At 39.2% G+C, this 125,545-nt stretch overlaps 8 protein-coding genes and 4 long non-coding RNA genes across 17 annotated transcripts; 7 read left to right on the forward strand and 5 right to left on the reverse strand.

Moving 5' to 3' along the window:
- Window positions 1-7,601: 7,601 nt before the first annotated feature.
- Window positions 7,602-10,231, forward strand: LOC116212780 (protein CROWDED NUCLEI 4-like). The gene is made up of 2 exons (XM_031547468.1): window positions 7,602-9,247; window positions 9,921-10,231. Exons 1-2 carry the CDS (start codon window positions 7,705-7,707, stop codon window positions 10,031-10,033), a joined length of 1,656 nt encoding a protein of 551 aa, XP_031403328.1. The 5' UTR covers window positions 7,602-7,704; the 3' UTR covers window positions 10,034-10,231.
- A 7,579-nt stretch (window positions 10,232-17,810) lies between these two features.
- Window positions 17,811-20,487, forward strand: LOC116215206 (spindle pole body component 110-like). 3 transcript variants are annotated; one of them, XM_031550831.1, is made up of 2 exons: window positions 17,811-19,449; window positions 20,107-20,487. In XM_031550831.1, exons 1-2 carry the CDS (start codon window positions 17,913-17,915, stop codon window positions 20,127-20,129), a joined length of 1,560 nt encoding a protein of 519 aa, XP_031406691.1. In that variant the 5' UTR covers window positions 17,811-17,912; the 3' UTR covers window positions 20,130-20,487. The 3 variants fall into 3 exon arrangements, with proteins under 3 accessions (XP_031406691.1, XP_031406692.1, XP_031406690.1); XM_031550832.1 differs by having other exon boundaries at window positions 20,125-20,487; XM_031550830.1 differs by having other exon boundaries at window positions 17,813-19,449; window positions 20,099-20,487.
- A 94-nt stretch (window positions 20,488-20,581) lies between these two features.
- On the reverse strand, window positions 20,582-23,855 carry LOC116215208. Its single transcript, XR_004158433.1, has 4 exons — window positions 23,654-23,855; window positions 22,340-22,398; window positions 22,061-22,130; window positions 20,582-20,887 (listed from the first exon to the last, which is right to left on the reverse strand). It is a non-coding gene; the product is annotated as an uncharacterized LOC116215208 (long non-coding RNA).
- Window positions 23,856-34,237: 10,382 nt separating this feature from the next.
- On the forward strand, window positions 34,238-37,225 carry LOC116215036 (MAR-binding filament-like protein 1-1). Its single transcript, XM_031550594.1, has 2 exons — window positions 34,238-36,371; window positions 36,901-37,225. The coding sequence occupies exons 1-2, from the start codon at window positions 34,355-34,357 to the stop codon at window positions 37,011-37,013; spliced, it is 2,130 nt and encodes a 709-aa protein (XP_031406454.1). The 5' UTR covers window positions 34,238-34,354; the 3' UTR covers window positions 37,014-37,225.
- A 5,844-nt stretch (window positions 37,226-43,069) lies between these two features.
- On the forward strand, window positions 43,070-44,724 carry LOC116214190. Its single transcript, XM_031549523.1, has 2 exons — window positions 43,070-43,798; window positions 44,269-44,724. Exons 1-2 carry the CDS (start codon window positions 43,588-43,590, stop codon window positions 44,379-44,381), a joined length of 324 nt encoding a protein of 107 aa, XP_031405383.1. The 5' UTR covers window positions 43,070-43,587; the 3' UTR covers window positions 44,382-44,724.
- Window positions 44,725-45,763: 1,039 nt separating this feature from the next.
- LOC116214189 (superoxide dismutase [Cu-Zn] 1) lies at window positions 45,764-48,405 on the reverse strand. The gene is made up of 8 exons (XM_031549522.1): window positions 48,247-48,405; window positions 47,734-47,820; window positions 47,535-47,636; window positions 47,323-47,418; window positions 47,028-47,059; window positions 46,839-46,914; window positions 46,587-46,640; window positions 45,764-46,067 (listed from the first exon to the last, which is right to left on the reverse strand). The coding sequence occupies exons 2-8, from the start codon at window positions 47,807-47,809 to the stop codon at window positions 46,045-46,047; spliced, it is 459 nt and encodes a 152-aa protein (XP_031405382.1). The 5' UTR covers window positions 47,810-47,820; window positions 48,247-48,405; the 3' UTR covers window positions 45,764-46,044.
- Window positions 48,406-78,538: 30,133 nt separating this feature from the next.
- Window positions 78,539-81,331, forward strand: LOC116213657 (protein CANDIDATE G-PROTEIN COUPLED RECEPTOR 2). The gene is made up of 6 exons (XM_031548679.1): window positions 78,539-79,049; window positions 79,750-79,941; window positions 80,150-80,312; window positions 80,427-80,529; window positions 80,618-80,699; window positions 80,821-81,331. Exons 1-6 carry the CDS (start codon window positions 78,762-78,764, stop codon window positions 80,896-80,898), a joined length of 906 nt encoding a protein of 301 aa, XP_031404539.1. The 5' UTR covers window positions 78,539-78,761; the 3' UTR covers window positions 80,899-81,331.
- An 839-nt stretch (window positions 81,332-82,170) lies between these two features.
- Window positions 82,171-86,113, reverse strand: LOC116213656 (FRIGIDA-like protein 3). Its single transcript, XM_031548678.1, has 4 exons — window positions 85,561-86,113; window positions 84,387-84,839; window positions 83,998-84,170; window positions 82,171-83,414 (listed from the first exon to the last, which is right to left on the reverse strand). The coding sequence occupies exons 1-4, from the start codon at window positions 85,901-85,903 to the stop codon at window positions 82,326-82,328; spliced, it is 2,058 nt and encodes a 685-aa protein (XP_031404538.1). The 5' UTR covers window positions 85,904-86,113; the 3' UTR covers window positions 82,171-82,325.
- An 8,899-nt stretch (window positions 86,114-95,012) lies between these two features.
- On the reverse strand, window positions 95,013-99,840 carry LOC116214079 (sodium/hydrogen exchanger 2). Of its 2 annotated transcripts, none has more exons than XM_031549344.1 (15): window positions 99,569-99,840; window positions 99,041-99,391; window positions 98,828-98,946; window positions 98,344-98,441; window positions 98,050-98,109; window positions 97,909-97,955; window positions 97,619-97,813; window positions 97,465-97,511; window positions 96,826-96,892; window positions 96,634-96,734; window positions 96,404-96,505; window positions 96,168-96,306; window positions 96,011-96,073; window positions 95,737-95,820; window positions 95,013-95,631 (listed from the first exon to the last, which is right to left on the reverse strand). In XM_031549344.1, exons 2-15 carry the CDS (start codon window positions 99,212-99,214, stop codon window positions 95,269-95,271), a joined length of 1,659 nt encoding a protein of 552 aa, XP_031405204.1. In that variant the 5' UTR covers window positions 99,215-99,391; window positions 99,569-99,840; the 3' UTR covers window positions 95,013-95,268. The 2 variants fall into 2 exon arrangements, with proteins under 2 accessions (XP_031405204.1, XP_031405203.1); XM_031549343.1 differs by having other exon boundaries at window positions 99,041-99,369; window positions 99,569-99,838.
- A 199-nt stretch (window positions 99,841-100,039) lies between these two features.
- Window positions 100,040-102,563, forward strand: LOC116214080. 2 transcript variants are annotated; one of them, XR_004158232.1, is made up of 3 exons: window positions 100,040-100,373; window positions 100,987-101,497; window positions 102,373-102,563. It is a non-coding gene; the product is annotated as an uncharacterized LOC116214080 (long non-coding RNA). The 2 variants fall into 2 exon arrangements; XR_004158231.1 differs by having other exon boundaries at window positions 100,987-102,563.
- An 11,382-nt stretch (window positions 102,564-113,945) lies between these two features.
- LOC116213159 lies at window positions 113,946-116,303 on the forward strand. Of its 2 annotated transcripts, none has more exons than XR_004158010.1 (2): window positions 113,946-114,383; window positions 114,634-115,455. It is a non-coding gene; the product is annotated as an uncharacterized LOC116213159 (long non-coding RNA). The 2 variants fall into 2 exon arrangements; XR_004158009.1 differs by lacking the exon at window positions 114,634-115,455 and adding an exon at window positions 115,983-116,303 and having other exon boundaries at window positions 113,957-114,383.
- Window positions 116,304-120,068: 3,765 nt separating this feature from the next.
- Window positions 120,069-120,936, reverse strand: LOC116215192. The gene is made up of 2 exons (XR_004158427.1): window positions 120,704-120,936; window positions 120,069-120,417 (listed from the first exon to the last, which is right to left on the reverse strand). It is a non-coding gene; the product is annotated as an uncharacterized LOC116215192 (long non-coding RNA).
- Window positions 120,937-125,545: the final 4,609 nt, after the last annotated feature.

A 125,545-nucleotide genomic window follows, 5' to 3' on the forward strand; every position in this document is an offset into this window, starting at 1 on the left:
AAAAGTACGTCAGAGAATTTTAAAAAGAAGATGAAAAAGTAATGATTTTGTTGTTAAATTAAGAAAAAAGTGTTAAAATTGAGGAAAAGTATTGAACAGTTGAGAGAATTTAGTATTAAAAATTAATAGTAATAATATATTATATATATAAAAGTATGGAGCTCACTGTTGTGTTTCTCCACATTTACTTTTTCAAAATGCCCTTCAAACTTTAAAAAGTATGCATCAATATCCCTCCTTATCTCACTAAATTGTATTTCTCTAAAATATAACCGCACATACATTTTCACTTAGATTAAGTCATTTACACCAGTCGCCTCATTCTAAACACGCACATCCATCAATATATCTTCAGTTCAAATTTAACAAAAAAATAAAAATTTATACTTATTCTATACCTTCTAAATCATATTTTACAACTAATATTATCTATACCCATACTTCATATATATCTATACTAAACCCAAAAGTGTGAAATCCCTAAAAGTAATTCTCCATATTTATTTTTTTAAAATACCCTTTAAATTTTAAAAACTTGCATTTATATCCCCTATTTGTCTGTCCAATTTAAATCTTCCAAAATATAACCGCCGATACATTTTTTTTTAGATCATGCCTCCTATACCAATGACAACTATCTACATGCATCTTTTCATCAATAAGTACCTTTTATGAACCGACTAAAAACAACTATTTCACATTTAATAATAATAATAATAATAATAAAGAAGAGAGAAATGTTACTATCAATATGTCAGTTCCCATGGACCCATTGAAGGAAAAAAAAAAAGGAAAAGCAACAGACAAAAGGCAACCGCTTATAGAAGTTGAAGGGAGAAAAGCAAAGCTGCTTATAGAAGGTACCCAGAGAGGAGTGTCCCTTCAATTATGATACTATGGCGTTTCCATATAGGTATATATATATATATATATAAACTTCCAATTATCTCCCAATTGATTATGAGTGAAGCGCGAAAACACTCTCAACGTGAGAGAGTTTTCGAGAGAGGAGTATTCTTATGTTTGAGAATCTCACCATTTCTCCTATTTTTCTTCTATTACTCTATCCATTATGAAGTATTATTTTTTTCTATTCTTTTCTTTTCAGGGCGTTGGGTTTTGATGAAGGGATATCATTACCGTGACATTATATCTCTCGCGGGTATTATTATATCCTGAGTTAGCATTTCCATTGAAACTGTATTTCAATATTGTTGTAAGGAAATTTGTCTTTATTAAGAAAGTTTATTGGTAACGCCTACTACACTGTTTTTCAAGTATTTCGATCTATGAACTTTGATTTCTATTTTGATTCTTCCTTTTTATGAACTTTATTTCTGGGTTATGTGATTTTTATGTATTAGATTTTTTTGGTGTAATTCATTTTTATGATAACTTTGAGATTCCGCCTATATCTTGAATGATTGTCCATACAATTTGAGAATAGAGAGAACGTTCTCTACGTAGTATGGTTTTTTGAGATATAGAGACATTTCATATATATATATATATGTGTGTGTGTCATAAATTATATTTTTAAATTTTGCACCAAGTTGAATATTTTGCTGCGATTGAGGTGTTGGAGTATTTGAGCTGCGTACTGATACCCGAATATTTTGTGGGTCTTGTGCTATGACGGCTTGTTATTTAGCCACCATAAATAATTTCCCTCGGTCGAATGGGATGAAGCAACTCAATGTTGCGGAAGAGAAGGGGTGGTTCCATTCAGATATTCTCCCAAAACAAGTTGAAGTTAAGTGGAAAATATGCATGCTCAGAGTACGAGCCACCTTGAGTTCGGAAGGACACGAGCATTGTAAGATAATTATTTCTATATTTTCCATGATGATTTTGACCGAATATTATTTCTATATTTTGCATGACGATTTTGACCGAATATTAATAATTGGTCAAGAAGAAGTTTCTTGAAGTATCTAATTAATTATGTACAGAGTTAATCTAAAGTCATTCGAAGTAAATTGGAACATTCTTTGTGTCACTTTCTTTTTTCCGTTACAAGGAAATATCACTTTTGAAACTACCCTACCGATGAATTGAACTTTTTCTAGAATATTCTTTGCCCGGGAATTATCATTTTATACGTGTGCATCAGTTAGAATTTAGTTAGCAAACCATGTTTCCTTATATATGGTTGCTCACAGTCAGTGAATTTATCAATGAGCAACATAATTATGAATTTTCAATTTTATGCACTATCTTCATTGAGATAAGATATAAACAATTGGAAAAAGAAGGTTTTGTATGGTGTTAACGTCGCACGCTCTCATAAAGTAACCAAAAGATTTCAGGTTGAATTCATTTTTCGTGGATATTAGTAAAACTACACTAATTGAGTGAAACGCAAAATATATTACAACTTTTAATTTTTGGAAGGTCCATCATTTGTAATGTTTGTGTATATATGCATACGGTTTTATCATCGTGAGTTTCTTTTTGCCCTTTGTAACTTTTTATATTTCCATTACAAGGAGAATACGTATACATAATTAGGTGTTCGAAAATGCTACAGTCGTATAACCGAAAAAAAAAATGCTATAGTCCATAGCCAGAAAAAGAAATTGCTAGAGTCCAAAATTTTCTTTTTATTTGCATGTGCCTTAGAGTAATTATATGTAGTTTATAAACAACTAATCCTCCTTTTATTACTGGAAATGCGATCTAGAGAAACTAAAACACATTACTATAATCATCTTGAAGTTGGTAAGATATATACAAGATTATCGAGTACATTCATCTTTGTGAAGCGATTTCTTTCCTTCCATGAATTTATTTAATAAAATTCATATTATAGTAAAGTACTTTATAATAAGTGATAGTTGGAAAAAAGGGATATTGCGTAGCGGTACTTGCCTCACTTATTAATTAAGAGGTTATAGATTTCGATTTTCACAGGTGCTATTCCCGTTATTCATTGTTTCTCATTTCTCTTTTGTTTACCATTATGACTATGAGTAGTCGTTCTTTTTTCTGTTATGCGTGCAACGCACGTGTGTAAATACTAATAGATAAGAAAAAGTATGAGATAAAATTTGAAGAAAAAGATAAAAATATAATGATTGTATTGTTAAATTAAAAGAAAAGTTAAGTTAAGTTAAGTTAAGTTCGTAAAGTATGTACTTTTTTCCGTTTACTTTTTTTTTTTAAATTGAAAGTATGTACTTTTAAAATAGTTTTGTTTATACCGTGTGTAACTTAGGTTGACGTTTCCTTTTAAGAAATGATTTTCTTATTTTCAAAAAAAATAAAAAGCATGAGGGGTATCGACCTGGATTGGTTCAAATGGTTCGGCGCTCATTCCCTTCAACCAAAATCTCATGTTCGAATCTTATGGATGAAAAAAAAATTCACACTATGACAGTTTTATTCCTTAGTGAGCCGATTCGGTTCGATTGAATCAGTCGGAGTTCATTAAACTTGCAAATGTCAGGATTCAAAAAATAAAAATAAAAACAAAAACAAACACGAGGGTTGGGGTTGAGGGTGGGTTTCTATACGCCCCATTACTATTGTCCTAATAGAAAGATGATGACGAAATCCCGACGATGTCTGTCAACATTGTGCAAGTAAGCTTGTGACATGCTAAACGCCCCGTCCCTCTCCACTTATTCTTTCTTCCTCTCCCTCAATTATTTTGTATGTTTTTCCCTCAATTATTTTGTATCTTTTAATTATTTCAATATTTTTCCAATATTATCATTTTTTAAATAATTTATAGAAAAAGTAATAGAAAATTGATGAAAGATGGATGAAAAATGAAAAACTTATGGAAAACTAGCAATTGTCAATAAACGAAACAATTCTAGAAGTATATGCTTTAAAAAAATGATTTGCTTGTGGGGGTGTTGACGTGACGAAGTTCGGACACCCTCGTTATGAAAACAAATGGGGTAAAAAGTAGAAACCTCCCTTGAGGTTTGAGAAAATTGTATTCTCCCCCGAAAAAAATAATTTTAGTCTTGTTAGATTTAATCACTTTTCTATTTGTATCCTTTTTATTATTTCTTTTCTATTTTTGTCATCTACCTATCATTTTATTTATATTTTCATCCTTCTGTTACTTTAACCATTAGGGCCGCTGACAGAGGTATCAGAGACTAAGTAGGAAAGTTCGTCTCACCTCCTTTGTTATGTTCTTCAGCTATGAGAAGGGACAAATCAGCCGAGGAAGAAGAATAAGGAGGAGGAGTCGAGGGAAGAAGAGAGAAAAATTTATTTTCTTTATTTATTTTAAATATTCATTTGTTAATTTGGGCTTTCTTTTTCCATTGGCATGTCCCCATGTTGTAGGTTGCGTTTGGTTTCATAGTAGGATTTTAAAATCAGATTTGATTTTGATTTTGAGTGGAAAAAATGGGGTTCACCCTTTGACTTTGTATGAATTATGTTGTTTTGTTGTGAAAAAAAGTGGTATAAATGGGACCCACTTTTTGATTTTGTATGAGTTATTTTGTTTTGTAGTGGATAGAGTTAAGTTAGAATTGTGATTTTAAAATAAAATCTCGAAACCAAACAGGCCCGTAATTTCTCCTAGGTAGGCATCTAATTGGAATTCAAGTTATTCAGCGAAAAAAAAAATTGGAATTCAAGTCAACAGAATTAATAGTACTCACAGTAATGGAAAGATCAAAATAGAAAAAGCAACAAAAGGTAAAGGAAATAAATAGGAAAGAAAATAGAAATACGATGAAAATAGAAAAATGGCTAAATCTACAGGACTAAAATTATACTTTTCCCTAGTCTCCCCCATTTGTTGGCAAAATATGCACATAACCTCATTTAACCGTATTTTATCAAACGAAAAGTAAACATCGTTATTTTTTTTTCTTTTTTCATACATATTGCAGGGAATTCCTCAAGGTCCTCGATCTAAAGCAATCATGAAAATTTCTAGAAACTCGGGTAAACATGAACAAGAGCAGACACAAAGAATACTAGAAATTTATTTGATGAACTTAGCACTTATGTGGCAAAGTAATCGTGATCTTCTTTTCCTTGCCCTAATTCGATGGCGATGAAGACAAGCAACTGTTTGCACTCATTCGATCACAATTTCCCAGAAAGAGAAGCAATTATGATAGCTCTTCTCCTTGTCCTATTCCGATCGCAATTCCGGAAGGAGAGAAGCAATGCATTCAGCGGTGTCCTATTCTGTCCGGAGAAATCTCCCTCTCTACATCCTCTTTGTATTGTTTGGGTTTGGTAGTATAATTCCCAACAAGATGAGTGAAAAAGGTAAAATAAATAAATAAAAATACTGGTGTTTACTTTTCATGTAATAAAAAAAGGTCATGTGGGATTACGTGCATATATTGCCAACAAATGGGAAAAAGTGCAATTCTCCAAACCCTAAAGGGAAGTTTATGCTTTTTCCCAAAAAAACAAAAATCATTTTTTGACTCCATTTAAAGTAGAGAAAATAATGTTAGAATTTTTTCAAAAAAATTATCTTGGAAAATCAATCCAATTATTTCCTTTTTTTTAGTTTGTAATATAGATGGAGATATAACTAGAGTTTACACCCGCTCTTTTTCGCCGTGTATAAAATAATTATTTTGTAATTCTCCCAAAAGTAATTATTTTATCCGCCAAACAAAAAGTGAAGAAGAGTGAAGAGAAAATGAGACAAGGGTAAAAAGAGAAAAGCTTGTGGAGAGTGAGTTTTAGATAAAACTATCAATTTAGTCCTCGAAAAATCATATTACCATCAATTTGGTATTTTAAAGATTTTTGCCATTATTATGATCCTCCAAAGATAATTTCGTTGGACAAATTAGTGCTCCTTTAGAGAGACTGCTAGAATTGTCATAATTCCGTCCATAATTTCGAAAAAATAAAGAATAATTTTTTTTTCTTTTTGAGATAGAAGGAGGGGGAGGCAAACCTCGGTGACCCCTCCCGTCGGCCACATCCTCAGTGGCGGTCTAAGACGGTAGCCTACGTAAAAAATAACAGCTTGCGACTAAGACAACAACCTATGTCCAATGGCCTGCTAAAGAGGGCCCCTAGGTTTGCCCCTTCCCCCTATCTCTCTATCTTGAGAAACAGAGAGGGGCAAACCTCTGGTGGGCCGCCCCCTCCGACCACCTTCCCCTCCCCCCCCTCCCAGGGGAGGTCGTCGGTGTTTACTAGAGACCCCCGGTGGACCCCCCCTCCCCCCTTAGGAGGAGGTGGCACGAGGGGGGCCCTACCCACTTTTGTTTCTCTCGAGAGAAGTAAAGGAGGGGGCAAACCTCTAGCCCCCTAAACCACCGACCCTTCCCCCTTCTTTCTCTCGAGAAAAGTTGGGGGGCAGGGCAAACTTTCGCCACTGTGACCTCCTTTGGGGGCTGTGGCCGACAAGAGAGGCCCACGAGGTTTGCCCCCATGTTTGTCTTGAAGAAAAAAACTTATTTTATTTATTAACTTTTTTAGAAATTATTGACAAACTTATGTCGATTCTAATAGTCTTTCTAGCGAAGGACTAATTTGTTCGACATAATTATCTTTGGAGGACCATATTGATGGCAAAAGTATTTGAAGAACTAAATTGATGGTAATGTGATTTTTCGAGTATCAAGTTAATAGTTCTCTTGTTTTTACTATATTACCCTATATCATATATCATTTTTTTCTCATTATAATTAAATTATTGTGGGCAATTTAGTAATATTATAATAAAAGTAACTATGGTAGACCCAATGGTTGGGTCCAAGGACCGTTGTGGGTCCAATAGTTAACTTATTCAAAAAATATCTATATGGTCCTTCAAAAATCATATTGTCATTAATTTGGTAATTCAAAATTTTTTACCATCAATATGGTCCTCATATTGCCATTAATTTGGTCATTAAAAGATTTTTGCCATCAATATGGTCTTTCAAAGATCATTCAGTCCATCAAATTAATCCTTTGTTAAAAATGTCATTAATATTGCATAATTTCGTCAAATAATTTCTAAAAAACAAAATTTTGCTGAAATAAAAAATCGACAATATTTCTCACTCCAACACACGCATTGTGATTTTGTCAATCGCCTGGTAGTCTCCATCTCCACCTCCATGTCCATTCGTCTTCATCTTTCCCATTGATATTGAGAAGAAGAACAAAAAAAACCAAGTAGACACGTGCATTTCCAACATGAGCATATACAGATTGAGTTTTAGAGAGAGAGCAGTTTTTCTTATGTCTAAATTTTTTTCTATTTTTACTTTTATATTTATAGAAATTATTTGAAGGAATTAAGCAATTCTAAGGGTTTTTTTAACGGATGATTAAATTAATGACAATATGATCTTTAAAAGACCTTATTAATGGTAAAATTCTTTGAAAGACCAAATTGATGACAATATGATCTTTGAATGATCATATCGAGGGCAAAAGTTTTTAAAATATCAAATTGATGGTAAAATAATTTTTCGAAAACCAAATTGATAGTTTTCTTTCAATATTTTTTTTTCGGTAGAATTTTCTCTTAATTTATTAGTATTGATATAGAACAAACAAACAGATACATGGGTAAAAATGACACGCCACCCAGGATCCGCTGTGGGCCCAGTGGTTGGGTCCCACTCAGAATTCAGAATCAGGCACTCCCATGCATTCATTGATCAGAACCTCTGCCCCTTCCCTACCTTTACATCTCTGAAGCAGAAGCGGAGCTTAGGAGACGACTCTGCTCTCTCTCTCTCACTCTGTCGTTCTTCAATGGAGAAGTTGTCCGACGAGTTAGGGTTAGCGCGGAGCAAGAAGGAGGGCCTGCGTCGAGCTCTAGACCTCGTCCAAGCCCAGGCAAATACCGTCATGCTCTTCGGCCTCCAATGGCAGGACTTGGAGGAGCACTTCGACTCCATCTCCAAGGCCATCGGTGAAAGGCTGGAGCAACTCGGGGCCAGGGAGAGGTCGGTGGAGGAGAGATTCGCAGAGGTCGCGTCCAAGGAGAGGGAGGTGGAGAAGAAGGCCGAGGAATTTGAGCGAGAGGTTCTCATGAGGGAGGAGAGGTTGGCCCTGTTGGAAAAGAGGCTCGAGGATTGCTCGAGAGAATGCAAAGAGAGGGAGGATCGTCTGGCGTCGGCGACGGATTATCTCGCTGAATGTCTCCAGGAGACCGAGGTTAAGGAGAAGGAGCTGATTTCGGTGAGGGATTCCATCGAGGGGTCTCGGAGGGAGCTCGGGATGAAAAAGCAGTATCTCCAAGATTCGTTAAAGACCTGCTGCGCTGAACTCGATTCCAAGAAAATGGAACTCGATAAAATACGGAAGTCGGTAGCGGAGTGCAGGGTCGATCTCGATTTGAAGTGGAGACAGCTCGGCTCAATCAAGACGTTGATTGATGAGTGTAATGAGGAGCTGACATCCAAAAAGAAGAGTCTGGATGCCGTTCAGAAGTCTGTGGCAGCATGCTCCGCTGAGTTCGACTCGAAAAAGAGCGAACTCGCATTGCTGGAGGAGTCTGTGAGAGATCTCAAGGTGGAAGACCGGAGGAGGATACAGAAATGTTCGCGGCTATGCCCAGATGAAATCGGGTTGAAGAAAGAGCTAGAATCCGCCAAGGCTTTACTTGTCGAAAGGGAAGCAGAGCTGAAGTCTAGAGAGGAACAATTTGAGGCTAGTCAAAAGGAACTAGCCTTGGCTAGAGCTGAAAGGGATGAATGCCTTAGTGAAATCCAATCGGCCAGAGCATCGTTCGAGGAACGCTCCAGGATACTAGAGGTAAAGGAGAGACAGCTCCAAGGGCAGCTTATGGGGTTAAAAACCCAGCAAGAGCGCTTGCATTCGTTGCAAAAGTCGCTGGAGGAGAAGAGAGCAGAGGTTGAATTAAGGGAGGGAGTTAACGTTGTTCTTGTCCAACAGAAGCTTCTAGACACGATTCAATTGTCGCTCGATCCGGCGAAGCTGGTCTTACAGGCTCTGCAGGAAGTTGACTCCTTATGTGCAAGGAAGAATGTGAGAAGAGTAAGCAAGAGGAGCTGTCTCTTGCTGTTACGCTACTTAGGTGAGGCTTCGCTAGAGATTAAGCCTAAGGTGAAGGAAGCTGCAATGGCATTGGCCAGCCAATGGAAGGCTCAGCTGAGTGCTTCTTCACCCCATTATGTTTTCGGGGTGTTGGCTCTCTTTAAGCTTATAGTGGTCTATGAACTGACCCCTGCATTTTGTCTCAATGAGCTAGAAGATCTTGTGAATTCGATAGCCCATCATGGGGAAACAAATGAACTACGAATGCTCCTTGGTCTGTCAGGACCGCTACCTTGTAAGTTTCATCAACTTTTACGGGCTAGACCTCCATGTGGATGCACATGTATTCATCATATTCTCGTTTCTTACTGTATTGATGACTTTTTGTCTTTTGCTAATTGTTTGAAGTTTTTATACTCAGTACTTTCTCAATAGGTGTTGCTAATCTTTCACACCGACTTTCTTCTGTTGGTTTGATAAGAGCTTGCTTTCTCATGATCTTCTCTTGGGTAAATTAGTTACTGTTGTGAATGTTACCATTTTCAGTTAGCCTCCTTTCCCGTTTTCGACTTAGAGTCTTTTGCTTGTCTTCATTGGCAGTAGCTAATGACCAGTTGCTAGGAAGAGTTCCACAATCTGTTACTTTGAAGGGTCCCTGATGAAAGTCTATAGCTTAGATAATGAATTGAGTTGACAATACCTGCTGCCTAGTTTACATCCACCAGGCTTTAGTTTGCCCTTGTTAGTCGACCAATGACTTTCTTATGTTTATGGTTGTGGACAAGTCGTTCAATCACTTGTGCTGACCCATGGAGGCTTCAGTTTTGGTTTTGCTTCCACATATATGCTCCTTTATCGTAATGCTATGCAGTAATAGCGCTCAGCGCGTCTTTGTAAGTTTTATATTATTGAAAAACGTCTGAGACTTGCTAAAGTTCTTTTGCTTTGTGCTCGTAATTCCACGGCAGCCCCGAAGGTTATCCTTCTTAATCAGGCTGGAAAGAAGCTCGCTCAGATCTCCCCGAAAGTTGAGGATTGTTCCCAAGTACAGCATACATACAAGCGTAGCCGCGTGGCCTAAAGAAGTTACTTGTGGGAGTCTCGAAGACTATCAAATGATTAGGAAGAGTACATTTACCCCCTTTTAACTGTTCTTGCTTCTAGCGCATAGGCTAATATGATTATGCTTGTAAATAGCTAGGCGGAATATCTCATGTTGACATTCTCATAGAGGTTAATGATATTAAAGAGGCTCTATGGTATCCATATTGCAATTATCTGTCTGTCTGATGATTTTCTAAGTAAGCTTATCAAAAGAGATTATGATATGGAAAGTTCTGTGCCAGTCGAACAGCTGAAGATCACTGAACATTTGATGAAAGCACTGATCTCGAAATGTTCTATCTCATTGAAACTGGATTCGAGAAAATAGATGAGCAGTGCAGTGCTACTGCCACTGCAGGCTAAAAGAATGCTAGGAGTTACAGGCGAAGTGGGTAAAGGATAGTTTAGGATGTTGCTGTCGCAATATACACCTTCTTTAGCCCGGACTTTGCCGATCTTTGAAACGTCTTTGAGTTGTTTTGCCAACAGTCGAAATGACCTGAACCTCAGTCAGCTTTTTCTTCTCCGTCTTCTTTGTTTGTCTTCTCTGTTTGCAAGCTTCTTGTGGAGGAACCGCAAAGTTGAAAGCATGCATTGCGACGTACGAATGTAACAAATTTCGGTGAACAGAGTTAAATTAATACGATGATAAAGATGGATCGACGAGAAGGTTCGAGTGCTCTATCTGGACCTGTACCGGGAAACTCTCACGTGTCTCTTCTATGCCCTTGATCAGCAACGCTCGTTGGAAGAAAACAATTAACATGGGACAATGCAAGAAGATGTTGATCTAATAAGATAGAGATAGATGCGTAAGCCGATCACGATCACGTGGTTCGATTTTGATCGTTACCTTGGAGTGTAGGACAAAAGATAGCGAACTAAATTTGCAAGAGAGACAAGGAGCATGGACTTCGATCAGTCAGACTTGTGATGGAGCTTTCAACATTCAGACTTACCAGCTTGAGAGTATTATGAACGAAAATTAAATTTTATTTCTGACAGCTCAGTCCATCTTGCTGCATCAACATTGAGGTTCTCAAGAAGTGGAGGTAGACATCCTCGGATGAGTCTTTGGAGCATCCCGTTGTCGATGACAATCCACTAAACCTCGAGTTACCGGGAGAGATTCCTGGCACTAATGGCCTCCATCAGTGGGTCAAGACAGATCTGTTGCTAAGCCAAAGGCAGGCACTTAAGGGACCCGCAGCCTTGCAGAACACATCTGGGGAATGGTATGCATCGGCAAATCCCCCGGAAAGGTTGATATGGAGGATCATAAGAATCAAATACTGGACATGATTGTTGAGAGCTATGTTGATCCATCTGTCGTTAACTGGGGACAGTGAGTCTTCTCAATGAAAACATGAGGCTCTGGATCCCAGCATCATCACCGCTCGGGTCAGCGGGGCATGACAAGCACTTATCCACAGACTCGAGGATCTGCTTCGCATATTCGCTGTTGTGGTCTGTCTCTTTTGCTGGGTCAGTCCTATAGTTCAGGCAGCCATCCTGTGGCTGTAAGAACATCAGTGACGGGCAGAAAGAGCGCCATGCCTGGAGGCACGACTTGGAGAACACACTCATCCTGGCAGCTTCATCGATGTTCGGGACAAAGCCGAGTATGTGGTCGACATTATCTGGAAGGCTCGACGATCCCATGGGTTCGGTCAGTCGCGTAGAAACTCAGTCCTTTCAGTGTTGAGAAACAATCGATACGTCTGTATGATATCTACAAAATATAAAATTCAATCATGTCAGGTGCGTTTGGATTCAAAGTTAAAGTAACTTTGATTTGGATTTTGATTTTAATTGTGAAAAATGACAAATGAGATGTGATTATAAATTTAACTTGGGAAACGTGTGTTTTTAATTGCGTAGTGTGTTGAGTTAAAGTTAAAGTTAAAATTTTTGACTTGAGAAATATATATTTTTGTTCTGTAGTGTGTTGAGTTAAAGTTAAAATTAAAGTTAAAATTTTTTGTTCCTGAATCCAAACAGGGCCGAAAAGTTTTCTTAAATGAAATTTTAATTTTCATAATTCTTTTCTAAAGTACTTAAAATATTCATTGAATTCTTTTTAGTTTATTAATATTACGTGATGATTTTAATTAAATTGCAAATTTCTGTAAATTATAAATTGATTACAACATTTAATTTATATGATTTCCTTAATAGAAAATGCGCATAAATGTTGTTGTCTTGTACTTAAAATGATATATCTAACTTGTTTATTAAAAGGGAAAAAAGAGAAAAAGGAATACAGAATTTTGAATTCGAAAATTCCTGGTAATGACGGTCATAATCATAGTTTATCTAATAAACTATACGTGGTAATTTTTCATATTTCCAGCGAGGAAATGTGAGAAAAAGAATGGAACAAGATGTTCCAAGGGGTAGGTGAAGAAGAACGGAACCAAGGGCCCCGACGAGGAAGAGAGACAAAATGGGAGAAAAAGAGACAAAGGAGAGTTGGAAGATGCAAAAAAGTAAGATAAGTAAAGTACCTGGCAAGGTTGTCAGAATGGCAATTCTACCTAGAATCGGTCTAGGGTCGTGGAATCGTGAATCGTAGAATCGAATCGTGAATCGTAAGATTCTACCTATAATTAAAAAAACAATATATATATATATATACACACACATCAAATCTCATGTTAGAAATAGTAGAAGTAAACATCAAATAATAAATCTTGTTGCTTCTTATTTCGTTCGTCAAAATCAAATGGTGCTTAGTCTTCACAAGAGAGCGCTCTTACTATAACAACATCAAATGAAAATTATTATATTTTTTCGGTGATAAACCTCAAATGAAAATTGATATAATACCATGGTCACGAATCCTATAGGTGAAGTTGTTTTTTCTCTCTAACTTCTTCTTGGTCTATTCCTTCTTGGAATCATCTTTGCACCTAACAAAGTCGAAAAATTTCAGCCTAACTCATCTCAAACCATACGACAATCAAGAATTGGTCGGAACTCAATTCGAAATAGTTCCAGAAACTTTCCAAGTCCCTATCACTTACAGTCAGGAGAGAAGTTTCAAACTTTTCATAAAATAAGAGAACCAATGAGCAATACTGTTGCACAATGTGAGAGATGGGGGGGAGGAGGGGGCATATGACTTTGGGTTGAAACTAGAATCGTAGAATCGGTCTGATTCTACGATTCTGCGATTTGAATCGTGATTCAGTCACGATTCTACCTTCCCGATTCATGCCATGGAATCGGAATCGGTAACTACCCCTTGAATCGTAGAATCATAAGATTCTACGATTCGAATCGCGATTCTAACAACCATGGTACCTGGAGTATAGTCGTTTGATTGATGTATTGTTAAGAGCATTAAATGTTGCTCATGCTCTTGCTTATATAAGGCGGACCTAGGATTCCTAATCTGAGCAAGAGCAAGCTTATTAGTTGGATAAATTTTTAAATAAAAATGAGCCTAATTCGGACTCGAGCCCATATGCAACCCAAAAGCTTAAGCCAATGGGTTACTGGATATTTGTCTTTTATAAACTTCCCTATTTTTTTCTTTTCAACCGATGTGGGACATTGTGTCCTCTCACATCACCACTTTTTCTCCAACATCCCGCCCTTACGTGATATCGTGTCGTCTTACACGAGACACGTGACCTAAACCAATCGACGGGACCACTTGTGTATACACACTACTTACATGCCTAGGATTATAACCATGGGCTCTGATACCAGTTGGATAAATTTTTAAATAAAAATGGGCCTAATTCGGACTCGAGCCCATATGCAACCCAAAAGCTTAAGTCAATGGGTTACTGGACCTTTGTATTTTATAAACTTTCATATTTTTTTCTTTTCAACCGATGTGAGACATTGTTTCCTCTCACATCACCACTTTTTCTTCAACAACATTGGAAACAATCAAAACTAAGCAATAAAATTTTGTTGTTCTAGCAGTTGGCTAAACTGGAAAAGTGAATATGTTCCCATCACATGGAAACTTTCTAGTTACAATATTCCACTTGCTAAACCCTCTATAAATTCCCATAAGGATGACCTCTTAATCATGGAAACACTTCCAGCCATCACAATTAGGGCAACAACCATGCCTTTGTTGCCTTAATTGCACGCATCAACCTAAGCACGGACACAAATCGAACTTGTTTCCATACTCAGTAATGACCAACCATGCAATGTTATCTCCCATATCTGGTGTGCAAGTCAAGGAAATTTCTCCCCGTGTAGAGTAAAGTACTTGTCCTCTTAAGTGTTCAGATTCGTGCATTGCCATTGTTTCAGAAAGAATCGAAGCTCCTCCATCGAGAGAGCTAGTGACATGCTTTGAGCTGAATGATCTAATCAGCCTAGCTAGCTAGCCGTCTCCACGACTTTTTCCTTGAATCCTAGAGCCGCCAACGGCTGTCCAAGTCGGGTGATGTCGTGGATCCTCGAGTAGGGCTTTCAAGCCTCCGATCATGGATCACCTCTACATGTGGGCCTCTTGGAAAATGTCGAGTTGGGGACCTAAAATGAACCCAAATTCAACCAATTGAGCTCACTAAGTCATAACGTTTGTTACTAATTTGTAATGGCCGTTAGGTGCACAAAATAGGTGTAAACAAACCCATATGCTTATACGAAAAGCCTCGGCTCTTGGTGATAAATCTCTTCACCTTCCCCGCATTAAAGCAACAAAGTGCTTTGGCTTTTATAATTTTCACCACAGTCTCTTACTTTTTCATGAATACGCTCTTGAATTTTGGATTTCTCGAAAATTTTATCCAATAAGTGTACAATCTACTTATGCATCTCTAAGAAATACAAGTACCCGGTGAAGGACTAGTTAATTTAATTATTTCCTAACTTATCCTCTTCACGATTTAGAAACTCATGCATACATACATTTACACAAATGCTGCTACTAGCATCACATAATGATTTGCTTCTACCATCCTTAGAATGGTGGAAAATTATTTTGGCGAAGCTTATATCTAGAGAATATTATGCTAAGTGAACTTTCATTATAAACCTTTGTATTAATTCCAGAAGAAATAATGATACCATAAAGATGTTCATTTCAATTTAAAATTGGGAGTTACTGATTGATTATACATGTACATGCATTTGTTTTAGCAATTATATATCATCCGTGAAGCTTTAAGAAGCTAATAAAGGAAAGTGACTGCTAAACAATATTTGCATGTGATAAATCAATTAATTTTTCACCAATTGCATTCATAGTCTAATTTTTTATTTACAAAATTCATTCGTCAAGGTGAAATCAATTAATTTTTAACTCCGAGTTTTTTTATTTATTAGCTTTGAAATTTTTTTAATTTCAGTATGAATTTTTTCTCAATTAATAAAAAGACAAAATACTTATTGTAAATAATATTGAGATTTAAGAAAATAAAAGATGCCTTAGCATTTAGATTCAACTAGTTGATACCCGTGCATTCGGTGAGAACCCTGGTATTCGGAAACTCAATTGGGCCCCGACTAATCCAGTCGAGCTGGGTCGGCTCACTAAGGGGTAAAACTCTCACAACGTTGATTTTTTGCATTCACAAGGACTCGAACTCGAGATATTGCTTAAACGGAACAAATGTCGGACCGCTTAAATCAACTCATGTTGGTTGTGCGGTAGTTTTTTGTTACTTTTTGTAAGATCAAAAGTAGGCAATTAACTCATATGACATTACAAACAAATATACATATGAAGGAAAAGTATGTTAAAACTACATATTTTACAAGTAGACCTAGAAAATAATAGAAATCATGATAGTGAACAAATGCGCAATTCAGCCTAGTAGATACATGAATTACATTAATCTTGTAATATAAATTTAATAGGATTGGCTTGTTGGTCACCGAAGCAACTTCATTGATGAAAATCCTAGTTTCTATATCTCAAATTTATAAGCATGTGACACATTGAACTTGAACAATTTCATATAAATCGAAGAGTTCTTTCCAATTATCGAGAAAATTTTTACTTTTTCAAGAAACTTAATTATATATTACCAATTACAATGGATATAGACAAATTACTAAAATGCATCGAATATGACATATGCAAAATGTAATGTAAGTTCATTGAATTGAAATTGAAAGATCAATGCAATGTGGAGTTGATGATTTGTAATTTGGCTTATGTGGCACTTCCTCATCTGCACACCTCAGTTTTTATATATTATAATTGATAGATAATTTCTCTGAAATTATTTTTGGCAAGACAGAGAATTGATGAGAAAGATGAAAGAGAATTAAGAAATAAATTTGAAAGTAGCATAAATTATTATATTTGGTATGAGTAGCTATAACACTTTGGTTATAATTTAGTGACGTCAATTAATTAGGGGTAAGTATGTCCAATAAACAAAAGAGGCTGCGGAAACAAACGATAAAGTTGTGTTAATAGAACGACCCTTTTAAGTAATATTTAATAGCATCATTAATTGCTTCTAAAGGCAATTTTACTATATATAAATGATAAATGATGATTAAATTGTGAACATAATCTGTGCCCGAATAAATTGTGAATATTATTTTCTTAGACAATGATGTCGATATATACATGTCGTTATTTTTCAAATAGAACCGACTATAATCCCTTGTATTGGGACTATGCGTTAATCGGATAAACGTTTTGCTTTAAAGTTTGTTACAACCTGAAATTGTCATTTATATTTTAAAATTGGTTACCTAAAATTCATGGTCGGTCAGATCATCGGAATGCCTTTAGCATAATTACCTGCTCGTTGCATTGGGGTTTCACGGAGTTCGAAAATTAGTCGAACAAAGTTCGGACACCTTGTTGGGAATATATATATTTTATGAGTAAATTGCACTAGTGGTTCAAAAAGTTTTACAAATGTTTCAATATAGTATAAAAAGTCTTTTTTGCTACTTGATGGTACAAAATATTCCGAAGTTGTTTCAGTATAGTACAAACCATCATCTCGTCATTGACGTCATCAAGTCGACACTGATTGTGCAAAATCGATTTTTATGGGATGTTACATGATGATGCAAAATATTTTGAAATTGTAACTTAATAGTACAAAATGTTTTACATAAGTTACATGATAGTGCAAAATTTACAGTTTTGTAAAAGACGACTTGACGGCATTAATGGCGAGATGATGGTTTATACTACACTAAAATAATTTTGAAACATTTTGAACCACCTAGTAGCAAAAAAAAACATTTTGTACCATATTGAAACATTTATAAAACTTTTTACATCACCAGTATAATTTATTTTATTTTTATATATATATAAATTAGGGTAAATTACACTGATGGTGCAAAAAGTTTTAAAAATGTTTTAATATGATACAAAAAAAATTTTTGTTACTTGATGGTACAAAATGTTTCAAAATTATTTCAATATAGTACAAACTGTCATCTCGTCATTGACGCCGTCAAGTCAACGCTGATTATGCAAAACCGATTTTTGTGGAATCTTGCATAATGGTGCAAAATATTTTAAAGTTGTAACTTAATAGTACAAAATATTTTACTTAACTTATATTATGGTGCAAAATCTACTGTCATGTAAAGGACGGCTTGACGACGCTAATGGCGAGATAACGGTTTGTACTATACTGAAACAATTTTGAAATATTTTGTATCATCAAATAACAAAAAAAAATATTTTATACCATATTAAAATATTTATAAAATTTTTTGGACCATCTACAATTTACGTTATAAATTATCATGAAAAGACATCCAGTCAACTCACAGTCTCAGTTCACTGTGCTTATAATCGTTCGAAAAGCATCTATCCATCATTCCTTCCTTCCTAAGGGACTTAGCCGAGGAGACAGACTGCACTCTGTTCTCTCTCACTTTCACTTTGTCGAGAAATGGAGAAGCTCTCCGACGATTTAGGGTTAGCTCTGTGCAAAAAGGATATCCTGCGTCGAACTCGAGACCTGGTCCAATCCCAGGCAAATGCCGTGGAGGAGCATTTCGACTCCATCGTCAAGGCCATCGGCGAAAGGCTGGAGCAACTCCGGGCCCGGGAGAGGTCGGTAGAGGAGAGGTTTGCAGAGGTCGTGTCGAAGGAGAGTGAGCTGGAGAAGAAGGCTAAAGAATTTGAGAGGGAGGTTCTCATGAGGGAGGAGAGGCTGGCCCAGTTGGAGAGGAGGCTCGAGGATTGCTCGAGGGAATGCAGAGAGGAGGAGGATCGTCTGGCGTCGGCAACGGATTATCTCGCTGAATGTCTCCGGGAGACCGAGTTTAAGAAGAAGGAGCTGGTTTCTGTGAGGGATTCCGTCGAGGAATGCCGGAGGGAGTTCGGGATGAAAAAGCAGGATCTGGATGAATGCGCTAGGGAGCTCAATTTAAAGGAGAGAGAGCTCGGCTCGATCAAGACGTTGATTGATGAGTATAATGAGGAGCTGACGTCCAAAAAGAAGGATCTTGATGCCATTAGGAAGTCCACCATAGCGTGCTCCGCTGAGGTCGACTCGAAAGAGAGCGAACTGGCGGTGCTCGGGAAGTCTGTGAAAGATCTCGAGGTGGAGAGACCAAAGGAGGATAAAGTGGAGTCTCTTCAGAAATGTTCACGACGAGACTCGGAAGAAATCGGGTTGAAGAAAGCGGAGCTTGCTTCCCTCCAGAAAACCATCAGAGAAGTTAGAGGTGATCTTGACTTGAAAGAGAGAGAGTGCCGAGTATTATGTACCTCTATCAAGAACAATAATGTCGAGCTCGAAACGAAAAAGAAAGAGCTAGAATCGACCATGGCTTTGCTCGTTGCAAGGGAAGGTGAGCTGAAGTCTAGAGAGTACCAACTTGAGATTAGTCAAAAGGAACTGGCTTTGGCTAGAGCTGAAAGGGATGGATGCCGCAGAGAAATCCATTTGGCCAAAGCTTCGTTCGAGGAACGTTCCAGGATACTAGAGGCAAAGGAGAGAAAGCTCCAAGGGCAGCTTATGGTGTTAATAATCCAACACGAATGTTTGCAGTCGAGAGAGAAGGCTGACGTTCTTGTTTTCCAAAAGGAGCTCTTAGACATGATGATTCAAATGTCGCTCGATCCCGCGAAACTGGTGTTGCAGGCTATGCAGGAACTTGACTCCTCAAGTTCATTCGATAGTGGCGTAACCAAGAGAAGCTGTCTGTTGCTGTTACGCTGCTTAGGTGAGGCTTCGCCGGTGATTAAGCCTCAGGTGAAGGAAGCTGCAATGGCACTGGCTAAACAATGGAAGGCTCAGCTGGCTGCTTCTTCAGCCAATTATATTTTTGGGGTGTTGGCTCTCTTGAGGCTTATAGTGGTCTATGAATTAATCCCAGCATTTTGTCCGAATGAGCTGGAAGATCTTGTCAATTCTATATCCGACCATGTCGAAACAAATGAACTACGAGTGCTCCTCGGTTTATCAAGACCTCTACCTTGTAAGTTTCATCAACTTTTATGGGCTAAACCTCCATATGGCTGCACATGTATTCATCATATACTCATTTCTTACTGTATTGCTGATATTTATCTTTTGCTGATCGTTTGCAGTTTTGATACTCGATACTTTCTCAGTATGTGCAGCTAATGTTTTTCACCATTATCATCTGTTGCTTTGATATCAGCAGCTTGCACTCTCATGGTCTTCTCTTGGATATATCAATTACCAGCGAATGTTACCATTTTCAGTTAGCCTCCTTTCCTGTTTTCAACTTAGACCAACTTTTGCTTGGGCTTTCGTCTTCCTTGGCAGTAGCTAATGGCCACTGCTAGGCAGAGGTCCACCGTTTCAACAGGTCCCTGATGAAAGTTTATAGCTTTAGATAGATAATGACAAGAGTTGACAATAGCTATTGCCTAGTTCACATCCTCTGAGCTTTAGTTTGCCTTGTTAGTTTGTAGTTGTGGAGTTCAATCACTTGTGCTGACCCATGTAGGTTGTCAGTTTTGGTTTTGTTTATGCCCCTTTGAAATAATGCTACACGGTAGCAGTGCTTACTGCTTTCTTATAAGTCGTATGTGTATAATTGAAAGACATTTGAGAACTGCTAAATTTCTGTATGCTTTCTGCTCATAAATCCATGACAGCCCCGAAGGTCATACTTCTTCCTCAGGCTGAAAAGAAGCTAAAGAAGCTTGCTCAGAGCTCCCCGAAAGTTGATGATGGTTCCCGACTACAGAATATAATCAAGCGAATGCGCATGACCTAAAGGAGTTACTTCTGGGAGTCTTGAAGACTATCAAATGATTAGTGAGATTACCTGCCGCAAACTGCCCCCCTTTTAACTCTTCTAGCTTCCATCGTGTAGATTAATGTGGGCTTGGAAATAGTTGGGCTGCATAGCTCCTTGTGGATAACAAAGCTGTAAGTTTAGAAACAGTATGGAATCTATATTGCAATTATCTGTCTCTGTGTGATGATTTCTAAGTAAAATTACGAACGAAATCGTGATATGGAAATTGCTTTGTTAGTCGAACAGCACTCAAAACTGGAAGCAAATCAGCTGAAATTGCTTTGTTAGCCGAAAGTTTAATTGCATTAACTCTTTCTATATTTGTCACGACCCGAAATTTCAACTAAATTTCCTATATATTTCCTCGATATTCATTCTCACATAAACTATTCATATAAAACATGTTTTCCATAACTCAAAAAAACATACAACTACTACAAATGCTCTCACATATATATTTATATAAGCACGATTCTAGCAAAGCTACATTGCTAAACCAACTAGACAAAAGTTTCAGGTCGTAACATTCTCAAGTCCATTCTATACAAAAATGATATCTATCAAATAACTAAGGTTCCTATTTAGTTCTTCAAGCTGATCCCCGATATCAAAAAGTGGTTCCTCCGCGCAATCGGAAGCTTATCTGGAAAAATGTATGCATGGTGTGAGCTGCATCTCAGTGAGTACAAAATTCCAAAACAAAATGAATAATATTAAGAGATAAATATACTTTAAACAACCAAATATTCATATAGATAGTATTAGCATGACCAAGTCTATCAACTAATTCATCAACACGGTATAATATACCATATATACAACTGACTTCTAATTTCATTCATAAACAATCAATTGTCTTTATAACATATAAAATTATTATTAGAATTAACTATTAGCTCAACATCACCTTGCACTCATAGCCTAACTAAATCACATTAGCAAACAACACGGCTTCCACAGAATAAGTCAGACAATCATAACAATCGTTATATTTACAGCAATCAAACCAAATAAACAATAGACAACACAACCAAAGTCAATATAGCCATAGGGTTGCATTTCCTTGCAACAGAGTTGTGACGGTACCGTGATCCCGCACATCTCATTAATATCATCCTCAACTCCCAATATTCATATCTCATAAGCGGGGGCCGCCTATTGACCTCTGGCGGTAAGAGTTGACCTAAATTTGTATTCCGCTGGGTCTTAGCGGCCGATCAGGCCCCTTTTTATATTCCGCCAGGTCCAGCGACCGATCAGGCTCCCGTTTATATTCCGCCGGGTCCAACAGCCGATCATACCCCCGTTTATATTTCGCCGGGTCCAACGGCTGATCATGCCCCCGTTTATATTATGCCGGGTCCAACGGCCAATCATGCCCCTGTTTATATTCCGCCGGGTCCAGCGGCCGATCTGACTTATTTTGTAATCCGCCGGTCCAGCGGTCCCATGGTTATAATCAAATAACAATCACAATCATGATCAATTGTAACCATACCATCTCACGCCATACATCATTATATCCAAACATAATCCCAATCACATCACAATGGCAGCACATTACCATCACATATCTCATACACAACCAGTAAACACAATCACACCGTGTTATCTCAAATCAAAGTGAACATACCAGACAATATCTCTCAAATTCCATCACGGAACGTAGCACGACCAATTCCTTAATCTAACCATCACAATACTCATCTTAACAATTTATATAATTAGAACACATCATTTCACAAAAGACTAGAATATTCACATAATATATATATATATATATATATATCATTTCACAATGGAATAAAGTACTCACCGAAAACTCGCCAAAAGTATTTTAATGAGTCAAAGCCTTCTGGTGCATGATTTTTGATCTCCTCTGTTGCCTATCATTTGAAGCATAAAACTAGATTATGAACAGTATAATAATACGACAACGCATATCGATGCTGGTAGGTCTCCTGCCTGATATGATAAAACCACATAGATACTTCCATAATCAATCCCATCCCTATCTTATCCTATATTACCCATCAATCCCTATCGACGCGTAGCTTAATCACCGTAACTTAATCATGTAACACCATTAATTTACCTCATTATCTTCCTCTACATCTTCTAAAATCACCATTTAATGATTTTAGCCTTCACCCCCTGCTTAAGCAATTAAAAGAATAAAAGTATTAATTTCAGTTATTAACAAGATATTTGTATTAATAAAAAGAATTGATTTCAGTGGTGGAACTCCATGAAAACAAACAGCTTCTCAACTCAACCAAGAAAAACAAGGTTAAAAGTAAATGAAGCTCAATCAATCGACTGCATCAACAATTTCATCCAAATTCCCCTATACTATCAAAACCCACCATCCACTCTTTCGTTTCGACATATCACCTTCTCAATCAAATATGGAAATTCCATTAACTCATTACCACCAAATTTAGAATCTTGTTCCAGCAATGAAGGACAAAAGCTTGAAAGAGAACCAATTATCAGTACAACCACTAAATCAACAAGAACAGGATAATCATAAGTGTCTTCCAACATTATCAATTTATCCAAGTTCAATTCACTAAACATTCAAATGTGCTGGTCTAAGTTGTTCCATAAATTTCTCCAATTTAGCCATCCAACTAACCCGCTGCTTCTAAATTCATAGCAAGAAGGACATATTCAAGATCTCCATAAGCCCTATTAATTGCAAGCATAAAAAAAATCAGATAACACACAATATAATGGTTTAAGCATGCATACTAACTATATTAGATTTTTCATCCTAAAAGGAAAACCAACATTAACATTTCCAAAGCACAACTATTATTATGATTACAATAAAATAATATATGCATACACTGTCATTCAATGTTGTCTGGCAATTGGCAGTGAATTGCCCCTGAAACTTGCACCTTTCATGCATATGTATTGCGTTTTGTTCAAACATCAATTTTAGATTTTTCAAATTATGCACATTACAATTTCATTATATTAAATCCATGGATCTCTCTCTTATAATCGATGCAAATTATGCTCATCACTTTCAAATAAGTTTCCCAAGTTCAGAAGCCCTGCTCGACTCTAACCTAGGTTTGGTCCAAATTCTCGAGTCATGCTGGCTGGACTATCTTATTTATCACCCATTTCAATAACATAAATTTAAATTAGTGTGTCCAAAATGCTACGGTCCATCCAAAATGCCGGAATTACACAGGCAAAACACCAACACTTGACTGCCTCATTTCAGACTGAGAAACAAGCAGGAATGTTCACTGCGGCATTTAACCACACAATCACAGCATAAGCGACCATAAAGCTCCATAAAGACAGGAATCAACTAGGAATCTCACAAATTGCTTATGGAAATGTAAATTCGAAGTAAAAGAGAGCAAATCCCATAAGAGCCAAAGCTTACATCAATGGAGGGACGAGAGAACTTCCCGAACTTCGCTTGAAGAAGGGAGTCTGAGGAGCGAAACAGAAACGGATGGCATCGGTTTCCTCCCGTTTCCCCTCGATTCTGCTCTAGCTATGCAACATAGCTCTCTCTCTCTCTCTCTTGCTCTGTTTTTTTTTTTTTCTTGCTTGCTTCATCCTTTTCAGTCCAGAAACAGAACAAAGAAAGAAAGAAGACAAGATAAATGAATGAAAAGAATGGCGGTGGAGTTACCTGGGGGCAATGGGGCCACATGGGGCCCCTTTCACCGCCCACTTTTTCTTTTTCTTTTTTTTAAATCTGCAGCAACATATATATAAAATAGTATATATATACGTGTATGAGCATATGTACTATTTGGCATAAAAAAATATTCGAATCTCACATATACACACTTATATAACATGTAAGTAAATGTATGTATATATATATATATATAAACTATTTGAAATTAAAAAAATATCAGGTCTCCCAATTTTGAACTCGAATCGATCCCAAAAGAGATATGTCGCTCTAGCCTACGGCCAATGCAGCCTGAAAGAAATATTAGGAGTTACAGGGGAATTGGGTAGCGGGTAATTCAGGATGCTTTTTTTCGAAGATCCACATTCTTCAGCACGAACTTCGCTAATCTACGATGTGTCCTTGAGTTGGTGACTGATAATTGCAACATAGACAGTCAGCTTCTTCGTATCCGTCTTTTCTGTTTCCAAGCTTCTTGCAGAGGAACTGCAAAGTTGAAAGCATGTATTACAACAAGCGAACTTAACAAATTTCAGTGGACAAATTAAAAGAATTAACACAAACATGACTCGCCTTCAGGAAGTTATCTGGTCTGTGATGAGAAATGGCATGTGCAGGAAGTTCTGCCATAATAGGTATTTGATGGGAAGTAGAGAGCAAGCCTAACAGAATATACGAATACGATGATGAAGGCGCATCAACCGCAAAGGTTCAAGTGCTCTATCTGGTCCGCATCAACAGCAAAGGTGCAAGTGCTCTATCTGGACTGACGATGCCAGGAATCTCTCACCTCTCTCTTCTATGCCTTTGATCTGCAAAACGCTTATTGGAATAAAACAGTTGACATATGACAATGCAAGAAGATGTTCATGTATAAATAACAATAGAACCGTAGGCCAAGCATGTGAGTCGATTTTTATTGTTACCTTAGAGTGCAGGATAAACGACAGCGACTGAAATTTGCAAGAGCGACTGAGAAATTCTTTCAGATTGTGGAACCAGCGAGCATTGGGCTGCCTATGGACTGAAAGTGGAGGCAGGCTTTGGAGTCGCGTGGCGGATAACTCAGCAGGATCGGGGGCAAAAGTTTATGAGCCTTGAATCCCTCGTAGTTGAAAGCCTCGAGAATGGAGCAATCGATCTCGACCTCCGCCAAGCTCGTCTTGTGCCTTAAGACAATCTCCTTCATCAAAGGGTTTGACATGTTCATCCTCCCAAACGGGCACTCGAGCTCAACAACCAAGTGTTCAAGGAGAGAGAACTTGGGAAGGAAGTCATGGAAACATCCCTCTGTCATGGAGATACCTCTCAGTTCTAAGCGCTTTAGGGTGAGGCTGTTATCTACAATAATTTGCACGTGCCCTGGCTAAATGTTGAAGGTCTAGTTGTTGATGCAAAAAGTATCGAGGCTATGTGCTGTGACTTCGATCAGACATGTGATGGAGCTGTCAACAGTCAGATATACCACCTAGAGATTGTTGAGACCGGAAACTTTGATTTCTAATAGCTCGGTCGATTGTGTGGCATTGACATTAAGGTTCTCAAGAAGGGGACATCCTAGGAGGAGTCTGTGGAACATCCCATTGTCGATGACAATCCACTGATGCACGAGTGACCAGAGAGAACTCAGGTTTACAGTACCCGCAGTGGACGTAGCAATTCACCTGCTCTCTCTGGACTTCTTGGCCCAGTGAGTTTCCGATGTAATAAAAAACTTAATTAGCCTTAATAAGTCACAAAATTGAACGATAATTCAAATAGCAATTCGGATAAATAAAATGCTATAAAATTAAATGAATTTCACTAGTATAAGAACTTGGAAATTCAAACCGAAACAAAGGCGAAACCGAAAGATACGAGAGAGCCGAGTCCTGTGTTAGACACAAACCCCTTGAAACAGAATTGTCCCCTCCTGGATGCTTGAGGTCACGTGGACAATCGTTTCTCAGGGTAAAACGGCAACAAGCGAAGCAGCAGCACGAACAGCAACGCTTCAGCGAACTCGAAGAGAAGCGTGAACACTTTTGATGTCGAATCCTTCGTAAAAACAAATTGTAGCCAATCACTTGTGCAATTTCCTTTTAGTCTCAGTAAAAGGAAGCTCTTCTTCTCTAGGGAATTGCAACCAAGGGAAGACTTTTCTTCTCTTTTCTTTTCCTTTTCAGAAAACGGCTACAGAAAGCAAATGGCATGAGGCTCTCTTGTCCTTTTCCTTTTTGCCGTGTGCTCCTTTTATAGACTACGGGTTCCATCCGTTATATGACTCTTCCTATTCTCCTTTTATGGGGAATAACTCACATATATTCAATATATGTGTTAATTGTATTTGATTATTCATGAATGCAATTCATTCATTTCTTGTAACCACCAAGAAAATCAAGAGTCATTAGCTCGTGAGCAATTTTCTCATTCACCCATTAGCCATAATTTCCAACAATCCCCCACATGAATGGAAATTGTTTTGTTTCGACTTGTAGATAGTGTTCACCAGTTGAACTTGTATAGGATAGGTAGGTGTCACCACCCTTGAACCTTCCCTTGTGAAAATGCATGTACTTTACTAGCAGTCCAATAGACAAGATGTCCTTGAATTGTTCCGCTGTTTTGTGTAAAGATATTACACACCTCACACAAGATTCAACTGACTTCCTTCGGTTCTCATAGTTGTGTCCATTTTTGCCATGGAACACCGTTCTGGTTCTGCGAGAGTTTCTGAAGAATTAAGTCCATAAAAATTCTCCTCTAAAACGGCCTCACTTCTCTCTCACATAGGTGATTTCACATATCATTAAAGCAGTTTTAGATTACTAACTTTATCCGTTTATCACTGTTTCATCAAGGAATGGTCCAGGGATTTTCTCCCCCACGGTGATTTAATTCGGTTGTATAACTTGGTTGTCCCATTGAACCTAGATCTTGGGATCTCCAGTCAGCTAGGTTGGGTGTTCGCTATAAAACCTTTCCTCTAATGGACTTTAGACCCATTCCCTTTGACAACTTCTCAAACTGTTCTTTACTTAACCCTTTGGTTAGCGGATCCGCTATATTATCCTTTGACCGCACGTAGTCAATATAGATAATTCCAGTTGAGATCAGTTGTCTAATGGTGTTGTGTCTACGACGTATATGTCTAGACTTACCATTATACATATTACTTTGTGCCCTTCCAATTGCCGTTTGACTGTCACAGTGGATACAAATTGGTGGCACAGGTTTTTCCCATTGAGGAATGTCCTCTAGAAAATGGCGTAGCCATTTAGCTTCTTCTCCACATTTATCCAGAGCAATAAACTCAGATTCCATTGTGGACCTAGCGATAACAGTTTGTTTCGAGAACTTCCATGAAATTGCTGCACCTGCTAGTGTGAACACATATCCACTAATGGATTTTGAATCCGTTATATCAGATATCCAATTCGCATCACTGTATCCCTCTAGGACAGCTGGATATCTGGTATAGTGCAGCCCGTAATCTCTAGTGTATCTAAGGTATTTGAGTACCCTGACAATTGCCTTCCAATGGTCTCCACTCGGATTACTCGTATATCTACTGAGTCTACTAACCGAGTATGCAATATCAGGCCTAGTACAACTCATCAGATACATCAGACTTCCAATGACCCGCGAGTATTCTAGCTGAGAAATACTCTCTTTTCTATTCTTTGATAGATGAAGATTATTGTCTATTGGAGTCTTTGAAATTCCAGAATCACTTTTGTTAAATTTTTCTAGAATTTTATTTATGTAGTGTGACTGACTCAAAATTAGTCCATCTGATGTTCTCATGATTTTAATTCCTAAAATCACATCAGCGAGTCCCATATCTTTCATATCAAATCTTGAATTCAACATATTTTTCGTAGATTTGATCATTCTGTCATCATTACCAACAATGAGTATGTCATCCACGTAGAGACATAAAATGACGTAACCATTTTCCGTTTCTTTAATGTACACACATTTATCACACTCATTGATCTTAAATCCTTTGGAAATCATTGCATTATCGAATTTTTCGTGCCACTGTTTTGGCGCTTGTTTTAACCCATACAATGATTTGACCAATTTACAGACTTTCCTTTCTTTTCCTGGAGCCACGAACCCCTCGGGTTGCTCCATATAGATATCTTCATCTAAATCTCCATTTAGGAAAGCTGTTTTCGCATCCATTTGATGAACTTCCAAATTACGCAATGCCGCAACTGCAAGTATCATCCTAATGGAATTTATTCTTGTCACAGGAGAATAAGTATCAAAATAGTCCAAGCCTTCCTTTTGCTTGTATCCCTTAATTACAAGCCTGGCCTTGTACTTATCAATGGATCCATCTGCTTTCATTTTCCTTTTAAAGATCCATTTGGATCCTAAGGGTTTACAACTAGTGGGGAGATCCACTAATTCCCAAGTGTGATTTCGCAGAATCGAATCAATTTCACTTTTGATTGCCTCCTTCCAGAGAGGTCCCTCAGAGGAATTCACTGCTTCAGCATAGCTTTGTGGTTCATTTTCTAACAAATATGTCAGAAAATCATTCCCAAATGATTTTTCAATTCTAGCTCTTTTGCTGCGTCTAGGTTCAATCTCTTCATCCGAACCCTGCCTTTCATGATCTACGTCATGAAGTCCATCATTCATAGTGCGTGAGGTTCGTTTCGATGAACTCGATGTCTCATTCAATTTACATGGAAATACATCTTCAAAGAACGATGCATTCCTTGATTCCATTATCGTGTTCTTGTGTATATCGGGAATCTTAGATTCATGCACAAGAAATCGATAAGCACTACTATTATGTGCATAGCCAATAAAGATGCAGTCCACCGTTTTAGGACTGATCTTTACTTTCTTTGGTGCCGGAACGACTACTTTTGCCAAACACCCCCACACTCGCAAGTGATCGTAGGATGATCTCCTACCTCTGAATAATTCATACGGTGTCTTTTCCCTTTTTTTTCAAGGCACCTTATTTAATAGGTAATTACTTGACAATATTGCTTCACCCCACATATTTTGAGGTAATTATGAACTTAATATCATCGCATTCATCATGTCTTTCAATGTGCGATTTTTGCGTTCAGCAACACCATTCGATTGAGGTGAATAGGGTGCAGTCACTTCGTGTATAATTCCGTATTGTGCACAGAATTCCCCGAAAGGCGTTACGTATTCGCCTCCTCTGTCACTCCTCAATCTCTTGATTTTCTTGTTGAGTTGATTCTCAACTTCATTTTTATAGAGAACAAATTTCTCTATGGCCTTATCTTTGCTTTTCAACAAATATACATAACAGTATTTTGTACTATCATCGATAAAGGTAATAAAATAATTATTACCTCCTCTTGTTGTTGCGAACTTTAAATCGCATACATCACTATGAATTAGATCAAGTGGCTCGGTGTTCCTTTCAATCGTTTGAAAGGGTGACTTTGTCAATTTTGCCTCAACACAAATTTCACATTTGTGCTGTGAATCAATTTGGAATGTAGGTATGTGATTCAAGTTAATTAATCTACGCAAAGTATTATAATTAACATGACCTAGTCTTCCATGCCACAAATCAGGAGACTCAATCAAATACGCAGAAGAACCAGAATTCTTATTGATTATGGTCATTACATTGAGCTTAAAAAGCCCGTCACACACATATCCCTTTCCTACGTACATTCCAGACTTGGACAAAATAACTTTGTCCGACTCAAAAACCATCCTGAACCCATGTTTGTTCAGCAATGACCCGGAGACTAAATTCTTCCGAATCTCAGGTACGTACAATACATTGTTCAGAGTCAACTCCTTTCCCGAAGTCATCTTTAAGACTACCTTGCCTTGACCTTCAACAGCAGAATGGGCAGAGTTTCCCATATAGATCCTCTCCCCAGTGACTGGTTCGAGCATAGTGAATAGGTCTCTGTTTGAGCACACATGTCTGGTGGCACCGATATCAAGCCATCATTCCTTTGGGTTGGACCCAATGAGGTTCACCTCTGAAACCACAGCAGATAGGTTGATATCTGCCACATCTCGAACCATTTCATTAACCACGTTTGCTTCATGGTCCTTTTTCCTTTTTGGGAGCCTGCAGTCAGCAGATATGTGACCTTTCTTATCACAGTTGAAGCATTTCCCCTGAAACTTGGGCTTGAAGACTCCTCCATTCGTACCCAGCTTCTTCTTGCCTTTTTTTTTCTTAGAGCTTTGCCCTTGCTCCATGACATTTACCTTAGCAGCAGGGAGGATGAGATCCTTTCCGGAGTTTTTATTGTCTTCTTCAATTCGAAGCTTGACAACAAGATCTTCCATTGTCATCTCCTTTCGCTTATGCTTCAGATAATTCTTGAAATCCTTCCAACCAGAAGGCAGCTTCTCAATGACAACAGCCACTTGGAAGGATTCACTTAGAGCCATCCCCTCAGCCTGAATCTCATGTAAGAGCACTTGCAATTCCTGCACTTGACTCATTACGGTCCTTGAATCCACCATTTTAAAATCGAGGAATCGTCCGACGAGAAATTTCTTCGCACCGGCATCCTCTTATTTATATTTACGGTCCAAGGATTCCCATAGTTCCTTTGCCGTCTTAAACCCTTGATAGACACTATACAGGGAATCATGAAGACTATTCATGATATAATTCCGGCAAAGATAGTCGGAGTGCTTCCAAGCGTCAAGCGCACTGAGAGCCTGCACATCTGACTCCCCCACAGATAGGGTTGGAGCATTTTCAGTCAAGAATCTTGCAAGGTTCAGAGTTGTGAGGTAAAATAGCATCTTTTGCTGCCATCTCTTGAAGTTCAACCCATTGAACTTCTCAGGCTTCTCGACATGGTTCACAGGGACCATCGAGGGAGCAGCCACGTTTTGGCTAACCAAATGGTTAGGCAAGATAGGAGCAGGGCCGGAGCCAGTAGTCTGGCTTCCGTTGGTCGTATCTCCATCGTTCCCCGACGCCATTCGAATCGTTCAAATAACAAAGTCTGTTTCAAGATTGTAATAAAAAACTTAATTAGCCTTAATAAGTCACAAAATTGAACGATAATTCAAATAGCAATTCGGATAAATAAAATGCTATAAAATTAAATGAATTTCACTAGTGTAAGAACTTGGAAATTCAAACCGAAACAAAGGCGAAACCGAAAGATACGAGAGAGCCGAGTCCTGTGTTAGACACAAACCCCTTGAAACAGAATTGTCCCCTCCTGGATGCTTGAGGTCACGTGGACAATCGTTTCTCAGGGTAAAACGGCAACAAGCGAAGCAGCAGCACGAACAGCAACGCTTCAGCGAACTCGAAGAGAAGCGTGAACACTTTTGAGGTCGAATCCTTCGTAAAAAAAAATTGTAGCCAATCACTTGTGCAATTTCCTTTTAGTCTCAGTAAAAGGAAGCTCTTCTTCTCTAGGGAATTGCAACCAAGGGAAGACTTTTCTTCTCTTTTCTTTTCCTTTTCAGAAAACGGCTGCAGGAAGCAAATGGCATGAGGCTCTCTTGTCATTTTCCTTTTTGCCGTGTGCTCCTTTTATAGACTACGGGTTCCATCCGTTATATGACTCTTCCTATTCTCCTTTTATGGGGAATAACTCACATATATTCAATATATGTGTTAATTGTATTTGATTATTCATGAATGTAATTCATTCATTTCTTGTAACCACCAAGAAAATCAAGAGTCATTAGCTCGTGAGCAATTTTCTCATTCACCCATTAGCCATAATTTCCAACATCTGATTCTTCTCTTTTTCATTCTTTCAAAGTTCACTCAAGTTTCCTTTTGGCTCGGCGTGTTTGCAGTTGGGATTTCACTTACGAGAGCGTGCTCATGCTGAAAACACCGTTCCCTCGACCCGTTCCTCTCTCAGTTAGTACACAAGAGAAAGCAGTTTCCTCCATTTTTTTTCCTCACGTTGCTGTTATATGCTGCTCGGGATCACTGAATTCTGCTATAATAAGTTATGATAACTAACAGGAAATGATCGGGTTTTTGGTGGAAATCACGACTCTTGGATACTTCTTTTTGCGACTATGTATATCAAAGGTGCAGTTACGTATTATTCAAAAACTCCAGAAAAGGGGAACTTTTCGAAGAAGAAAATTATGCCTGGTTTTGAATTCATCTCTTCAATTCGATCACCTCTTTGATTTCTTGTGCGATACATTCTATTTCGATGAATGCATCAGTTAATTGTGTGAGAATGTGCAATTACATTATTGTCTAAGGAAAAATATGAGAGGCAGAGATGAAGTTCTTTGTTCACAAATAGAGAAGTCTCATTTCCTCCTCTCCCAGTCTCCTCCATTTGTTTTAGCTAGCTGAGTCCCAACTTTACTGAAAATACATATATATATATATACACACAAACTTACTTAAATTTTATAATACTCATATATCGTCTGATACTTGAACCAAAAAAAATATTCGTTTAAAATTTAAAATACCGATAAAAGTGCAATATATTTTTGGATAGATAAGTTGAACCCTTAAGAAGTCGGAGAAAACTATCATTTTGATACATAAAGTTATCTTTTATAGTCAATTCGATACAATAAGAAATTTTGCTATCAACTGATATGTGAAGTTCTTTTCCGTCTGTCAAAATGGTCAGACATTAAATGTAATTGAGGGAAATATGACGTGACTTAATAGCGTTAAAAGAATGAATAAAAAATTAATTGGACCCAAAAACGATGTAATATTGTCCAATTTAAAAAAATTTTAATTTTAATTTTAATTTTTTTCTTTTAAATTAGGGAAGCCCCCACCGGAACTCCCCAAAACGACGTTGCATTGGATTACCCAAAACGACATCATTTTATTATTTTTTGAAAAAAAAAATTTAGGAGAGGCTCGTTGGGGAGCTCCGCCTAGGCTCCCTAGCCAACGACCTACCCCCAAGGCGAGGTCGCCATAGGGTTGAGCCCCACCCGAGCTCCCTCCGTTCCCTCTCACTTCTTTTTTTTTCCTTATTAAAATAATTGAAAATTTATTTTTAAAAATGGCTAAATACTTGGCCTTATTTGGATAGAGAATCAAAAAATTTTAACTTTAACTTTAACTCAACACACTACACAACAAAAACACACATTTCCCAAGTCAAAAATTTTAATTTTAATTTTAACTCAACACACTACACAACAAAAACACACGTTTCCCAAGTCAAATTTATAATCACATCTCATTTGTCATTTTCCATAATCAAAATCAAAATCAAAATCGAAGTTACTTTAACTCTGAAACCAAACGCACCATAAGTCATTTTGGTCCGATGGTAAATTACTAAAAAAATAACAAACTTTACACTTTTTTCAAGTTTAGCACCAACTTTTTTTAAATCCGTAAAATTAATCAAGTATTAGTTTCGTACCAAATTTAGCACAACATCATATTTTTTGTTAATTCAAACGAAATTGCTGACGTGGTTCATAATGAGTCCCAATGGTTTTTAAATATAAATATATTTTGAAAATTAAAATATAAAAAGATAAAAGATAAAGGAGAACCCTAATCTGGTTCTTAGAGGAAGACAAGGGGGAGGGCAGTGGTGGGGGCTCTTCCTGTAGCCACCACCTCCCCAACTGGGGTCGCTGACTACCCAACAGGGGCGACAATGGCCTTTATCAAGGCCTCCATTGCCCGAATTAAAAAAGAAAAAAGAAAAAAGAGAGGAACCCCAATAGAATTCACCAGTAACTCCGATTGAGGTTCTGGTCGCTGCTAAGGCCCCATCGATTGGATTAAAAAAAATCCCCAAATTTGGTCATCAGTGACAATAAAAGTCGCTAGCAATCTCGGTTGGAAGGAAATGGGGAAGAGGGCGTCAGCCCCCCCTCTTCCTTTTTTTTTTTTTATTGTGACTCCTTTTTTCTAAATTCAGTCTGTAAGAACCTCATCGAAGGTTGCCACCGCATTCTGCGGTCACCGACGACACGAAATGGCTAGGCGGTGGCCGCCAAACACGCTCCTACCGCCGGCCTCTCCCCTCCTCTTCCTCCATTGAAATCCTAGTCGGGTTTTCCCTTTCTTTTTTGTTTTTGTTTTTCTTTTCGGTTTTCAGAATACCTTTTATTAGAAAAATTTAAGGCCAAAGAATATGAGTCAAGTGGCACCGATAACTGTCACATCAGCAATTCCATTAAAGTTAACAAAAAAATGTAATATCGTGCTATAATTGTTACTAAACCGATAACTGGTGAATTGTTAAGATAAAAAGAATTCATGCTAAAATTGAAATAAATTGGAAAGTTAATTTTTGATTTTTTTTGGGTAATTTACCCTTAATTAAATTAGATTCCTTAATCATAATCAGAAGAACCCGTAGTCCTTTCCTTCGCCTTCCTTTCTTACTGGCAGTTACAGCTCTGAAGCGGCGGAGGTGAGGGGACAGACTCCGCTTTCTCTGTCTCTGTCTCTGTCTCTGTCTCTCTCTCTCTCTGTGTCGAGAAATGGGGACACTCTCAGACGATCTAGGGTTAGCTCTGTGCAAAGAGGAGAGCCTGCGTCGAACTCTAGACCTGGTCGAAGCCCAGGCAAATGCCGTCCTGCTGTTCGGCCGCCGGTGGCGGGACTTGGAGGAGCATCTCGACTCCATCTCCAAGGCCACCGATGAAAGGCTGGAGCAACTCGGGGTCAAGGGGAGCTCCGTCGAGGAGAGGTTTGCCGAGGTCGTGTCCGAGGAGAGGGAGGTGGAGAAGAAGGCCAAGGATTTCAAGGGAGAGGTTGTCATGAGGTTGAGCCTGTTGGAGAGGATGCTCGAGGAGTGCTGGAAGGAATGCAGAGAGAACGAGGATTGTCTGGCATCGGTGGTGACGGAGTCTGTCGCTGAGCCTGAATGTCTCGGTGAGACTGAAGTTAAGGAGAAGGAGCTTATTTCTGTGAGCGAGTCCGTCGAGGATTGTCGAAGGGAGTCCGAGATGAAAAAGCAGGAGCTAGATGACCTGCAGAGGAGAATCGAGGCGGCTTTGAATGAGCATAATTCGAGAGAGGAGAATCTTAATTCAGTGCAGAAATTGCTTGAGGAGTGTTCCATGGGACTGGAGGAGAAAACTTTGAGGCTGCAGTCGACGGAGGACTCGCTCAAGGAACGTTCGAGGGAGCTTGAGTTTAAGATTGATGAACTGGAGTGGATTCAGACGGCTATCAATGACGTCTGCAAGCACCTCGACTCGAAGAATGATCAATTGACTTCGATCAAGCAATCTATTAGGGCATCTGATAGAGCCATCCAGAAGAAGAACCAGGAATTGCTTTCCCTGCAAGATTCATTAAAGACCTGCTGCACTGAACTCGATTCGAAGAAGATGGAACTGGATGAAATTCAAAAGTTGCTAGCGGAATGCACAAGGGAGCTCGATTTGAAGGAGAGACAGCTCAGCTCGACCAAAACATTGATTGATGAGTTTAATGAGGAGCTCACATCCAAGAAGAAGGATTATGATGCCATTCAAAAGTCCATCATAGCATGCTCCACTGAGGTCGACTCGAAAAGGAGCGAACTGGCATCGCTCGAGAAGTCTGTGAATGATCTCAAGATGGACGGACAAAAGGAGGTTAAAGTGGAGTCTCTTCAGAAATGTTCACAACAGTACTCGAGTGTGATCTCCTTGAAGAAAGCAGAGCTTGCTTCCCTCCATGATACCATCAAAAAAGTCGGAGGTGATCTTGACTTGAAAGAGAGAAGGCACCAAGTATTATGTACCTCTATCAAGAGCCTGAATACCGAGCTCGAAATGAAAAAGGAGCTCAAATCTGCCAAGACTGTCGAAAGGGAAGGAGACTTGAAGTCTAGTGAGGAGCAACTCCAGTTTAGTCAAAAGGAACTGGCTTCAGCTAGAGCTGAAAGAGACGAATGCCCCAGAAAACTCCATTCGGCCCAAGCTTCGTTCGAGGGATGCTCCAGGATACTACAGGGAAAGGACAGACAGCTCCAAGAGCAGCTTATGGAGTTAAAATCCCAGCAAGAACGGTTGAATATGATGCAAAAATTACTGGAGGAGAAGAGGGCAGAGGATGAATTGAGGAAGGGAGATAACATTCTTGTTGTCCAGCAGAAGCTCTTAGAAAAGATAGAAAAGTCGCTCGATCCCGCGAAGCTGGTTTTACAGGCTATGCAGGAAGTTTACTCCCCGAGTTCAAGAAAGAATGTGAAAAGATTCAATAGTGGCGTAACCAAGAGAAGCTGCGTGTTGCTCTTACGCTACTTAGGTGAGGCTTCACCGGAGATTAAGCCTCAGGTGAAGGAGGGTGCAATGGCACTGGCCAACCAATGGAAGGCTCAGCTGAGTGCATCTTCAGACGATGATTACACTTTCAGGGTGTTGGCTCTCTTGAGGCTTATAGTGGTCTTTGAATTAACCCCTGCGTTTTGTCCCAATGAGCTAGGCGTTCTTTCAGGTTCTATTTTCGAGCATGGAGAAACAAATGAACTACGAATGCTCCTTGGTTTGTCAGAACCGCTACCTTGTATGTTTCTTCAACTTCCATATGGATGCACATATTTTCACCATACATTCGTTCTTTACTGTACTGATGATGTTTATCTTCTGCTAATCGTTTGCAGTTTTGATACTCAATACTTTCTCAGTATGTGTAGCTGCACCCATTATCATCTGTTGCTTTGATATCAGCTTGCAATCTCATGATCTTCTCTTGGTTAAATCAATTAATGTTGCGAATGTTACCATTTTCAGTTATCTGTCCTTTCCCGTTTTCAAGTTAGACCGACTTTTGCTTGGATTTTGTCCACCCAGCTTTGGTTTGCCCTTGTTAGTCGACCCACCACTTCCTTGAGCTTGTAGTTGAGGACGGGTCGTTTGACCCCTTGTGCTGACCCTTCGGGGTTGTCAGTTTTGCTTGTGCTTCCACAAATATGCTCATTCATCTTAATGCTACCAGTAGTAGTGCTTAGTGCTTTTTCATAAGTTTGTATAATGGAATAACAATTCAGACTTGCTAAAGTTGTGTTTGCATTCTGTTTGTTACTCCATGATAGGCCCGAAGGTTATTCTTCTTCGTCAGGCTGAAGAGAAGCTTGCTCTGATCTCCCCGGTAATTAGTGGTCATTCCCTACTACAGCATAGAAACAAGCGTAGCCGCATGGCCTAAGGAAGTTACTTTTAACTGTTTGTGTTTCGAAACCGTAGATTAATGTGCTGATACCTGTCATTAGTTATGCCAGCATACCCAGGATCCTGACAGGGGTTAAAAATTTTAACAAAGCTGTAGCTGTGGCTTTAGAAGCAATATGAAATCTATATTGCGTTTACTGCTAATTTTCCTAGTAAATGTATGAGAAGATGTGCCCAAAAAAAAAAAAACAATTGAAGATCATACAATATGTCAAAAGTTATAATTGCAATAACTCTTGTCTATATTGAACGCGAAACAATCCCAAAAGAGATGCGATGCTCTAGCCTACTGCCATGGCAGCCTGAAAGAAATAGTAGGAGTTCCAGGGGAAGGGGGTAGCGGGTAGCTTAGGATGCTTCTTTCCGAAGATTCACCTTCTTCAGCACGAACTTCGCCGATCTCCGATACATCCTTGAGTTGATGCTTCCAACATTTTAAATGATCTGAGCATAGACACTCAGCTTCTTCGTATCCATCTTTTCTGTTTCCAAGCTTCCTGCGGAGGAACTGCAAAGTTGAAAGCATGTATTACCAAGGATTCTACCTAGAATCAGTCAAGAATTGTGAAATCGTGAATTGTGAATCGTAAAATTCTAATTTTTATCTGTAATTAAAAAAAATAGCACATATATATATATGTGTGTGTATTTTATCTTCCTTAGTAGAAAAGATTAATCCTTATATGTAAAAGCACACGATGTCGTTATAAATTACCAAAAATCAAATCACAATTCATAAATTTAAGTATCGAAATAGAAATAAAAAACTAACAACATAATATAGGATGAACAAACAGATCAAATCTCATACAAATCTTCAATGACAACATCATCAACGCACAGTAGAGCAGCAGCGGAGATCTCAAAGTAGACAGCAGTACGCAACAATGCTCGAAGGACGACGATTACAATCTGCAATTTCAATTGAAAGAGGAAGGACAACGATTACAATCGGCAATTTGAGCGGGGGAAGAAGGCAATTTCAATAGGAAAAGACAAGATTTCAACAATGGGGAAGCTAACACTGGAGTCTTTTCTTTCTTCGACATTTCAACAGAATGTAAAAGTCATGAGTCGATTTTTCATTCATTCGTTGATCAGTAGAAGAGAAAAAAAAACAAAAAAAAAATTTAGTCGGATTGCTCTATGGGCCGAACAACTAGATTGGGCTTGATCCAATTTTTAGTTTTGAGCCTAATTTAGGATAGGTAAATCGCGCCGATCCTACAATTCTACTACTTTGGACGCGATCCTACCACGATTCTAAAATTTCAATCTCCGGGGCGAAATAGGGATCGCTAGTCCCCATGAATCGTAGAATCGTGCAATTATACGTCTCGACTCGCAAGTCTAGCAACCATATGTATTACGATGTGCGCACGTGACAAATTTTGTGAACAAAGTCAAAGAATTGGCGCAACATGATGCACCTTCGGGAAGTTATCTGGTCCGTGATGAGAAATGGCAAGTGAAGGAACTTCCGCCATCATAGCCGTGGGATGGCAAGGAGAGAGCGAAGGATTCAGAATAGTCGAATAGGACGATGAAGGTGCATAAACAGAGCCCACTCCACTTTCCAAATGGACCAGCCCAGCCCAACTTTAATGGCTTGGGCCCTCCTCCTCCAATATTTATCAAAGGGTCAACGGCCCAAAAAAATCGTAAATTTTACCTCCCTTTTCACTTTTTACCATGAATTCCTCCCCCCCCCCCCCCCCCCCCCCCCCCCACAACGACAAATGAAATCACGAACGAATAGTTTTTCACCAAGTCTAGCATCCGGCAATAATTCCGTTAGCTTTTGTGATGTGTTAGGCAAATGGTTGCTCGGTGGCAAACGGTAACGAAGAGGAACACAGGTCATCAAGATAATAAACAATAATAACAAAATTATGTAAAGAAAAAAAAAGAAATAGAGGGACAATATCGAACCACTTGATTCGATTCATATCGAGTTTTTTTTTAATTTCTTAATTAATTTTATTTATTAATTTTATTTTTTATATTATTTTTAATGATATGGTGCGTGACAACTTCTCATTTTTACCCCCTAAATTGTCATTTGCCTGTCACGTTAGCAAAATTCACGGAAGTGCTAACAGATGCTAAATGTGATTATAAAAAAAAAACTTATAGTTTGTAATGTTATTTGTTAAAAATAAAAATAGAAAGAAAAAGAAAAAGTAGGTATAGTTCATGATTTTTTTCAATCATTAATCACTTTAGTGTCAAATGACGGTTTTACGAGTATGCAGAACAGCTATGCTCAAGCCCCACATGGCAGAAGTCTCTGATCTTGATTTCTATATTAATTCCGAAGCAGCACACCACACAATGTCCAATCTTGCAAATCTCAACATCACGGATGATTTTTTTTTTCCTCAATAAAAGGATAGGTCGGGTTATTAACCTACTGTGACTGTCCCAACTAGGGGAACCTAATCGTCACGGAATGTTCATTTCGTCATAACTTGCTAATACTTGAGCCCAACTTGATCACCGCAGCCCGACCAACACACTGACGAGCTCTACATTTTCAATGAGATTCGAATTATGGAGCGCTTGATACTTAATTACTAGATCTCCTTGCTTGTGGTTCAACATCACGGATGATGATTGCCTTAGACTGGGTCGACAATTTTTACAGGTGATGGCACAGGTTTGCTCATCTCTGCCTCTAGCTCATGTAATTTCCGTAGGCCCCCAAGTCGTTCAACATATTGTATAATATTTTGTGTGACCTCAAAAATTTTGAAAAACCTCGTTTCTATCTCTAAATTTGTTATTGACAATAACTACTTGTTTGAACTTTACCTCATTTTTTTCTGTTGTAAAAGACTGTCAAACACATAAGCAGCCGCTAATAGGACCAGTTAAAGATGGACTTTTTTTTTTTTGTTGGGTAGATGTTAAAGATGGAGTTTACTTCATTCAATAATCATCTATTCGAATAAATTGCCATAATTATTATTCATTAAAAAAATCTTATTGGTTTTTTCTCACTTATTATTATGAGATAAGATCATTTAAAATTTTCTCCTGCCTCTCAGTTCAGTATCCTCTTACATCAATTTTGTGTAGGTTTTTTTTTTTATGAGTACATCATTTTGTAGGTCATCCTTCCTTTTCTAGTGTTCATCGTGTAATAGAACTCATCAGTCCCTTGATCAAGAATCATTTGAATTTATGTTTGCTCACATGTTACAATGCAAAATTGTGAATTGTGAATTGCTCTAAGTTCTCTTATCATGAATAGAAAGTACTTTTATCACTTATGCATATTGATATTTGGATACATGCTCCTTTAACCTCTTAGTCCCAACATCATGACTTCATACATTTGTTGGATGATTTTGGTAAATTTGTTTGGTTATATGTGATGAAAACTCTTCTGATGTCTTATAGATATATCGTGACTTTTGGTTACAAGTAAAGAATATCTTTGGTTGCAAAATTAAATATTTTCAATCAAATGGTGCCAAAGTATTTATATCATATGATATTTAAAATGGCTACAAAATAGTAGAATTTTTCATCACATCTCGTGCCCCCATACTCACCAGCAAAACATATGTACTTAATACATGCATATCTGGTCATAGCAGCAACCACCGACAACTTTTTCAATCTTTTTCTTTTCAATTATAACACTAAACCTTCTTTTTTTTTTTCGCACGATGTAGTTTTGTCAGTTTTACTCCCTAAAACCAAAGGATACTTTCACCAAATTAAAATCAAGACGGATACTCGTTATACAAATCTTATATGGTTCCAAGATTAGATGAGAAAAATATCAATTTCATACCTAAGATAGTCGAGTTGCATCAATTTGATCCCTTACATGAAATCTACATCAACGTAGTCCTTATCAGCATCAAATTCATCCTCTTGTACATAAATTTAGTCCCTTATATATCAAATTGGTCCCTTAGTGCATCAATTTAGTCCCTGTTAACATCAATTTATTCCCCATACAAAATGGTCTCTAGATAACGTATAAAACACATTAACAAAAACTTGTCATTATCAATTTCATCTTTGCGCCCCCTTTATTTGACATTTTCTAGTTTGGTATGGAGATAACTTGTTGCCTTTTGTGAAATTTTTATGATTCTGATTGTCCAAGAACAAAGCTATAAGTTGTGGATGCTTTCAATGGTTGGATAAGTGCATGATGTGGCTATCAAGGAGACTGATTCAGAATTATAGAGGCTGCACCTTTTAAAGCTGATGGGATAGTAAATTTGCAAGCTCAAGAAGAATGCATTGAAGTGTAAATGAACAATGACACTTCTTTGTTGATCGCGATGCAATCATGGTTTTCAGAATCATGATTCGAATCGTAGAATCGTACGATTCTACGATTCAAGGGGAGTCATCCGATTCCGATTCGGGTAGGTGAGTCGGAAAATGCATAATCGGAACTGAATCGGGCTTTGAATCGCGAATCGGGCCGATTCTGCGATTCCGGATCCAGCCCAGACTGGGGCAAAGCCCAGGCCTCATTCGGGCCGTCGGTGGGAGTCGGGCCGAAGCCCAGCCCATTTTCCCTGAGCCCAGCAGTTTCTTCCTCCACCACCCCCCCTTTTCCCGTTCTTCTCTGGATCCCCTTTCTCCCTGAGTCGCGAAATTAAGTGCCCTAACCCTAACACATCTCCGGTTCCAAGTTTCTCTCCGGCGGTCCTCTGTGACGATTCAGCCCAAGCTCACATCTCCGGTTCCGAGTTTCTCTCCGACTTCCGAGCCATCTCCGGTTCCAAGTTTCAGTCCGACTTTCGCTTCCGAAGTTCCGACTTCCGACTTCCGAGTTTCAGTCCGAGCTTCACCGCATCGGTTTTCTGCAACACCACCGTCGAAATCCTAATTCTGCTGTTTCGCCTGATTTGGAATTGGATCTTCCCATAACCGTCTTCCTTGAACATATATCCGATCTCAATCATACATTGAACATTGCGCCAACAACAGAAACAGACCACGGGAGGGGCGAAATGGTAGGCGCCCACTGCAATTGTTGGGTCTCTGTCCCTTCCTCGCTCTTTGCTTCTCTCCCCATCTTCTTATAACTAACCTTAACACCTCCCCATCTCTTGTGTATCCCTTACTCGCAAGCCATAGCTTTGGATTCATATGCATACATGCAGACGTATATCTGATCTCAGTTCATATAAACAAACAACTCATCAATCCAGTTCAGTCGCCTTTCTTCTCTTTCGTTCGTCCTCTCTTTTGGGCCCTGACATAATCCCCGCTCTGATATCATGTCTCTGACTTCTGCAAAACACCCTGTTCAATTCTTTAAGCCTGTGAATGTGAGCAAACGAGTGGAAAATCACATCCAAATGTCTTCAAAGTGACCGCTGTTGCTCCTTGTGTCGATCCGGCTTCTTCGGCTGGGATGGCACAGAAGAATACGGGGACCACGCTATATGAGGTCCTGAACGTCATGAGCACAGCCTCCCAGTCGGAGATTAAGGCCGCCTATCGTAGGCTTGCAAAGCTTTACCACCCTGATTCTGCCTCTTTGGAATCTGATGGGGGTCGGGACTTCAGAAAGTATGCTACATATATATATATATATATGCTATTTTTTTAATTTTTTTTTAATTAAAGGTAGAATCTTACGATTCACGATTCTACGACCCTCGACCGATTCTACCTAGAATCGCGATTCTGAAAATCTTGGATGCAATAATCGAACCTTTGCTCTTGCTCGCTACGACCAACCTCTGCACTTCAGAGAGAGATTTCCTACCTTCTTCCATGTAGACAAGGCGCTTTAAGAGGAAATAATGGAGAAATATACAAGGAAATGAGAGAGAAAATAAAAATATACAAAAAAAAAGGAAAATTTTGAGAAAATGCGAAGAGAATGTGAATGGGTGCCTCTATCAAAAACCACAATGTACTGCTCGAAACACACAAGAGAGAGCTAGAATCTACCACATTTTCACTCGCAGAACGGGAAAGAGAGCTGAAGTCTACTGAGGAACAACTTCAATCTAGTTGAAAGGAACTGGTTTCGGCTAGAACTGAGAGGGATGAATACTACAGAGGAATCAACTCGGTCAAAGCTTCACTCGAGCAACGCTTCAAGGTACTAGAGGAAAAGGAGAGAAAGCTCGAGAGCAACTTATGGAGTTAAACTCCCAGCGAGCATGCTTGCATTCGCTGCAAAAGTCACCGGAGGACAAGAGGGCAGAGGTTGAGACGAGAGAGGGAGCTAACATTCTTCATCCTCAAGTAAAGGTTGAAAGTTTGGACTATCCATCGGCCTCTGCCTGGCCTATGGATGAAACAATGAACTTGCAGCAGCTAACATGCGAGTATTTTGAGAGGCATGACTTTGTCCATCAAAAGCTCTTAGACGCGATTCAAATGTCACTTGATCCCTCTCAGCTGGTCTTAGAGGCGATGCAGGACATTGACTTCAAAAATACAAGGAAGCATGAGAGAAGATTTGGCACAAGCATATTTTTGAGGATCTGTCTGCTGCCGTTACGTTATCTAGATGAGGCTTGGCAATAGATTAAGCCTCAGGTGAAAGAGCCGCGATGCTGTTGGCCAACCAATGGAAGGCTCAGCTGAGTGCTTCATCTGATTATTATACTTTTGAGGCATTGGCTCTCTCGAGGCTTATAGTGGTCTATAAACTGACCCCTGCATTTTGTCCTAATGAGCTTGAAGAGCTTGTGAATTCTATATCTGAGCATGGCCAAACCAATGAGCCACCAGAGGTCCTTGGTTTTTCAGGAAAGCAACCGTGTAAGTTTCCTGGACTTATACGAGCTAACCCTCACACTCAAGCACATAGATTTATCAGGCATAAGTCATTTGCAGTTTTGCTTCACCTTCTCACTGAAATATAATGCTCACTGAAATGAAATGCATGTAATGCTCACAATCTTCGGGCTTGCACCTATTATCTTCATTGGTTTGGGCAGCTTCATTTTTCAAAATCATTTGTTATTTGGGTTCTGGTGATACCCTGTGGTTGCCTAATTTATACCCAACGGGAACCGAGAAAACTGTTGGAGATGTCCATTGCTTTTGCTCTTCTACATCTTAAAACTCGCATTTCTGCTATCGTAGAGCTGCACTTTGCCTTTATTCGTTGGTTTTATTCTGCTTCCACTTGGTGTTAGTGCTTAGGGCATTTGCTAAAATTAATGGATAAACGATTGACTTGCTAACGGTCAATCAGCTTGCTTTCTAACGTTAACTCCATATGACAGATCCCAAGGTTCGTCTTCCTTGTGAGAGGGAGAAGAAGCTGGCGCAGAGCTGCCCAAGTGTTGGTGATCATCTGCAACTACGTCATATGAACAAGCGTTGCCGCATGGCTTAAAGAAGTTTCTTCCATTTAGTAAGATGACAAGTTACCCTCTTTTAGGTGTTCTGGTTTCTAACCCATAGATTGATGTGATGATGCAAGTAATTGCTTAGGCTGCATATATGTTGCGCAGACTTTGACAAAAACGACGATGAGTTCAACCGAACTTTAGCTTTAGAAACATTAATGAAGCTATATCTCAATCATCTCTAATCCATGCCTAAGGTGTTGCTCGGTTCCTATGTGTCAAGAAATTGTGATATGGTAGTGTAGATCTGGCAATTGAATTGAACCGAGAACTGGAAGCATAATTCAAACTGAAGATTGCCATATATATTTCGAAAGTTTAATTGCATTAACTCGGTCCACATTGAAGTCAAGACAATCCTAGAAGAACTGTGTTACTAGGGGTTACAGGTAAAGTGGGTAATGGATAGTTCAGGATGTTGCTGCCCGAAGATCCTTCCTCAGCACAAACTTTTCCGGTCTCAGGTACAGCGGCACCTACTCCACGACATAGTCTAGCTGTGGATCTGAGCAGGCAGACGGCTGCTGCTTCTACGTCTTCTCCGTAACAGTAGTCTAGCTATGATGATTGTTGCTTTTTGTCGAAACTTCATAAAGCCATTCCATGCCATCTTGAGTGATCAAACTGCAAATAGATTTGCCCCTTTAGATTTTATGGCGCCCGAGCAGACTCCTCTGTCCAGCTCCCCAGCTATCAGCCTGAAGGCTCCCACTTAGTTGCAACATCCTTCCCCGAGCAGCTCTCGCAAAGTTGTATACGAACAAAGATATATACAATAACAAAACCAATCTAACTACTGACCAAGAATGTCTGGAATAAATATATATACGTGAAAGAATAAAAGCCACGTATGGGCAACAAGGGAACTAATAACGGAGAAGAGGTGCGTGTGATGCACCATGAAAGCTATGACTTGGAGAGTCGGATGGGTCAATTATGCCAAAAACTCAGGCCTGCGAGCCCGAATCTTAAGGAAGTCGAGTCAATCCCTACAGCACATGCCTACATACCTGATAAATTAAAGGCATGCAATACGGAAGCTACATCAACACCAAGGACGCATCATGATCACCATGCTAGTACAACTTCAGCATCGTATTCAATTTTATTCATTTCCTGCCAAGCTCTCTTTGTAATTTTTTCAGTCTCTGAGACCTGCATGCCACCACCACTGCTAACTTGACCTCCAGAGGGTCGAATCAGAACCTTCAACCCCCGACTATAACTTTCATTTAAAAAGAAAGCAAAATTGTTTTAGCATTTGAGAAGAAAGCCCATTAAGTTTAATCTTTTAGCATGAATCCCTTGTTTGAATTGGAAGAAAATGTGATCGACTCCATGAATAGTAATGACACCTAACTTGCATTCCTTTTCCACTCCATGCAAACCATATGTATCATTTCTTAACATCCGTAGAAACTCAGATTCACATTTGTGCTGAATAGGAAATGGCCATTAAAACTGTATTGTCTGTAGGCAATGGTTTGCGTCAAAATAAAGCAATACAGGGCACGCATGTACTTAATGCATACAAGCAGATGGAAAAAGAAGAGAGATGATGTAACAGTACAATCTTTATTCAGAAGATGCCAGCCCTTAAAACTTGACTCAATACGCATCAGCTGCTTGTAATGAAGTTTCTGTGAGAGCTTATCCCTGAAGACCAATCACACCTGCACAAAGAAAATTGCAGAAAGATCATTTTGGAGTGTCAAACCGTTGTAAGAAAAGCCTATGATGAAGCAGCAAATATTAACATCCAAACATAGTATTGTGACCTCAACATAAGCAGCTTGGCGCATCAAAATTATTTCTCGGGATTTAAAATAAAGCACCAGCTTTATTAAACTGTGAAGCAGGAGAATAAGTGACACAATGATTTGCTAGAAGGATAAGAATAGGGGTATCATTACTGCTTCATTTGGTAAAATACAAAATAAGTAACACTTTCCATGAAAAGAAGCCAATGAAAAAGAAAAGAAAGTAATTTTGATAATGCAGACGCTCTTTGAGAAATGGGAAAGATCAGGGAGTCAGAGATTGGAGAAGGTATTGCAATAATACATAAGCCAAAGCAGACATCAGAGATACTTATTGATGACCCCTTACAGTGAAAACAAAATGAAGTAGTCAGATTGCTTTGTCTAATTGATGATTCATTTTCCAGTCCCAATCAACGCAGTAGTACTTACCACAAGCCACTCTGCCCCCAGCATTCCCAGTTGTCTTGCTAAGTTCATGTCCACCTACATAGAACACGGAATAGTATGAAATGTCTTCTCGTCTCCAGGAGAAGGCAAGGCATATAAAAATTCGAGGAAATAACAGAATGCACAAAGTTACTATGAAAGCGCTTTTATGCTCAAACTATGCAACTCAAAGTACTTTCTTGCAAATACTATAATAATGCAGAGAATTCAGAAGGTGCTGCTGTTATGTATTACCCTTGCCAAGGTCATCAGGATCTCCGTGGACAACAACAGCCCTTCCAACAATTGAATTCGGACCAGTAAGAGGGATCTGCAGACATATGGATGGAGGGACTAAATCCTTTAGAGCTAATTTCATTAAAGCCTAAGATAAAACAACAACTGAATCATGAGTAGATAATTATAAATCAATCTGATGCAAACCTGGCTGTCAACAATTGTGAAACTAACAGTACCTGGACAAAACAAATATGCAATCAAATGACAAAATCTAGGATATTGTTCGAATTTACAAACTCTTCTATACATGAAGATAGAAAAACTCAATCAATTAAAGTTTTTCCCTTCCCCCCCTTCTTTTTGACAGATACTATCCCATTAACGAAGGAGAGAAGCAGTTTTTCTTAAAACTTCCATGAATATCATGGTTGTTACAGCATCAAGAAGGATAGATCTATCGATGACCAAAAACAACTAATAACCACAAAAGTGCATATACCATTTTCCCCGACATTGACATTGCCCAGATCACCAGCATGACGATTTTCATCTTCGGGGGCACCGTGCTCCTTCCCAGCAGGATTGAAATGTGGTCCTGAATTACCATGATGAAGCAATCAGAATGATTACCAATTACGGAATTATCGACATGATATTCTACGGGAAGACGACATTGCACAATCGTTACAGATTATGAAACTTAGAGAGTACCAGTAGACATGCACCCATTTGTGGTGTCCCCGAGAGCATGGACATGGAAACCGTGGAGTCCAGGCTTAAGGCCAGAAATATTTCCGGTCACTGTGGTTGGTCCTGAAGTTACACAAAAAATGAAAAACGAAATGTAGCTATTATACCACAGCGACACGACCAACAAATCAGAAGACGCACAGACTGAGCTCCAAATTACCATTTCCCTCCTGGGTAAAGTGGATAGTTCCCTTGACACCCTCACTGCTGCTAAGGACAACGACCGCCTTCACCATCTTGCTGTGATCTGCATTCATTAATAAAAGCCAAGGATGATTGCATTGCATCCCCTTCGAAAGATGAGAACAGGGCAAACTCTTCCATCGAAACAAGCGAAACACTATGTATTTGGATCGGCAAGAGGAGCACTCAAACCTAGGCAAAAGTGAAATACTCCATTTGTATCAAACAAGACCAGATATTTTTAACACCAAACAAGCATCTGAGTAGGTTTTCTCCCAGATGAGAGAAAATCGGAAGCACCGGGGACAAGGTCAACGGGAACACATGAGACAGCACCGGATCGTTCACGGATCAGTCCCGATTCAAACACGGCGAATGAAGTCAAGAAGCAACTACAGCTACTACCGGGAAAAACCCATCAAATCGGAGAGTCGCGATCAGAGTAATATTCAGTCATCAGCCGAAGGGGAGAAGGAGATCGGAGACTTACCTCAGTGCACCCCTTGAAGAGAAGAACAGAGCAGCCGAGAGAGAGAGAGAGAGGGGCGCTAGGAGAGGAAGACAGGGGAGCCAATTGAATGGGAAGCTGAGCCAGTCAGTCCTCCCAGTATCACATAGTATTGGACGTCACCTACCACCACTCCTCACCATTTCCGTTACGATTTTCAAACATATCCGCTGACGGGACGTGCGGCCAATGCAACGGCGTTACTGATTTTCCCTATATTTTTTTATTCGACAAAATAAATTCACTCAACGATCCTCAATTTTGCATTGTTTTTTTGGTAAATTGCACTGGTGGTCCAAAATGTTTTACAAATGTTACATGATGGTCCAAAAAGTTTTTTTCGTTACATGATGGTACAAAATGTTTCAAAACTGTTTCATGATGGTATAAACCATCAACTCGAGCTTGACGCCGTCAAGCCGATACTGACGTGGCTACTATGTGTCACCTCCTTGCTGTTGTGGCAGAAAAATTTTAAAATTTTAAAATTTTAAAAATAATTTTAAATTTTAAAAAATTTTAAAAATAATTTTAAACTTTTAATTTAAAATTTAAAATAATTTTAATATTAAATATTAATTTTTTTATAAAATTATTTAAAAAAATTTTAAAAAATTTAAAAAAATTTAAAAAAATTTAAGAAAATTTAAAAAAATTTAAGAAAATTTTAAATTTTTTTAAAAAAATTTATATTTTTTAAAAATAATTTTTTTTTAAATTTTTTCAAAATAATTTTCAAAATTTTAAAATTAATTTTTTTTATTTTTTTCAAAATTTTTACTCTTTTTGTATTTTTTTAATTATTTTTTATATTTTTAAAAAAAATTTAAAATTTTTTATATTTTTAAAAAATAATTTTCAAAATTTTCAAAATTTTAAAATATATTTTTTTATTTTTTTGAAAATTTTTACTCTTTTTTGTATTTTTTAAATTATTTTTTGTATTTTTTAAGACTTTTTAAAATTTTATTTTATCTTAAATGACGTGGCGCACTATGATTGGTTCCACGTAACAAAAGTGACACATAGGACACGCCACGTCAGCAAAATGTTAACGGCGTCAGGGCCAATTGACGGTTTGTACCATCATGAAACAACTTTGAAACATTTTGTACCATCATGTAACGAAAAAAACTTTTTGGACCATCATGTAACATTTGTAAAACTTTTTGGACCACCAGTGCAATTTACCCTTGTTTTTTAGTTTTGTTCTAAATCTTTCATTTTGTTCAATTTTTGTACATGACATTGAACTTTTTGTTCACATTAATCCTATCATAGAAAATCTACATTTTCGTTCAATTCTTTTTTCAAAAAATGACAAATTGCACAAAAAACACATGATTTCCTGAAAGTTTCTAGTATTATTACGTGTTTTAAAAAATTCCTCAGAAAAGATGTGGTTTTATTTTTGTCGTAGAAATGCATGACCATTAATATCCATTACATTTGACCATAAATTATTTTAAAGAAGACTCCAAATTTTTCACTTCCTTTTAAATTAGCCCATTTTCCTTCTCCCTCATCTATCTCTCCTTCCGCTCCAACTTATGTTTGCGCAGGCCAAGACTTCAACTGCCTTTAACGACTTATTTCCACCAGTTCTCCCATCACCCATCTCGTTGACGTGAAAACCTCTCTCTTCCCCCTCACACACTCGCTTACATATATATCTTTAAAAAAAGAAAAAGGAAAAGCAAAGCTTTCAATACTTTACATGAAGTTCGTGATTTTGCATTATATGAGGCTAGATTTGATACTAAAGTGATAGCTCATGATTTTACCTATAGTTTTCAAAAGTTCATGAAGATTGAAGATTGGAGAAAAAGTGGAAAGTTGAGGGTCTTTTAGGTTATTTACGCAAAAAAGAATGACATGAAGATTGGAGAAGGGAACGGAGGGGGTGGTGGAAGACCTCACTGGTTGCCACTGTTGCCCTAGAGAGGTCGAGAGGTATAAGCACATCGTTTTGACCCGGGCTAGGTCAACAATCTCAATAGCACATCACAATCAGAAAGCTAGAAAAATCACAAGAAGCATATGAGGTAGTAGATATCAGAGGACGACCTTTAAAATTTAACAAATAAGTCCTCAAACGCCAACTAGTTAATTTCGACTTTGGCGCCCTTTTTTAAAATAATGCGGGATAATTAGCAATTTTCATTGTCCAAGGGCGCGCGTATAAAATGAATTTTGAACCTCTCCAAAGACCTTGTTTTAAACTCTAATTACCCGTATTCGATAAGAAAAGGCACTTAAATTTTCTCTAATTAAAACCTTTTGATTCCTGTAATTTATTCAATAAGAAAAATAATTCGAGACAGAGAAATTGATATTCTCACGTAGCGAGAAATGTCGAGGTATCTTTCGGTCAAATAATTATTTTCTGGACCTGAGGATATTTTTCGGTAATTTTTCTCCACTCAAATGTGCTTGAAATCCTCAAAAAGAGTGAAAATGAAATTTTCTAATAAGTTTAGGGTAGGCCAAATAATTATTTCTAACATAACCACTTCAGTTAGAAGTAGTTCGATCTGAGTTGCATCATTTGGAAAAAATAAGGAAGCCGGGGGGATACAACTCGCGCCTTTGCATCGTTTTACGGGGGCAGGGATACTACCCTCGCCCCATGCTAGTTGCCCAATCTTATTTGGATTGGACAGCTGGCGCCCTCCGGAGTTTTGAAATTTTGAAAATATTTCTTTTTCAGCCCACACGTTTTTAAAATTACAAATCAATCCTTGATTCTCTTTTTCCTATAAATAGAAGGGTATTTTCTGAAGATAGGACCTTTTGGCCAACTTCATGTGCTGAAATTTTGCCAAAATAATCTCAAATTCAATTAACACACCTAAGTTCATATATATTTAGTAGGATTTTGGAGAGTTTAAGCTCAATCTTGACAAATCTAAACTCGGAGATCCAAACCATTGCCCGAACTAAGGTAAAGGAGGGCTTCACGCCTCTGATCTGACTTTTTGGATCGGCTTCCTAGCTCATATTTGGGTCGATATCCACTTGTCTTATGCTTTTACAAGTAGATTATGCTAATAGGTGGTTAATTGTGTGTCATCAGTGCCTAAACTAGGATTTATTGAGTAGTATCTTGTTAATAGAGTTCAAATTCGACTTAATAATTGTTGTTTGCTCTCGGTGCACATGAATTAGGGAGCTAATCGGATTGATTTTACCTTATTCTTGTGTGATTAGTGCTAATTTGCCCATGGGTATGTAAATATATGCATGAAATTGGTTAATCGTGGCTAATTGAGCATGAAATCAGACCTTTAATATTCTGTAACATTCTGGTCACGTCGACTAAATAGGCTTAGATGAGTCAATTTGATGAATTTTGGCTTAATCAAGCTTGGTTGTGCATAATTAGGGGTAATTAGGCCTTCGATGTATGTAACCATGTGTAATTATGTTAAATTAGGTTCAATTGCTTCTAATTGATGCATGAAATGATGAATGATGATTCCGTTGCCTCGGTTGGTGACATGGCCGATGGGCGTTGGCTTGATTAGGGTCAATTTCGTTTGATTTGTGTCCAATTGGGTATAATTAGGTGAAATTAGTCCAAATTAAGGTTAATTAGCTTCGGCCATTAGGGAATTGAGTCAAAATTGTGTCAATTTGATGTTTATAGGCTTAATTGAACATTCCATGATTTTTGTATGTAGGCGAGTGTATGTATATATATATTTGAGAAAATCTTGGTCAAATTGTAAAATTAACGTGTCAATTGGTAATAATCATGTAAATAAGGGCCAATTACATGGGATTAAGGGTTAGTAGAGATTAGTAGGTGTCTTAGAGTCTTAATTGAGAATATCCATGAGATCTTGAGGGTGGGAGTCCAAGAGTCGGTTGTTCAATTGATTAAAATCATACTTGGTGAATATTTTTGAAATGAGATTCATTTAAGCGTCAATTGTATATAAAATTTTCAATTAAAACTTAAAACCGTTTAATCATGTACATTTGAACATGTAAATTCAAAATTTGGGGTGATAAATGAATCCTATTGTGTTAGGAATAAAATTAAGACCACTCACAATGGTCGACCCCGTTGCAGACATGTCAGCAACAAGGATGGCCCCATTAAATTTCCTCCTATTATAGGGGAAATTTAATCGGGGTCCTACAAGGCTAACAGTATCCAGCAGCAGTACATATCGATTTTTTTTTTTTAAGGTTTGAAATATCTGTGAGGCCCATATGAAATGAAGATAGTACTTAAGCATTGTAGTGATGAGTCTCCATTTATTTTGAGTCCCTATTTTTGTTTATGGCACAAAAGTGAGTCCCAAAAAATAAATATAGGGATTTAGCATTGCGGATGCTCTAAGGCCCTTGTAGGTCTTGGGAGGCTTAGGTCATTTTTCTTTTAGACTTTCAGGGAATTAAGACTTAAAATCATGTAAATGTGAATATAAATTAACAAATTAACTGTAAAAAGAAAAACGCGTGAAACAAAAACAAGGAAATTGACTAGATTTTCCTAGATAGGAATTTAAGCCCACCTCTTCTCTTTTGGGGCTTTAGGCCCAAGTTGAAGCCCACTTGACCCATTTATATTTGTTAATGCCCATGGTGAATGTGATGTATGTGTATGTATATGTAATGATGATGTATGTATCGATGATGTATAGATACATGTGTAACGTACAGAATGTTGTAAAGCATGAAAAATACATGAATCATGACCATAAACCCTAGGAAAAACAATTGGACTTAAAAACTAAAAAGCGTTACTGAAAATTAAGAACCCTAGAGAGTACCAAAATAGTGGGGTTATTATCTTGCGAGCTTCTAATCCAGTAATAGAGCCCTTAGATCTAGTTCTTTGGTTCAAAGACTGAGTCAACTCTAAAATCCTTAGGTGGTTAGTATTTGGCCCCTTAAGGTGATCTAAGTGACTCACTAGCCAATAAAACGGTAGAGTGATGACTCCAATTAAAAGAGGGTCCTAAGTACACAGACTAACAAGAAGTACCGAATCGAACGGGGGCCTAAAAATCATGCCATGCTACAAGGGTTCCCACTCCCAATACAATGTTAAAAATAATTAGAACAAACGTGAAAGTAATACAAGATTAAGGATTAAGTGATTTTTTGGTCTCTTGTTATCTTTGCATGCTTATGACAAAGGTTTGACGTATTTCACTAACTTGAAACCAATAAGAGAAATCAAGATCAAGGAGTTGAAGTTAGTAGCGATTATGGAAGTTGAAAAGAAAATAGAGAAAAACAGGTATATAAGACATTCAATAGAGAACAACATGGGGACTAGAGTTCATTACCTACTTAGGTGTTATATAGGTGGTTAAATAGTACTGTTATTTGACCAATGTAAGTTGGTTCAAGTGGTTTGGTATTATTTTCCTTTAAAAAAGGTTTTAGGATCGAGTCTCCTGAATGGAGAAAATTCATACTGAAAGAATTTCAACGTTTAGTGAGCTGACCTGTCTCAAACCATATTAGTTGGGGGTCATTAGGTTTCATGATACCATGGTGCACAAATAAAAAAGAGAAAAGAAACAGTGCTGTTATTTGACTTTTTTTTTCTCTGAATAAAGCATATTATAAATTAAAGAACGGAAGTGACAACATTGTTTCGAAGGTTCGGATATCCCTGGAAGAAACAAAGCGAATCAAAATTTGACTTTTAGCCGAACTGGCCCAAGTCATGAGCGAGGGAGTTATCCGACCTTGGGATCCAAGAACAAACCCAATGCGAAAAGCTATTAAGATAGAAATAATATATGATACTAAGCTCCTAATCTCCCACGGCGAGGTACGTGGGTGCAAAATGCCATCAACAAGTAGCAAGGCGTCACATCGTAGCCAGATCTTGGTCAGTCCTCTTTCTGCTGCTATTGTTACAGTAAGGAGTGTTGCATGGGCCTCTGCTTGGAGCGAGTTATCTTCATGTGAGATCTTGAACCATGAGAGTGTTGGAGGGCTACACGAGTATTGTAGAATTCCTGATAGGCAAGAGCTACTATTGGTCCATGAAGCATATGTGTTGATGACGCTCCAGTCAAGTCCAGTGGGTTCTTGCGATGGGTCGAGTTGTAGAGGCAGTGCGGATGGACTTCCTTCTAGGATCCTATCGCTTTGACTTCTCCTCATGTGTTTCAAGTAGCTATATTTGATTCTCTTGATGGTTTGGTGGAGATCTCCTGGCTTACTTGCATGTAAGACATCGTTACGTGAGTTCCATAGCTGATAGAAAGTGACTGCTGCATATAAAGAGAAATTAGTCTTATCCAAGGAGTTATCAATCAGTGTATGCGGTGGGCAAGCAACAAAATTGATTATGTCCTTAACAGAGTTATCCGGGATAACGTTTGACTGTATATCCCAAGGTGATTCCCTCCAAGCAACACGATAAAAAAATACAATATTCGTAGAGATGATATAGTTTATCGGAATCGGTTTGACAATGAGGACACGGGGTGTTCTCTTCGCTAAACCAAGGGAGGCATTCACTAGCAATTCTCCAGAGATAGAGTTTGAAGCGTTCATGGATTTTCAAATTCCAAATTGCTTTCCATACAATTTCATTGTTGTTTTGGAATCTGTGGATCTGATCTATTAAATAGAAGGATTTGACTGAGTGCTTCCCTGAAGAATTTGGAGTCCATTCTACCGCATCTTTGTAGTCTTCTTGTGCCAAGTGAATCTTGAGTATGTTGTCCACGGTATCTTGCTCAAAGAGGTTAAAGAGTAGTTGCATATTCCATCTTTTGGGGTGGAAAAGCATTAGATCGCGTACCTTGAGCTCCGTATTTGGAATTACATTTAATTTAGGATAGGGCTTTCGGTCATGCAAACCTGGTATCCATGGGTCAATCCTACAGAGAAGCATGTGCTTACCTGGATGATGTCCTCACACCATTGGAGGCCTTTCCATATTGGCGAAGGGGAGCTGCGGTTGACTGAGTTTAGGAAGTTTCCGTACTTCGCCTTTATATCCCTGTCCGCTAGGCTATTGTTTGTTTTTGTTAATGCCCAGGTTGTTTCAGAAAGCATCGCCTCGTTCGAGTCTTTCGCTCTTCTGAATCCTAGGCCTCCCTTTAATCTTGGTTGGCAGATGGAGTCCCAATTTTTTGGTGCGTAGTAACTTCCCTCTTCCTTTGTTGTGCCCCACCAGAATCTTCTCGTCACTTTGTAGTTGGAACTCAATGTGGATTTAGGTAACCGGAAGAGTGACATGGAGTACGTTGGGGTATTGTTGATGACCGAGTTGATCAGAGTAGCTCTACCCGCCCAAGAAATTGCTTTTGCTTTCCATGATGTAAGCTTGCCTTTGATTTTGTCAATGAGGAATTGTAAGGAGTCATTTCTCTTCTTTTTGATGAACATAGGATTTCCTAGGTATTGGGCATCTTCCTTTAGTTTCCGCATACCAAGAACGGCTTTTGCGTTTCTTTTGGTGTCAGCCGATGTGTTTTTGGAGAAGAAGATGCCTGATTTGGAGCAATTTACTTCTTGTCCTGACCAAGAGCAGAATTTGTCAAGTATGCTCTTCACATTTCTGATGTTTGCTTTTGTGGCTTTGGAGAGAATAAGAAGGTCGTATGCGAACATTAGATGTGAAATTTGTGGTCCACCCTGCTTATCTGGATTCCCCTGATGTCTCCATTGGCTTCGGCCCTATAGAGGAGTTGAAACAATATTTTCATTGATATTACAAATAAATAAGGTGAAATAGGATCTCCTTATCGTATACATCTGGATGGTGAGAAGTGTCTGTGGGGCGAGCCATTGAGGAGTATAAAGAAGGTGTATATGGAGATACATTGATAGATCCAAGATATGAAAGTAGAGTGGAAGCCTAGTTTTTCCATGATCTTGATGATGAAGCTCCATTCTAACTTGTCAAAGGCCTTTGTAAAGTCGATTTTCATCTCGATCCATCCTCTTCTCGCTTTTGTTTTCCTCATTGTGTGTAGAATCTCTTGCGCAAGAAGGCTGTTTTCATTGATCCATCTCCCTTCGATAAAAGGAGGTTTGGTTCGGGGAGATGATCTTATCAAGAAGAGGTTTGAGTCTGTTTGCTATGATTTTTTAAATGACCTTGTAGCATGCATTGCAAAGGCTGATGGGTGTGAAATCTTTAACCGTGGAAGCTCCTTGGCGTTTTGGAATGAGGCAAATAAAAGTGTTGTTCCATTCTCTGAGTATGTGGCCTGAGATGAAGAAGCTCTTTATAGGGGAAAGGAGAAGAGGCTTTACTGTTTCTCCATTATGTTTGTGGAACAGTGAAGGTATTCCATTTGGACCCGAGGCTTTGAGGCTTGGTATTGAGTTTAAGGCCATCAAGATCTCCTTGTCATTTGGGATTTGGATCAGACTTTTATTTTCAGACTCTGTGATGGTTCGGTTGATCAGATTCTCCATATCGTCAGGTATGATTGGGCACGATGTATTGAAGAGATCTTGGAAGTTCCTAAGGAAGTAGTTGCCTATCCCTTCCTGATCCTGGACCCATTCCCCGTTGTCATCTTTTATGACTGCTATGTGGTTTGATCTTCGTCAGATGACAGTTGAAAGGTGGAAAATTTTTGAATTCATGTCTCCGTCTTTCAGCCATAGCTCCCTCGACTTTTGATGCCATATTAGATCTTTTCTAATAAGGTTTTCTTCAAGATTTGTAATGAGTTTTTCCTCTTGCTCCTTGGTCTCCGGAGTTGAGGGTCTTGCTTGAATTTCTTCAAGTTTCTCCATAATTTCTGCAATGTTAGTATCACAGTGCCCAAACTGTTCTTTGTTCCACTTCCTGAGATCTTTTTTAACCGTTTTAATCTTTGAAGAGAGTTGGAAAGCCTTAGAACCTATTACTAATTTGCTCCAAGCAATTCTAACTATATCCTTACTAGAACGATCCCGGGTCCAAGCTTCCTCAAAACGAAATGGTTTGGATTTGGTAGATGATTCCGTCCAAAGTTTTAGGAGAATTGGATTATGATCAAAACGAATTTGAGGGAGATGGAATACCCTTGTCCTTGGGAAAGTAGTTCTCCATTCGTTGTTAGCAATAGCTCTATCTAAACGTTATTTTATGGAAGTTAGACCTATTCTCTTATTTCGCCAAGTGAAGGGGTTACCCGTGAAGCCCAAATCAATGCACCCCGATTCGCTAATAAATGTATCTAGGAAGGAGCGAGAAGATGAAGCAAAATTGCGACCTCCTAACTTATTCTTTTCAGCGCTAATTTCATTAAAATCTCCCACTATCAACCATGGTTTATTAATATTATTCGCAATATCAGCAAGTTCAGCCTAAAAATAAATTTTGCATTTACGTAAGGGGGCCGATAAACTGCAGTGAGGATCCAAGGAGCAAGTAAAACATGGTGTTCAATTATAACATGGATATAGTTAGGAGAAGATTTCTGAATGGTTACCTTCAATTCAGTGTTCTAGAGTAAGCAAAGACCACCTGATGCGTTTGAGGATTCGATCGTGAAGATACCGTCAATGTCATAACATCATGCTCTCTTGTTGCAATGCTTGGAGCTGGACTTTCTCTCTGAAAGAAAAATCATGCTGGGCCGGTGCTTTCGTACGATGAGGCTTAAAGCTCGAATTGTCGGTTCTCCCCTCATTCCCCGATAGTTCCATGCCAGGAGTCTCATGGCGACGTTGGGGGCATGTTAAGGCCCTCCTCCTCGGCCATTTGGACTTCATCGGTGTGGATATCGTCTTTGTGCGCACCCGAATTTCGTCTCGTCGGGGCACGCATGCGCGCGCCTAAATTCAACGCGGCTTGGGAGTGTCCACCTTCCCGGGGACGCGCGACGGACGCACGTGAGAAGGAGTCGCCACTTGCCATTTTACGACCCGAAGGTCGAGGGCCGGCAAGTTACCCGGGTCTAGGGGTATGGGATACACCTAGTACGTTAAGGCAATGGTCTGTACGGAACCGGAATTTCCGAATTCGGGGGTTCTATTACGTGTGGGCCTATATCCCACACGCCCTTTCCGTACTCTAACTTGCTATGTTTGCCATTTTATTTATTTACCGCATGATTAAGTTTCGCTCTTCTTACGCGTTTTGACACCGTAAATTCGAAGAAACACTCTGACCATCTACTCTCCGACTGGGATTTTACATGAATATATGTATAATATAAAACCTTACATTGTTCTCTCAAATAAATAAAGACAAGCTATAATGACTAAATCCCGGTCGGTTCGCATTTGGCCATGATTTCACTCATGCTCACCGTATAGTTTGGAAAAGACCGAAAATTAAATTAAATGCGCACTCAGTGTATGGGGGTATTGGACCCCGTGATCGACGGTTATGGGCGTTGGACCCAGTGTGAATCGAGTCCTAAAGGATCGGGCTCGATCCGCATAACAATCAAGTGTAATAGATGTAACAAGCAAGCTCAAATAAATAATCAATGGGGTTTTGTTATCGCCGAATGTACGTGAATTAACTGATTATTACCCGAGGTATCTTGGCATACAAATCTTACCTTAAAACAAGCAAAAAGGGGTGATGGATAGGGTATGTAGCATCCGGCATTATTTTAACGGACTCGACAGACGTGATGTCATAGTCAAGTCTCGAATGTGTGGGTTGTTTTTAGATTATTCTGTATCGCGACAATATGGCTTTTACCAATTAAGAGTGTTTTTTCACCTAAAAACCCAAAACCTAACCCTCTATTTGACTATTTGACCATGTTTGATTAAGCCGAGTTTGAGGTAAAAATCCGTTTTCCCATGTTTTAACCCGTTCTAAACACAAACCTACACCAGAGTGACGGCAGGACAATAACCGGTAATCATGCCCTTAAATCGGTAAATATGTGTGTGCATGAAAATCAAGATTACGTTGTACGTATCTCGGTGCTTTTGAAATTGTGAATTTTGAAAAGGGCATGATTAACAGTTCTTGAACTGTCTATGCGATTACAGGTTATTAAATCGGTTCGTGCAATCCATTTAAAAGTGTCAAGTGATTTAATTTAGTCAAATTTAACGTCCCGATTATCCCGTATGTAGAATTTTAGGTTAGTTAGAAATTTGCCGAAAGCTTCAGTCTACGGATTTCGAGCCGTCGAGATAGTCATTAATTGACCGCCCGATAAACTCTAATTTCCGACATAATCACATAATTACAAAAATGAAATATTTAAATGGGACACATGCATTGTCGGTGGGTGATCTAAGTAGAAAAGGGCCGGATATTTTAGAAAATGTCCAGGGGACTGAATTGAACGATTTTAAAAGAGCAGGGACTGATTTGAAAATTCTAAAAAAATTGGGGACTGATCTGAAAATTCTAAAAGATTGGGGACTGATTTGAAAATCATAAAAAATGGGGAGTGTGTAAAGAATTACTGAAAGTGTCCTAGGGCTTATTTGAAATGAATTTGAAAATCGGGACTGATCTGAAAAATAAAAAAAATGGCCCCAGGACTAAACTGAAACAACTCGGAAAGTTCTTTGGGATGCTTGAAAAATTCTGGGAATTCCAGGACTGATTGGGAAATAGTAAAATGACTGGGACTTGATTGAAAAGAAATTTTGAAATTCGGGGCAGATCTGAAAAGGGTGAAAAATGGCCCAGGGACCAAACTGAAATAACCTGGAAAGTCTTTTGGGACGCTTGAGAAATTCTGAAAAATCCAAGGACTGATTGGGAAATAGTAAAATGACAGAGACTTGGTTGAAAATAAATTTTAGGGTTCGGGGCAGATCTGAAAAAAATAAAATGAGTCCTCTGGATAGAAATGTAACAAAATGGAAAGTTCGTAAAATCGAGTTCGGGACAAATCCGATCACCCACGCCACCCAAGAACACTCAATTCACATTATATCCATCAAGCAAGCAATAATATTCAGGAAATGAGTCCTAATCATGCCACTAAGTCGAGGATTTACCTAATCCGAAAAGTTGAGGGGCTTCTCTGTAAATAAAAAAAAATCGCTGGACAATCGGGTCGGATCGGAGCGCCCGCCCGAAGGATAAACCGCTCGGAAGAGATGCTGGGCTGGACTGGGCGTTGGGCCTGAATAGGCCAAGCTTCTGGGCTGGGCCTGCAAAGAACGAACTGGGCCGAAGCCCGTTAGCTAAGGGCAGTCGGGATCGGGCGGTCAGCGGCGGCCACGGAGCTGCGGGCGGCGGTTCTCGCCCCTGGACGCCGCGATGAGGGCCGGAATGGACGCGGGAGATGGCTCTAGGCACCGCTTAGGCTTCGCCGTGGTCGATCGGGGCCTCACCGGCGTTTAATCAGTCGGAATCGGGGAGAATTTTGGGATTTTCCGGCGAGGGTATTCCGAGTTCTCCGATCTCCAAATTCCTTAAAACGGGAGCAAATTTTCCGATTTCTCTCAATGGGTCTTGTTCCTCCCTAGCCGAATTCCATTTCTGTTTATTTAATTGCAATTTCTTCCTCGTTTCCGTTGAGATTTCAGCCGATTTGGAGAAAATCGCGGAAAACCGCGATTTGGGGGCAGTTCTGGGCCGGAGGGGATCGCGGGCAGTCGGTGAGCGCTGCCCGGCCTGCCCGATAATTTTTTTTTTTTTTAAAAGCCGGCGGTCCCGGGCAGCCGTCAACGCTGCCCGGCCTGCCCGGGACTGCCCGAATCTTTTTTTTTTGTACATATACAATTTAATTTAATTAAAATTAATTTAATAATTTTATTTTAAAGAAAATGTGGTTAATTAGGAAATGACAATTTTGCCCCCCTCGGAGCCGATGGACCGAAATTAGGTGCTGACAGCTTGCCCCTCTTTGGTTGCGTGCTCGAATAGAGGATGCAGCCAAAGACTATAAGAAGCACCTCATTTGGTCCTGGCGACCGTTTGGCAATTCTCCTCGTTTTTACTAATATGTAGGCCTGTTGCAAAAATAGTAAAAACCATAAATTAGTAAATGTGGACGCATACTTGAAAGACATTAAGTGAGGACACGAAATCCAAAAAGTAGTAAATGCGGACACGAAGTCCGGAATGCAATGAATGTGGCACGAAGCCCAAAATGCAATAGATGCGGACGCGAAGTCCAAAATGCTGTGAATGCGGACACGAAGTTTGGAAAGCAGTAAATGAGGACACGAAGTCCGGAATGCAATAGACTCGGACACGAAGTCCGGAATGCAATGAATGTGGACACGAAGTCCAAAATGCAGTAAAGATGCGGACGCGAAGTCCGAAAAACGGTAAAGATGGACACGAAGTCCTGGACGCGAGGTCCGAAAAGCAGTAAAGATGGACGCGAAGTCCGAAAAGCGGTAAAGATGGACACGAAGTCCTGAACGCGAAGTCCGAAAAGCAGTAAAGATGGACACGAAGTCCTGTACGCGAAGTCCGAAAAGCGGTAAATGTGGACACGAAGTCTTGGACGCGAAGTCCAAAAAGCGGTAAATGTGGACACGAAGTCTTAAACGCGAAGTCCGAAACGCAATAAAGATGGACACGAAGTCCTAGACGCGAAATCCGAAAAGCAGTAAAGATGGACACGAAGTCCTGGACGCGGAGTCCGAAAAGCGGTAAAGATGGACACGAAGTCCTGGACGTGAAGTCCGAAAAGCGGTAAATGCGGACACGAAGTCCTGGACGCGAAGTCCGAAAAGCAGTAAATGGGGACACGAAGTCTTGGACGCGAAGTCCGAAACGCAATAAAGATGGACACGAAGTCCTGGACGCGAAGTCCGAAAAGCGGTAAAGATGGACACGAAGTCCTGGACGCGAAGTCCGAAAAGCGGTAAAGATGGACACGAAGTCCTGGACGCGAAGTCCGAAAAGCGGTAAAGATGGACACGAAGTCCTGGACGCGAAGTCCGAAAAGCAGTAAATGTGAACACGAAGTCCTGGACGCGAAGTCCGAAAAGCGATAAAGATGGACGCGAAGTCCTGGACGCGAAGTCCGAAAAGCAGTAAATGTGGACACGAAATCCTGGACGCGAAGTCCGAAAAGCGATAAAGATGGACACGAAGTCCGAAAAGCGATAAGGATGGACAGGAAGTCCTGGACGCGAAGTCCGAAAAGCGGTAAAGATGGACACGAAGTCCTGGACGCGAAGTCCGAAAAGCGGTAAAGATGGACACAAAGTCCTGGACGCAAAGTCCGAAAAGCGGTAAATGTGGACACGAAGTCCTGACGCGAAGTCCGAAAGCGGTAAAGATGGGCACGAAGTCCGAAAAGCAGTAAATGTGGACACGAAGTCCTGGACGCGAAGTCCGAAAAGCGATAAAGATGGACACGAAGTCCTGGACGCGAAGTCCGAAAAGCGGTAAAGATGGACACGAAGTCCTGGACGCGAAGTCCGAAAAGCGGTAAAGATGGACACGAAGTCCTGGACGCGAAGTCCGAAAAACGGTAAATGTGGACACGAAGTCCTGGACGCGAAGTCCGAAAAGCGGTAAAGATGGACACGAAGTCCGAAAAGCAGTAAATGTGGACACGAAGTCCTGGACGCGAAGTCCGAAAAGCGATAAAGATGGACACGAAGTCCGAAAAGCAATAAAGATGGACACGAAATCCTGGACGCGAAGTCCTAAGAACAGTGAATGCGGACACGAAGTCCGAAATGTAGTAGATGGGGACACGAAGTCCGAAATGCAATGAATGTGGACACAAAGTCCAAAATGTAGTAAAGATGCGGACGCGAAGTCCGGAAGGCAGTAAAGATGGGCATGATGCGAAAATGCAGGGAATGTAGAAGCAACGACTAGTGTTAGGGAATGGCGCGGGGCGCCGAAAAGGGGCGCTTGGCATTGGGTCGTGGCTTTGTTGGAATGGTGTAGTGGTAGACGTGGCTTGTATTGCCGCCGGGGTGGTTGTGCTTTGCTGGAGGCCCGCTTTGCCCCTCGGGCAGTTGTGCGTCTGATTTGTCAGAAGCCGACCCTGCTGTTGGATTGATTGTTTGTTACTCTTGCTGGCAGCTGGTCTCGCCGCTGAAGTGATTGCTTGCTGGGAATGCCCCGGTCTCGCCATTGTGACTTTTGCTTACGAGGCGGTTGCTCGTTGCCCGCCTGGGGCGGTTGCTCGTTCGCCGGTTGGGCGGTTGTTCATTTGCTATGAACCGGCGTCTTGCGATGCGGGACTCGAGCTCTGAGAGCGCCTACGTACCCTCTTGGACCGGGGATCAAAGTCTGCCGTAGTTCTTAATGATACCCTAGCGGCTCTGTCGATTATTCGACGCGCCCGTCGGCTTAGGACCCTTCTCGTCAAGGTACCGTAGGGCAGCTGCGCTTGTGACCCGCGCGGGGATTTTTGCCTAGATTTGATCAGACTCTGTCTGACCATTTCCAGAATGCTATTACTAGACCTCAGAAAGGAATGTCTGGGATTTCGGCTTTATGGTAGCCTGTTGAAGGGTGGCTATGACCCATTCTGGAGTTATGCAAAGACAAACAGAAAAGAGAAAGCTTAGGGGGAACGCGTTGCCCTAGGCTAAAAGGATACACGAGTTCACGCTTGTAGCGAGATGTACCCATTTTCCTCTGTTCTTCTGTTGTGTAGGCTATATCAAACTGCCTGGATTGCATGCTCGATTTGCCCACTATGCTTGAGGAGGAATCCGCGCTAGACGGTTGAGCCGTGTTGGAGGGCTGATCGAGGATCATGTTGGAGTAGATAATCCGGCCACTTCCGTTGAGGATCCCTAGTCCGCACGATGTGTGAGAGACTAGGGGGTCAATTTTATCCATCTCTCATTTTGCTCTCCTTTTGCTACGGTCACCCACCTCGGGGCCGCACCTCTCAACCTAAAGGGGAAGAGCTCTCCTTTTGCCACGACCGCCCGACTCGGGATTTTCAGTCGTGCCTCTCTCTTGCCCTAACTTTTGCCTAGGTCGCCCTGAGGGGTTTTCGACCTAGCGGGCTCGATTCTTTTGTCTCTCGAGTTTGCAAGGGCGAAGGGTTCGAAGGATTCGACCTCCGAGTGCGTTGCGTTCTGTCTCCATCGAGGAGTTGCATCTGCTGCTCCCCTTTTGTCGGGGTTTGTTGATTTCTTCTTCGAATTGGCGTTGCCGGAGTTTTAAATCTCGGGGGTGCCTTGTTTTGTTCATTGGCGGGTTTTTCCCGCTTGTTTTGCTCTGTTTTTTTCTTGCTGCTGGGGTTTGTTTTGTGCCCCATGTCTTTGTTTGAAACTTCACGATTTTGCATCGCCGAGGCCGCTTTGGTATGTTTCGCCTCGTGGAGACTTGTTGTGTGTTACTAGCCCTATTTTGTGAGGACTGACTTTCTTGGAAGTTTGACTCTCGCGTACTCGGAAGTCGAACTCCGTGTCATTTGCCCTTGCAAGCATTACATGTGAATTTCCTCTGTTGTCTAGGAAAAGAAAATGTCAAATTGCCCAATGTGGAATAGGGAACCGAGGTTGTCTCGGCGCAAATGTTGAACGGGGATGCCCCGGTCTTCATTTGTTGAAGTGGCCCCTGGTAGGCGCCTGGTGTGATGTCTCCGGTCATCTCTTGTTGTTCTTTACAGCGCGTGCCTCTTGGAGGGTGCACGCTGTTGAAGCCATTGGATGTTCGAGAAAGACGGTTGCATCAATGCTGAGTGATTCGCTCGATTGTCCTTGTTTTCGACTTCACAGGGGGGGTACCTCATCGTCGGACACCTCCCTCGTCAAAGTATAAGGAAAGGGTCCGAGACAAGTTCTCAAGGAAGCGTGAACTCGTGCATCGCTCTTCGCCTGTGGTCAATGTGCCCCTGTGAAGGATGACAAAGAAGACAATGCATTAGGCGATTATGCGGGGAATATGTGGTAAGAAATATAAGGTGGTCCCATAGGAAAATCACTTTTTGTCCCGCGCGCGACCCATGGGGTGCCACGTGTAGGTGACATTTGTTTCTGGGAATCTAGTCATCACTACTCTGGAGTGGTTAGACCGTGACTAAAGTCACATGAGCATATTTTCCCTAGTTGCGAGTAAGCATGCGCAGTCGTCCTAGGGAAGGCTCGAGGAGTCGAGTCCCATGAGGACAGGCGAGTCGAACAGGCCCAACAGCACTAATAGGGCGTCGCAAAAACTGTCTTAATGCTCCATTGAAGGATTTGTTCATGTCGAGAGCCCATTTGTGGGAATGTATTTAACTTAAAGTAGAAGAGAGTTTAAAGAAGACTGCGGATGTTGCCCCCGTATTCAATCGGCGACCACAACAGAGGTGAATGAGATCCATTCTTTGATCAAAGGCATGATCGTGCTGGTATCTCCTACGATCGGGAGTTGGGTCATGCTTTGCTTGTGGAGCTGTCACTTTCGGTCTTTGCAGCGCAAGGATTAGACTTGCTCCTCGAAGTATCGCTTGGGTGAATTTGAATCCAAGTCGATTTGGATTTCAGATGAGCCTGAAATCAGTAGATGCGAGGTGTCAAAACCTAAATGTAATAAGTGCTAGGCCGGAACCCAAAAGCAGTAAATGCTGGGCCGGGGCCCGAAAGCAGTAAATGCAAGACCGATGCCCGATATGGGGCCGAAGCCCGATGAGGGGCCGAAGCCCAAAAGTGGGGCCGAAGCCCAAAAATGGGGTCGAAGCCCGATACGGGGCCAAAACCCAAAAGCGGGCCCAAAAGCCCGATGCAGCAAAAAGCGGGGTCGGAACCCGATGCAGGGCCGAAGCCCGCTGCAGTAAATGCGAGGTCGGAGCTCGATGCAGGGCCAAAGCCCGATGTAGGGCCGGAACCCAATGTAGTAAATGCGTGCTCGATAAGAAAGTGCAAGAGATGCGAAAGGAAATGTCAATGCTGAGGAACAGTGCAGGGCACTGCAAAGCGGTGACTCTGATTTTTCTTGCAGTCTTGCTTTGTGGAGCAAGGATGGGGACTTAGTATTGAAATCCCAAGGAGCTGAATGAGAGACGTTTGTTGTATCAAGTGTGGTCGCTCAATATTCAGGCTGTCTTCTTGTTAAGAATTTCCTGCAATGGGAAAAGAAAACAATGAAAGAGGATAAACTGTTCAAGATTTCAATGTAAGAGTGTAGGGAAGCGAACTGGCCTGGTAGGCGTCGTGCGAGCACACCAAGAGACATGCATTGATGCGTTGAGCATGCGTGTATGAGTTGATGTGAACATGCTTGGACATGTGTGAGGCGCGCTTAGCCGTTAGTAGATGCACAGGGTCTTGCGAAGAGATGTGCATCTGATCACGCGATGATACTCTCTGCGAAGAAGGTCTTCACTCACTTATATGGTGAGATGTTAGCTAGTATACAAAACAGTAAATGATTACGATGCATGCGATGCGTGAGTTTTCCAAAACTAATGCCGTCATTCGTATTAACTCCGAATGGTTCAAAGTGTAATACAAATTTTCAAAAGATAGTCCTAAATCGATCTTCTAACGTGCCCGAGGTGCAAGCGACCGTCGCCATGGAAAGGACCGGTTCCAGGTGAGGGCCTGGTAGAGGTGTCTATCCTAGGATGTGCGTGGACCTCCACGGGCCCTCTTCCTGGACCTTTCCAAAGCAGCGTTCGTTTGCGCCAACTCCTGATCACACCTCTGCAGTTGGGCGCGGGCCTGGGCGAGCTCTCTCTGTAGTTGGCGCTGATCAACAAGTTGCTCGTCCTTCTCTGCGACTTCTTGACGAAGACGATCTCTTTCGGCTCTGAGATGAGTGAGCTCGGCTTGGATGGCCATATTCGGAATGGGAGTTGCGCCGGGTGACCCGCCATCTCCGACTCGCGGAGAGTTGACGAGATCCTCGTGTGCTGCTGGACCCCATCGGTAGAAGCGAAGGATGTATTCTTCTGTAGCCTGGAAATCCCGCTCATCAAGGGTCGGATGCTCGGGGAAGTATGGACGCTCGGTAATCACAGTTCGCCACGCATCCAGGATCTGTTTGACGTTACTTTGGCGATCTACGGGTGTCTGATCCTCCCGCCAAGTATGTTCAAATCTAGTTCGCGCCGTATCCTCGGGGATCGTCTGTAAGCCACCGAGCTGCCTCACTACTCGCGCCGGCAAATAAGTGGTGGACCCCGCATGACTCATGAGTGGGACTCCATAAAAATCAGGACACCTAAGGGCCATGGGTCCGGGTGGCATCCATGCGGCGCGCCATTTAAAGCCCTTTGGTGCTATTTCGCGAAAAATTTTGATCCACTCGGAGACCTTGCGTTCCTCCACACGCAACGGAGGTAGTAACCGCGAAATGATAGACTCCGGACGTGTGAAAAACATAATCGGGCGAACAAGGCCAAAGGGGTTTGCATGGCTTTGGAGCCAAATTTGCAAAAGGATTGGGGACCCTCTCAACCTTCGATCGGTCTTTCTTGTAACGCGATCAAGGGACCGTATGGTCTCGGCCAACAAGGCCACCTTGTATTCGCGGCCTCCAACCACTTGGAGGACAACGCTAGCTAAGGCTGCGTCAATGTGACCGGCCGAGCGAGGGAATAATAGAGTCCCGAAAATTAATAATAAGATTGCATGACAAAAATTCTTTTGTAAAAGATCCCCTTGAACCTCGCGCGTTTGTATTTCAATAAAACGGAGTAGTTTCGCGGTGACTATCTCTGTGCCACCGGAATATGCAAGTTCGGCTTGTAGCTGAGACCTATGCACCCCAAGTAGACGCGATACCAAAACAAGTCGGGTGGTGTGGAAGTTAGGTTCCACAATGCTGCGGGTGGCTGCAATTCTTCCGACGAGAGTGCGATATTCCTCGATGGTAGGTGTGAGCTCGGTACCTTGGATGTTGAAAACGGCGTGGACTGGGTCCCAAAATGTCACCGCTGCTCCCAAGAAGTTCCAATCCACTCGGCACATAAATAGCATTGGTATATCCCCAACAAAGGTACTGATGTAATCGCGGTTGACCTGATGTAGATGAGCCCAGATGTGACTGATTTCCTCAAGTGGTGGCGTGACCCTGTCGAGGTGTGGAAAGGAGACCGAGCGCGCCATCTCTTACCAAGATGAAAGGAAAACCGATTTAGGACTAGTTAATACAAATGACTCCTAATTTTGAAATTAGATGATGCATGAGTACAGAAAATAAATGCCCACGGCTTAATGTATACAACGTACATCTCTCTCAAAAACAGAAAAGGACTCAAATGGCGCGCAGGCTGACTCGATGGACTGTTACTGAAGTCGGGTTGGAATATGGCGTGGAGCTCCTGCAGTATGCATGGTTTTGGCACTACAAAGACCGTGCTACCTAGGGATGGGGGCCCCCGACTCAAGGGTGTCAATTCCTTGAAATCGAGCGGGATTCTTTTCAAGGCCTAAGCGACAGTCGAACTGCGCGCCGTACCCCTACTTCGAACCCTTATCTAACCTATGCTCCTATTACCGGTCGTGGGACGCGACCCATAGGTACCTAGAAGCTAGTATGATATGCAATGCGTGTGCGGGAAATAAAAATGCATAAAGTAGATAAGCGAAAATTGCGGAAAGCGATAAATAAACAAGTAAACAAAGCAAGCAGAAACGAGCCCGAACCCTCTAAGTGTCCCCAGTGGAGTCGCCAAGCTGTGCGCACCCGAATTTCGTCTCGTCGGGGCACGCATGCGCGCGCCTAAATGCAACGCGGCTTGGGAGTGTCCACCTTCCCGGGGACACGCGACGGACGCACGTGAGAAGGAGTCGCCACTTGCCATTTTACGACCCGAAGGTCAAGGGCCGGCAAGTTACCCGGGTCTAGGGGTATGGGATACACCTAGTACGTTAAGGCAATGGTCTGTACAGAACCGGAATTTCCGAATTCGGGGGTTCTATTACGTGTGGGCCTATATCCCACACGCCCTTTCCGTACTCTAACTTGCTAGGCTTGCCATTTTATTTATTTACCGCATGATTAAGTTTCGCTCTTCTTACGCGTTTTGACACCGTAAATTCGAAGAAACACTCTGACCATCTACTCTCCGACCGGGATTTTACATGAATATATGTATAATATAAAACCTTACATTGTTCTCTCAAATAAATAAAGACAAGCTATAATGACTAAATCTCGGTCGGTTCGCATTTGGCCATGATTTCACTCATGCTCACCGTATAGTTTGGAAAAGACCGAAAATTAAATTAAATGCGCACTCAGTGTATGGGGGTATTAGACCCCGTGATCGACGGTTATGGGCGTTGGACCCAGTGTGAATCGAGTCCTAAAGGATCGGGCTCGATCCGCATAACAATCAAGTGCAATAGATGTAACAAGCAAGCTCAAATAAATAATCAATGGGGTTTTGTTATCGCCGAATTTACGTGAATTAACTGATTATTACCCGAGGTATCTTGGCATACAAATCCTACCTTAAAACAAGCAAAAAGGGGTGATGGATAGGGTATGTAGCATCCGGCATTATTTTAACGGACTCGACAGACGTGATGTCCATAGTCAAGTCTCGAATGTGTGGGTTGTTTTTAGATTATTCTGTATCGTGACAATATGGCTTTTACCAATTAAGAGTGTTTTTTCACCTAACAACCCAAAACCTAACCCTCTATTTGACTATTTGACCATGTTTGATTATGCCGTCGAGATAGTCATTAATTGACCGCCCGGTAAACTCTAATTTCCGACATAATCACATAATTACAAAAATGAAATATTTAAATGGGGCACATGCATTGTCGGTGGGTGATCTAAGTAGAAAAGGGCCGGATATTTTAGAAAATGTCCAGGGGACTGAATTGAACGATTTTAAAAGAGCAGGGACTTATTTGAAAATTCTAAAAAAATTGGGGACTTATTTGAAAATTCTAAAAGATTAGGGACTGATTTGAAAATTCTAAAAAATGGGGAGTGTGTAAAGAATTACTAAAAGTGTCCTAGGGCTTATTTGAAATGAATTTGAAAATCGGGACTGATCTGAAAAATAAAAAAATGGCCCCAGGACTAAACTGAAACAACTCGGAAAGTTCTTTGGGATGCTTGAAAAATTCTGGGAATTCCAGGACTGATTGGGAAATAGTAAAATGACTGGGACTTGATTGAAAAGAAATTTTGAAATTCGGGGCAGATCTGAAAAGGGTGAAAAATGGCCCAGGGACCAAACTGAAATAACCTGGAAAGTCTTTTGGGACGCTTGAGAAATTCTGAAAAATCCAAGGACTGATTGGGAAATAGTAAAATGACCGGGACTTGGTTGAAAATAAATTTTAGGGTTCGGGGCAGATCTAAAAAAAATAAAATGAGTCCTCTGGACAGAAATGTAACAAAATGGAAAGTTCGTAAAATCGAGTTCGGGACAAATCCGATCACCCACGCGACCCAAGAACACTCAATTCACATTATATCCATCAAGCAAGCAATAATATTCAGGAAATGAGTCCTAATCATGCCACTAAGTCGAGGATTTACCTAATCCGAAAAGTTGAGGGGCTTCTCTGTAAATAAAAAAAATCGCCGGACAATCGGGTCGGATCGGACCGGATCGGAGCGCCCGCCCGAAGGATAAACCGCCCGGAAGAGATGCTGGGCTGGACTGGGCGTTGGGCCTGAATGGGCCAAGCTTCCGGGCTGGGCCTGCAAAGAACGAACTGGGCCGATGCCCGTTAGCCGAGGGCAGTCGGGATCGGGCGGTCAGCGGCGGCCACGGAGCTGCGGGCGGCGGTTCTCGCCCCTGGACGCCGCGATGAGGGCCAGAATGGACGCGAGAGATGGCTCTGGGCACCGCTTAGGCTTCGCCGTGGTCGATCGGGGCCTCACCGGCGTTTAATCAGTCGGAATCGGGGAGAATTTTGGGATTTTCCGGCGAGGGTATTCCGAGTTCTCCGATCTCCAAATTCCTTAAAACGGGAGCAAATTTTCCGATTTCTCTCAATGGGTCTTGTTCCTCCCTAGCCGAATTCCATTTCTGTTTATTTAATTGCAATTTCTTCCCCGTTTCCGTTGAGATTTCAGCCGATTTGGAGAAAATCGCGGAAAACCGCGATTTGGGGGCAGTTCCGGGCCGGCGGGGATCGCGGCCAGCCGGTGAGCGCTGCCCGGCCCTGCCCGATAATTTTTTTTTTTTAAAGCCGGCGGTCCCGGGCAGCCGGTCAACGCTGCCCGGCCTGCCCGGGACTGCCCGAATCTTTTTTTTTTTTGTACATATACAATTTAATTTAATTAAAATTAATTTAATAATTTTTTTTAAAGAAAATGTGGTTAATTAGGAAATGACAATTTTGCCCCCCTCGGAGCCGATGGACCGAAATTAGGTGCTGACAGTCTTCCATCTCATCAATATAGTAATGAGTCCCCGGTTGTAACATTTGTTATGGGGGGTACCAGTCCTCTGTTACTTCCATTGCTTGTTGTGTGTGCCAGTCTTTGTAAATCTCCTATTCTATGGTGCATGCCATTTTCTTTAAAAATCTAGAGTAGGGAGTAGCTAGCTTGAGGTATTCTTCCAGATTCATTCCATTTTTCCTTTTCCTCCTTGGTATGGTGGTTAGAGCTGCTACCTGTGGGTCTTGGTAATTTTCAAAATTTTGTTTTCCAAGTTGGACCTTGTTTTTGCTGAGCAGATCAGTGCTGGAGGCAGCCTGAGGAGAGTGCTGGGCTTGGGCGGAGGCTGGGCTTTGGTTATAGAGAGATTCAGGCCTTTCTCGGGGGTGGGCTTTCTCTTGGGCCCTGTCCATGCGGTGCTGAGCTAGGCTTCGGTATGGGTTGTCCGAAGAATAGAGGCTGGGATCCTGGGGGCAGATTCGGTTGCGATCACGGCTTGGATATGGGCTGACCTGGGCTTGAAATTGGGCCTCGGCTTAGAGATGTTCATCGAGCAGGCCTGTGTAGAGGTTATCGGTCGCCAGGTAAGTTCGAGAGGGTTTGCCTTCTCCCTTTCTCCCCGATGCACAGATTGTTTCATGGGACCGACGTAGAAAGTTTTCCTTTGGGCTGTCTTCCTCGTGGGGCCTGCTCTGGAAGGTCGGCTCAGCGCTGTCAACCCGTTTCTCTTTCAGGTCTGCAATGGTAAGTAGAGGTCTTGTCCGAGCCGTATTTGTTTTCGTTGTTTTTGAGTTGTCATTGTCGAACGGCAGGCTAGCTTATGATTCGAGTTGATTGAGGTTGAGTCGGTGCCCTGAAATTTGGGGGTTTATGCCCTTGTGGGAGAAGGGTACCGATTCTGGGTAGAGCGGTGAGGATGGGTTTGCCGGTGGGGTTGTAGAGACTTGTGGGGGAAGGAGGTCGGTCTGGCTGTCGAATCGAAGCCATAGGCCATAGAGGTTTAGGGGCGCTGGACTCTCCGAGGTGCAATGGGTTTGGTCGTGGCCTAGAACGCCACAGTCGTAGCAGAAGGTTTTGAGGTATTCATACTTGAAAAAGACCTAGGTTGGTGCTCTCTTCTTCCTGTTGATGCAGTGACTTGGGCACAGTGGCTTGGTGACCGGGACTTGGACCAAGGCTCTCGGAGTGACATACCACTTCGGGAGAGAAGGGGTGTCCTTCCAGTCGATCTCCAGTACTTTGCCTGCCTTCTCCGCAAGCTTGGCGATATTCAGCTTTGAGAACATCTCGGGAGGAATGCCTCTGATATGGATCTAAAAGGTAATCGTCTCGAACTTGATTTCCTCCAGTGATAATCCTTTATCCCATCGTGCTATCATGATATGAGCGCCTTGAACCGACCAAGCACGGTCCCTCTCCACATGCATCATGTTCCTCTTATCTCTGAACAAACATATAAGGATATCCTCTGTGAACTTTTTCGGTGTTAAGGTGACCCCTCTCTTTGTGTTCCATGCTTGCAAAAGTCTGGGGATAATTGTTTTGGGGGGTGGTGGCTTGAATCCAAAGAGTTTGATGAGGAATATCAGAGGTATTAATTCTCGAGTTTCTTCTTCGTTAGTCTACAGATCAAGAATTTCTTGGTTATGATCCACGGTCATTTGAGTGCAGAACATCTCGGCTGGGGAGGCATCAATGTCATTGTTTTCCATTGTCGATGGTGGGGTATCTTGAGGTTGCAGGGAGATTTTGGGGGGAATGGAGGGGTTGTGTGTTTGATTATCAATGAGTTCCGAGTGTAATGAAGCTGGAGGGAAGTATAGAGCTATGGTTGTAAATGCTCTTGGAGTGATCGAGGTTGTAAATGTTCTTGGAGTGAAGTATAGAGATCTAGTTGGAGGAGTAATGGCAAGGTAGATTTGTTTTCTGTCGTGATCAGAAGAAAACTGGTGAGGAGAGTTAAGAAGTCTGACATTCCTTTGAGCTGCAGATTGATGTTCATTTGGTGGGTAGATGCAGATGCAGCTGATATTCATTTGTTTTGCAGGGAATTAATGATCCTATATTGCGTTGGGTAGATGAAGATCCATAAATGCAAGCATTGAAGAGAACGAACAAGCAGAAGCAGTAGCAGAAGCAAAGGAGAAGAGAAGAGAGGTAGAAAACTTCCAACAAAGGGAAATGTAGAGAGAGAAGCTCTCAACTAGGAGAGAAAATGCCAAAATGTCCGGTGTCAAGTTGGGGCGTTGTTATTTGACTTGCCCTCTTTACATCATGTTTCCAATTAGTATTTGTATCATGTATCGCACATTTGTACAAATCTTCATGTTTTAATTATAGATGAGTGACCGACTCTGAAAATGCAATGGTATCTCACTCCTAAAGAAGTGCGATGGTAGCTAAAAATTAAAGAGTAGCATGGTGAATGGCGATGACCTTGGAGAATGTGGTTGTGAAATGACCATCTAGGAGTTAAAGGTGGTGAAGGTTGACGTCACTTATAGAATGAGTAAGGGAGGTCAACTTGTAAAACTTTCATCAAGCTTATAAGCGACTGCGTCCATCTCTAACCCAAAAATTTAAGCTAGTAGTATGGTGAACCCAATTATCCTATAAACTCATAATTTAATTGATTTTCAATATAGGATTTTTAACTCTCAACATAGTCTTCACTCGGCAATATGCTGTCCCTTTTCACTTGCTACATGTGCCACATGTCCTTGAACACTTGTCTTTAATAACAGACAACAAGGAAGGCTTTTCTTTTGTTTTTTTTCGAGGGTTGGGCGAGAGGGGACCAGCATGAAGCGCACTTTTGTTGTTTTTAAAATTGGGCCTGGCGTAGTATGAGTACGCACGAGCACATAAGGCATAACCCACTTGTTTCTCCTGAAATTCAAAATGGATGTTGTTTACACCTATTTCTCATAATTCATGAAAACGGAGCTGCGATGTGTGTGTAATGATTCCATAATTTTTCCCCAGTCTTGGAGGAATTTCGGGTTGTATTGGAGGAAGTAGGCCGTGGGTATTGATTCGGGTCGAACCGGTCAAAACCTAGGAAGATAAAGCCAGCCCGTTGGAAGACCAAGCCCAATTTTTGAAGCCTAATAGGTTGAAATCAAGCCAAGAAAAGGAAGATGAGAGGCCCATTCAGCATAAAGCCAAGCAAGAAGAGTTCATTTGGGGATCCCAATTTATGTGCATGGGCGTGATGTATATTCATCATGGGGTGAACGGCTCATTTTTAGTGGCAGTCGATTATTCTTGAAGATCCAACAAGTAATATTCTTGTGTTATCTCATTTTATTTCGTGTTATCTTTGATTTTAAAAAGTCCAATAAGTTGAATATTTCTCCGATATAATATAGTATTCCAATCTTTTAGACAATTTAGATTTGCTAGGTAATCAATTTCTTATTTTGATATTAAATCGATATCGTATATTGTGGCGTATCTGATTACGATATATTCTTTGGATTGCATTGTAAACGCTTATATATACGTGTCGTCTTGTTCATTGTTAAGTTCCTACATCAATCAATCAAACTCGTACTTTTCTATCTTTCGTTTATCGCACTTTACCTTACCCGCAATTTACCTTACTCACACTTTCGCTTATCGCACTTCTTTTACCGCACCTTTCAATTCCTGTTTGTTTATCTTTCAACCAATTCCCCGTGGATCGAAGCTATCATCGTCTTCGGAGCTTCCGGGCATGAAGGCGAGGACTTTATTATCCTTCAGCACCACTTGCCGAAGTCTACTTAAGTTCGGGTTCGCTAGCATGGGTGAACTTGAATGATCTTTGGCTTGGCTTTTTGAGGCTAAGTTGCTGGCCGAATTTCGATTGGGCAGGTTGAGTAGCTGCTTAGTCATTTTCGGATCCGTGATCGTGTTCGTGCTTGTGCGTAGAAAATTAGTGAAGAACTCAAACAGCTAAATCCTTGAGTCGTATCATCGTTTGAGGCGCGAATAATTACTTGGATTTAAACCTAGCTGCCATTTAATCCCGCGAACTTCTAGGCCATGGTACATGCTTTGAATTGGTAGAGTCGACTAGTGGCACGTCTCATAACTTAGAACCTCTTCCTAGCATACCTGGATCATCCCACGTACAGCCAATAAAGTGGTCATGCGATTTTGATGTGAACATATGTAAATACCTCTTAAACGCAAAGTAAAATTTTCACCAGGCTTATAAGCATTTGTGCCCATCTCCAACTCAAAACTAGAGCTGATAGGCTGGTGACTCAACCATCTTATAAACCCGTGATGGTCACACCTCACATTGAAAAAATCAATGTGAAATTCTAACTCTCAACGCGTACAAGTGTGAGTTTAGGAGACTAACTCTTAGAGGGAGTGTAGAGGTGATTGCCTCTCTGTAAGGAGTCTATGGAAAGCCGACTCAGAGAATGAAGTGTGAAGGAGGTCGACTCTAAAATAGTATGGTGGCCACTCTTAGAGAGGATAATGTGGGAAGCGAAGAGAGGGGAATGTAGAGCACGACTCCAAATAAAGAAGTGTGGGAGACTGATTGCCATAAAGAGAGGAGTGCGCACCCTGATCTTAACAATGTCTTGTGGAGGGTGGATTTAGAAGGAGAGGGAAGAAAGGGTTTAAAGGGAGAGTGATCTCCTTATTTAGGATAATTGTTTGAGAGAGTGGAAGGAAGAAGGAGCGAGGGGAGGGATTTAGAGAAAGATATTCTCCTTTTATTTCCTTTCATTGTTAAGGAATTCTCGACTCTCCATATTATAAAAATTTGAAAGAACTAGTCTATATTTTATCACTCCCTCTTACTGATCTCAACTCCCCTATAAATTTTTTCAAGTTTCTTCACTAATATACTCTTCTTTTCTTTTTTCTCTTCTCCTATCTTAAAGGGCCGGGCCATGGCAGCGGGTATTTGAATACCTAAGCCTAGCCTGAGGACTTGCCTTGGCTCGTGCCTCGACTTGTGCAAGGCAAGTCTTACCCGCCCTCACCTGCAAGACAACAAAATTACAAAAAGGAAAAAGCAAAACATAGAATTATAAGGAATGAGTAACAGCAAATCAACACGCACACGTAGAGAATAGAATTGCAAGGAGCAGTGGTAGCTCAGTAGGGCGGATGAGGAGGAGCAATAGTGACTTTGGGAGCCACTGCTCGAAAGGTTGGAGGAACAACAGAGGCTCGGGAGAAGGAGCAACAACAGTTTCAAAGAGTAAACGAACAAAATAAGCTTGGGATGGAGGAGAAAATGAGCATGCCAACACTGGATCGAGAGAGAGGAGCAACACTTAATCATATTAGAAGCAAGAAGTAATATCTTGTCAACTATAAATCAGGTGAGGGGGAAAGAGAGCCAACGAAAAGTGATCGCGGTCAGTATCGGACACTAATTAGTCATGTTGAGTAATGATATATGCTGACACTCCTAAGCAGTGATTGATGGAGAAAATCGGTGGCTGTTGACTTCATTAGTTATATCATATACAAGTGGCAAAATTTGAAGAGTCCACTCGAGTGATTTAATTCAAAAGTCGACAAGAAGTTTTAATTCATTTTTATGCATCAACAGCGAGCAGGAGGAATATAATTCTATGTAGGGTTTGTGAAATGAGAAGAAGAGGAAGCGATGATTGATTAAAGAATGAGATAGAAGGCTTCAATTGAAAGACAAAAGTAGGGCACACATAGCAACACGATAAAAACACAATAAACACCGGTTCTTAATTTTAAAAAGAAAAAAGAAAACGAAAAAAGTAACATAATTGTTATACTAAATATTCGGGGCACATTAAGGCGGGTAGGGTTGGCCAGATCGCATGAGAGATCCAAGTCCGACTTGAGTTGTGCACAGGTCGAATCTGACCTGCTGTAAACAGGCCGGGGCAAGGCAAGTACCCGCAAGCTGGGTTAAAATTGTCTTCCTCCTTCCTAATTATTCCAAACAAGAAAGACAACTACCCTCTTATTGACTTTCATTTCCTCTCCTCTCATCCCCTCTCCTTCCCTCCACTCTCATCCCCTCTCCCTAAATATCTCCCAAACATACCATAAGAGATGAATGTGGCAGTGTTTACATCCTATATAAGAGTGTATGGGACGCTGACTTCTAGAGTGAGGAGTGTGTGAGAGGCACTCCCGAAAGGAGGAGTGCAATAGGCCAACTTCCATAAAGGATTTTAGTTTGATTCATAGGTTGTGTGCTTAGGCTGGCCTCTAAATCGTGCCAAATGGCAATAGACGATTAAAATATATCCCTTTTAATTTTTTCAGTGAAGGTCTTATTTCGATAGTTCATTTTCATAGTAAAGTAAAATAATACAAAATTGATTTTCTTAATATCGTCCCATAAACTTGAACTGGAAATCACTTTCTTCTCATATCAGTTTTTCCTATAAAGCCATTTACGCAAAATAAATGAAGCCTTTTGTGTTAAGGAACATGAGAACTTTTACTATGTGGAAGGAGGAGAGGTTTATTGTATGATCACTGTAAAATGATTTCATCATATATGCAAGGTAAAATACTTAGAACTAAGCTTTAGGATATTTGTGCAGTCATATACACTAAGCTTTAGAACTAAGAAGTTTTGGGTTTACTCTTGGCTCGTGCTCCTTTATTTTTCTTCCTTTCAGTCTTTATTATAAGTTCATAGATTGGTTCTAAGAATAACTTGTTGGACTGACTTAGTTGAATCTTTTACCTTACTTATGCAACCGGACTTCTTGAATGATGGAATCCGGTTCTTGTGATGGCGTGGTCTAACACGTCAAGCACATTGCTTGAACCGCGTCCAGATGACCAGCAGCTTGAGGGGGATATCAGGGGATGAGGGCGTCGCTGAGGAAATATTTTTAAGTGTCTTGGCAATACCGAGTCTCCTAAGTCGATTTTATTAGCAAGTCACGTATAAAATTCACTTGAAATACCTCATGATCAGATGTCTAAACTAGATCAATTTCAGCTAATAAGCTTCTCAAGCTGTCGACATCCATATCACCCTGACCGAATCCGAGATCCAAAGTGGCAGTCCTAACTTGAACCTAAGAACGGTCGAGAATTGGAAAGTGTTTGGAGTGCAATTGCACCTGCCTGCACGTCAAGTTTTATTCCGTCACCGGTCATTCAAATTTCCTACTCTGACACCTAACATTCGTTTCATACACCGATTGACGCCCGCCTCACACCCACATTCTCCCTCTCGACAATTCAACGGACCGGGCCGCCGCAGCTGCAAGAGATCGGAGAAAATCCTATCCCCCACGAGAAAGTTTAGGAGTAGGGCCGATCGATCAGTAGCACAATTGCGATTAGGGTTATCGGAGCTCCATTCCCTGGACCTCGAGATGAGAAGATGGAGTCTATAGCTTCGCGATCGCAGGAGGGCCGGAATTCGAGCTCAACAAGAGGAGGGTTCATCGACCCGATGGCGATGATGCACGATTGGCTCTTCGAGTGCCATGGGTTCTGGCACAACGCGCTCCTGATCACGTCCTCCCTGCTGTTCGCGCTCTACTTGGCTACCCAGGCCAGAAAGAGCCTCTCGAAGCTGATGCACGGCGGGAGGTCGTACATCATGATCGCTTATTATGCCAGCCTCTGGCTCGTCAGCTTGCTCAATCTGACTTGGTGCTGCTTGCAGGTATGTTTTATTATCCTCTTCGACTCCTCGTATGTGAAGTCATGCTTTTTTTTTTTTTTTTGTGTCATGGGATGGACTTGTATACCATGCTTAAGCGTCAGAGTGGAGCTAAACTGATTGTAGATATGTGTATGCTCATGGGTTGAGTATGATGTTCTGCATTGCAATTATCATGCAAAGTTGTGAGGTTGAATGAAGTCATCCAAAGAGGCGGGGCAGCGCTCTGTGCTCTCAAGCTTCGAACTGACATACTTTCCGATGTCGATAATTACAGTGTGGAGTTATTGGATGATGCTAATTTAGGCTGCATGCTGAACTGTGTTTTTGAATGGCAGACTGCATTTGCCACTTCTCCAGTGATTCCTTGTATGCATAATTTAGGCCCAGCTATATGCTAAAGCCTTGCAAGTGCCTTGAAATAGCGACTTCTCATCTCGTATAGTGGTCCATAGACTGATATCTATTGGTAGTGCCCATGAATGATGTTCTCCTTGGTACTTTCTTGATTATAGTGGCCTTACTAATTGAGAAGGGGGGTTGCCTGTTCTTCTCTCTCTCTCTCTCTCTCTCTCTTTTATGTGTAGCATTAAGGGAGGTACTTAAATTGGCAGAACCTTTCGCATTCATTTCCCTTTACAAGTTGGGCAAATACTGAACCATGATCCAAAACTTATGTTGAATTGCCTTTTTGTTGGCACAGTCATGGGAGTGTTCTCCAGGGAAAGAAGTGGGATGGAATCTTCTATCTCTGTTAACAACATCCGGAATGCTGTTTCTGGAAGTAAGCTTGGTGGCATTTTTATTTCAAGGGAACTATGCGAGTGGATTGGAAGCTTTCACTCGTACTTTTGTTGTCTCGGGGCTCGTTGTTGGTTTAGATCTCCTTTTGAAGGTATATTGCTAACACTGTGAAAGTACTTTTGCTTTTACCTGCTCGACATTTTGGTTCATGGGCCAACTTAAGTCTCTTCTAGAGTATATGTATATTTGCGTGTTTGAGCATCAACATTACATTTGCAACGCTACTTATGCGAGAATTATGAAGATGGTGACATTAGATTTACTGTTGATCTTGACGCATCAATTTTATTCTTTTTCAGGCAGTTTATCTCTTCGGTTTTGGAATTCCTCTGTTCGTTGACAACAGTGAACATCCACATAGGATTAAGTGGGGCCTATGGGTAGTACACAGGCTTGTGCTAACAGCAGTCTATGGATGCATATTATTCATGTACCACTCGAGATGGAGAGAGAGATTACCAGGTATGTTCTCTTGAGATGAGGCATATTGCTCACTGAGTCAACCCCTATTTTAATTAGTACAATTAATTTCTCACTGTTTTCTATTCGTCATTCTTATATATTTTTTTTGTGCAGCGAGGCCAGCATTCTATAAGTATGTCATTATCATGTTCATCATGAATGCACTGGCTGTATTTGCATGTGGGCTCACTGTAAATGAGGCAGGCTTTGGGTTTTGGTAATGTGACTTGTAAAATTAACAAAATCATATCCTTTAAATTTTACTTGAAGGACCTCATCCTCAAAAGAACTTTCAATGTTTGCAGGTTATATGGTGCCACAATTGTATGCTACCATGCATTTTATCTTCCACTTTTGTATGTGACGTTCCTTGCAGATTTCTTCCAGGTCACTGCTTCCATTCTCATACTGTTGCCCTTGTTCACGTTCCAACTTTTATTCCATAATATGGTTAGGTGAATGATAACCTCATTTATGCTGACTGTGTTACCTGTTGGTGTCATTACAGGAAGAAGACCTGCAGCTGGAGAACGTATACTACTCGGAGATGAAGGATGCTGGCTTCTTTGATGGAGACTGGGACTAGCATAGGAGCTTTAGGGCTTGGAGGTAATGTTCTTGCCGGAAAGCGTGCTTCAGAATTCAGATGCCTGAGGACCGGTTTGGATTTGGAAGAGAGATCATCATAGCCTTCGTATGAATTCCTAGGCTGAATCTAAATTTGAAAGATGCTATTATGCTTGCAAGGTCAGTACTCTGTCCTTCCAACAGAAAATAGCGAGAAGTTGATGCATTTGACGCAATGGAGGGTAAAGCAGAAGATTTCTTGACCTCGGAGATGTTACCTGTGATTCTTCCCCAATATATACCCATGGAAGGACAATGCTGTTACTGGAGACTGCTGTGTATAATACCAAGGCTTGAAATAATGACAATCAGTAATAGTGATTATATGTATGCCTTCTGTAGATGTACTGTTAAACAGTGTTATGTTTCTATATATTTGCCCTTTTGTATTCCGGCTCCTCTGCCAAAATTAACTTTTACTTTTGTTGTGCGTGTTTTTATTTATTTTATTTTTCTGAAGTATAAGCCACGCACGGTCCACGAACTTGTACGGATTCATGAGCTTTGTGGAGCGATCATGGGTCAGGGACATATAAACTTTTGCTTCTGCATGGCATAACAAGTGGAATTTACACGAAATCTAGTGTAAGCTAAATGAGTCCTAAGAACAGTCATAGGTAACCGAGAGCGAGAAGTTGCAATTAGTCCGATCCATGTGCAGAGCAGATAGAAATGCGCTTCGCAGTTACATAACTATGGTTCTTTGCTGCTCCAGCAAGCCAAGCTTCAACTCAAGAGTGTTGCAGTCCTGCAGTGATCCCGATAACGGCTAACGGCATAGAGTCGGTCCAAGAGAGCACAAGGCCTAAAGCCAAATTATTATACGAGACTTTTAATTTACTTTATAAAATTGACTTAAGGCGAAGGCTTTAGTTGCCTTGCCCTTGGACCTGCGTTGCAGAGGCACCAGCTTCCTGCCCCACTGCCGCCGATTGTCCAGATTGCACAATCTGGTAAGATATTCACATCAATGAAACTAATCATATGTAGACATTACTCGTCGAGGGGATCATGAGGGGCAATGTAACTGCAAGCTGCATCATGACTGATTTTCATACTGTTTTCAACTGCAGATTGCATTTCGAGTTTGAAATAATCTGTTCTAACAAGCACCGGTTTCATAATATTCAGTTCTTCGGAGCAATTAGCCGAGGAGGTAACATATTGCCTGGCTCTATGTTCAGGTTTCTTCATGACCGCTTGTCCCTGACGCTCTTTGAGCCTCTTAATATTTAGCAATTAAGTACACAATTTGAATTTATTTCACAATGTGTATTTGAATCATAAATAGAAAGAATATATAGATACAGTTGCTAGTCGTCCACTAAAGAATTCAATGTGCAGAAACCTGTAAACGAAGACAATGGATACGGGTACGATTACAGACTACAGTGTATACCTCGGGGGCCGTCCTTGCGATGATAAACTGTTGTAGCTGTCAGAAGAAGGTTGGGCAGGATAATCATGTGTGTGCAAGTAATGCTGAGATCTCGGGACAGTGGAGGAAACTAAGGGACTTCTTTCTGCATACAGAAAGGAAGAAGATCCAGCTGCTTCGTATTTCATAGCTGTTTCGTATTTCATTGCACTAATGGCAGCAAGATCAGAGCGAATACCCGCTGCCATGTCATCTTGCTCAAAGAGCCTGGCACTGGTGGCTCCACTTTCCCCATAATTTGCATTATATGGTGGGACAACAGAGGATCCTGCTGATCTGTAATGCCCAGATGTCGAGCTCGATCCTTCAGTCTCAAGAATCACCATAAAAGGGTGCTGCCTAGAGGCAGGGAATGAATCCATTAGCCAGTGATGAGACACGTCTGCATATTTTGACAGAAATGGTCGTGGTGGGTGGAGATCAGCTGGTAACGGGTTTCTGATGGAAGGGAGCCCATCAGTAACAGAGGTGGGCCGAGAGCTGCGAAACCCTCGAGTTGACAATTGGGGTGGCTGACGGAGATTTGTTGCGGAAAGGGTTGAGTTTCTGAAAGTAGTGGGTCCATTTACCTCTGCTGCCCGAGAAACATCGATATCTTGAGGCACATAGGGATCTGAGGGTGGGAGATATGTTGGTGGTATGAATTTTCTTTCAAAAGGGAAATCAATAGCAGTGTTGGGTGTATTTCTTGATGCTGCCACCGGGGACTCTTGGACTTGTCGGGTAGGGTTCACTGAAGAAGGAGCGCCTATAGGAGCACCTCGGGAAGCTCCTTTAGCGAAGGGTGCCTGATGACGTTTATTACCATTTTGCTTATTGGGCTGGTTCGGGAATTGGCGTTTATGTCCACTGTGCTGCTGAGGCTGGGCTGTGGATTGAGATCTTGAGATGAGTTTCTTGCTCTCACTTTTATGCTTTCTCAGCTGAATGATGCGTTTAGTGAGGGCTTCAGTCGGGAACTGGGACTCGAGATTGTGATTCTTAATGCAGTTCACTGCGGCAGATAGAGCAATGCATTCAACATTTGCAGCCTCAACCTGAGAAATTGATGAATAAACATGAGTTGAACATGGGTCTTCAGAAGAATCAGAAAGCAGAAGAGAAATAGTAATGGTGATGTTTACCCAACTGCCCTTTCAAATTTTGGAGCGGGTGAAAATCTAACCATTTTGGAAAAGTTCAGTTGTTGAATTTCATTCAAGGGACAATCTTCCGAGGTCCCTCTCTAGTTAACATCAAAACTAACAACCCTAAAATCAAATTAAGAACATAACTTATTTTATGTATTAAAAAAGATCACCATCCTCAGCCACCTTCAGGCCAAGCTTGAATTTGGCCTTGCTGAAGCTCCTCCTTGAGCAATCATATCAAGGCAGGCTTTCACTCTCACGGCTCGTGCCAAAGTGTCATTAAAATATGTAAGATTGCAAATTCAGGTGATTTTCCTTCTGTCTGTTTGTTTTAACCGAAAACTTGACGGTGGGATGTGGCCACTTGACCGAATTCTACAGGTAAACAATCTTGAAACAAAGTCGGGGATAAATTTTCACTGAGCATAATGACATAGAGGAGAGTTCAGTAATTAATTATTCCACAAAGAAAAGAAGTGCATACACATACCCAAGCCTCAGCAGTCTGTCCACTCCGGCGGGCCACCGCTGCTTCCTTCTTTGCCCAATTCAGATGCTCTTTAACAAGTGATGTCGGAGAAAATTGGTTAACCAGGTCGAATGCATATATAAAGGTAACTGCCTCGATTTTCTTGTTCTGTGCAAGAAGTTTCGCAACAAAATCTGCAACAAATAAAATCCCAACTTCCATTATTAAGACAAAGATCTTCCAAGGACATGCGACAGTTTATATTAACAAAGTAACAAGGAAGAGGAAAAATGGAGTTGATAACCTCAATCCAGACATGAAGTATAGAAACTAGTATTAAAATATTTCTAGAGATGTACAATCACTGAAAAGTAACAATCACATGAAAAAAACGCATCCATGGCACTCACCTGGAGCCTTATGTTCAATTCCGAGAGACCGAAATATCTCTGGAGCATTATTGCGACGGAGAAGACCCTCGAAAATGTTAAAAATCTCTTCCTCCTTGAAATCACCGACCAATCTGTAAGCATGCAAATACTTGAGAAACACATTTGCTTCGAGTGTCTCTAGCTTCTCTTTCCACTGAACCGCAAATCTCCTAGCATCTTGTTTTACTTTCTCCCCAATCTCAGTCTCCCCCCTCATGAATTCATGTAGTAGCACCATGCAGCTTTTCCTCGCAACAGTCGCATCAAAAGGCACTTCACCATTTCGACTCTCCCGCAGTTGAAAATACTGTCTCATAGCCTCAAGCACCACTTCTCCACAATTTTCAGCACCAATCAAGGCATTATGAAGATCATCTCGATTGATCTTACGGCCTTTCATGTGCTCAGTTAAGTGCAACAACAGTGATTTACCTAGCATTCACAATGACGAACTATCAAATAGCAATCAATATGATTTGCCACAAACATTTTCACCTTTGAAACTACAAAACTTAACCCATGTCCAAAACGTGTCAGCACACCGTACTTTATAATTGACCTGTCCTGCAGTTTAATCAATTACGGGATGCTCCAACTTCGAAAATCCCAATTGTACAGGTTATTCATATCTGGGCTCTCTTCATTATAGCTATTCTAATAAATAACAGCCAGAATACACAATTTTCGTGGCAAAAGGAGCGATTCTTTAACTACATAGTCTCAGATTAGGTATCATTACATGTATCAAATAAGAATCTATATATCATAAGTTGAATCAATGGGCACTAGTAAGATAAACTTACTTTCACATAACGAAATTCGGGAATTTTTCTTCAAAAAATGCCAAGCATTCCGTTCATATCATATATGGCATGCAAGAAGAGATTCTAACCGGATTACTATGAATGGGAAAACCGCCTCCCCACAAAGTATTGCATGAAAATTCAATACATTCCGAGTTATTACTCCATCAAAATTCCTTCTATAAGCTTCACAACAATCTTTTTCTCCCTCCCATGGGCGATGGCACCGTTCATTGGGCATATGTTGCCATCATTTCGATAAATTTTCAGGAAAGACCACAATCTTCAGGGCAATTTGGCCTAATTCGGAAGCGTCAGAATCTCAGAGCTAGTATAAAAGACTGACTCACCGTCCTTCGACGGAATTGAACCGGAACTTCCCCTGACCGGCGACGATCGAGCGTTCTCCCTAACGCTGCCGTCAGGGATACCGCCGGACTGAGCTTCCGGTGCGGAGGCCTTCTGCTCCTGCGGTGCCGGTTCCGCCACTGTCTGGCTCTTGAGCTGTGCGAGCCTCGATTCGATTTGGTGCTGGAGGGAGTGGATGTAGTCCTCGAGGTCCTGCCATTGGAGAGTGAAGTTGGCTATGGCTGAAGCGTGCGATTTGAGGTGCTTGAAGGCTTTATGGAGCTTGCGGTTCTGAGCCATTCCGGGCTTTGTGGCTTCGGCTTCTTCGTGAGCAGCGGACGCCATTTCCTCGCAGCAGAAGAGGAGGAGGAGGGAGACGAAAACGAAGACGACTCTCCGGCCGAAGCAAGGAGACCGAAGAGGAGGGGGAGAGAAGAGTCCACTAACACTTTACTCCTCCAATTTTTCAATTGCATAAAACTTTCGAAATCAGAATTTGATCTCCCAATTTCAATTCTGTCTAACATTTTGGTCCAAACATCAACTAACTCGACGAAAATCTGATGTCAGGTGGAACAAAAGGCATCAATTTTATGCCAGGTTATCACTAAAACGACCTTGTTTTCCTATCCGTAGACCAAAAAAAAAAAAAAACATCGTTCCGAGCTTCTCCTACAAGCAAATGACGACATTTTTTACTCGATCCCATACCACACCAAAACGTCATTGTTTTTTTCACTATCAGACTTATTATGAGCCAATTTCCAATTTCCATCTACTTCAAACCCTAATCCTCGAATTCCCAAATTCCTCCAATTGAAAACTCTAATCCCCAAATTACTACGTAATATAGCGTTGTAGAAGATGATTGCGATCCCAATTTGGAGCTCACCATGAGTTGCAAATCTCAATCACAGTGGAGTTGTTATAATCATCGTTGTGTGCATAAGGATTCACTCGTCTACCCAAAGAGCACAAGAAAGAGCAGTTGGAGCATGTCCAATGATAGAGATATTTTTTGTCATTGTAGATGAAGAAGAGTAGTTGGAGTATGTCCAATGATGAAGATGTCTTCTATCACTGTGGGCGAAGAGCTTTGAGGATTACTTCCGACACCAAATGCAATCTTGGAATGGCGTTTTATAGGTGCCCACTGTAGAGGAACAACACTCTGAGCTGCGATTATTTTTAATGGGAAGATGAACTTGACTTGTCGAACTTCTCTTTTGATCAGAGGTTGATCAGTTAGCTGAGGAGGAGGAATGCCACCGATGAGATAGAGTAGAAAAGGCTAAGGGTTGTGTATTTGCTATTGGCTTTGTTGGTTATTGTTTTGACATTGAAATTATGGAAGTTGGCAGTGGTATATTAGAAGTTAGGAGTGCATGGATTGGTAATGAGGGCAGCATGTTATGTGACATTTCATTTTTATGGATATGTTGTGATAGAAGTGGCCATGGTAGTTGATGAATGAGTTAGTAGTTGATGAAAGAGCTGGTGAGGGTGGTCAATCACCGGTAGATGGTGCTTAAGAGTTGCTATTAATTCTTCTTTTGCTGATTGTGTAAACTAAAAATGTAGTTATGTTGCAATATCTAATGAAGTGTGAGTTGATATCACTTGTTACATATTCCCCCTATACCAATTTATATCTTAGTGTGCAAATTTTGCACAAATCTGACAAAAATAAGAAAAGACCAACTGAGCAAACAAATGGTACTTGAGAATAACTAGTGCATATAGTACTTGAGAATCACTGGTGCATATATTAACTTCCATTATAAGCTAAGAGTTCAAATGGTCAGATAAACATTTGAAGACCACAAAATAAAGTACTAATTGGTCAAAAAATGACCATTTAATCACTACAAATTGTTCATTTGGTCACTTATACAAAATAGACTTGATTTGACCATGCATATACCATCAGCTTCAACTATACTAAAAGACCAACTTAAACATATCATCAACTATACCAAAAGACCAAAAGAGGACTAAAGATCAGTTCCCATAAACATTCATTAATATTATGGGTTTTTACTTAAAATGACTCATTGTTTGTCCGTTCTGTCAAATCAATCATATGTTTTTTTTTATCAAATCTATCTCATGGTTTACTTTTTTGCATTAAATCTATCCCGGCGTTATCTTTTCCGTCGACATCTAACGGGCGTGCTGAAGTGGGCCACACTTGCCACGTGGGCGCCATGTCAGCATGGCCATTAGATGTCGACAGAAAAGATAACGCCGGGATAGATTTGATGCAAAAAGTAAACCATGGGATAGATCTGACAAAAAAAACATATGATAGATTTGACAAAACGGACAAACCATTGATCATTTTAGGTAAATACCCCTTAATATTATCATTAAATATACTAACAAAAGACTTCCATTAATGATACTATTGTTGTTGCTTCACTCCTTCATGCTACTTCTTTTTCTAAACTTGCTTGCTGCATGATTCCTGTGTTGGCAAATTTTAGCTTGAATTGGATGAGAACCTACGAGCTTGCTTGTTTGCCATACTCCCAGTGATCCTTGGAAGAATTGATGGTAAATGAGAAGATCTTGCTGCATGACCACCAAACACTGACCTTAGGAAAGAGCATGCATTGGCACCGAGGTAGGTATAGTTCTTGGTATTGGAGCAGGAGCATAAAATGGCACTGAGGCATGAAATGGCATTAAGGGTGCTGCTAGTGTTAGAGGCCTATGTGGGGTTGGCCTCACAGCTATTTGGATGTTTCTCTACAAGATCAAGCCAAGTGTGGGGATGAAAACTTATATGCTCTCACCTAGTTGGCTTGGCTACATCCAAGTATGGGTGGTTCGAGTTGGTCCTAAAATCTGGATGCTCTGGATGGTAAAACATTTGTGGAAAATCAAAATAAACACTCCAAATGCATAGAAAGAAGAGAATGACCCAAAAAAGATAAATACCTCTTGTGTTTTGCATTGTTGCTATGAAACAACTGCATTCTCACCATGTTGTAGCCACAGATTTACCTTGATCAATTACATGCAAATTTATAAAAATTGAAAATTTATAAAAATATATATAAGTATAAGGTTAGTATAAATATCTTGTCCTTTGCATTTGCTTTTGTTGTTTTTTGCTTCTTCTCTCTAACTATTGTCCCTTTACATCTAGTCTTGTTGGGCCTTGTGTTTCCATACTTGGAGCATGTGGTAGGCTTGTACTTCTTCTTGTCATTAAATGGATTGGGTGCTACATCTTTCTTCTTATTCCTTTTCTTTTTGGGTCTTCAACCACCCCTCACATAATGTGGTGGCAAGATTGGATTTAAACCACTCTCATCCCATTGAGCATGTCCTTTTCACTGGATGAATAAATGGTGTGTAAATGGACTGCCATGTTTCTTTGAAGAAGTATAGATGAACAAACATTTCAAGTTGCATCCCATTGTGGCATATGCAAGCCACTACATAACAACAATGAATGCCACTTAGATCCCACTCCCTACAATAACACTTTCTCATTCAAGTCAACTACATATTTGTCACTTGGACTATAAATATGCAACACTTGGAACATTGAACCACTAGGATCCCCCACTCACATTGGATGCTACTTGTTGGCATGTTTCTTAACCTTCTCAAGCTTGGTTTGAGCTACTGGAGTGATTAGACCATGGTAACTTTTAATTTCTCTCATACAATTATTCATATTCACAATCAAGTATTCTCTGATATCTTCTAACATTATGATGATTGGTTTCCCTTTGAACTTGACTATGGCTGCATTGAATTTCTCAGATACATTATTCACTAAGGCTGGATTCTTTGTTGATGGACTAAAAGCTGCTCTGGTCTAGTCATATAGTTCACACTTCTTCAGGTAAATCCAAGCTGCTTCATTTACTTCCTTGATCTTCTGAAAATGTGCATTGAACTCATTTATAGTCTTAAAAAAAGCACAGTCCCATAATAACCCTCTCACCTCATGAATTCTCCATTAGCTCTAAAGATTTGGTTCCAAGTGCTTCACACAAAACCTGTCTAGTTCCTGGGCATAGTTCTTGAACTGCTGGCAACAAACCCTACAAATATACACAATGGTTAGATGTGAAAGACATAAATGCATATTAATAGTCATAAATTAAAGATAGTAAACACCTTTTGCATATCAAATATCATTTTCCAACCATGCTCATTAGGGTAACATATATCCTCAAACAATCTCGTCAAAAACTACTTCCATGTTTCCTTTGTCTCCATCTCAACAACTGCGTATGTAATGACATTGAAAGCTCGGTTGAGATCTTGAGTCATTGCTGCTAATAGACTGCCTCTATAATATCCCTTCAGATATCAACCATCAAGACCTATGATAGGTCTACAACCCTTTAATGCCCTTCTTTTGGTTACTTCAAAACAAATCTAAATTTTTTTAAATCTAGGAGGCAAACTCTAATCCACCCTCTCAAAACTTAACCTTACACTTGACCCAGAATTGCTCATTCTTATCACTTGACAATAATCTTAAAGTGCAGCAAATTGTTCCTTTTCAGATCCTTCAACGATATCTCTGGTTATTTCTAAAGCTCTATACAACTTCATCTCTACTGATTAAACTCAATAATTACAAGCCATGAATTTGGCTGCATCTTTGGCTGTAATATTTAACTTCTCATGGCATCCACTAGCTTTCCTACCCATTTTCTGTATACTAGAGGATTCTTCAAGACCCTACTGCAAGTGTAGGTAGGATAGAAGGTCTTTATCTGGTAACCCCCCACATGCTTAACTCATGAACATAATATTTTCCACTCACAATGTTCCATAATAGAAGCTACACTGCATCTAATCTTGTCATTCTTCTTAAACTCCACAACTCTCATAAGATATATGTTGTAGTTATTGATAACATGTTTAAACAGTTTCAGATTGGGAAACACCATTCTAACTCCAAGTGGACCTTACCAAATAGTGTTTGGGTAAAATCAGTAAGCATTATCCCATTGTCTCCATCGTCACTCCTTTTCAATCCTTGACACTCTTCAGTAATATGTCTTTGATAATTAAACTCAAGTATTACAATATCATCATATCTTTCTTTATCCCTCACAACAGTTTCTGACCTTTCATTCTTTGAGGCAATGTTAATACCAACATTAGACCTCCACTTTGACTTTCTCTGTCTTGAAAACTCGGCTACATCAATTGCAAACTTATCTATAAATTTAAATGCTTCTACGAAGAATTCCTCATCATCATTCTCATTGTTTTCATACTCATTTGGTCCAAGTTCATATGTTTCATCCTCAAGTCCATCAGAACCAGTCTCATGTCATCTATCACTACCAATCTCACCCTCATCAACTCCGTCGGACAGATCATTATCCTCTACCATTGTCTAAGATTAAAATAAAGCAACAAATAAGAGATAGTATTAAAAAAAAAGGTTTTTACTTAAAATGGCCCATGATTTGTCCGTTTTGTCAAATCTATTTTATGTTTTTTTGGTCAAATCTATCTCATGGTTTACTTTTTGCATCAAATCTATCCCGGCGTTATCTTTTCCGTCAACATCTAACGGCCGTGCTGATATGGCACGTGGAGAGATAGTGGGCCACACTTGCCACATAGGCGCCACGTCAGCACGGCCGTTAGATGTCGACGGAAAAGATAACGCTAGGATAGATTTGATGCAAAAAATAAACCATAGAATAGATTTGACAAAAAAAAGCATAGGATAGATTTGACAAAACGGGCAAACCATGGGCCATTTTAGGTAAATACCAAAAAAAAAAACAATGGCATCAACCCCAAGACCATGAAGACAAGCATGGTCCGCAACTACAAAAAGTTTACTACTTTATGCTTGTCCACCTACCGGCTAACATATAAATGTCAAAAGAAAGGAAAAAAAACCAAACAATAGCAACATTAGTGGTCCACAACCACGACACAACAGTGGGAACGTTAAATGCTACCTCATTATGATGTTCCGTAGCAAAAAAGAATAAACTTTATACCAAAGTAAGCTTCATTAACCTGGATTCTTCAAAACCATGGTCGATTTCGCCTTGACTTTGTTTGGATTTAATCTTGATCACACTTACTATTTTACCTCTCTGCAATTTAGGTTAGCCAAAAAATTGGGGATGATTTTCACGCCTTTGAACCCTTTCAATGCAAGCAAAAAATGCCGTTGTTTCATCTTCAAGCAAGGGAAGCTGAAAAATGTCGTCGTTTGCCTATGGGTGTGAGGCTCGAAACGATAACGATGTCATTTTGGTGACAATGTGGCATAAAATTGACGTCGTTTATCCTGCCCGACCTTCACATCAGATTTCGGTAGAGCCGATTGACCTTTGGACCAAAGTGTTAGACGAAATTGAAATTGGGGGATCAAATTCCTGATTTTGAAAATTCATGTAATCAAGTGGTGGCAATTGAAAAATCGGAGGACTAAAGTGTTAGTGGACTCGGGAGAGAATGGGAGAAATGGGATGACGGTGGTCCCGATTTGATATGGGCCACGCCCATGGAAGGAAATCTTGCTCTGGACTTCATGTACTAGTTTAATGATAGACATCGTAATAGTGTTTATTTCAACTTAAAATTAAGTGATGATTTAAGTGTTTAAGAAAATTAATTAAGTTGATCTTGTTTGACGGGGTAAGTGCTAAAAAATTTAAAGTTATTTAGAATATTATTTCATTTGATTGCCCGGCAATTTATTTTTTCAATTTTGACCCAATTCTTTGATTTTCTTTTTGTTATTTCAAAAATAAAAATATTAAATCAAATTAAGAAAAAGAGAGAACTATTTCTAGATCGGAGAGGGAGGGGGTAGTGGTGGCTCCGATTCCATCCACCGCCGTCCAAAGCGAGGTCGTTGGCAACTTTTTTGTTACAAGAAAGGTCAATGAGCCTAATACAATAAAATAAAAATCCTAAATATCTAACAAAGGAGTACAGGTAGTCCCACATAAGTATCGAACGTATAACCTATTTGTTACTAGGCGGGGGAGTACATCACTACCTAACACCATCTTTTGATAAAAAAATTTCAAATTTGTCCAAACTCTTCTCAATGCAATTTCCGGTAAATTTGTAAAATTGGGTGGAATTTGGCTAAAATCAACCATATGACATCACTCTACACTTAAGCTTTTATTTAGTACTCTATCCAAACAAGATAAAGAGATTTGATAGGATCAGAAAAAAGATGGGCTCACTTGTGTTGGAGGCATTTGTGTTCTATGGGTTCAAATACATGGAGAGAGCGCTTTGCATATACCTCGGCAGAGGTTTTGATCAACATATCGATTTGCTAACAATTGCATTTGCGTGTATATTTTGTGTTGGTGTCGTTTTATTTGTATATTTTCTTTGTAGTTTCCCAAGAGAATCCATATAATATTGCTTGATCTTATATTTTGCGTATCCTTAAAAATGAGAATCGAACTCAAAGTTTCTTTTAATTTACGTGGGAAGCAAAAGAAAAAAAAATGTTTCGAAGACATTTTGTGTATTTAGTTCAACTATCTATTCATAAACAATCCATGGCGAAAGGAACATTCCGCGGCGGTTAGGTTTCCTTAGTTGGGGCAGCCACAGTGGACTAATAACCTGACTTAGCCTTTTATTCAGCAAAAAAATGTATTCATAAACAATCCATTGATTAATAGACACATCGTGATTTCTCCAAACTATATATATATATATATATATATATATATATATATTAATTTACGTGTGTGATGTACAAAAGTCTTAAAACCATAATTTTAAATTTTATTGGTTTTTATTAGCATTATATTATCAAAAAATTAAGTTAGTTTATGATAATAAAACACGTAATTGTGTTTGAGGACATAATCACTTCTAAAAATATTTCAAGTTGTTAATGATAATATAAAGGGTTAATCACTTAGAAAATCACGACCTTTACATTTTTTTCCTAAATATAGTACGGCATTTAGAAAATAGTATAGAAAGGCACAATCGTTTTTTCTTAAATATAACACGACATTTAGAGAGTAGAACAAAAATGCATGACATTTGCATTTTATTCCCAAATATAACACGACCTTTAAAAAAAACACAGAAAGACACGACCTTGAAGCACGATCTTCTTTTTTAACGTGATAGAATCGCAGCTAAACCTAAAGGTTGTACATTTCTGTGTTATATTTAAAGGTCGTGCTATATTTAGGAAAAAATTGTAAAAGTCGTGCATTTCAGTGCTACTCTACAAAAGTTGTGCTATAATTAGGAAAAAATGTATATGTTGTGCATTTCCGTACTATTTTCTAAAGGTCGTGCTTTATTTAAAAAAAGTGTAAAGATCATACTTTTCTAAGTTATTAAGCCTAATATAAATGAGTATTGACGCATTTTGAAAAGGGAATTACACTGAACCGGACCCGATAGACCCGTTGAGGCGCACCAAGCCCCTCTCGGTCCAATAGACATCGGCAATCTCCAAGTAGGTCCATGAAGTATCACGAACATCCCCCAATTCCAAGTTCTCACCGAGGCTCCCCCATCCACAGGAGGCTCGCCAAGCCTACCTCGACTTAGGCTTATAAACTCCCACACCCTCTTGCAAGCGAGACTTAACGGTTGTAGACGAATAGACTCGGCGAAATTTAATGGGCCCAAGCCCAAAGATCGAACGGGTCCAGAATAGCTCAGGTATAATCCCCAACATCTCTCTATAAATATTGACCTACGCTGAGGTGCAAGTTTACTGTTCCTCTATTGTGATTAGAAAACTCTCTTGAATATTTTTTAAAATACACCTTTAACTTGAGCTTCGGAGAGGGCCATCAGGCACCACCCCGAGAGCTCTTCTTCTTGCGGGTCGCTGACGGTGGTCAAACTCGAAGGAGAACCCCGAGATCCTTCGTGATGGGGAGAGGATTTCAATCTGAACCTTTTTTCCCGCATCACATTTAATTGAGCACATATATATGATAAAAGTATAAAATAATAATTATATATATATATATATATCAATTTTCTTATAAAAGATTTTGAAAGTTAGAAAATCAGAAGTGAAGAATAATTCAAGTTAGAATAATTTAATATCTATTCTTTGGATGAATAATTCAATATCTATATTCTATAAGTAGCGTATGACCCTTTTAAAAATGTATATATAAATAATACAATTTTTTTTGTAAATTTTATTTGTAGTGGGAAAGAGTTAAAATTTTTGCAGCATATCCAGGTGCGTGTACTACCGAGAGAGTGATAATTCTATCGAAACAAATATAAATATAAATATACAAGGAATGAAGACCTATTCCTCTAAAAGGAAACCTCATCTATGTTTGTGAACAACGAAGAGAGAATGAAGTTTTAAAATATTTTATTAAAAGTTACTATTGAACGACACATGATTAAAAAGAGTTTTCCTTTGTAACTCTCTTTGGCGAAAATGAACAATTTTCTGTAAAGCCACACCCATCACTATGCTCAAAAAGTCGAACTTCTCCTATCAAAGAACTCTCAGTCCGAAAATTACATGGTTACTTATGAGGATAACTTCCCTCCAGATAGAAGAGACCGGGTATACGGCCCACTTTTTACAGAAGAAGCGAATGGCATTCATCTACACACATCGTGATATACTACAATTAGCTAAAGTTACAAAATACATTGCCTGCCTTTCCTCGCCGAAGGCGTCCAGTCCCGAGTGCAATTGAGATAGAACGTGTTTGATTAATTCATGATTCGTCGTCATGGACAATCTGTTCAGTTGGGGAGCCGGGAACATATGGAACAAAACCCCGGCCCCCGAAAACAGGGCGCATGATGGCATCATCGAACTTACGCCAGTAGTAGTGGACAGTGTGGGTCGGGGTTGTCAGAAGCGCCCGGAGGCTGCCCGGGCGCACAACCTCGTGATTTGGGAGATCACCATCGGAACCTTGGGGGGCCCCAAGGAGTGGTACAGTGATTGATTTCGGGGTGGAAGAGTCTGAGAACATCGAGCTGTTATTAGTGTGGTCCGAGAATACCATGCTGGTCCTATGCTTTGGGTGGGGCAGTAACAGCCTAATGAGCGGCTTCGTCATTAATCCAAAAACCTGACGCATAAAGAAAAACAATATCATGTTTTATCTTTTTAATAAAAACATGCAAAACAGATAGGTTCCTGCAGGATCACAAACAATAACTGGTTTTCATCGTACCACTGTGCTAAAGAGGACAACTGTTATGGTGCTCGTGATCATGATCGCATTTCCTCGCAGATGAGTATGTCCCAAACTTGTGAACTGTACCCAAAAATAGAAATTCCAAAAGTTAAAACGGTAGAATTCTCTCCCTCTCCAATTACTGCAGAAGAACTGTTTCTAGCTTGATTTATAACATGCGTTGGAGTGAATTCATCTCTCCCATCTTGTGATTATTTTCTCAGCTTTGCTCATGTACTGCCAGATTTATTAGAAACGGACTTTGACTTACCTTGTTATAGGCAAGAGCCATCGAGACTGCACCTCTCATGAGTCCGGCCCACCATATAATCACCTAAACAAAATTTAAAACCCCCCAAAAGGTCAGAAATCGGGATATCAGTTCTCCAAGATAGTACTGGAACATCTCGAGACATAAAAGAACATACTTGCTGCCTGAAGCTGATCTTCTCATTCTGCGTTTTCTTGGCCAAGTTTGACAAAAAGGACAGAGGAAACACAAAAGCTGCTCTTCCTGCTAGAACCAGCACGAGCAACACAGAGCTGACAGCTACCGAAGTTCCAGGACTGCACGAATTCAAAAGCCAACAAAACGCTCACACAAGTTGACCTAGGATACTCTAAGCGAAACCAGAGAATAAAAACTCAATAATGTTGAACTTGCCTGTTGCTGACGAATCTCCATTTCTCAATGTCCAGTGCATCCATCCCAACATAGACAAAGATGAAAATCTCGGCAACAAACGACAAGGTTGCAAAAGTATGCCTGAGACAGTCAGACATGGAGGAAGCATTGCATTAGGCATTTACATCCACATAGTTGGACTCAAAAGTATTTTTGAGGCTGCATCACTAAAACCCCTGATCCCTTCTCATGAGTTTCTGTGAACATACTTGGTAGTAATTCTCGAACTTTCAGTGACATTGTGCCAGGTGTAGTGGGACATGACGATTCCACAGAAAAATACGGTGAGAATGCCACTCAAGTAAAAGAGCTGCATGAACCACAAGATGAACGCATTATAACAAAATTTCAGAGGCTAAGCAAAAGAAATATATCAATTATATAATTACAAGAAATCTTACTTCAGCCAGCATATATGAAAGGTATGCCATCAGCATCATCAGTGCAACCTCACGATCCGTAGAGTGCCTGAAATTATGCAGGAACGGTGTCACAAAATACTTTACTTCGTCCATTTTATCTTGAAGTTTTTTATCTTCTTTAATGTGGCCAAGTGTTAATTCAATAAAATCTTAAAATATAATGCTTGTGAAAATGATAACACATGCATGAAAGATATCAAGATCGAGTTGTGACTCTGGTAAAGAACCATAAAGCGAAAAACAGAAACCCCTGACGTGTGTTAATCTTGTTCCCTTTTTTCTCGGATGTTCAGATGAAAACAGTTTTCTAATGGCTAAATATCAACTAAAGTGTTTAGCACAAGGGATTGAACTGCGGTTTTAGTGTTTGCATCCCTCAGTGCGACGACTCCTAATCAAGGGATCAACTCCATCTAGCCGAACAAGAATGAGGGAGATGTTTCTGTCTTGTCTCTGCAGTATTATCCAATGCATATGGGAGCAATGTGCATGCATGCGGATGGTATGTGAATTTTGGACTACTTAACTCGCCAGATAGAGGGCGGGGGTTCAGCCACTGGGACTACTACAATGGAATGACAAGGAATGCTCAAAGAGAAACTGATTGTGACAGTATACCTGCCAAAGTAGAGCTTTTTGATTATGTAAGCACTAAGCAATCCCGTCTACAAGATCAGAACAGAAGCATCGTCACATGCTATGTTAGGATGTTAAAAACTTCTTTCTCCAGATTGAGGAATATTCTGCCTCAGAGAGAGAGAGAGAGACTCACCAATACTCCTAACATAGTGCTTGAAACGAACAAATAGAAGAAGTTTCCGATGAACTGCAGAGCTATTCGGTGGTCCATATGAGTTATATCAAAGCTCTGGATCGCATTGAAAAGCACCACTGACGTTGCATCATTCACAACACCTTCTCCAAAGACTAAGCTGTAAAGAAGTGGTGTCTCGTCTTGATTGAGCACCTGCAACCAATCAGAGAAATCAAGCATATTATTTCCATCACCTTTCAGCTCAAATATAAATTTTGAATTATGAAATATTAAGTAATGTGCAGTACCTGCAATGTGCAGACAGAGTCCGTTGCAGCAAATATAGCACCAATTGCTTATATCATAAAAAATGAAATCTGTTAGATCCAAATTATAAAAGTATAGTTGCACGGGGCACAGAGACGTGACAATCAGCAGTGGTCAATTACCAAGATAATCCCCTATGTCAAGTGGACCGACGTCAAGCCTCTTGAACATCTGTGTCACACCTGGATTGAACAGTTGCGATAAATTGTCAGTGCTACAGAATCAAATTAAAACGACTTCACTCCCAGAAACATATTCAACATTGAGTTTTTTATTGGGCAAGTCTGATTCTGATGAAACTGCCATCATAAGAAATCAAAGGTCTCGTAAAAGTTATATGTCTCTGCTTTTTCTAGGGCATTACAAAGAAGAACCAACAATAACACAATAAAATAGTCCCACGTTTCTCTGCATACCTAGTGTTATAATTGCACAAGATACTAATGTACCGATTGCACCAAAAGACATAATGGTAATGAAGTTTCGGAAGAATTGCTTCTTCTTCACCTGAAACCTGATAACAGACAGCGGGATAACGTATCAGTCAAAACCATCCATCGTAAGCATTAGTGATCAAGAAATGCTGGGTCTTCCTAAATAACAATGAGAAAATCTAATTAAAAGAGGGAGATCAATCTGAGGAACATGGCTGCAAAGGTGATATTCGGCGTAAAATCAACTATTTTGAGTTGCTTATGATTTTAATGTGAGTGCAGGCCCCGCCCTATTTATCATTAATCAGAGTATCGACATACAAGCGGAACGCATAATTTCGTTTTAGATAAAGTGAGACCAATTTGTTCATTTCTTTGCAAGATTTGCTACTATAAAACTAAGAGGAGAAAGCCAACGACCAAATCCAGCAGGCAAGAGGACCCGATCAGGCAAAAGGTAACTTACCCTGCATTGAATATAATAGGCGGCAGGAGATAAATAAAGAACAGATCTTCGCTAAACACCATAAGGTGAGAACTTTTCATCCCGGTGGTCAGCAAAATGATGACACCGGTACATAGACCCTGCGAAGGAAACATCACTTGCAGTCAGACAACATTTCGTGACAAGTCAGAATCGCAGAAAACCCGGGAAGTGCCGAGAGTCCAGAAAACTCACAATCAGAAGAGCAGTAATCGACTCATTAATCCACCGGCTTTCCTCCAAAAGGTGACCGATGACAATACAAGCGCAGAGGAGTGCGACGAAGAGGTTGATAGACACGACGGACGCGTGATCGGAGGTTGACAGCATATGGACCCTTGATATAGCAGCGCTTAATAGGGCAGCCATTGTATCAAAATACCTCCTTCGTCTCGGATATCAAATACCCAACTAAAGATTAACTTATATGGAACGATCCCAGAATGTTTGTTTCGGACAGAGATAGAGCTTTATTCCGAGGAATCTATGTCCCAGAAGTATCCATCTTTTCAGGCGTATGAGCTCTGCATCAAACGTGAATGAAACCTGATGAACGACGTCGAAATTGCAGGAAAACAGAGAGATACAGAGCACCCATCATCAACATGCAGGAAGGAAACAGAATCTAAAAAGTGAATAAGCAATGCCGACTTCAGCTACATTCGTATTCATGGCTCTCGAATCCAACCAGAGACAGGAAAACAGAGCATCCGCCGGACATACCACAAAAAGAACGTAACTCTCAGCATCCAAACACGTGAACTGGCGCAGCCAGACAACAACGCATTGCGCGGCCACGGAGTCCTCAGAGAAAAGGGAGATGGAGGTCCCGCCAGAAAAATGCTGCTCTGGCGCCAAGTTTCCTGGTGGCGGAGACGGGACGGCTATCGATCAGGCAATGAACCCGTGACAGAAACGGAGCGCGCGAGAGAGGGTGAGAAAAGAGAAGCTCGAAAGAGAGGGGAAGTGTGTTTATTTTAAGGAAAACAGAGAGAGAGAGAGAGAGAGAGAGAGAGAGAGAGAGAGAAAGCTCTGGAAGGAGAGACAGAGGGGGGGAGAGAGAGAGACGTATAGCGCGGGGAAGACAGAGAGAGCGAGAGGGGTCGTATGATTGAGGGGAGGGGGAAGGAGGGAAGGAGGAAATATAGGGGGGTGGGGCCCCACGTGGGGGCGGGTGATCTGCGGCTGTAAGGGAGGCCTGGCAAGGGGAGGCGTCGGTCTCCGGTCCGTCCATTTGTTTGACTTCGGCTTGACCGCCTGTGATCCAACGGTGCTGGTTTTGACTTTCACGGCTTTGACATCTCTTGTCGATTAAAAACCTGTCAGACTCGGACATCATTTTTATTTTTTGTTTTCGTTTTTTTTTCTCTTTTACCGTTGTCAGCAAATAGTTAATTGGTCGTTGTTGGTTGGGTGCTTCTCCGGTTCATTAAGGAGATCGGTCCCGGGCGGAATTCGGGTGGCTATCAGAACTTCTTCTTATAGTAGAATACGAACCACGGAGGGATGATTCAGCGGCCGCCTTGAGGTCGGGACGATTCCTAGATGGGAGACGAAATCAATATTTGCTTTTCTCATGAGAAATGAATTACTATATTATTCATTAAATTTTGATGAATTTATTTATATGTGCCTCCTTACTCAAAAAAGATATCTTTATATTCACTCTTTCAAGGATCTTATCTTTCCTTAGTTCAAATCTTGCGTCCTTCCCTCATTTCTCGTGATTATAGCATAAAAAATTGCTTATTTCTTGATAATTTGTGTTATTCATTGTCATAATCATAGTTATATGCTTCGTCAATAGAAGGAATCATAATTTTTCTAGTTCTAAATTAGCTTATATATATAAAATCAAATGGTGTAGCCATCAATAAAGGCGAATAGATTGTGAGGGAGGTTATTTTTATTCTTGAGATTGCTGATAACTCTATGAAAATAGAGTTGTGGGACACCTTTTTTGGGCATGATTGTGGCTACTATTTTGAGTTTAGGTTTGTTTTAGTGATTTTCAGTTTAATTTTCACTTATAAGCATTTTGATGGGTTTTAGTAATTTCCATTACTTTTGGATTTTATTTTTATTTGAGTCATTTAGTTGATCGATCATTGTAGCCTCTTATTTCTTGATGTTTTGAACAGGTAAATCTCGGGTAATTTGGTGCAAAATACATATCATTGGAAAGCTTATCCAGTAAGAGTTCAACGCTTCAAACGGTGCTCAAATCGGAGCTAAAATGGAGGAGATATGTTAAATGGAAGACAAGCTGCGCAGAAACGGAAAGATTCGAAAGTGCCTTGGCACCAGATTTCAGTGCTGCACCACTAATGCTACTGCCCTTTGGCCGACCTGAGTCTCTTGCCCGTGATTTCTCTTAGATATTTTGGGTCAAAGAGATATGTTTGAGATGTATTTGGGTGGTTGTTTATAGGAAAAAGATTGACGTTGTCTATAGATATATTTTTGCAGAGAAAGATGGGGAAATTAGAGAAAAATTAGGAAATTGATTCTCGGGAGATATTTTTGCTAATAATGGAATTCTTTTTTTAACAAGAGGGCTGAGCGTTCAAGAGGGGAGAGGTGTTCGTGGGGCAGAGGAGATGCCTGGAGCAAGGAGGAGAAGTTCGAGAAGATGGAGTCCGATGGTCTCGAGTTAGAAAACCGAGCCACTTTCCTTCTTGTGATCTTTTACTTTTCTTGTCTCTGTGTTATCTATCCGCTATCAAATGATTATTTTCATTATCTTTAGCATGAACTAATTTCTTTTGCCTAGGGTTACCATAGATCTTGATAGTTGATCGAGAGCAGTGAACTCTCTCATTATTTTTATCGAATGAAGTTTCAGTTATTTATTCCTATGCATGCATAATGTTTTTCAATTACTTGATCATCAATTGGATTGACTTGGTAATCTAGAAGAACTCGGCCGTGAAAGGATTAGCCTAAATTAATCTTGGTCGGAAGATGAGATTATTAGTGAAAAGGATAGGAATATACCGGCTTGCCTTAGGTAGTCGATTTAGGATTGATTCGTAAAGGGTTCTTGCTAATTGTTTTGTCTATGAATAGAGTGAGTAATTATTTACAAGAGAATACGTTCCTATGATACTCGGAAGAGGGGTAGGAAGACGTTATAATCCTAGATTAACAAATGTTTATTCGATGTTATTAAGAGAGAGGAATCGACTCGAGATTAATTGGTAAGTGAAAATGTACACCCTAGGTCCATTGTCATTGATTTTAAATCTCAATTAATTTGCATGCTTTTATTTAATTTAATTAGTTTAGAAAAATCATCGGAAATTTGATTGTTTGAATAATAGTGGGCTGACACAATTTTAGTACTCGATAGAAGTTGAGTTAGGTCTCTGTGGGAACGATACTCTTACTCTTACTTTATTACTTGAACGATAGAGTGCCGTTGCATTGATACGCTTTTATCGTAACATGTTTTTGGCGCCATTGTCGGAGACCAAGTCTTTATTTTTAGCTTTTGCTTAATTATGATCGGTTTTCTTGATTTTCAGGGAGATTTGCGTCTGGTCATGGCATCGGCAAATTATCAATGGCTGGCAAAGAGTATGAGGCCAAGTGTAGAAGCAATTATAATTGAACCAAAGGGGATACGTTTTTGTAGAAGCAATTGTAATTATTACTTGAGCGATAGCTTGTACTTATGTTGATATTTTCTTATGGTAACAATTATATATTTAAATCTCGTAGGAAGATCGTGAAAAATAATCCAAGAAAATCTTGTTGACCATACCGAGATGGCTTGCTTAGTTCGTCTCAAAGAGAGATTAGGTCGGTTTTTAGCTAAGAAATCCTTTTACTTTACCCGATAAGAATCAAATAAATGGAATGAAATTATAGATGCGTACTTATGTTTGGAAAACCTGACATCGAGTAACTTTGAGAGGAAATAAAAAGAGAAAGGAGAATTTTAGTTTGCTTTTTGACCTTTTATCATCTTAACATTAAAATTGAACGTAATACGAAAAATCCACATATGTCTTGAGCTTAATATTCATTATAAATCACTGTTGACGACCTCTTATCATTCCGAAATAAGATTTGTTACCATTTGCGTCAACTGCTTCTCAATAATTGAGCCCAAATTTTGCTGCGTATGTTTTTTTTATTATTATTATAAGGGACATCTTAGATTTAATATAATAAAATAAAAATTTAAATAGCTAATAAAGGGCACGAGTAATTCTATCGAATATCGAATCTCTTGATTACTAAGCGAGAGTATGCGTTATTGCGTTATACCTAAATTTTGCTTCAATATTTTTTTTTTCCTATTTCAAATGGAGACTTATAAATTTAATATAATAAAATATTAAATAATTAATAAACGGACACGAATAATCTCATTACTTATCAAATCTACGATGTTTAAATTACTTAAATGAGGAGACGCGTTATTATACTATACTCTCCTTGCTCCCGTATGTTATTTAGCATGAGGAACATGCAAGGCTCCCCTGAAAATTCGCCGCTAGGACCTAAGAATGGGACGAGCAAAGCCGTTTTAATATTTTCTCGTTGCTTCAAAAAGCAATTTTAATTAATTGGATGGTGCATGTGCTTTACATTTTTTTTTTTCGATAAATGATGTGCTTTAAATAGTAGTATACATTCCGCACTACTTTGTCTGTCATATTATAATTATAGAGAGCATTTTCCCGGTATTATGAGGGCCTCTGGATCACATCGGGATCGAATATGAAACTAGAGAATTAAAAAAAGAAATATATGAGATACCCTATTGGAAAAATTTGATATACTAACCTCTGATTTCAGATCGAGACAAGTGTCATTACGGTGAACTTGCGCCCTTCAAAGTGGGTGGTGTCATTTAATGCTTTCCCAACCAGCTTGAGGTTCTTCCATGGAAGAAGGAATCTGTCTCAATCAGTTCAAACAGATGGAAGAAAATTGCAGTTCCCATGACCCACAGCGCTTCCTTGATGTTGACGGGAAAGCGTAGAACCACCGGAAAATTTTCATTCTCAAATATCTTTTTTCTTTTCTTTTTGGGATGAATTGTTTCGCAAATATCTAAAAGCAAGGGAAAGAAACAAGAGAAAGCTTGATGTATATCACAATGATAAATGCTATCGCAACATTTGATAATACAAAGCTATTGTAATCTTTCTCATCTGTTTCAGTCATTTCGGGTCAATAGGAATTCAAAGTCGTCCAATTATGAATTTCGTTCGATTTCTTGTCCTAAGACACACCAATAATTGTGTTTAATAGAGTGAAATAAAATATGAACTTCCATCCTTCACTTCACTTTTTTCACTTTATTGGACGTATGATCATTTTTTGAGATTATATTTTTCTTTTAACTTGAAAGAAAGAACATACAACTCGAGGAATGCTTATTTCACTATTTCAAGAAAAAAGAAAAAGAAAAAAATGAGTTGTAAATTTTAATATCTAGAATGGCATCTCATAAATGTAAGTATAAGATATGTTTGAGGTCTGATACTCATTTTATAGCATCCTGATCCTTTATATAAAACGTAAATTAGGCTCTTTCAGTCAATCAACATTAATATGAGTTTCCTGAGCATGTAATCGAAGTTATATCCATTCTTGTCGTATAAGTATAGTTGAAAACACTCAATTGTTCAAGAACACTATATATGCACCAACAAGTGCACGAGACTTGAAATTGTAAAAGGCTTTTTAAAATGCTACAATGAAATTAAAAAAATTCGAATTTTCAATTTTCTGTAGGTTGATGAGAAGATTGACTCAAGCGTAGGGGACTTTGCTCTTCTAATTCATCCTAAGGAAGCACCTCGAAATTTATGTATGTATCCACATATATGCATATAGTTAAAACTGTTGTTGGGGGTTCATGGAGGTGGCGAGTAGGATGAGTTTTTCCACCCTCAGCCACTGTTGGGGGGTTCACGGAGGTGGTGAGTAGAGTAAGTTTTTTCATCCCCATTTTTTTTTTAAATTAAATTTTCTTAATTTTGTATTTAATTGAAGTGTATAAGTATCTTCCCTGACGTGTAGCAATTGACATTTCCAAATCTACTATGCTCGACTAATCTAGCTTTGAGCGAAGTCGACTTAGGGATGTAAATATTTCTTGATCATGAATTTTCTTCAATTACAACACTTGCATCCAATGTCTTACATAAGAATAACAAACATCGAGACATCACAAATCAAACCACATTTATTAAAAAAACATATTTCAATTCTTCATTAATTTAACCTAAAAATAATAAGTATCAACAAATCTAAAATCAACTCACATTTATTTAAAAAACATATTTCAATTCGTCATCAATTTAAGTAGTTAATTTTTATATGTGATTTTTCCAATGTGTACTATTGTTATTTGGAAGTCCACTAGGCCCAATTAATCTAAGTTTGAGCAATGTCGACTCACTAAATAATAAATCTCTTCCGATTGTGAATTTTCTCTAATCATAAGACGCACACTTGAAACCTTACCTAAGGATAACAAGTGTCGATTATCCTAAAATCAACCCATGTTGGTAAAAATACTTATTTCAATTTATCTTCAATTTAAGTAGTCTCTTTTAATTTATGACGTAAAAAATATTCCCATTTTTACGATGAAATACAATGCTTAAATTGACATATTGACATACATTAATTTTTATTTGGGTATAAAGCATTGTTATCAGAACCGGACCGGACCGGACCGGCCGGTTCGACCGGTCGGACCGGGAACCGGCACCAAGTCCGGTCCGGTCGCCTAAAAACCGAAATGGCAGCTTTGAACCGCCGGACCCATTGAACCGGCCGGTTTTAAGCAAAATTTCATTAAACCGGCCGGTTCTATGGGTTTCCTATTTAATGTAAAAATTGGTTGGTTGTGTAAGGATTTGAACTCATAACCTCTTGCTTTTCATATTAGCATACTACCAACCAAGCCACCACCACTTTTTTGTTCTTTTAACTCTACTTTTAAGTACTTATTAAAATAAAATATTTATTTTGAAGTAAGAAATATTAAATATAGATACTTTCTTATACTATTGTTATATTTCTTTAAAATCATCATACTTTTATCTTAATTATCATAATTTTTTTAATAATATGAATATTTATTTTATTTTAAATAAACGAGCGGTCCGACCCATCGAACCCCCGGTTGGACCCATAAACCCATGATCCCGTACCCCTTCCGGTTCATCATCCGGTCCGGTTCTGATAACACTGGTATAAAGTTGCTTTTCCTACTATCTACTTTTTATAAATATAAAACTTCCAACAAGAAAATTCGTCAAACTAAAATAAGTGGACCATTAGAGCCTATTATATTGGGATAATGATATGATAGTTAGAGATTTTAACGGTTCAAATTAATAATAAAGAAATATTTGTTTTTATATTATATGAAATATTAATTAGTATAATCTTTTAAAAAAACAATATCATTTACTATCAACTAGGTGTTCATATTTTTTTTCCAAATAAGTAACTTTATCATTAATTTCATTTATTATATATTAGTTATTACACAAACTATTATGATAAATGAATAAATTTATTAAAAAAATTTCACCTGCAGCATCGTGTTGGTGCATTACCGAGTACACACTATTATGAAGGTAAAATATAATTAGTTGGTGTAATTTTCTTCTCTCAAAAATGTAAGGAGAAATAAAATTAAACGATTTTTAATCATTGGATTATGAAAAAATTATGGGCAAATCGATAATTTTAAAATTTTCCTTAACTATCAATTTCTCTCCTATTATGTCAACTCCATTCTCTGTCTCTCTCTCTCCCTCTCTCACCTTCCATGTTCTCTTCCTCTCTTTGCACACTTCCCTCTCACTAATACAACTAGTACTCTCCATTAATTTATTCTTATTGATTTCATTAATTAAAAAAATTTAATAATAATATATTATTTCAATTATTTATTAATAACCAACACTCTTACTATAAAAACAAGACTCACTTTTTGAAAAATGCTTAAAAAGATCAAAAAAATATTTACGTTATATTGCACGTAATGCAAGTACGGTTCTTGTAATTCTTCACCGGAAGGCCTAAGAAGCTTCTGAAATGAGCAAAGTGGAGGTGATAATATGACCTATAATTTATCACAATAAAAAGAAACAACATGTGAGTTTGTCTTCTAGGTACCACAAAGCCCAAAAAAGTAATTATATAGTCTTGAAGTTTTACATAATGGAAACAATGCAAAGTCCTTTCCTTGTTTAAGATTCATATGATTTGGATTAGTCAAATAGATTTTTTAATCTTTCAGGACAACTGCTAATCAACTATCTGTAAAGTGCTACTATATTTTGATTTAATGTCTAATTTTCGTCCTTTCAAATGCGTTGATATTATATATTATATGGATCAATTCTCGTTATTCAGCAAACAAATTATTTTCTTGCTGGAGTCAGGCATAATGTAACTTTATAAAGTCTAAGGTACCCAAATCGCAAGCAAAAGACAATATGTTATTATATGCAAATATAACACAATTCTCCTCCTTATTAATGATTGTTCATGTGAATGATCTAGAACTGATATACATATATATATCTATATAAAATATATAATGTCAATACCAGTGACATGAGCAACGTTGTGTTTTGAAATATGACAAATAAGCAAATCCTCAACTCCTCATGGTCCGATCTATTACATCTCTCTTAATGTTAATTAAGCGTTTTCAATTATTTCATGCTTAATAATGATTATCACAACATTAAATAACCCATGAAAATTTGCAAAGAAAACATTAATTAATTCATAATATTAATTAAACTCATGTGCAAACCAATAGAAATATTATCTAACGAAAGATCTATAATTTGACATAAAATAGTTGAAGCATGCATTAGAATATGCCAATTTGCTTAAAAAAATAAATCCTGACTTTTCATTCATTGATTTTTCATTTACAAAATCCCAATTAAAAATTTAAGTCAAATTTAAAATTAGCATAGGCAAAATTAAATCACTGGCTTGAAAATTATTTAGATACAATAGTAATGAAGAATTAATTAAAGAACGAAAGTTACAAGAAAATTAGTTTTGATTTAGATGGCACAAATAAATATATTTGTTGTTAAAATGTTTTTTATAAAATAGTAACAACATTTTCTTTGGATAAGCTACTAGCAACTTCGGAAACAAAAGAAAATTCAATTTTGATTAGTTACCAGAGCCCATTTTATTGTACTCCAATAATTTAAACTGAAAAATATAAATTACTATGAGTTTCCTACGCATGTAATCGAGGTTAAATCCATTCTTGTTGTATAAGTATACGTAGTCGAAAGACTCTCAATTGTTCAAGAACACTATATATGCACCAACAAGTGCATTAAACTTGAAATTGTAAAAGGCTTTTTAAATTGCCACAATGAAATTGAAAAAGAAAAACAAGAATTTACACTTTTAGGTTTATCAAGAAGATTGTCTCGCGTCATAGGGGGTTTGCTCTTCTAATTCATCCTAAGGAAGCATCTTGAATTATATATATGTATCCGCATACATTTACTATTTTGAAGGTAGAATCAAAGTAATTGATGTAATTTTATTTCTTTAAAAAATGTCTATGACAAATAAAATTGAAAAATTTCTACCCATCAGAATATGGAGAAGTTATGAGCAAATTGATAAGAGGTGTTATTCGATTCTCACTTATAAAAGAAAAGAAGTAGAGAATGGACAGTTAAAAGACCTAAATAATAGACGGGTGATTATTTGAAAACCTATATTGGGTGATTACCCTTCTCGAAAAGGTATATCTCCAAGTCTTTCTCTTCAACCTTGCTTTTTGCATCAGGAATTTGCACTGTTGGAGAACTTCGGTTTGACACCCAATGCTGCGTTCGTATCTCCGTCAGTTGACTACTAAAAGCGGAACTTCGGTTGACATTATCCATAATTAGGAATAGTACTTATCTCAGACTCTCTGGACGATGCTTAGTAAGAAAAATTTTTGGGCTCGGTCATAACCATCGAGGACAATTAATGGGGATGTATCATGTGTTTCGTTAGGGTTTTCAAGGGGTTTTCCCCAGAGTCTATGTTACAAACATGCATCAAGCAATCCTTACTTCTCGTAATATTGCAATTTCCACATTGGACGGTTCAACATGAGGTCTGTTCGGTTGTATATGTGTCACTTGCTCCGATCGGATGCACTGTTAATTAGTCTAGTAAAACCCTAAAAAGAAAAAAAAGAGGAATCCTGGTTGGAAGGGATGGAGAACCAAGGGGTCGTGTTCCCATTCAAATTGGCTTTCTGCACTTCTCTTAAAGTAAATAAATAATTGCCACTATTTTGGAGATTTTTTTCGTGAACCCTGGTAACATTCTAGATATTTGTCAATATCAAACCAACTGGCTTACGTAGTACTCCATAAATTTCCATTGCAACCACGTTTCATTTGTCTTTATGTGAATAATTTCTTTTTTGGCTTGAGAGAGACGAATCATCTTCGAAGTATTCAAAATGCTTTCAATGACAAAATTTATCACAGTAATCAAAATTTCTGCGCTGATGAGCGAATCATTATGTTACATGTGACTATAAGCTATATTAGTGGAGCCAAAAATAGTTAATGATTTAAAAGGTGAAATCATGTCGTGACAGACAAGTGGAATTCAATTGCAAAAATAACTAGAATCTATATAATATATAAACTTGAAAACAATATAATAAATAGTGACATAGTTATAAATATATATACAATTTGGTTTAGATATGATTAAATTAGTAAATGTATATAAATAAAAGTTTATAAATATTTTAATTTATATATGAGTAAATATTTGGACATGAAATACTTTAATATATCCTCAAAACTTACGCATAAATATTATAATTACAAAATTATCATAAAAAATTATATTTACTGATTTTTGCCCGTTTTTGGAAAAAATAATAATTTTGAAAAGTTAATCTATTACTTTGCTTCTTCAATATAGTAGTAATATATTAATTAATCATAACTCCTTAAGATATTTTGATATAATTATTAGATGTTATATACTATCTATATAATATATAAACTTGAACACAGTATAATAAATAGTGGCATAATTATAAATGTATATACAACTTGGGTTGAATTTGTAAATGCATATAAATTAAACGTTTATAAATATTTTAATTTATATATGCATAAATATTTGGGACATGAAATACTTTAATATATCCTCAAAGCTTATGCTTAAATAATATAATTACAAAATTATTGTCAAAACTTATGTTTATTGATTTTTTACCTAATTTCAAAAAAAAAATAATTTTGGAAAAGTTACTCTGATACTTTACTTCTTCGATATAGTAGTAATATATTAATTAATCATAATTCCTTAAGATATTTGGATATAATTATTAGATATTATGTACTATAGGAAAAAGAAATAGTGTTCATGAAATTTTTAAAATTTAATTAAAAATAGTAATTTTTTTTTTAAATGTAAACATGTGTCCCTAATTCATTATGGAGTACTACATCGATCGCTTCTCGCTTGATTAAGTCCGAATACAGATTTAAGCTTTGTCGTGATCCTACTACATATGTCAACTTGAGATAGATGACAGTAACATGCAGAAGATTTAGACAATTGACACATGAGATCTCATGTTCTATCTCTCAACATCTCTAAGGCATGTTGGGAACCAGGTTTTGCGGGAACAAGCGGAACTTTCTTTTTTTTTTTATTAAGCTTTTTAATGATTTTATAAGATAACGAAGATAAAGATGAGACAGTTTTCAAATTGGTATAGGCTCACAACAAATAGTTAATTAAGGTCATCTGTGGCCTAAATTTTGGTTTAATTTTTAGAATACGACCGGTGTCATCGATGGTTGATTATTGATTAATGGTCATGTTTGTTCAATTATTTTTCATTGATGATGAGCTTATCTTAACATGAACAGATCATACATGTCATGATAACCTCCAAAAAAATGATATGATAAGTTGTCCAACATTTCAATATTGGAAGCCTTGGATTTACACATGGAGGAGGAGGAGTGCCACAACTCTTCCATCAGCTGTGGCCGTACATGAAGATGCAGAAAGGACAAACTGTTCAGTTCTCTATGATTGCAGGGTTCAATTGATTTGATTGGCATTCATGCATTATTAGTTTCAAATACGTACATTGAAAATTAGCCGGGTATTTGATCCGATTCATTTGAGAAATCATAGTTTGTACCTGCACATTATGTGGTTAACTTTTTACGACGTGAATCCATCTCACCGTAAAAACTTGATCTTGATAACTTGCAAAAGATCAAGAGATTTCTCAAGGAATTGATTTAGCTGAAATAATTACATGGTTAAGAAAGGATGTCGAGGAATGACACTAAGTTCACGACCTGGGGAGATCTAGACTGGGGATCAACGTGAAAGCAGCGACGATCACTTTTTTTAATTGAGAATTCTTTACTGATTTTATATCATCATGTGCAATACATTAATAGGATCGTACAAAGAATAAATGCTCTGGTACGCACTATATAATTGCGCGGATTGCGATAACATGAAATTTTCGTCATTTTGAAAGAGGCCATAATCTAATAATTCCTACTCATCCACGTGATTAAACTCGAGTGGTTTGGTCAGACCGGAAAGATAATTAACCAATCTGCAATCTCTTCTGCTTCCTTTCTTGCTAAAAATGTGAGCGAACATGCATTCAAGTGATTGAGGACGAAGGATCATGCTGCTTTTATTCATAGTTCGGTTGATGTTCGGTTCAATTTGGCAATGAACATTTTGATAAATGCTCGAACGTCAATTTCAGACCAGCTGACTAAATTAGTTATTAGCAAGTTCCCTTTCTTTCACGTGTTGTTTTGTTTTATGTTAACTAGTGAAGGTCCTTGCTTTCGCCGAAGGTTCTACTTATTTGTTTTGTTTTTCGGTGGATTTTTTCAGTGATATTTTTTGGTGGATATTTGGTTAATTTATTGTATATAATTATACCTTTTATACTTAATTACCATTTCCAGTAAGCATTATCAACCAATGAAGAAACCAAGAAATAAAGAAAAAATGCAGCCATCGGTCATACCATCTGTTCATCCATTCCTAATTTATTACATGGATATATCAATACAACACATGGACAGATCATACATTTTATAATTCTCTATTGATGATATGTTAACATGATGAGTCGATTGACATTTCAAATTTGAAGCATAACTTTTGTCTTAATTCAACCATGACATGCAGTGCAAGTTGCAAACTGCATTTTTTTTTATCCGTAAAATGATAATAACTTCTATTCAAAAGGCACCAAGAAAGTGCAAACACATGTACAAAAACCAAGCTTAGAGGATAGTCGAATGATCATTTACATCAATAAATAGGCTAACATCCCCCCAATCGATTTCCCTTTACCCAGAAACTAAACATCTTAATACATCTATCTAACAAAATATATATAGGATTCTCCAAATCTTCAAAAGCTCGATTGTTCCTTTCCCTCCATATAAGCCAAAAGAGAGAGAGAGAGGAATCATCTTGATGATCTTTCTTTTTCTTTTACAACCTCCAATAACTTGCCAAGCCAATAATTCTTCACAAATCGAAGATGCAACCAAGGAGTGCAAATTACAGCGTAACACTGCCTAGACCAAGAACAATGAATAAGGAGATGGTTAACATATTCTTCCTCACTTTTACAAAAGAAGTATCTATTAACCAAGCTCTTTCCCCGCTTTTTCAGATTGTCAATTGTCAAGATTCTCTCCATTGCAGCCTCTCATACAAAAAAGCTCACTCTCAAAAGGGCATGAGTTCTCCATATCATTTTCAATGGGAAACCCATTACCTCTTGGGTATTGGAAATAGCAAAGTAATATGATTTCACAATAATTCTTTTAGAGACGTCCTCATTCCACAAGAGAGCATCACAACCCATGCTACTAAACTCAAGCTGGTACAAAAGCCCAAAAAGGATCATCTGAACTTTAGCTCCCCAAAACAAAGCATACCTCGTGAGTTCGATGTTCCACATACCAAAAGCTGAACATAGCTGGAAGCTGATCTTTTAATGAGAACTCCGAGCACTGTTTATCCTTCTAGAACAAGGTTTTCGATCCATCACCCAACTTGATCTTAGTGTGCTCCAAAAATTGATCCCACCCCTCTCTAATTCCTCGCCATAAACTACAACCATGAGATTCTTTTGTTTACTTTGCAATCCACCCTTTCCCTTCAAGTCCGTATTTGGCCGTAACAACCTGTCTCCATAGATGGTCTGATTTGGTAGAAAATCTCCACAACCATTTGACAAACAAAGCTTTATTGAAAAGAATGAGAGATTTAATTCCCAATCCACCTGAACTTAGAGGCTTTTTAACAGCCTCCCACTTTACTAGATGAAACATGCAATAATCATCAGAATCACCACACAAAAAATTATTTTGGATGCTTTCAAGCATTTTCGCCACTTTGCAGGGGATTGAGAGCAAGGACATGAAATATACAGGTAAATTGGCCAATGTGCTCTTCCTAATCGCCCGCCCTTCTAATAGATACCTTCTCTTCCACCCTGCCAACCTTATTAGCTTGCAAATTTTATTTGTAGCTTATGACTATGAAATCACATGGACTCTATTTACAAATACGTGTAAAATTAACCCTACTTCTCGTAATAATGCAATTTTCATATTCAATGATTTAACAAGAGGTCAGGTCGGTTGTATAGATCACCTTCTTGTATCAGTTGCATTTCAATTATTCTAGTAAATCCTTAATAAAAAAAAAGAAGGGATATAGAGGAATCCATGTTGAAAGTGATCGAGGACCAAGCGTCGTGTTTCCATTCAAATTGGCTTCCTGCACTTCTCTTTAAGTAAAATATAAATAATTGCCAATGGCGTCCCCAAAAAAATAAATAAATAAATAATTGCCAATGTTTTGGATATGCATGGAATGTCAATATCAAACCATCTGGCTTACGTACTACTCTCCTACAAATTCCATTTCATCCACGTTTCGTTTGTCTTTAGTGCATAATTTCTTTGGCGTGAGAGAGATGAATTATCTTCGAGGTATTCAAAATGCTTTCGAAGACAATATCCAATAATAGATATTTCGGCACTGGCCAAGTCTTATGCTCCATGTAACTTTACAACGTACCAGTGGATCGCGCCAATGCAAAAATTGATATAAATTGACAAGCTAATTATGTGCTAGTCATTCATAGGTGGAACTCAATGCGATATCATAGAAATAACTACATATGATATAAAAGAATAAACCCGTATTATCGAAGTGTTAAGGTCCTGATTACTCAGAAAAAGTAACGTAGTAATTAAGAAAAAGGGCATTTAATCTCTTACCCTTTTATTTCTCTTTGTCTATCCCCTATTAAACCGTAGACTTCCTGTGGAACTGACAAAAGTTTAACATGATATTGTATATAAGCAATGAAGTTCCATAAGTAGTTGATCAAGTATGGGAACACCACAATTCAGCAAAAAAAAGTCTGGGAACACCACCATCCATATGGGTTTAAGCTGAGGTAAGTCGCTTATTCTCTTTGAACAAAATCTTTGTTCGAGTTTTTGAATGGAGAAAATTCATAATCGTGAAAGTTTTATCCTTAAATGAGCTACCTCAATGTGACCTCGAATAGTTGGAGTTTATTGAGTTTCTGAATATGATAGTGCATACCAAAAAAAAATTTGAGAACAACAACGATCGCTGCTCATGTGATAGCTGGATTATAAGACTTAGAATTGCGCTTTTTTTTTCTTTTTTTTTTTCGGTAGGAAAGGAAGGCATAAGCCTTAGATACAACAAAGAAAAACTAAGGGTATGGAAGCCCCAACTACCTCACCAAAAAGAGCTGCGCGAATGCTGGGCGGGGAGCTAAGGAAGTGGCAGCCAAGAGGTAGAAGGAGAGACCAATTGGCTAACTGATCCGCACTAGAGTTGCCTTCACAATAAGTGTGTTGGACGCGAACCACTTAGTCCCTTGGGAGGAGTTCCTTGATGGCTCTAACTAATGACGTCGTCTGAAGAGAACTAGGAGAAGATCCCATGACCAAACTCTGAGCGAGGGAGGAATCAAGCTCGAGGATTACCTTGCGGCACCCAAGCGATCAGACATGCTGCAGCCACGTGAATACGCCCCACAATTCCGCAACAATGGCCGTAGACCATCCTAAATTCTGGGCGAAACCTGACACCCAGTGGTAGCTCATCTCAAACGATTCCACCAGCACCCGCACGCCCGGGTTACCCCAGGAGGCCCTGTCCATATTAAAGTTTAACGGAATTAAAATTCCAAAAATCCTTCATTCTCTCAGTTTTTCTCCTCCCAAACACACCGTAATATTTCTATCTCAAAATGGCAAAATCGGCCTTAGGTGAATCCCGAAATTAATATACGACACATAAATCCAAATAAGAATTCCAATTCAGTGAGAAGTACCTTCTATTAGTCAAGGTGTTTTAACTGAGACATATATTCAGGATACTGTTTTCCCCCCTCTTTTTTGGATTATAAGATATTATATATTATTTTGTCGGAAATATAAGATTTTTCTTTTAATTTTTTTCCGTGAATCACAAGCTATTATCTTTTAGAATCTCTCTCTTTTTTCTTTTTCTTTTTTTTTCTCTTTTGGATTTTAGTTTTAGTATTGCCATGCTAGGCATGTTAGACATTATTTTTCGACTTCAGGGAACTGCATGTATATGTACGTATGGCTCCCTAATTGATCATTATCAATAGTATTCATAATTTACTTTCAAAGTTGCAATACTATATCAATCAGATTTTATTAATCTTTTCTTTTAGCAATAGCTTTATGTAATCTTAATCATAGTGATCGATTCGTGAAGTACGAGAACATGGGGTAGGTTATATTTGACAAAATGAGAATTGAAACGTGATCTCATGTTCCACGAACGTACATGAGGCATGTGAGGAACCAGATCTTGTGGGAACAAAGAATTTTGCTTCATTAATAAGGTTTTAACGATAGGACCATGCGATGAAGACAAAGATGAGACAGTTTTCAAATTATAGGCCGACAGCAAAGAATATTTGACACCTGTCATGGATCACTGGTATTATATTGATGTTCTTCAATTATATGTTCACAATGGACAGATCACACATGCGATGGATACCTTCCCGCCAGCTGATATGATAAGCCGTACGACATTTCAATTGACGCATTCGGATTTATATATGGAAGGAGTGACTCATCTCTCAGTTGTGTCCGCATTATGAAGATACAGAAAATGGCAAACTACTCGGTTTAAATTCTATGTATGATTGGCAGGGCTCAAATTGAATTGGTTGGCATTCATCTCTTACATCGAAAAATCCGGTTCTTTCTATCCAGTTTGTTTAAGAAATCATCCTTTATACCCTGCATTGTCAAGCTCTATTAAGAAATCATAGTTCATTAAACCTTATATTGTGCGATTAACTTTTTGCAATGATTCTCATCATGATAGAGTTCATTCTATTAATTGAAGAAGCTGGCAGAATTACATGGGCGAGATTAGGGCTGTTTATCGAGCTACAATACTAATAAGTTCATAACTTCGGGAAGTCTTGCAGTGGAACTATTTTGCAACGAGGAACTTTACAGTAATCTTATCTCATCATGTAATGCCAGCAATACATTAATCGGATTGCTTAAATGGATGAATGTCCTAGATAGCACGGATTGGTTCAAGAATTTATACAATGAATTAATTTTAAATATAACGAACTTCTTGTCAAGAGAAATCATAAGATTTCGTCATTTTCTAAAGAGACCATAATTTTTTTAAAAAAACCAATTTTTACTCTTTTTTTTCCTTCTTTTTATAATGTTCCAAAGATCCCATCAAGTCCATGTGATCAAACATGAGCGGTTTGGTCAGACCGGAAATATAACAAATCAATCTCTCCATGTTTTCTTTCTTGCTCTAGCAATTAAACCGCAATAAAGTTCATGCCGATATTATGATTGAAAATGAATTCAAGTACGAGGACTAAGGACTGATTCTGTTATTATTCTTAGTTCGGATGATATTCCTGTTCATTTGGCAACGATAAATGCTCGAAATGTCAATTTCAGACCAGCTGGCTGAATTAGTTATTAGCAAAGTTTCCTTTCTTTCACGTGTGGTCTGTTTTATGTCAACTAGTGCAGTATCCCACTCTGGCCTAGCGGTCTACCTTTTGTTTATTCATGATCGGTTTATTTTCTTCATTATATATATATATGTATATGTATATATATACTTTTCATTTCATATCTTTGGTACTTATTTTCCATCCGCTCACGAGAATTGTCGATCATTTTATTCTCTAAATAATTCTAATTGCGAGAGCTTTTTCGGTTTTTTATAAAATGGATGTGGCTCATCCCCGAAAGAAAACAAAAAAAGAAAAGGAAAAAAGAAAAGAAAAGAAACAATGCAGCCATCAAACATGCCAACTATTCCGATCTCTTTAGATATGACTTGGATATTCTTGTTCGTATATGGAGAGCTCATCAATAACATGGACAGATCGCACATTTCATTATTGTTTATTTATTTAACATGATAAGTCGTTCGACATTTCAATCAAAGTATACTTTTGCCTTAATTGAGCGGCAATGTGTGACGCTAGTGGCAAATTACTATTAATGAAGAATAGACTTTACCTAAAGTATAAAATTCGAAAACCCACTTAATATGTGCTTTACCGATAAAGACGGTTGTTCGAATAGAGATTAATTTCAAATCAAATTGAGGATATCTCGTGTACACGTAAAAAAAAAAATTCATCCTCGGTGTAAAGAAAAGATTTTTTTCCATGTGAACTTGAGATGGAGATTGGAGTGACTCCTGTCATATCACGATTGGAGCCATGATGTGCGCAGGCAACAAGCAGAAAGAGACAAAATTAACGAAGACGACAAAATTAGCCGCGCGAAGTTCTCATTGATTTGAACCATCACTCAGTCGTTCTGGGGTAACATGCTTTATTGATTTATTCGCATTTAGTAGCTTCGATTTGGCGGAGGTTTGCTTTCCCTCTTAAACTTCGAGCCGTTCGATTTCAACGTGTTGATGATACGTGCTTCAGGTGAACGTAACTACCGTGTCGACCCTCAAACGTGTCGGTGCACGATCGATCAATTCGAATGCGAATCAACAGCAGGCCAAACCGAGCTCAAATAACTATGTGTACCCCTGTTATACACGGCAAAGTTCACAAGCGGCCCGCGGGATACACCTTCAAGCCCAATAGATCATTCCCAAGCCCATCTCATATACTTCACTCTCATTTACAAAGGAGTGGTCAGTTAGCTTCAATTTTGTATCGCTTGCTGAGTAGCTGCCGTTTCTGGCATCGCTTCGATGTGGTTACTGTTGATTTACATGGTCGACACTGGATCACGTCAAATAAGAGTAGGCCGATATATATTGAACCAATGAGTCATGTGTGTGCTTCATATTTGGCCTTGTTAATCTCTAGTTGATTTGGGCCGTAAAATATTAAAATAGTAGTCCTTTTATCGGTATCTTTCACCGGGCTTAAGCCCATAAGTTAACTAAATATAACAATAAGTAGTACAAAAATGGGATTCAAGTTCAACCAACCAAGTTACATCTACAATAACTACGAATAAAGATAAGAAGGATATAGAGCATATGACATCAACATTTTTCCAAAAGAGAAAAAAAAAAGGATAGCGACATTATATGTGTACCTTCAAGCCAAAAAAAGAAAAACTGACTTTTTTTATAAATTAAAAAAAAAACTTGTATGTACCCTAAGACTAAGCCGAACTTACTAATGCAATTTGCTAACAATCTCAATAAGGGCGCTTGCTTAAAATTTTAGATAGTAAGTAATAAAATTGGGTACTAGCTGCAATGCGTGTGCATTGCATCCTATTCAATCAAATTCATTTGGAACATCCATATGTATTTGCCCATACATGATTGGTGACTACAATCTGCATTGCGCGGTGGACGGAATTCTTGGAGCGAATGGAAGGTAAATTGCCCAATCTAGGCGGTAATTTTAATCTTTTAAATTATTTTTATCTAGTAAAATGCCACATGAGCATTATTTGACAGAGAAATAGCGGAAGGACTAAAACTTCAATAAATGGAAAAGGTAGAGTATGATATCTAACCCAAAAAAAAATGTTTAAGACGAAAATAGTAAAAATATAAAAGGTTAAGTATCAAAATTAATCCTTTTTTTTAGTTTTTTTTATTACTAAAGGGGATCATTGGTCTATTAAAAGGAAAAAAAATGAGATATAAAAGCAACCAAGAAGTCTCACTAATAAAATTGAACCCAGAACTTCTTGGTTCACAATTAAGTTTATGCGTCACTATAATGCACCACGGATACAAATCCTCTGCCCATCTCCTTGTCCCATCTCCTATCCCACCAACCAGATCGTGTCACTTGTCCAATCTCGTCATTGTGAGAGGCATCTTCTCCCTACATTTCCAATTCCAAAGTTTAACCTTTAAAAGCCATATTATTATTTTTTGTTCTTTTTTGACACAAAGTTAGGATAATACATACGTATATGTGTATATAGTATAAGATTTCCATTGGATCCTCCTATTTTTCATGTATGAGTATCTATCATTTTTTAGAGGCCAAAATGAATGCGTTGTCCAGAATATCGATAAAAATGAATCCAAGATTTAGGAAATTGTAGAATAAAGTTTTAATGAAGCAATATGTAACTAAATCAACTAATTAGATAGTAACTATCTTGATAACACATTTTTTTAGATGTTTTAATTTTAAATTTATTAAATTTAATTATCTTAATTTTGTGTTAAAAAAGAAAAAAATAAAATGGCTTTTAAAGGTTAAACTTGGAATTGAAAATGTAGGGAGAAGATGCTTCTATGAAATTGTGATTGGAAATGTGGCACGATCTGGTTGATGGGGCAGGAGATGAGACAGTAAGATGGGATAGACGATTTGCATCCACTTCACCATATTTCTCAATAAATTGACTTTTTGAAATAGTCTATATATAGAGCGAAATGAAAAATTGATTTTCCTTCACGTTTTCAAGGGTCACGGGACAATAAGGAAAAGGAAAAATGAGATGTACGATTGCAGTTTCTTAATTTTAGGGTGGGGCATGTTTCATTACATTATGCCTTTTTCCAAAAAAAATAAAATAAAATCAGCGCATAGGCGGAATGCCGAATCGATACATTCGAGTTTCAGGTAATTCTTGCAATGAACTTTGATTATTAATAGGAGCAGGAAAAAAATTACACATAGGTGCACTGTGCACATATGCCATTATTGAGAAGGTAGACTGTCGATATGCAATCGACGTAACTCCAAAGTATAAGGAAAACCAACAAGAACTGGCAGCTCAGAAAAGGAAAATACATCGACGGGCTTCCTTTCAAATTTTTTTTTTTAGTCTTTTGCTATTTTATTGTCTTCTGTCTTTATTGTTGGCTCGTTTGCTGGTGGATTGGGATCGGAGGTTTCACTTTCATCCAAGCAAGAGCAAGTCCCACACATATTGCAGCAGCAGCAACATGTCAGCCCATAGAACCTGCATGCATGCCCAGCAGAAGAGAACAACTTTCTCAGTCAACACGACCAGTAAATGACTTAAAACAATGGAGATTACATATATATTTAAGTGGTAAAAAGAATAGGTTTAGGACTAAAGTGGTAAAAGCGCGAAAGTTTGAGGACAAAAACTGTCTTTTGTGTGCGAAGGAGAGTGCAAACTCCGCTAGCATGTTTCACAAGTATAAGGATTATACTCTCGCCGTCCTCTCCCTTCCATAGACAAATATCACTCAAACTATATATATTTTAGAAAGATTTCTCACAAGGACGTGACAATGGCGGCGATTGACCCGAAAATGCAGCAACACCCGATTTCTAAACAGTTGTCCTCAGAGGACAGCGATGAGGATGGCCTGGACGGTCTGGACGATGAGGATGGCCTCCGCCTCGACGGTCGGGACCTTGACAGTGCATTTTTCCACCCGAAGAACACCATTTGAGCAACTGATTTTTCCTTAGTAAGAATGACTCTCTATATATTCTTCAGGGTTTTGAAGACTGAGATTTGAGCAGATATTTATACATCTCTATCTATGTAGCGATCTATATATTCATTAGGTAAGGTCCTTTTATTTTTTGGGTTGACATTGGGTAATGTCTTTGTTTATTGAAATTAATATGCTCGGAAAGTCTCTGTTATTCACACATAATTAATTAATGTACAAAGCGCTGGTGCAAAACGACAAGCAGCTAGTAGTTATATCCTCGTTTAATTAATCGATGCTTCATGTGATGATAATAATAATCATTCGAACATGCAAAAATAAATAAATAAATAAATAAATAATATTTATGTTTTTCAATTATAAATTAGCCTCATGAGTCTAATATAATAAAATAAAAATTCTAATACTAATATATAAAGGGTATGGATAATTTCACTAGGAGAATCGAACCTATAATCTTTTCATTAACAGCGAAAACATGTGGCATTTCACTATACTCTTTTTTTCATAAATAATAAAAATTTTGTTCTGAGCTGTGTCCATGTGTGGATAGGCCATATACCCGTGAAATCATTGAAGACCTAATGTTCTAGGACATTGGCAGACGCGCATGGTAAGATTGAAAATCTCTCACTAGAATCAATGCATGGTAAGATTGATAATCTCCCACTAGAATTAATTCGTCTTTTGACAGTTTTTTTTTCCGTGTGTAAGTGATATTTGGAAATGTAATGAATCCCCATCTAATTTAGTTCGAGCTGAATTGATCTATTAAGGGGTAAAATTTTCCAAATCAAGATTTTTTTATTTTTATTTTTAAGACTCGAAACTGAGACCTTATTTAAAGGGAAAAGAGTTAAACCGCTTGAATCGATCCCCTGTTCATTGACAATTTTTCTTTGAAATGAGAAAATAAAATCTATCAAATTGTGAAGTATTACGTATAGCTAAAGATATAACTAAAGGACGATTCTTTGTTTCCTTTTTACGACGCTTATTAGAAAGAAGTTATTTCTTTCTTCGGTAGAAAGGAAGAAATTCCTTTTTGGTAACAACTTTTCTCTACTCATGTATTTTGTTCTGAAAACCAAATCATTGAAAAAAAATCACATCTACTAGACCGCGGAAACATGGTATACTGGAATCTCACATTAATTCGATTCATAAAAAAGAAAAACTTCTTGTTCTTAGGCTGTTTCATGCACCCGAACCAGCAATATTTAATGGCAAATCTATTTTCGGTCTGTATCATGGTATCCGGACACACATTGGTTTCGACTAATTCAGTTCGAGTTGCGTCGGCCCATTAAACGATAAAGCTCTCACAGCGTGAATTTTTCCCATCTACGAGACTCAAACCAGAGAACTTGTTTAAGGTGAATAGGTGCCAAACCGCTTGAATCAACCCACGTTACTTAATGCAAGTTCACTGGGACTTGTAATGTGAGGAATTATGTATAATGGTGAATGAAACCGAGGTTTCGGAACATGAGGTTGAGGAAGAAGATTTTGAAGATTTTAGGGCATCTGGTTGATCATAACCAGAGTCACTAGGGCCCTATAAGATCGTGGTCCGAAGCTTTTGTGCTCCATGACAATGGTTCCATAGTACAGTGTGATCTTGGACCACGGATACGGAGCACAATGTGGCTTCGGAAGAATAGATCCGACTGGGCTGTTTGAGTTGAAACGGCTGCAAAGGTGGCTCCGGGTGTTGCACCGAGTCGGCACGGGCCCTCTCGACTCCCAAAGGATTGCTTGAAGGGGCTGTGATGAGCTCTAGGCATGCAAAGGCTCGAGCAAACCGAAAACTCAAAGAAGAAACCGGTAAGTCATAGAAAAACCAGTAAGGAAAATAAATAAAAAATGTGGTTTGCACGGTTGATCGGCTCTCGGATCGTGACCTCCTTGTCGTGAGGGAGAGTGAGGATCATGAGGAACCCTTAAGGAGTGATGCTACGACTCGCCATAGTTGTTTTAGGGTTTTAGGAGAGAAATTGTCTAGAAACCGATAAACGCCTAGAGGACTCGATTCTGGACAGTGCTGGTTCAGGCTGCTGGAGGCTTTGAATCGTGAAACTAACACTGAAAATGGATTTGAGAGGTCGAATACATGTGGGGTAGGCAGTTTGTTTGAGGCTCAGGCAAAGTCGGGAGGTGGGACCCGCCTAGAAACCGCAAGACCGCTTAGGGACCCGATTCTAGATTGACTTGAAACGGGGTGCTGGAGGCTCCAAATCACGAAACTAACACCGGAAATGGACTCGGTATGTCGAATACATGTGGGGTATGAAGTTTGATTGAAGTTGGTTCGGGTTGGGTGGTGGTCATCGGAAAACGGTTGAGTTTCTAGGTAAAATGGCTTTGAATTCGGGATGTGCTTGGGCTGAGTGAATGCTGGAGATTACTGGGGTTGGAGAGGACTTGGGATTGTCTCCTAGAGTGAGAAAGCTAGAAAGATGATGGAAGTTGAGTTGTGATTAAATTAATGATGCAATAGACTTATAAAGGCAAGCTTAATGACAAGATTAAGTGGAGTTAAGTGCAATTAGGGTGTGCTTAGGGCATCCGAATTTTTGGAGGGAAAATTAGAGTGGGAAAGTTATCTTGTTGAGTGTGGAGAAAGGAAGAGAAGGGAAATTGGAGTTGATGGGTGTGATATGTGTAAGAACAAAATAATTACAATTTATCCACGGACCAAAAAATTCAACTCTAATTAACAACAGTTCTGAAATACTCTAATATATAAAAAGAGATGATCTATTTTTGGATAAGGAGATAAGGGGACATACTACGCCATTATTTGATATTTTTATTTTTGTGATCAATTCTAAATCGATACTATTAATGCAAGCTAAATTACTAAATACTGCCTGCAATTTTTTTTTGATAGTTTGCCAAGAAAACATTAATTATCACATATTGCCAGAGGGTCAACGAAATCGGGTGAAAATATCAATTAATAAGAGATGTCTCAGTCTCTACTAATAGGAGGATAAAAAAGTGGCAAAAAAGGTATTAACAGGACGTGACGTGCCTCTCGAAGTGGTTGTACGTAGTAGCTGCGAGATCTCGAACTCTTCGTTTGGCCAAATTGAATAGTTTACTTTTCTATGTACAAACCAATTAATCGACAGGCTCGAAACCCAAAAAATAAAATAAAGCATTCAGCAGATTTTAATTAAACTTAATGATTTCACCAATCGAGTAAACGGGACGTTCATTTGACTAATTAATTCACTCGACCTTAATAATTTTGCACGAATTGGTAATTAATCGGAAATACGCGTCGATAAATTGCAAATACGTGTTGACGCCTTCTTTTCAAAATTCGCAAATTTCATACTAAAATGTGAGACTCGTGATCAGATGTGGCATGGACGTCTGGGAAGAACTTGCATGTTTTGACTCGAGGCCTCCCAATTTTAGGTAACTCAAGTCGGGTGTGGAAGTTCTTTTTAGATCACTTCCGGATAGATTGACCGTTTCTTTGACTTTTTTGGGGTTCTCGCATAACCCTAGAAGAATCAGGGAATCAGTCAGCGCCGGTCACAGGCCGAGGTGGCCCGCATTGTGTAGTCTCTCTCTTTTCAAAAATAAATTTTCAATACAAAGGCAAAAAGGCGTATTTACAATTTATTGTTATCTCTGCATGATCTTGGGTAGTTAGATCGGGAATAACGGTTTAAGATACCAACATTCGACTTAATCGCATACTCGGCCTAATAGAAAATAGAATGGGGATAACGGGCTAGACACTAGGTTGTAGGATTCTCGTGTCAAAATCCACATTCTATAATAACCTATCACAATCGAAGTGTCACGATACATAACAATTTAAAATCAACCCACACATTCGAGACTTGATCACGGATACACACAGTCTGTCAAGTCCGGTAAATAACGCTGAATGCTACATGCCATTCCCCTCTTGCCTTTTGCTTGCTTTAGGGTAGGATTTTTCATGCCAAAATATCCCGATTAATAATTGGTTAATTCGCGTAAATTCGGCAATAACAAAATCCATTGCGTGTTTATTTATACTTACTTGTTATGATTTCTGCACTTGTTTTGATATGCGGGGTTGAGCTCGATCCTTAGGATACGACTTACACAGGTCCAACGCCCCTATCCATCGATCACAGGGTTCAACACCCTTACACTGAGTGTGTATATTAATTTAAATTTCGGTCTTTTCCAAAATATACGGTGAGCGTGAGTGAAATCATGGCCGAATGCGAACCGACCGGGATTTAGTCATTGTAGCTTGTCTTTTATTTAATTTGAGAGAACAATGTAAGGTTTTATATTATACATACATTTATGTAAAATCCCGGTCGGAGAGTAGACGGTCAGAGTGCTTCTTCGAATTTACGGTGTCAAAACGCATAAGATGAGCGGAACCTAATTAAGCGATAATTAAATTAAAATGGTAAGCCTAGACAAGTTAGAGTACCGAAAGGGCGTGTGGGATATAGGCCCACACGTAATAGAACCCCCGAATTCGGAATTTTCGGTTCCGTACAGACCATTGCCTTAGCATTTTAGGTGTACCCCGTACCCCTAGACCTGGGTAACTTGCCGGCCCTCAACTTTCGAGTCGTAAAATGGCAAGTGGCGACTCCTTCTCACGTGCGTCTGTCGCGCGTCCCCGGGAAG

Source organism: Punica granatum, chromosome 7, assembly GCF_007655135.1.
Source record: "Punica granatum isolate Tunisia-2019 chromosome 7, ASM765513v2, whole genome shotgun sequence".
Taxonomy (NCBI): domain Eukaryota; kingdom Viridiplantae; phylum Streptophyta; class Magnoliopsida; order Myrtales; family Lythraceae; genus Punica; species Punica granatum.

Coding starts and splice junctions, on each gene's coding strand:
- LOC116215206 (XM_031550830.1), top strand. CDS start 17,913: ATGGAGAAGCTCTCCGACGATTTAGGGTTAGCTCTGTGCAAAAAGGAT. Junction 19,450..20,098: donor TTTATCAAGACCTCTACCTT/GTAAGTTTCATC, acceptor AATCCATGACAG/CCCCGAAGGTCATACTTCTT.
- LOC116214190 (XM_031549523.1), top strand. CDS start 43,588: ATGCTGTTGGCCAACCAATGGAAGGCTCAGCTGAGTGCTTCATCTGAT. Junction 43,799..44,268: donor TTTTTCAGGAAAGCAACCGT/GTAAGTTTCCTG, acceptor TCCATATGACAG/ATCCCAAGGTTCGTCTTCCT.
- LOC116215036 (XM_031550594.1), top strand. CDS start 34,355: ATGGGGACACTCTCAGACGATCTAGGGTTAGCTCTGTGCAAAGAGGAG. Junction 36,372..36,900: donor TTTGTCAGAACCGCTACCTT/GTATGTTTCTTC, acceptor ACTCCATGATAG/GCCCGAAGGTTATTCTTCTT.
- LOC116214079 (XM_031549344.1), bottom strand. CDS start 99,214: ATGGCTGCCCTATTAAGCGCTGCTATATCAAGGGTCCATATGCTGTCA. Junction 96,893..97,464: donor AAAAAGCTCTACTTTGGCAG/GTATACTGTCAC, acceptor GCATAATTTCAG/GCACTCTACGGATCGTGAGG. Junction 96,735..96,825: donor TTTCATATATGCTGGCTGAA/GTAAGATTTCTT, acceptor TGGTTCATGCAG/CTCTTTTACTTGAGTGGCAT.
- LOC116214189 (XM_031549522.1), bottom strand. CDS start 47,809: ATGGTGAAGGCGGTCGTTGTCCTTAGCAGCAGTGAGGGTGTCAAGGGA. Junction 46,641..46,838: donor TCCTGATGACCTTGGCAAGG/GTAATACATAAC, acceptor TGTTCTATGTAG/GTGGACATGAACTTAGCAAG. Junction 46,068..46,586: donor TGGGGGCAGAGTGGCTTGTG/GTAAGTACTACT, acceptor TTCTTTGTGCAG/GTGTGATTGGTCTTCAGGGA.
- LOC116213656 (XM_031548678.1), bottom strand. CDS start 85,903: ATGGCGTCCGCTGCTCACGAAGAAGCCGAAGCCACAAAGCCCGGAATG. Junction 84,171..84,386: donor AATTGAACATAAGGCTCCAG/GTGAGTGCCATG, acceptor TATTTGTTGCAG/ATTTTGTTGCGAAACTTCTT. Junction 83,415..83,997: donor GACAGACTGCTGAGGCTTGG/GTATGTGTATGC, acceptor TCAATTTCTCAG/GTTGAGGCTGCAAATGTTGA.
- LOC116212780 (XM_031547468.1), top strand. CDS start 7,705: ATGGAGAAGTTGTCCGACGAGTTAGGGTTAGCGCGGAGCAAGAAGGAG. Junction 9,248..9,920: donor TCTGTCAGGACCGCTACCTT/GTAAGTTTCATC, acceptor ATTCCACGGCAG/CCCCGAAGGTTATCCTTCTT.
- LOC116213657 (XM_031548679.1), top strand. CDS start 78,762: ATGGAGTCTATAGCTTCGCGATCGCAGGAGGGCCGGAATTCGAGCTCA. Junction 79,050..79,749: donor TGACTTGGTGCTGCTTGCAG/GTATGTTTTATT, acceptor TTGTTGGCACAG/TCATGGGAGTGTTCTCCAGG. Junction 80,313..80,426: donor ATGGAGAGAGAGATTACCAG/GTATGTTCTCTT, acceptor TTTTTTGTGCAG/CGAGGCCAGCATTCTATAAG.